The following is a 144,179-nucleotide window of genomic DNA, read 5'->3' as shown; positions in this document are numbered from 1 at the left end:
TCCAGGCAAGAATATTGGAGTGGGTTGCCATTTCCTCCTCCAGGGAAGTCACAGTGGGGAAAGCATTTTTTAAGTATAGGGTTTTTTGTTGTTAATCAATTATAGATGAAAATCAGATCAATATGATTGACTTAAAACCTTTCCCAGATTATTTATATCTACAGTGTTGCAGAAGTAGAGCATGCTCGCCTTGTAGGCTGGGTGCAAGGCCTAACTACATTGCCTTATCAGCCATTTACTTGACACTCCCTGCCCACCGGTTTCCTTTATAATAAAGATATTCAAGCCACAGAGGCCCCATTAAGAGGCAGATCCAAAGGCTTTTGCCCAGCTAGCCCTCAACTTACCAGACCACTTGAGAACAGTGAGGCCACTCACTTTTCCTGTCTCTTAAAACACTCTCCTCCTTAGGCCACGCGTCACTGCATGGCCCTGGTTCTCCTCCTCTAATTACACTCCATCCACTTCTTCAGCAGCTCCTCTTCCTCTTCCCACTTTCCTTCCATGGATATTCTCCTCATTTCAATCCTTCGGGCCTTTAATCTTTTCTTTTACTCAAAGAATTCATCCACTTAAATGATTTTAAGCAAACGCCTCCAGGCAAATGTGTTCCAAATACAGATTTTTAGTCTAAATATCTCTCATCTGAGTTTCAGTTCTCCATCTCTAGCTGCCTATTGGACATTTGCTCCTAGAGAGTTTATGTCAGAGCAAACACTGACTAAAATGAAAATACTAGGAGAAAACTCCCATATGATGTACACAAGAAAAGGCACTAAATTCTGATTTAAAAGAGGTGAGCTTGAGCAGATGGCAGAACCCATAGAGACAGTCCAATAAAATAAAGGCACATATGGCTGGGATTCAGGGCACAATGGCAGCCTGCTAACCAGGAAAGGACACTGCCCTAAGAGACCTAGGCTCTCATGACATCGCCAGTGCTAACCGACTGCGTGGCCCTGGATAAGTCACTGCATCTGTCTGAGTCTGAATTTCCTCGTTTATAAATTGAGGTAGCTAAATGGATTTGAAAGTTTATGACACTGACATTTATAAAGTTCAAATACAGATAACAAAAATTATAAGATCTCAACAGACAAAGAACACAAAAATTCACACAAAAAGGACAGAGTGCCAATAAGCCAACAGAAAACAATCCATTCTATACAGCAAATGAAAACAAGATGTTATTGGAAATGGTAGTAATATAAATTGGAACAGTAATTCTAAAAATCTAAGATTCAGACATGGATCGGGACAAGAGATGCATATCCAGGAGTTGTCTGAATTAAGGCCTCAGTTAAGCTGAAGAAGTGAACAGCTTCTCTGGCGAAGTGCTCTAAAGCACAGCCAAAGACTGTGGTCTCCGAGCTTTATGAAACAGTCCCCTCTGAGAGGACAGGGAACAAAGATGGAAGAAAGAGAGAAAGGCAAGAAACAGGAATACAGAAAGCTAGAAATACCATGGAGAAAACCTTGTTTGACTTTGTCATTTTCATTCATTTGATGAATATATCCTGAGCATATGCCACATTAATGCTTAAAACACACTGGTGAATAAAATATACAGCATGGTCCTGCTGGCACAGAGTTACTGTAAATAAAAAACAACAAAGTAAGTAATTAAATAAATAATTACAAACTCAGATAAGGACTTGAAGGAAATAAACATTGATAAAATAGATAAAGAATTAGCAACAAGTTCAGTGTCATTTATGTTAACAGAAAAGAGAGTAATCAATGGTCTCAAATTCATGGTTCTGGGAAGATGAGAACTGAGACAAGACTATTGGATTTGGATAGAATGAAATCTCTTGTGTCCCAAGAGAGAAGAATAGTGGTTGTGGGTGAAGCCAGCATGGAATGAAAGAGTGGAAGAGCCAGAAATGGGAGTTGCGATTATTAATCATACTGAAAGGAATCTGACTATATAAAGAAGAGAAACAAGGTATCTGGAATAGATGGCAGACAATTAAAGGAGAAGATTTAAGTGTATGTGAAGGCAGAAAGCAAGCGCCAGTAAAGAGGCTATGAGAGGCATCTTGGCATTCTCATTTCCACAGTCAATTCCTGCAAAGTCTGATCCATTCTCCCTGATTAAGTCCTCCCTACGAACCTGATTCTCTATTTCTAAAATTAGAAATTTTTTCAACCCCACATTCCTTTCTGATATTGCCACCTCTCTCTTTCAATACTAAACTTCTTGAAAGAGTTGTCTATTTTCACAGTTCATTTCCTTACCTCCTCTTCACTCAAGCCTCTGCCTTTAACTATGCCTTTGAAACTGTCCTTAGCAAAATCATTAATGGCCTTACTTTGCAAAATCCAACATGCAATTTTAGAATTAGTTTCTTTGGCCTTTTGACAATGATGGACAGTGCTGACGAATTCCCTCTCAGAAGCACTCTCTCTTTCCACAGCAACATTCTCTCCTGTTTCCTCAGTCACACCTTTCCCATCTCCCACAAGCCTCTTGCCTGTTGGTGTGCTTCAGGATGTGGGATTTGGCTCTTTGCTTTTCCTACATACTCTTCCTGGGCAATTGCCTTGCTTTCTCACTACATGCTGATGGTGACTCTCAAGTATATATTTATAGTCCCTCCTTAGCTCTAGCCTTATATATCCAACATTCTGTTGGATATTTCCTCTTGGATGTCCCACAATATGTCAAACACAGTGAGTCCAAAATTGAACTTACCATTTCCCCCACCTCCAAACAGGCTGTTTCCTATCCTAGTGAGTAGTGCTGCCATACACCTATTTGTCCATACCAGAAATCTGGGCCTCAGCCTTCACTCTTTTCATTCCCCAACATCCAATCAACTTCTAGGTTCGCTGGATTTTAATGCATTTATGTCTCTTGATTCCAACCACATTTCTCCACCCTCATGGTTACAACTCCTTCCAGGCCACCCTAATTTCTCATCGAGATGTTTTAGTAGCTTCCTAACTGGGCTTTCTGCCTCCAGGTTTGCTTTTCTCAAACACTCTTCCCCTATGGCAGAGACAGGTATTTCTAAACTGCAAATAAGAATTCAAAAATCCTTTGCTAACAACCACTTATGATCTTTAGGATCTGAGGCTTTATAGTGGACTAAAGCTACACTTTCACTGCAATACAATTTGATTCTGGATAAAAATCATCTCAAAAAAAATAAGCAGAAGCTAAAGGCATAGGGTTATCCTAAGGGCTGACTAATAGGAACACTACTGAAATACTTTGCTTTGGGTCAGTGGTGAAATGAGAGAGCTAATGCTGGGATTCTGATTCTGAGCTAGGATCCTTGAGTGGTGTGCTAAAGCATTTCAGGTCAGAAGTGGTCCTTGACTTCTGGCACAAAGGAAAAAAGAAGCTAATCCCCTCTATGGAGAAATGTTTCCAGTTTAGCCTCACAGAATTCCCACATATTGAAAGAAAATAATGAGCTCACAATTGAAAATCAACAAGCAAGGAATTCTCTGGCAGTTCAATGGTTAGGCCTCTGTGCTTTCGTTGCTGAGGGTCTACGCTCAATCCCTGGCTGGGAAACTAAGATCCTACAAGCCTCATAGCACAGCCAAAAAAAAGAAAAATCAACAGGCACAGTGAAAGGCAAACACCAGCAGAGTCAATAGAAACAATAAACAATAGAGTTAAACCCTAAGGATAACAAATATTAGAATAGTCAGATGACTACAGAAGAACTATACACTATATGTCTGCAGAAATAAAAGGCACAATCACAAGTGTATACAAATAACATTTAAAAGAGACAGATTTGGGGAAGAAAGAAAGCTTGCAAAAATAAAAAAATGGTTTCGGAAAGAAAGAACTTAATGAATGAGTGAGACAGCAAATTAGAGTCAAGTGAAAAGAGAATTAGTGACTTGGAAGATATACCTCTGAAGAAACTTCCGACAATTTTATGAGAGACAAGGAGACATATGAGCTAAAGAACATGGGAAACAAAAGCTCTAACCTATTTCTAATCGTAGAATCCCAGAATGAAGAAATAGACAATGAAAAGGAGGTTCTTTGAAGAGATAACCACTGTAAAACCTCTACAAATGAACATAAATCTGAAGGTCCAGGAAGAAGAATATACCTCGGTTAAATTTAAAGAAACACATGCTGTGATAGCCAGTCTACAAGACAGCCCCAGTGAGCCTCATCTCTTGGTATTCATAACGCATGTGTAGTTGTCTCGCAAGCTGCACCCAGGTTGGTCTGTGTGATCAACAGAATATAGCAGAAGCAATGGTATGTCACTTCCAAGATAAGATGATAAAAGATACTGTGGTTTCCATCTTGGTTACTCTCTCTTGGATCACTTACTCTGGAGAAAGTCAACCACCATGCCATGAGCAGCCCTATGAAGAGGCCCAGGTGATGAGAAACTGAGGCCTCCTATAAGCAATCCTGTAAGTGAGCCATTAGGAGCAGATCTTCAAGCCCTGCTCAAGCTTTCAGATGACTACAGCCCCAGCCAACAGCTTGACTGTAACCTCTTAAGAGACCATGAGTCAGAAGCACTCAGATAAACAGCTCTCAGATTCTTGACCCTCAGAAAACCTGTGTGAGACAAGAAATACTTAAGCTGCTAAACTTGGGGGTAATTTTTACACAGGGACAGGTAACTAATACACAAGCTAAGACTAAACACTTTTGCTTTTTTTCCCACTGTGCAACCCACTGCAGTGCCTGCAGCCTATAGACAGAGGCCAGGCAATGGTCTGGGGCCAGTTTGCTCTGTCATGGGATGCTATGAGAGGCCCAGGGGGTCAGCCTGCCATAAATCCAAACCCATGCCTAAGACCAAACAGTTTCAAATGACTTACAAAGAATCATTTCCATCTGATCCAGACTCTCTAACTGATTACGTTTCAAATATACCAGACTTCTTAGTCTCTGCAATGCACCATGTTCTCTGTACAGCTCACCTGACATAGCCCTGCCTGGCACATTCTTTAACATCTTCCCTACTCTCAACACATGTACTCCTTGATCTAACTTCTCCTCGTCATCAGAACACTCATAGAAATCTCATGGGACAGGGACAGGAAGGACTCTAAAGGTGGGAGAATGGAAACATTCTCAGGAAATGATACAAATGAATCTTCAGGCTAGCAACTAGCGTAATTACAAAGGAACCCTTATATTCCACACAACCTCAGGTTTAGGCAAAGCCTGGGATATGGTCAAGACTCAAATGCTGGATGGTTTCCAGGTCCTCCTAAGTCATGCCCCCTTGTTGTGGTTTCATTATGATCCTTGAATTGAAATTTCTGAACATCAGACACGCCCATTCTTGAAAGCATACTCGTAATTGTACTTAGCATACTTGCAACTGTACTCAAAGGACAAACAGAAATAATTTTTAAAACTGTCATCTGCTCTGTAGTGCAGGACAACTCCAGTCAATATTATGTTGACATTTAAGATGTGATTGTAAGTGTATTTGTGGTGTGCCTAAATATGAACATATATATACACATATGTACATGTACACATCATAAAATATTAACCACTAGTACCCTCTACTGGTGGAAATACCTTATCTGCTCATATGAATGGTCTTATTGCCCTCTAGTGACCACAACCAATAAAGAGAAAATCCAGCAGCAGATGGGAGAATCTCCTTGGCTATAATGATAGGGTTTTATGTTCTTTAAGCATCTAATTTTCTCAGATTCTGGTTTATATTACAGGGGTGCAACTCTCAAGACTCTTGGGGGAACCTCTGGGGGATTTCACACAGCTCTTGCCAGCTGTTAGCGCCAATCTGAAGCTACTCTCTCTCCTGCTTCTCATGAACAAGAGGTCAAGGGGAGGCAGAGAAGGCAATGGCTGCACGGGTGAGGGCAAGAACAGCAGCTGTGAATGACTACCCTGGACTCCCTGGGGACTTGGGAGCAGCTTGAGAAACACATGCTGGCCCTCCCTCGCATATTATTCACAGTTGTGTACTGTACTAACATGGTAATTCGATGCAGTTCCTGACTTACCTCTTAAGATAACTCCAATGCTGTAATAAGTGACGTAGCAGCAAGAGATGCTGTCATTTTGCTTTTACAAACCATGCTTTGGAAGTTACTTCTACTCAAGACAGAAAAGCCAAGATTTAAGTGACCTGTTGCCTCTTCTATGGAGTTTTTTCTGAATTCCCCAGTTGTAAGACTACTCTGTTCTCTGTGCCAGCATACACCTTGCACAGATCAGAATGGTACCACAGACATTATTCATGTTTTTATTTCTAATCTAAACTATTTTACTACTTACATTTGTCTACTTGCTGGTTTCTCCACCAAACCCTAAATTCCTTGAGGCCACAATCACGTCTTCTTCATTTTTGTACACCCAGCATCAAGCACATTCAAAACATGACCCACCGATCATGCAATAAGTACAGGAACGGAAATAAGCATTTAGAAGCTTTTATAGTAGTCTGACAAAGTCCTTCTACATCTGTTGAATCTAATTTTTTTTTAGAAATAGGGCTTGTACTCTTTATATTTTAATTTCATTTACCTGTTAATTTTTATTATACTATAAAAGTATTAGTCTACAGTCAACGGAGAATTTTTTAAAGAAAGGTCTCTCACCACAGATAGCTTGAGAAGTACTGATATACAGATAACTATGTTTGCGAGAGGGAGGAAAGAAGAAAGGAGGAGATAAAACAGAAGCACTTCTCATAAAATTCAGAAGGAACATACCTATCTTTGTTGACTTTAACACTTCTTGGGAAGGTATTTTCTTCTTTAATTCTCGTAAGGCTTCAACTAGATTCTCTTTGCTTTGATCAGGAAGCTCCAACATAGTTTTCCATCTTTTTATGTCTTCTATAACCACAACTCTCTGGGAAAAATAAAAGTCATTTGGAAAATGGAACATTTTCATTAGAAAGACATCTGCCTTCACCTGAGCTAATGGGGCTCCTACGGACATATGAATTATTGATTATGACCTGAACCAAAGCGCAGTATGTATGATAGCCCCAAATGATGGGTAATTGCTTAAAAGCAGCCCCTGCTTACTGCAAATCAGGAAGAGAGTTACATCTATTAGGAAAAGTGCAAGTTTTAATCTTACCACGTCAGACACCACTGGGCACTTAGCATTGAAAGGCAAAAAGGAGGACAAAGAAAAGAAAAACGATGCTGAGGTGAACCAACCCTATAGCTCACTTAAGTGTCTTAATCCATAGCGGAGGACAGACAGCAGAGAAGTCAGAAAGACATAGTTATTTCAACAATAAAAAGCACACTTCAACAGCTCCCTACTTCCTAGACTGTAAAACTCAAACCTTCTCTTGTATGAAGAATTTTTAAAACTTCAAACACAAAGTTACTCACCGCTTATAATGAAAAAGTTACATTTTGCCATTTCACATAAAACAATAAAACACTGTAAAGTTCAAGTCTCCTTACACCCTTCACCCCTTAATCCCTTCCTTCCATTTCTAGAAAAAACTACCATCTTAAAGTTGACACGAATCTTTCCATTAAGTGTAAAATATTAACAAGGAATCCAGGTGAAAGGGATGAGGAATGTCTTTGTACTATGTTGCATTTAAAATTATTTCCACTAATAATTTTTAAAAATAAACTGGGAGACAAAAAATAAAGTTGCTTTTATAATTACAAAAATTTTTTGTTTCTTGTTTTGTATCATTATACCTTGGGGTGGTGGGCCAGTTAGGGTCTGGGAAGGGGCACAGGGGCTTCTGGTACATGTCCTGTTTCTTGATCTGGATACTGATGACACAAATGTGTTCTGTGAAAATCTTTAAGATGTACACTCATGATTTGTCTACTTTTCTACATGCATGTGATAATTCAATAAAAAGAAACCCTCAAAAGTCTTCATTTACCCCCCTGGGCAGGGTCTAACATAGCTGCCTGTGCTGGGAGAAAGGGATGTCTGGGGACCTCTCTATTTCCCCACCTTTGCTTCTCCTCCTTCCCCAGCTGCTTGTTTGCTTTAGTCTCTGATCCTTCCAGGTTTGAAACTGGGAAAAGGAGGAACAGTAACAGACAGGAAAAGCCTTACTTCTGGTTGTGGTGCGATGCGATGCTCACCAGTTTTCAGTACTCTCTAGACTTGGCAGATAGTCAAAAGCTGTCTCATGAGCTGTTTCTGTGGTTCCATGGCGGCTCCCAGGGTTGAGCTCTGACCTGTAGTGTTCCCACAGCACTGGCAAGGTCTCTCCCAGCCAGCCACATACAGGTCCACCGTAAGTCTCTAGCTTCTGGCAACCAGCTTCATACATTCTCTGAAGGGGTCCCATTACCCTTCCAAGGGTTCTTGTGAACCAAGCCCCTTTAATTCAACTCCAGGTTAACCAGTATTTTCTCGGCTATGCCCCCATCTTTGCCCTGAAAAACTCTGAGCATAACAGCCTTCCAAATGCAACCACTTCCCTTTCAGTGGCATCAGTAAAAACCCTCTGGTTTTAGACTTTCCCTGGCACAGGTCTGGTCTCTGTCTACCAACTCCAGGAACTGAGGTCAAGTTCTCCAAAAGAAAATACCACAGCTGTCCCATTTTATCCAAAGGACTTTTCATGCCTTTCTTTCTTTGCCTTCAACTTTCCTTATTACCTAAGATAGGTGATAGGTTCAGGAGTCCAAAACTGGTCTTCACATACTGCCTTCACAAGTTCTGCAGGTGGTCTAGAACAACTTTGGGGAACACCACTTTATACCTAATGTTTTGTTCTCAAGGCTTCCCAGGTGACGCTAGTAGTAAAGAACCCACCTGCTAGTGCAGGAGATGTAAGAGACATGGGTTCGATCCCTGGGTCAGGAAGATCCCCTGGAGGAGGGCAAGGCAACCCACTCCAGTATTCTTGCCTGGAGAATCCCATGGACATAGGAGCTCGGCAGACTACAGTCCATGGGGTTGCAAAGAGTCAGACATGAATGAAGCAACTTGGCATGCACACATGCACACTTCGTTTTCAGTCCTTAGGAGCCCTAACCAAAATTGAGACAGAGTGCTTTTCTATGACCTGTTACAATATAAAATAACATTGGTGTTACATGGCATGAAAGACAAATAAATGAAGCTAGGTAAGGGATATTTTCGGAGAAGGCAATGGCAACCCACTCCAGTGCTCTAGCTTGGAAAATGCCATGGACAGAGAAGCCTGGTAGGAGTCCACGGGGTCGCAAAGACTGGACACAACTGAGCGACTTCACTTTCACTTTTCACTTTCATGCATTGGAGAAGGAAATGGCAACCCACTCCACTGTTCTTGCCTGGAGAATCCCATGGACAGTGGAGCCTGGTGGGCTGCCGTCTATGGGGTCGCACAGAGTCGGACACACCTGAAGTGACTTAGCAGCAGCAGCAGCAGCAAGGGATATTTTCAGTAGGAAGTAGACATAAATATCATATTACGCAACTTGCACTTCTCATTCAATATAGTTTGACTTACCCATACTGATGTGTATAAACCCAGTTGATCCATTTTGATAGTATTGAATATTATTCCATAATTTTTATATACAATGTCTCAGAATATTAAAATCTATTCCCCTAATGCATATTTAGCATTTTCTCCCCCTCATATTCTTCCTATTATAAACACTGCTTCAGTGAACTCCTGCCTATTATATATTCGTATGTCTTCTATCCTTTACTTTCAACTTTTCTGGGTCATGCTTTAATAACTTATGGCTGCTTTATTTTGCTCCTCCTTCCCCATCCAATCTGAAAATTTCTATTTTTTGATAGGCATGTTTAATCCGTTTGCATTTATCATCATTACCGACAGCTACCGGACACACTTTCTCTTTGCCTTTCTTCTCCCTTTCTTGCCTCTCATCTCACAGCCTGAGCTTTCTTTAGCCTTGCTCCTCCTCTCATGGCTTGGGAGTTACACACTCCATTTCTATCATTTCAGCGTTTGTCCCCACAATTTTTAAGATGCTCAAGGAAATCTATACCAAGTCTCTGCATTATGGAAAACTCCTGTTAGAAACATATATGGCCTCTCTGCCTGTCCTTCAAGTCTCTTAACTTTTCTGCCATATTTCTATTTCTGTGGGATGCATTCTAGTAATTTCCTTGGGTTGCTAAGAGTCCTGCACAACTGAGCGAATTCACTTTCACTTTTCACTTTCATGCACTGGAGAAGGAAATGGCAACCCACTCCAGTGTTCTTGCCTGGAGAATCCCAGGGACGGGGGACCCTGGTGGACTGCTGTCTATGGGGTCGCACAGAGTCGGACATGACTGAAGTGACTTAGCAGCAGCAACAGCAGCTTTCAATTTGGGCTTCCCTGGTAGCTTAGATGGTAAAGAATCTACCTGCAATGCAGGAGACCCAGGTTCAATCTCTGGGTTGAGAAGATCCCCTGGAAAAGAGAATGGCTACTCCAGTATTCTTGCCTGGAGAATTTCATGGACAGGGGAGTTTGACGGGCTACAGTCCATGGGGTCGCAAAGAGTCAGACATGACTGAGTGATTAATACTTTCACTTTTTTCAGCTTTCAATTCAGTATTTCTCTCCACAGCTATGACTTTACTTTTAAGCTGTCCAATGTACTTGTCAACAAATATGCTTTTTCACTGGACAAATTCTGTTTTTTTCCCCCCTCTAATTCTGCCCTTTTTTTTTCATACTATCCTATCCTTACCATTTCTATTCCTTTCTTTATCTCTGTGAATATTTTTAACACATTTAAGATCTCTTTCAGACTGTTACGTTTCCTGGAGTAGAAATTCTACTACTTAAATCTACCTGCTCATTCTCCCTCCTGGTAATTTATTTTACTGTAAGTTTTGACCATGAGTACATTTTTAATGTTTTCCATGGGAATCCTATGTACTCTAGGCTTAGAAGTGTCTTAACATGGAAATCTCACCTTTGCCTTTGCCAAGCTCCTTGGATTTCCCTGGTTCTGGACCAGTTTTTATGTTAATTTTTCAGCTTTGTAGATAGTATGAAGTTAAATACACACACACACAGTAATAAGCGTGAGGTTCTAGTTTATTATGGGGTCAACTTTTTTTGAACCCAAACCCTGACATGATACAATCTTCATGCTGATTCCTTAGACTGGTGGATGGAATTTTTCTAGTTCATTTTTCAAAAATATGGTAGCCCTATGTTGACTTCCACCTCCTTATCTGCTATCCTCATACTGGCCCTAAAATCCCAGCCCCCAAACTCTGTACCTGGTTTCCATAAAACTATACAGAAGCATACCTTGTTTTATTGCACTTCACTTTACTGCACTTTGCAGATATTGCTTTCTTTTTTTTTTTTAACAAATTGAAGTTTGTGGCAACCCTGCATTGAGCAAGCCTACAGATACTATTTTTTCCAACAGATGCTCACTTCGTGTCTGTCATATTTAGATAATTCCTGCAACGTTTCACACTTTTTCCATTATTATTATATTTATTATGACCTGTGATCAATGACCTTTGATGTTACTATTTTAATTGTTTTGGGGGGTGCCATAAACCATGCCCATATAAGACAGCAAACTTAGCTGATAAACATTTTGAGTGCTCCACCAACCAGTCATTTCCCCATTTCTGTCTGCTCCTCGGGCTTCCCTATTCCCTGAGACCCCGCAACATTGAAATTAGGTTAATTAACAGCCCTACAATGGCCTCTAAGTGTTCAAGTGAAAGGAAGAGTAGCTTGACCCTCACTTAAAGTCAAAAGCTAGAAATGATTAAGCTTAGTGAGGAAAATATGTTGAAAACCAAGACAGGCCAAAAGCTAGGTATTCTGCATCAAATAGTTAACCAAGTCATAAATTCGAGGGGAAAGTTCCTGATGGAAATTAAAAGTGCTGCTCCAGTGAACACACAAATGATAAGAAAGCAGAACAGACTTAATGCTGATGTGATAACATTTGAGTGGTTTGCGTAGATCAAACTAACTACAACAGTCCGATAAGCCAAAGCCTACTCTGGAGCAAGGCCCTACTGCTCTTCAAGTCTAGGAAGGCTGAGAGGTGAGGAAACTGCCGAAGAAAAGTCTGAAGCTAGCAGAGGTTGGTTGATGAGGTTTAGGGGAAGAAGCTGTTTACATAACACACAAGTGCAAAGTAAAGCAGCAAGTGCTAAGGTAGAAGCTGCAGCAAGCTATCCAGAGGATCTATCTAAGATAAGCAATGAACACTAAACAACAGATTCTCAATGTAGATAGAATAGTCTCATACTGGAAGAGATGACATCTAGAACTTGCATAGCTAGAGAGGAGACGTCAATGCCTAACTTCAAAGTTTCAAAGGACTGGTTGACTCTCAGGGACTAACGCAGCTGGCGACTTAAAGTAGAAGCCAATGCTCACTCGTCATTTTGAAAATCCTTGGGCCCTTAATTATGCAAATTACTCTTCCTGGGCTCTATAAATGTAACAAAGCCTAGATGACAGCATACTTGTTTACAACATGACTTACCGAATAGTTTAGGCCCACTGTCAAGACCTGTTACTCAGAAAAAAAGATTCCTTTCAAAATATCACTACTCATTCACTAATGAACCTGTTCACTCAAGAGCTCTGACAGAGACGTACAATGAAACTAATGTTGTTTTCCTGCCTGCTAACACAACATCCATTCTGTTGCAAGGAGTAATTTTGACTTTCAAGTCCTAGAAATATATTTCTAGGATACATACATAGAGAAATACATTAGAGATACATTTCATAAGGCTATAGCTACCATAGATAGTGATTTTTCTGGTGCAAAGTAAATTGAAAATCTTCTGGAAAGAATTCACCATTCCAGATGCAATTAAGAATAGTCATGATTCATGAGATTAAGTCAAAATATCAACATTAACTGGAGTCTGGAAAAAGTTGATTCCAAACTTTATGAATGACTTTGAGGGGTTCTAAACTTCAGTGAAAGAAGCAACTGCAGATGTGGTGGAACATGCAAGAGAACTAGAATTATGAGTGGAGCTGAGGATATGACTGAATTGCTGTAATCCCATGATTAAACTTTAATAGATAAGGAGTTACTTCTTATGGATAAGCAACGAAGCTTTCTTGAGATGGAATCTACTCCTGGTGAAGATGCTGTGAAGTCTGTTGAAATGACAAGGAAGGATGTAGAATATCACATAAACTTAGCTGATAAAGCAGCAGCAGAATCTGGTAGGATTGACTTCAATTTTGAAAGTTCTACTGTGAGTAAAATGCTATCAAACAGCATTTGCACACTATAGAGAATCATTCATGAAAGGAAGGGTCAATTGATATGGCAAACTTCACTGTTTTAAGAAACTGCCACAGCCACCCTAACCTTTAGCAACCACCATCCTCATCAGTTAGCAGCCATCAACATCTAGGCAAGACCCTCCAAAAGGCAAGACCCAGCAAAAAGATTCCAACTTACTGAAGGCTCAGATGATGGTTAGCATGTTTTAGCAATAAAATATTTTTAAATTAAGGTACGTACATGTTTTTAAATATAATGCCATTGTACACTTAACACATTATACAGTATAGTTCAAACATAACTTTTATATTAACTGGGAAACCAAAAAAATTCACTTTATTGCAGTGGTCTGGAACCAACCCTGAAATATCTCTAAGGTATGCCTTCAGCTCCCACTTATAGCTCTGCATTTGGATTTCCTCTCTCTTCCTGGCACCTGAGGGTTTCTCTTTTTTCTTTTCAAGCTCAGCTCTGTTCTGGAGACATTTTGCTGGTGGTTTTTTTTTTTTTTTTTTTTTTTGGTCGCACAATGTGGCATGCGTGATCTTAGTTCCTAATTAGGGATCAAACCCGGGCCCCTACAATAGAGTCTTAATTGCTGTACTGCCAGGGTAATTTCTGTATTGGAGATTTTTTACTGAGCATTTCTACATGGCTGGAATGAGGTTGGGGGTTCCACATCAGATTATTTCAACATACGGAACTAGAGACGTTTAAGCTCTTTAGCATGGCATAAAAGGCCTTACATGACCTGGCTCTTGACATCCTTTTCAGCCTCACCATTGGCTCAACATATATCAAACAATTTGAAACTGCCTAAACCAATCACAGTATTTGACATCCTCTGCCTGGGATGCTCTTTCTCTGCCTGAATCACACAATAAACATCTGTTTATTCTTAAAGACATTAAAGAATCAACTACTATACAGACTTTCTTGCCTCTCTCCAACCACATTTAACCAAACTCCCATGGAATCTGCAAAGACATCAATTACTGCATATGTGCTTTCTGCAAATAGTTATCTACAAGGCTGTCTTCTCCACTAGACTATGAACACATTGAGGGCCAGAACAATTTCTTATTTCTCTATCCCCAATGCACAGTAGATATAAGAAGAAGTGAAGTTGCTTAGTCATGTCCAACTCTTTGCGACCCCATGGACTGTAGCCCACCAGGCTCCTCCATCTGTGGAATTTTCTAGGCAAGAGTACTGGAGTGGGTTGCCATTTCCTTCTCCAGGGGATCAGCACATGTAACTGAACAGTTATTTCTACCCTCAAGGACTAACTATAGTAGTCTTCAGATCTGAGATATTAGACCAAAAATAGAAAAATATAGCAATTAGTTCCAGAGAAGAATTCCACATACTTACAAAGAATGTTTCTCTATTTCTGTCCAAATATGAGCCCCAAAATAGATACTGCAAGTTCTTATCTGAAATATTTAGAGGAAAAAAGGGAAGTGGACATGAAATATCAATGGGAAAGCTACTATGAGTAGTGGAATGGTTACTGCCAGAAAGAAAAGGTGCTTCCAAAATCCCATTTGGTCCTATAGTTGTGGATGGCTGAAATATAAGGTTTGATAAAACCAAGGAGGGAAAATGCTTCGCTCATAAGCAATAACATGGGCACCATTCCACTGGTGGGGGCAGGGACAATACTGGCTAGTCAATCCTACAAAGGGAGTGAAGACTTACAGAGCATTCTTAAACGCAGAACCTAAAATAATAGGCATATTTCAGACTCTTTCAATTTAAAAAATCTCCTATTGCAACCAACAGAAAAAATCACTTTCCCTTAGGGAGTAAGAAGAGATTAACCAAATTAACCTTTACTATTCAAATGCACACCACATGAGCTCTATTGAGTAGCACTTTCATTGAATGTGATAAGGCTAAGGCAAAATTACTTCTAATATGCTGATAACAGAAGTACAATGGTCCTAATATCCCAATATTTTTATACCTCCTTTGCTGGCATTCAGAAACCTCCAACTTTTTTTAGTTCTCCCTATAGGAGGCAGACTGTGGAACCAGATTGTCTAGTTCAAATCCCAGCTCTACCACTGAGAGCTTCATGACTCTAGACAAGCTACTTAATCTCTCTGTGCCTTAGATTTTTTTTAATCTGTAAAATATAAATGATAAAAGCATCCATTTCACAGTGCTATTATTAGAATTTAGAGTTATTATGTGTAAAGCACTTAGCACAATGCCTGGCCCATAGAAACAGGCTCAATAAATGTAAGCCGTAATCATTACTATTATCATCACATCACCACCATCATTCTCAGCTCTAGCTTTACTACACAGCCTCTTTTTTTTTCCATATAAGAAAAGAGAGAACTACTTACTAGTTTTTATTTTGTGCCAGGCACAATGCTTAGCCCTTTCAACATGCATTTATTTATTTAGCCCTCATAACAACCCTGCAGGTGAGACAGTATTTTTGATGTTACTGATAAGGAAATTGAGGCTTGAACATTCAGCAAATTCTTAGCATTAAAACATAATGATGGTGTGTGGGAAGAGTCACTTGGCAAAACGTGGATCTAGCTAACTCTCTAGAATTCAAATTTAACTTGTTTTTAATTTGTACTGTGCACACAGGAAAGTAAGCATACGTGCATGCATAAAGGAAAGGGAACAGTAGGTACAACTTACTGAATGGCTAGATATCACTAACTTCCCTCTACCTAGCCAAATCTTTCCATCTATTTAAGACTCTAACCCCTAAAACAGACACTGAGCTCTCTCCTAACTCTTGACCCTTATTGTCTAAACAACAATTTTGTAATGGAGCACATATGATTTTGTATCATTACTTTTTAATTTCTTACGATGTCCTAAGAAGTTCCATAAAGGCTCACATACTTTTACCTTAAAATTTTCTTATGTTCTTTAGAGTACCTAGCATAGAACTGAGTATAAAGCTGTTTCACAATAGCATTTGTGGAGTAGCTTACTATCCAGACCCAGCAAGAACATCCCCAAATAATGATGATTATTGTTTACTCAATGAATTTTTACATACAGTGTAGAGGCCCTGTGTTAGGGCTTAGAGCAGAACCAGAACACAGTAAGATACTTCAGTCCCAGTCCTAATAGTTCATAATAGACTGGGGAAACTACAGGTAATCAGGCAATTACAATACAGTAAGGTAAGTGCTAAAACAGATATTTGAACCAAGTGCTAAGAGAATATCAAAGAGGGAAAGATTAACTCCCCAGAAAGCATTTCCGCATTCACTTTTTTAACAAGTATTTACTAACCACTTAATATGTACTGAACGCTGTCTTAGGTCCAAGGGTAAGAGGTAAATAAAATGTCCAAGGCCCCTGTATTTATGAAGCTTATAATCTAAGATTCACTTGAGTGGGCTGACAAATGAGTAGGAATTCACTCTGTAAAAGATGCAGGAAAGGGGATCAGCATCAAGTCAAAGCCCTGGAGACATGAAAGAGAGGAACTAAGAAAAAGAAGAGCAAGAAATGAGGCGTGGCTGGAATGCATTCCTGTTAAAGGGGAGCTATAAGGGATAGGTGAGATGGCACCTCAGACAGAACAGAAGAGAAAGGGTTTCATATGCCAAGTCCAGGCTTTTAAAGTTTTAGCTCATTTGGTCGTTCAGAAAAATGCACCATGGCCTTCTATATGCCAAGTCCCATGACAGCTACTGGGGCCACAAAAACATTAAGACATAGTCTTTCCAGATGCGGAGTATACCAGGACACATGCATGGAAAGGAACACGTTTCCATCACAATACTGTAAAGTAATTATCCTCGAATTTAAAAAAGAAAAACACCTTTTAAAAAGCACGAGAAGTGCGCTAATGGGGCACGTTAAGAAAAGGGATAGCTTAGAGAAGGGAGTCATATTGGCTCTGTATTTGGGGGACAGAGGGTGGCTAGGAAAGACCTTCTAATAGAGGAGACTCTTTACTAGGTCACGGGGACAAAGGATTTCATAAAGTAGCTGATAACAACAAATACTTACATATTACTTAGTACTAGCCAGGTTCTGCTCCAACCACTTTACATATATTGACACATTCAAACTTTGCAACGAGCTTATTAAGTAGATGGGGCTTCCCTGATAGCTCAGTTGGTAAAGAATACACCTGCAATCCAGGAGACCCCGGTTTGATTCTTGGATCGGGAAACTCCGCTGGAGAAGGGATAGGCTACCCACTCAAGTATCCTTGGGCTTCTGTTGCGGTTCAGCTGGTAAAGAATCTTTCTGCAATGCGGGAGACCTGGGTTTGATTCCTGGGTTGGGAAGATTCCTTGGAGAAGGGACAGGCTATTGACTCTGGTATTCCGACCTGGAGAATTCCAAGGACTGTATAGCCCATGGGGTTGCAGAGTCGGACACAACTGAGCAAATTTCACTTCAGTTCAGTTGCACCCGACTCTTTGTGATCCCATGGACTGCAGCGTGCCAGGCTTCCCTGTCCATCACCAACTGCCAGAGCTTACTCAAACTCATGTCCATCGAGCCGGTGATACCATCCAGCCATCTCTTCTTCTGTCATCCCCCTCTCCTCCCGCCTTCAATCTTTCCTAGCATCAGGGTCTATTCAAATGAGCTCTTCCCATCAGGTGGCCAAAGTATTAGAGTTTCAGCTTCAGCATCAGTCCTTCCAATGAGTATTCAGGACTGATTTCCTTTAGGATAGACAGCTTGGATCTCCTTGCAGTCCAAGGGACTCTCAAGAGTCTTCTCCGACACCACAGTTCAAAGCATCAATTCTTTCAGTTCAGCTCTCTTTATAGTCCAACTCTCACATTCATACACGACCACAGGAAAAACCATAGCCTTGACTAGACAGACCTCTGTGGACAAAGTAATGTCTCTGCTTTTGAATATGCTATCTAAGTTGGTCATAACTTTTCTTCCAAGGAGTAAGCGTCTTTTAATCTCATGGCTGCAGTCACCATCTGCAGTGATTTTGGATCCCAAAAAAATAAAGTCTGACACCGTTTCCGCATCTATTTCCCATGAAATGATGGGACCAGATGCCATGATCTTTGTTTTCTAAATGTTGAGCTTTAAGCCAACTTTTTCACTCTCCTCTTTCACTTTCATCAAGAGGCTTTTTAGTTCCTCTTCACTTTCTGCCATAAGGGTGGTGTCATCTGCATATCTGAGGTTATTGAGATTTCTCCCGGCAACCTTGATTCCAGCTTGTGCTTCTTCCAGTCCAGCATTTCTCATGATGTACTCTGCATAGAAGTTAAATAAGCAGGGGGACAATATACAGCCTTGACATACTCCTTTTCCTATTTGGAACCAGTCTGTTGTTCCATGTCCAGTTCTAACTGTTGCTTCCTGACCTGCATACAGATTTCTCAAGAGGCAGGTCAGGTGGTCTGCTATTCCCATCTCTTTCAGAATTTTCTAGTTTATTGTGATCCACACAGTCAAAGGCTTTGGCATACTCAATAAAGCAGAAATAGATGTTTTTCTGGAACTCTCTTGCTTTTTCGATGATCCAGAAGATGTTGGCAATTTGATCTCTGGTTCCTCTGCCTTTTCTAAAACCAGCTTGAACATCTGGAAGTTCACAGTTCACATATTGCTGAAGATCTCTAGTCTTTCCCATTCTATTGTTTTCCTCTATTTCTTTGCATTGATCACTGAGGAAGGCTTTCTTGTCTCTCCTTGCTATTCCTTGGGACTCTGCATTCAAATGGGTATATCTTTCCTTTTCTCCTTTGTCTTTCGCTTCTCTTCTTTTCTCAGATAACCATTTTGCCTTTTTGCATTTCTTTTTCTTGGGGATGGTCTCGATCCCTGCCTCCTATACAATGTCACGAACCTCCGTCCATAGTTCTTCAGGCAATCTATCAGAATCTAATCCCTTGAATCTATTTGTCACTTCCACTGTATAATCCTAAAGGATTTGATTTAGGTCATACCCGAATGATCTAGTGGTTTTCCCTATTTTCTTCAATTGAAGTCTGAATTTGGCAATAAGGAGTTCATCATCTGAGCCACAGTCAGCTCCCGGTCTTGTTTTTGCTGATTGTATAGAGCTTCTCCATCTTTGGTTGCAAAGAATATAATCAGTCTGATTTTGGTATTGACCATCTGGTGATGTCCATGTGTAGAGTCTTCTCTTGTGTTGCTGGAAGAGGGTGTTTGCTATGACCAGTGCATTCTCTTGGCAAAAATCTGTTAGCCTTTGCCCTGCTTCGTTTTGTACTCCAAGGCCAAATTTGCCTGTTACTCCAGGTATCTCTTGAGTTCCTACTTGTGCATTCCATTCCCCTATGATGAAAAGGACATCTTTTTGGGGTGTTAGTTCTAGAAGGTGTTGTAGGTCTTCACAGAACCATTCAACTTCAGCTTCTTAGGCATTACTGGTCAGGGCACAGACTTGGATTACTATGATACTGAATGGTTTGCCTTGGAAACAAAGAGATCATTCTGTCATTTTTGAGTTTGCATCCGAGTACTGCATTTCAGACTGCTTTGTAAAAGGAGTACGTCAAGGCTGTATACTGTCACCCTGCTTGTTTAACTTCTATGCAGAGTACATCATGAGAAACGCTGGACTGGAAGAAGCACAAGCTGGAATCAAGATTGCTGGGAGAAATATCAATAACCTCAGATATGCAGATGACACCACCCTTATGGCAGAAAGTGAAGAGGAACTAAAAGCCTCTTGATGAAAGTGAAAGAGGAAAGCGAAAAAGTTGGCTTAAAGCTCAACATTCGGAAAACGAAGATCATGTCATCCGGTCCCATCACTTCATGGGAAATAGATGGGGAAACAGTGGAAAAAGTGTCAGACTTTATTTTGGGGGGCTCCAAAATCAGTGCAGATGGTGACTGCAGCCATGAAATTAAAAGACGCTTACTCCTTGGAAGAAAAGTTATGACCAACCTAGATAGTGTATTCAAAAGCAGAGACATTACTTTGCCGACTAAGGTCCATCTAGTCAAGGCTATGGTTTTTCCTGTGGTCACGTATGGATGTGAGAGTTGGACTGTGAAGAAGGCTGAGCGCTGAAGAATTGATGCTTTTGAACTGTGGTGCTGGAGAAGACTCTTGAGAGTCCCTTGGACTGCAAGGAGATCCAACCACTCCATTCTGAAGGAGATCAGCCCTGGGATTTCTTTGAAAGGAATGATGCTAAAGCTGAAACTCCAGTACTTTGGCCACCTCATGTGAAGAGTTGACTCATTGGAAAAGACTCTGATGCTGGGAAGGATTGGGGGCAGGAGGAGAAGGGGGCAGGAGGAGAAGGGGACGACAGAGGATGAGATGGCTGGATGGCATCACGGACTCGATGAACGTGAGTCTGAGTGAACTCCGGGAGATGGTGATGGACAGGGAGGCCTGGCGTGCTGCAATTCATGGGGTCGCAAAGAGTCGGACACGACTGAGCGACTGAACTGATGGCTACTCCATTTCTTCTAAGGGATTCTTGCCCACGGTAGTAGATATAATGGTCATCTGAGTTAAATTCACCCATCCCAGGCCATTTTAGTTTGCTGATTCCTAAAATGTTGATGTTCACTCTTGCCATCTCCTATCTGACCCACTTCCAATTTGCCTTGATTCATGGACCTAACATTCCAGGTTCCTATGCAATATTGCTCTTTACAGCATCAGACTTTACTTCCATCACCAGTCACATTCACAACTGGGTGTTGTTTTTGGTTTGGCTCCATCTCTCCATTCTTTCTGGAGTTATTTCTCCACTGACCTCCAGGAGCATATTGGGCACCTACAGTACTGGAGAGTTCATCTCTGTGTCCTATCTTTTTGCCTTTTCATACTGTTCATGGGGTTCTCAAGGCAGGAATACTGAAGTGGTTTGCCATTCCCTTCTCCAGTGGACCACATTTTGTCAGAACTCTCCACCATGAGCTGTCCATCTTGGGTGGCCCTACACGGCATGACTCATAGTTTCACTGAGTTAGACAAGGCTGTGGTCCATGTGATCAGATTGGTTAGTCTTCTGTGAAATTGATTTTCATTCTGTCTGCCCTCTGATGGAGAAGGATAAGAGGCTTATTTTAGGTTATAAAATAATGGCTAGAATTCCCTGTGCTATACAGTATATCCTAGTTGCTTATCTATTTATTTGGGCTTCTCTGGTGGCTCAGCTGGTAAAGAATCTGCCTGAAATGCGGGTAATCTGGGTTTGATCCCTGGGTTGGGAAGATGCCCTGGAGAAGGGAATGGCTACTCACTCCAGTATTCTGGCATGGAGAATTCCATATAGATTATTATAAAATAAAATAGTGACTTTCACTTCATACTTCATTTATTAAATAGATATTATTATTAATCCAATTTTACAGATAAGGAAAGACACAGAGATTAACTTGCCCAAGGTCACACAAGTAGTTTAAGCGGCAGAGCTGGAATTTAAACACAGGCAGTTTGGCTCCAGAGTCTGTGTTAATTACCACACCATACTGACTCTAAGACAAGAGAAAAAAGCCATTCAAGGAAAACAGAACAGCATATGCAAAGGTGTAGAGGTATGAAAGAACACATCTTTGAGAAATTGTGAGTGGCTGACACTGGACGGAAGGTAAATAAGAAGAGCAGCAGGGCAGGCAGGTACCAGGTCACAGAGAGCCTTTGGGGTCACGCAAAGAAATGTCTTTATCAAAAGGTAGTTTAAAAGCACTGAAGGAAGGGTTTCCTTTGGCAAGGAGGTGACCTGAGTAGATTTTTTTTTTTAAGCCTTATTTCTCTGACTTCAGTGTGGAGGTTGGAATGATAGGGGATGCCAAAGTCAGGGAGACAAAGTTAACAGACCACCGAACTGCTCTAAATTCAAAAAGATTTTGAAATTCAGAGAGAGAGATGTAAGGGCAGGAAGGATTTTTAGGAGACAAAATTGAAAATTGGATATAAAGAAGAAGAATTAAGGGTGGTTTCTAAATTTGTAGTCCCCGTTACTTGGTATATGGATAAAATAAATACGGGAGGTTTGGAAGAAAAGCCACTGCATTGAAGGAGAATGTTACTTCATATGCCTGTTGTTTATTCTGACTCCACAATCTTCACATGACATATTCTCATCATCACACACAGTGATTCTCAACTGGGGCCCACCTGGGGACACCAAGGGCAGAAGGGACAGGTGAAGGTATATTAGAATCTGGGTGTTTGTATGTTGAGTGTACATGTAGGTCAATTACTACTATCCCTTTTTTCCTTCCAGACAGTCTGATACCACAGTCCTGCCCACCACTGTCTCTGAGAACTACATACAGTAGTGACTATATACAATATACAGTCTACAATTATTTGTGGATACTCTGACCAAACAGTTGCAACACTTCAACGTGTTCTAGGAATTCACAAAACTTCAAAACTCAGGGAGATTTTAAAGATCATCTTGAGCTTAGTAGGTCTCAACTAAGAGCTATTTGTAAATACGTGAGGGCATTTTCAGTCATCACAGTGGGAGGTGCTACTGGCATTTAGTGTCTGAGGGCCTGAGATGCTCAACTTTGTAAAACTCACAGGACGGTTTCAAATGATGAAGAATTATATTGCCCGAAAGGACAACAGTGTTTGTTTGAAGAAACTCTGACATAGGCCAACAGAACCCAGGGTCTTTGTTTACACTTCCCTATATTGCTTTCTAATCTGGGTCTGGTAAACCTGTGGTATATCTAGAAGTCCAATGGAGTACTTAAGTCAAGTACTCAGAAGGCCCTCCACACCATCACAGTCTTTGTAAATTTTTCTCTAGCCCCTGATCCCCCTCTCTTCAGAGACCTAGGCCAGAGGTGCAAGTTTGGCAGTCATCAGCATGGCAAGCCTTAAGATGAATAAGATTACCCTGGCCAAATACATAAAATGTGACAAAGCTCTGCAGAGCACAAACATTAGCAGTCTAATGGAGAAAAGAGGAAGCAATAAAGGAAATCAGACAGAAAAAGTCTGTAATGTAGAAGGAGAGGTTCCAGATGACAAAGGGAACTAATTGCAAGCAGTTTTCTGCTTGTTTTTAGTGAAGTAACTTGTTGTTCACTCGCTAAACCGTGTCCAACTCTTTGCGACCCCATGAACTGCAGCACTCCAGGCTCGCCTGTCCTTCACTATTAAGTGAAGCAATAATTACCATTAATTACATTACATTCATTGATTCACTGTTAGTTGTTTATACTGTATTCATGATGCCTTGCCTCTTCCTTGCCAACATAAGTCAGACAGTTTGAGGCTGCAAAGAGTCCAGTTTAACAGTCTCTTTTTCAGTCTTAGATGTGGCTATGAAGGCCACGTGATACAGTTCCAGTCAATATGCTATGAGGGGTGGTATCATCATCCAATCTTACTGAGTTTGTACAGGGTACACAAATCATATTTGGTACTTGAACATTCCATTTAATAGACAAGAACATCTTGCAAAAGAAGAATAATTTCAGAGGATATATCCTACCAGTTAGTGAAACATACCACAAAGCTAAAGTAATTAGAAGGGTGTAACAAAGGTCCAGAAATTGATAGTGTATGGGGGAAACAAATTTGGAGCAGTCAGGAGCACGGTGGGGAGGAAGCACAAAAATAAGGAATTCATAGGTCTTCCACAGTAGAACTCCTCCAGACCTCCTTGCCATCCCAGTCCTTTGCACATTTTCTCCACTCCCAGATCCCCTCTCACCTTCAGAGATTCAATGGTGGCCTGCTTGTAAATCTTTCCTCCAGGATCTTTCTTCTGAGGACTATTCTGGATTCTGGGTGTTCGAATGACGAATTTATCCATTCCTAGGGGACTCCAACTACCTTCACGTGCTTTACCGTGTTCTGCTCAACAAAGAAGGCAGGTTCTAAAATGTCACCAGAACTTCAGTGATGTGTGCTCCCTAAAGTGACATAATTGGGTCCTACATACTCTGGAAGCATTCTTGAATTATTAGGACTCTTGGATGGAATTTAAAATAAGATTTCCTCTTAAAAATCTTCCTAAAAACTGAAAATTGTATACAATGACCGGTCTACTTCCTGAATTAAGAGGTACCTAGTGCACACTGTAAGGGGGCTCTTCCATCTTAGGTTGCGTTGTGGTAGGGTTAGCTTTCCCCCAGGTTCAGTGAAGCTCTCTTAACAAATACCCTACCATAGCCACAACCCCAAGTGTTCCTCTTGTAACCAATATTCAACAACCTCCTCCAGATGTCAGCAGGGTCCTCACAACAACCAGTCATCTCCAGGAAATGCTCCACGGTCAAAGGACCCTAAAGACTGTCCTGCTCTAATCCCATAGCAACGGGAACCACCACCTTCCTCTGCCTTCAGCACTCAGGAGCCCGGGAAGGGAAAGGCTAACGATGGCACGTGAGACCCACCAGGAAAAGCAGCCCTGCCAAGCAGCTGGGCCTCTCCGGCACGCACCCTCTGAGGGCCCCAAGCCTGGGCCTTATGGGGTCGGAACACCTTTCAGGGCTGGCAGTTTCTCGGTAAAAGCTCCGCCAGCCAGCTGAAGTCCAAGGCCAATCAGCGGAGGTTGGGGGGAGGGGGGACGGCTCGAACCAAACCACATTCCCCAGAATACACCGCGAATGGGCAGGCTCGGGAGCGCCTAGGGCAGCTGGTAGTTCCCCGAGACCAAGTTCCCCAACCACCGTGCGCCTCCCGCTTGAAGAGAACTACATGCCCCAGCATGCCTCGCAGAGGGAGGAGTCGTTTCGCTCTAGTACTCGCGATGTTTGGATCCACTTCCTCTCGCCAACCTAGAAGTTCGTAGACCTAGAGGTGGGGCGGGAGGCGGCAGTTTCGGACGGGTCAGGGCGGAGCTGAGAAGACTACAGAGGCGGAAGCAGCGGCCCGCGGGGCGGGGAAGGGGCTGGTCCCGGAAGGAGGAGGAAACCTTGAAAAGAAAACAGCAACAAGCTGTGCTGCTGTGACAGAGGCAAACAAAATGGCGGTGCCGAAGGGGACCCTATGGCTCAGGGCCCAACTGGGGATCCCGCCGCTGCTGCTGCTGGCCATGGCCCTGGCCGGAGGCTCGGGAACCGCTTCGGCTGAAGCGTTTGACTCGGTCTTGGGTGATACGGCGTCTTGTCACCGGGCCTGTCAGTTGACGTATCCCTTGCACACCTACCCCAAGGTAGGGCCCGTCCGAACCGGGCTACAACCCTTCCCTGGCCGCCCATCTTTCCGCTCTCCCGCACCTCTGTCGTTTCTGGGAGCCTGACTGTTGAACCCTCCCTTCAACCTTTGTCTCCCATCTCTGTGGCCCCTTTTTTCTTCCCTAATGCTACCCGCATCCCGCTCCTGCTGTAATTACCGGAAGTTTGTGCCGCACCTACCCTGTAATAGGTCGGGGACAGAAAAATAAGTAAGACACGACCTCTTTTTTCCTGAGGCTTTACGGGGAAGGGTGGGGAGGAGGATCCAGATGATTAATGCAGGTTCCTCACTTTCCATGGATGGCGGGGCGGAGGTGGGGGCAGTTGCAGATACGCCAGTCCACTGAAAGATTAGTTCTTAACCCCCTCTTCCCATAGCGCCTCTCTGGGCTGGAAGCCTGTAGTCTGTACCTGGAGTGAGACAAGTAGATAATTCCACCATAGTATGAAATGTATTAAGGAGTTGGGAGACACTCAAGAAGGGCTTTCCGCCTATGTTGAGTAACTGTGTGCTAGGTGCTGACACTGGGACTGGGATAGCTTAGAGAAAAAGCAGTTAGGTTTCTACATTCGGAGAACTTACCTTTCGGTGCAGCAGAAGACAGGGAGGGGACTAGTAGAGTGGGAAAGAAACGAGACCGGCCCTCGCCGCGGATCACATATTACGAAGAGTGTGACCCTTCCTCCCCTCCTTGTCCGCCCCTAGGTGCAGCCTTTCCTTTAATTCCATTCCACTTCTCAAGTTGTTTTTGCAGCTTGAAAACTGTTGACTGAGCATCCTAAATTGCGTGGTTTGTCCCCCACCCTTCCAAATATGTGATTTCGGTATAAGCCCCGCCCCGCACACCACTGGCTTTCTTTATAACAGCTTGTGCTGGTCTTTCTACCCTTGTTTTTACTTTGTCTTCCCTATAATATGTGCTTAACCAAGTGGCTAGGCCTCTTTGCTCTCTCAAACTACAAAGTGACTAGGAGGAGACGTTTAGGATGTTTCTTATTGGCAAGTGCTTTCAGGCTTTTGAAATGAAAAGTTCTAGATGCTGTTTCTGCCCATATGTCTGTTTACTGCTGGGTTTTACATTGCTTGAGGATTATCAATCTTCCAGAAAAAGTGTGGGAGAGGGGATTATCAAGTTATCAGAGACAAATATATTATTAGCAATCAAGAGAGAAAAATGGGGAATTCTGACTTCTAACCTTTTAAATCAATGTGTACTGCTCCTGAATACATTATTTTCTTCTCTTTTTATAAACCACTCGTAAGTAAGAGGATTGTATGAGGAAATTAATAGTGATTTGACCTGGAATTGGGCAGATATTTATTTTGTATCTTTTTAGTGTTTAGATGTACTGGCCTTCCCTCCCACCCACCCTCGCCCTTTTTTTTGAGATTTTCCTAGCATATTTGTAGTTACTTGAGTACATATGCTGGAGAATAAGCAATTTAAAAGGCTAGACATTTCTGGAACCTCTGAATACTTTTATAATATCCACTACTTTCTAACAATTGATGTGATATCTATAAATCTTTCTTTTTCAGTAAAGCTATTCTTCCTAGGAACTCTAAATCACCTGGTTTCCTGTCCTGGACTTAAAGTTTACAAACTGCCTGCTGTCTTATTAGCCAGTATGATGGGAGATTTACCTCCGTTATCCCTAATTCTCACCCTGCCAAGTTGGGCTTGTCAGCTGAGGAAATCAAGGCTCTGACATGTTCAGTGACTTGACCTAGGTCACATAGCCAAGAAGTAGTGGAGTAGCAGGAATTCAATCCTAAAACTGGCTACACTGTACTGCTTTCTATTAATAAAGTTGTAGATTAAAAATATTTAATTATTTCACTGATGTCCTTTGGTCCTCCATCAAATTATTGTGCTTTATGGTTTGGAAAAAAGCAGTGGGTGTTATTATTTAAATGTACAAGCTCCTAAAGCCTCTCTTGGTCTGGTATTTGTGACTGGCAAATAGAAATCTCATTTTAGTGACTCTTTTTCAAAATTATTTGTTGCAAGAAAGCATGGTACTTTACTTGTTTGTAGTAGGTACTTAAAAATTATCATATTTCACCCTTTAACTTTCCTCAGAAGTAGAATTGTGTAACTTGTCTGGGTCCAAATACAGGAGACATAAGTCCTGTTAATAATAAAGGTAATTAGAGGCAGCCTGGTCATTTTTAAGAGTGTGGGCTCTGGAACCTTACAAACCTGGTTTCATTCCCGGCCTTACAGTTACATATCTCTGTGTCCTTGATAATCACTTCTCATGACTTCATTTTGTCAACTGTTAAAAAAAAAAAATCCTTACACCTTGTGGAGTAAGTGTGAGGATTAAAGATAATATACATGGTACTCTTAGCACAGTACCGAACACATGGCAACAGATAGTGGTTTCCTTTGTCAAGTGTCATAAGGCCAGTTTGGTGTGTGCAGTGTATTAGTAGTGCTAAATAAGAGAGAATAGTTAGCTTGACGCAGGATAAGAAAATGCATGTAAAATCTATAGATAGTAGAGTTCCTTTAAGGAGGATTTGGTCTAAATTAGAGAAGGTATATTTTATATAAGTGTGCCATAACTTTGGATGCCTAGGGCATGAAACATTGTCTAAAACATGAAACACTTATTTAGAACAAGGATATGACTTAATAGCTACCAGTTGAGTGCCTGCTCTGTGCCAGGTATCCTGTGATATATTAAGTGTTAACACTGTATCTGGTACATTGTGGGTGCTCACAAAATATGTTATTAATGTCATATCTGTTTATTAGATAGTATAGCATAATATTAATGATGCTATGGATATAAAATATGTAAATAAAATAATAAAATATAAAATCCTCATCATATTTCAGGATTGACATGTAAGTATTGTCACTGTTCTACAACTAAGGAAATTCAGGCTGAGTGAGGTTAAGGCCCTTGCCTAAGGTTGTGCAGAATAAGTGATGAGGCTGAGCGACTAACCAGGGCTAATTCTGAACCTAGACTCTTTCACCATGCTACACTCTCTTCTGAAAATCGTACTGGAGGGCTTATTGGATTGGTTTAATAAAAGAAAACATATCTGAAAGCAAAATGGCTTGCAGTATAGCTCATACTAAAGAGCTCATACTTCTCCATGCCATAGTAGGAAGTATGTGATGCTCCAAAGACATGAGAGAATTCTACTGTCTTACAAAAGCTACTCAGGTATAAAATTTACTTTAATGGTTAAAATTCTTTCAGTTTCACTGTAACAATAAATGCAGCTAGAACTGGCATCCAGAAATGTACTACCCTCAAAGTTTTATAATAAAGATTGTTCAATATTAGACAATTAGGATGAAATGGTTGGATGGCATCACTGATTCAATGGACATGAACTTGGGCAAACTTCAGGATGTTGAGGGACAGGGAAGCCTGGTGTGCTATAGTCCATGGGGTCGTGAAGAGTCTGACATGACTTGGAGACTGAACAATAAGTACTAGACTGCAGCCATCTCCTCTTAACGGACTGTTGCTGCTGCACAAATTTTACTAATCCTGCTGGAAAGAAATGCATAACTCTGTATTCCATTGGTTGCTAACTGGTGTATGCACATGCTGTTTCCTTCCTTATTAGGTGCCTGCCAGTTTGTACACAGTGGATCACACAGTAAGTTGAGGGGGCTTCCCCACATATACTGGTTTGTTTCAAATACTATACATTTCACCAAAGGAAAGCCTGTTGAAGACATTGTCATTAGTCTTACCGAACAGTTCACATTTTCCAGCAATGAAGAATCTTTCTTATCTTGAGCTCTCACACAAATAAAATGATGCCTACAACTATTGTTTTCTGTTTTAAAAATGTATTATTATGATTAACACTACTACCACTTACTGAGCACCTTCAATGTTCCAGGCACTGCACTAGGAATAGGTGTCTTCCAGCATTATTGAGGGGTTTAGAGATAATTTATAGCTTTTATTTCCTTTTTGACGTTTGTCAGTAGATAGGTAAAGTCACGTGCATGCTGACGTGAAAGGTTTTCATCCACGTCTGGCTGATTCCAATGGCCTTTTCCATATGTCACATGTTGCCTTTGTTTGTGTTTTCAGTTCAGGTAAACTGAGCTTAAAAAAATCCTTTCGTTTAAGCATTTTTCTCAGTGTGTACGTCACTTTGTGGGGGCCTTTATAGCACTATCTGCTATGTAAAACCAGTCATGATATTTTTCCTGATAGACTTGATGAGTCGTATAAATATTTATGTGGCAGAAGTACACCATTGATCCTACAGTACTTGTTTTCTCATTTTTGCCTCTATTAAAAAGTTCTGATTATATCACTGTTATTTTTATTTTCAACTTTTCCCCCAAAAATATGACCATGGAATGTAGGAAAAGGGTGATGTTTTTATGCACTCAGTTTCTTGATATCACTTATTTATTTATTTGTTTTGTATATCACTGTTAAAATAAGAAATTAAAACTTCTTTATATGGCAGACTATATAGTCTTAAGTATTACCTGACTTCTATCATTTTTCTTTCTTTCAGTTATAAAACTTTTATTGGACAATTTATAATAAACCCTACTAACTTTGCTTTCTTTTTGACTTTTTTTTTCCCCCATAAGGGAAAAACACTATTTTTTTTGTTAATCCTCCCTGTTCTTGACCTCCCTAGGAAGAGGAGTTGTACGCATGTCAGAGAGGTTGCAGGCTGTTTTCAATTTGTCAGTTTGTGGATGATGGAATTGATTTAAATCGGACCAAATTGGAATGTGAATCTGGTAAGATGCTATGCTAATGACATCAGCAGTATATAACATTGGTGTTTTCTTTGAGTTGTGTTATGCTTTTTATGTATTTTCCTAGGAAAATGACAAGCATGCTATTTAAACTAGTCATCAAGCATATTTAAATTATTGTAAAGTAGAACTTCTAGTAGCTGCTGCTAGAAATTTCATGGGCTTTAAATTTCATCTATTTGTTGAGACAGTGTTTATTTTGTACTATAGATAGGAACACCTTTGTTTAACCAAGTATTTGGTTTAGACAAATGTAATAGTGATTACCCTTCTCATAATTCATCACTATCATTTCAGTGGATAGTATAATTTTCCTAAGGCTTTCAATCATAGGCTAGTTGACTTAGCTCCCAAGTTGGTTTTTTTTTACTGAATCAGGCTTTTGACTCAGTATTTAATACTGTATTCTTTGTGAGTCATGCCAATAAAAGAAGTAACTAGAGTCTTTGTCATCTCTTAAGCCACTATTCTTACCTTTTGCCCAAAGCGGTGTGTTTAATAAAAGAAACCTGTAATCAGGACAAAATTGATATTTAGCTTTTTAAAAACTGTAATGGAATTTTCTTCATTCATCACCTTACACTGTTTACTCAGTGCAGTGGGCGGTCGCTTTCTCCCTGTCACTATGCCGCTATTTCCAGCTACCCTGTGTGATGTCATAGCCTCTTTTTATGGCTCAGTCTCCTAGCTGGCCGTCTTTATACGTACATAATACTGTTCAGCTTATCATCTAGTACCTTTGAGAAGTATACTACAAATGCATGACTGGGTGGAAAGAAAAATAAAATTGTGGTGTAAAGTGTTGCATCACAGGAAAGAAAATTTTCTAGTGAACTAAATGAAAAGTGTGTATGTGGTAGAGACTCATTCCAAGTTTGGAATCCTGCTGCAGAACATTTTCAAAGTTCAGTTTTCTCAGAATTTAGGATGTTAGACTGATTGTTTTATTTTTCTTTGCCTTGTGAATACCCTTGTTGCTGAACTCAGTGATCTAGTTCTTAACAGTAATATCATATATTTGTATAAATACTAAAGTATATCATTTTGTTCAACCCCATAAAGTAGGTGTTATTAATTCTGTTTTAGACATGATAAAAATCAATAGTCAGAGAGGTTAAGTAGCTCTACCTAGGTCACATACACAGCCAACAGATGATAGAGCCAGAATTTCAGGATGCCAATTCAGTGTTTTTTCTTTTCTGCAAACCTTAGCTATGAGGTTCACCTCATATGAATGTCATCATAGCCAGAGCCTGAGTGTGTAGTTAATAGGTTTCTTCCTGAAACATTTGACTTGTGGGAGGAAGAAGATATGGGATTTTAGTAAAATAAAACATTTGCTGTTATTGCCAAATATGAAAATTCATATTAATGAAATACTTTTAAAGTATAATAAATTGCTTTATAAAATGCTAAATTCCTTACTTTCTAGTCTATCCCTTTTCTTTCTCTCCTTCTCTTTTTTCCTTGTAATTTACTGTTTTTCTCTTCCAGCATGTACAGAAGCATATTCCCAATCTGATGAACAATATGCTTGCCATCTTGGTTGCCAGAATCAGCTGCCATACGCAGAATTGAGACAAGAACAAGTATGAAACAATACCGCCCTTCAGAAATGCCTGCTTAGATTGCACTTTGTATTGAAATGTATATTGTTCACATGATCCTATTTCAGTATTATATTTTATAATTAGTTTCAGCAAACAAATTATTTTTGCAAATAGAAAAGTCAGTTACTTTTGTATAAGGCTTTAATGTTAAGAGGTATGTTCACACCCATAATCTCATTTTGTTTTTTTTTTCTTGGTCTGGTGACAGTATTATCCCCATTTTGCATATGAAAAAACTGAGGCTCAGAGAAGTGGAGAGTTCCTTTTACCTTATCTGCCATTACCTTAGATCAGCATCATTTCTCATCTGTATTACTAAATGAGCTTCCAGTCTGTTTTCCCACTTTAGCCCCTTCTAGTCTATTGTCTAGTCTGTGTCTGGATATTTATTTCTAAATGGAAATCTCATGTCATGATTCTATCTTATATTCTTCAGTAGCTTCCCATTATATACAGGTTTAAGTCCAAACCATTTATCACAGCCTGGCTTCTGATTACCTCTTCTATATCATCTCTTAGAATTTCTACCCCTCTTACTCTATCCAAGCGTTTGGGGGAAAGTTTTTGAATTAACTTTGACATAGGAAATACAACCGCATGGTACAGAATTCAAAAGGTGAAAAAAAAAAAATATACACACACACACACACACACACACACACACACAGTTGACCCTTGAAAAACATGGATTTTAACTGCGGGACCATTTACACTTGAATTTTTTTTTTCTTAATATTATACTGTACTACGTGATCTATAGTTGGTTGAATTCTCAGATGCAGAATCACAAACGTGGGAGACCAACTATAATCTGTGTATATTCACAGATTTCAGCACCCCTAATCCCTGCCATTGTTCAAAGATCAGTTCTTTAGTGAAAAGTTTCCTACCCCTGTATCTCTTAGCCACTCCATTTTCCTCCATTAATGTAGCCAGGGTTACCAGTGCAGAGGCATTTTATACAAGGATACATGTATTCTTTTCTAAAATATAATTAAAGACTGTCTACTCATTTCTTTCCAGAACATACATAATTTCATTATATGGATGTATCATTTATTTAAGTAGTCCCTTGCTTATGGACATGTAGGGTTGTTTCTGGGTTTGGTGGGCTGCCATCTATGGGGTCGCACAGAGTCGGACATGACTGAAGTGACTTAGCAGCAGCAGCAGCAAGGTTGTTTCTAATTTTTTAGATTTACATATAATGTTGCCTATTTTTTACATTTATATTTCTAGAATAAAATCATAGGAATACAATTGCTGAGTTAAGTATATGCATTTTTAATTTTGGGAAATAGAGCAAAATTGCCTTGTATGGAATTTCTATCACGTCTTAAAATTGACATATAATTCATACTATAAAAATCATTCTTCTGAAGTATTCAGTGTAGTAGTTTTTAGTCTATTCCAGACTGTGCAACCATCATTACTATCTACTTCCACAACGTTTTCATTATCGAAAAAAGAAATCTTATACCCGTTAGCAGTCACTGTCTTTTCCTCCTCCTCCCAGTCCTTGGCAATGTAGTACTTTTATTACAGTTTTAATTTGTGTTTCTCTTACGAGTAACTTTAAACATATTTTCTAATTTTTAAGACCCTTTTTTATTTCCCTTTAATTATGTACATACTAAGAAGTTCTTAATGTTTGTAATATGTTAATGGTGACATTATTTCTTGTTTCTTCTATTCTCTGCCTAGTGAATCCTTTTGACTCAGGGCAAGTATCATGTCCTCTGTGAAGCCTTCTTAGCCACCTCTCACCCCAGTTTGGGTTAGATGCCTCTCCCCACAGACATGTATCACACCGTGTTTCACCTCTGTCCTGCGTAGATTAAGCACAGACACATGTGGATGAATAAAAGATGAATAAAACACACATGGTTTCTGACTCTTAAAACGTATAATCTCAATGAATGCTTACTTAGTGAACTAATCAATGAATGATTTCACAGCTTTTAAGTGGAAAAATTAGATCACGAGTACAGATCTCTTCTGATTCTAAAAGCTCTTCTCCCTTAATAACCCCATAGTGTCTTTCTTTTGAAATACAGCCAGAACCAAAGCTATCTCTAGAGTTCAGTGAATGGTATCTCATACTTATTCTCTAGAGGGGCCCACTGCTGTTGAATTAGTCAATAGTCAGAATTAAAGGGGAGGCGATACCAATTAATGTAAAAATCTCATCAGTAGCTTACTGTATGTAGTCAGCCCATAAATATTTCCCTCCCTCTGCCCTGTTATCAGATATCTCACATTTTATGCATATATTCCTTGGATTGATTTTTTTTCCTTCCTTTTTTCCATTGGTGTGTGTTATGGGATGGTTCATTTTACATGAAAGTATTAAAGATTTGTCCCTTCCTCTTCTGCCTCTTGAGGCCTTGCTAATCCTTATTTAATCAAAAGAGAAGAGTTTAGATTTTCTACATTTTTGGACCTAACTCAAAAGCCTGTTAATTTGATAGAGGTGACAGGTAGCTTATATTGTATTAGGTGATACGTTAAAGGATCCTAGGAATTTAAGCTCATGGTTAATTGCATAGATAATGAAGAGTTTACTCTGATGCTAATGACGATAATAGAATCACTTGTTTTATACTCTGTCCAAATAAGGATTTGATTATATTGTTCTTTTGTATATGTGTATATAAAAAATAATATATTTCACCTTGATTTAATTTTCTTTTTTTAAGCTCATGTCCCTGATGCCAAAAATGCATCTACTCTTCCCTCTAACTCTGGTAAGATCATTCTGGAGTGATATGGTGGACTCTGCACAGAGCTTCATAACCTCTTCATGGACTTTTTATCTTCAAGCTGATGATGGAAAAATCGTTATATTCCAGGTAATAATGTGCTTCATAGAGTCATTTAAATACTAGCAGTAGTAATGGAGAAGGCAATGGCACCCCACTCCAGTACTCTTGCCTGGAAAATCCCATGGACGGAAGAGCCTGGTAGGCTGCAGTTGATGGGGTTGCTCAGAGTCGGACACGACTGAGCGACTTCACTTTGACTTTTCACTTTCATGCATTGGAGAAGGAAATGGCAACCCTCTCCAGTGTTCTTGCCTGGAGGGTCCCAGGGATGGGGGAGCCTGGTGGGCTGCTGTATCAGGGGTCGCACAGAGTCGGACATGACTGAAGTGATTTAGCAGCAGCAGCAGCAGCTGCCCATTGGAAATCTATTTAAAGCCTATTGATCTGTATCTAACAAGATCTCTGAGTCTTCTAAATTTTAGAGTGGTTTATTGATAAAATGAAGCCTATAGATATAAGAGCGGAGAAGGCAATGGCACCCCACTCTAGTGCTCTTGCCTGGAAAAAAGGAGCCTGGTAGGCTGCGGTCCATGGGGTCGTGAAAAGTTGGACACGACTAAGTGACTTCACTTTCACTTTTCACTTTCATGCATTGGAGAAGTAAATGGCAACCCACTCTAGTGTTCTTACCTGGAGAATCCCAGGGATGGGGGAGCCTGATGGGCTGCCATTTATGGGGTCGCACAGAGTCGTACACGGCTGAAGTGACTTAGCAGCAGCAGCAGATATAAGAGATAAGAAAAATTAATGTAGTTTGAATGTAAATAATGGTGTGTATTTATACCACATATGGATATTAGAGAAAAGCAACGGGACATAATTTTTAGTTGTTAATAGTGCTTTTCCTCTTAACTCTGATAAGAGTTTGTTGAAGAAGCATGTTGCCTTCTAGAGAGAGAACTTTTCTCCCAGTTCATTGTTTATCATGGGATATGATAATTATAGCTGCTGTTTAGTGAAGGCTCATGTGTACTAGACATTTATATGTATTGTCTCAGCTCGCCAAACACCTTCATGAAGTTGCATTGCTGCTGCTAAATCACTTCAGTCGTGTCCAACTCTGTGCAACCCCATAGACGGCAGCCCACCAGGTTCCCCTGTCCCTGGGATTCTCCAGGCAAGAACACTGGAGTGGGTTGCCATTTCCTTCTCCAATGCATGAAAGTGAAAAATGAAAGTGAGGTCGCTTAGTCATGTCTGACTCTTCTCGACCCCATGGACTACAGCCTACCAGGCTCTTCCGTCCATGGGATTTTCCAGGCGAGAGTACTGGAGTGGGATGCCATTGCCTTCTCTGTGAAGTTGCATTACAGCTGTTTTATTGATGAGGAAACTTTGAAGTTCACTTGTTCAAGGTCATACTGCCAGAAGAAACAGAATTAAGCATCAAACCTGGGTTACTTTAGCTCCAAGGCTCATATACCACCCTACCATGCTGTCTTCTTTTTAATTTGGTTGTTAAGTTCCTCGAATTTACCAGCCAACAAATTATGTTATGATGCTTTCTCAGGAAATAATTAAAGTAAACCTTTTAATTATTTTTGCCAAGTGAGTGGCTTACTGTAAGCCTAGTATGTGATTTTTAGCATCATCCTGAGTCTTGGGTACCCTGTAATTTGGTAATATGTGAAACACAGAAGGAATTTTCTCTTAAGTTCATGAATAAGTTCTATTTCCTAAAGCTACTTAAGTTGACTCTTAAAGACTAGAGTCCTTCATTCCTGATTAGATGTACGGTTAACTGTTTTTCTCTTTGTGTCAACTTAAGAATGATTATGATGGAGAAACCCCCTACTCCAGAGCATCAGAGCTATGTGAAGATGTAAAGTATGGAGTTGTTCGCTATGTTTTTAGTCGCTTAGTTGTATCCGACTCTTGGCGACGCCATGGACCGTAGCTGGCCATGTTCCTTTTCCCAGGGTATTTCCCAGGCAAGAATACTGGAGTGGGTTGCCGTTTCCTTCTCCAGAGGATGTTCCCAACCAACCCAGCGATCAAACCCACATCTCCTGCATTGGCAGGCGGATTCTTTACTGCTGAGGCACCAGGGAAGCCCTAAAGTATGGAGTATTGAGCTATAATTTATGAGTTATTCATAGGTAGAAAAGAACAGAATGTTTCAGATGAGAAAAAATAGAGATGTCTAACCAGAAATTTTGGCAATCTGCCAAATGATTCCTGATCAACCAGAATTAGAACTCATTTTTTTACAGGGTATGATATTTAATGCATTATGTTGTAATCTAGTTTTTTATTATATATTTTTTTATTTTGTCAGGAAATTAAACTGACTGTTCTTGACGACGATAGAAATCTGTTTCTTTGCAAGACACTGGATCTAGTGTTCAGCACTAGCAGTTAAAATATATTGTAGTTACTGTGTTTTATTTTTTATACCATACTTCTATTACTTTTTCTCAATTTGAATGTCTGTAGAGATGATATGTTACAGAACTTGCTACTGAGAAAGGCTTAAGAAGTACAAACGACTTAATTGCTTTCTTGTCATTTTAGTCTAAGCCAGAAATCCAGTATGCACCACAGTTGGAACAGGAGCCTACAAATTTGAAAGACTCATCACTAAGCAAAATGTCCTGTAAGTTTTATTTTCAGTAGCCTAGGATTAAACACATGAGCAGTCAGATCTAATGCTGGTAGAATTGGTTGTATGATTGTTGGAAGGTGACTTAAAACCGTGGTACCCTGGAGAAGGAAATGGCAACCCACTCCAGTATTCTTGCTTGGAAAATCTCGTGGACAGAGGAGCCGAGCAGGCCATAGTCCATGGGGTAGCAAAGAGTCAGACGTGACTTAGTGACTGAACAACATATCCTATATAGATATACCTAGGGCCTTTATTTAATATCCTCTTATTGTGCAAGTATTTAAAAAAACATATTTATTTATTTATTTGGTTGCCTTGGGTCTTAGTTGCAGTGTATGGGATCTCTTGTTCTGGCTTCTCTCTAGTTGTGGCTTGCGAGCTTAGTTGCCCTGCAGCATGTGGGATCTTAGTTCCCTCACCAGCATTGAACCCGTGTTCCTTGCATTGAAAGGCAGATTCTTAACCACTGGACCACCAGGGAAACCCTTGCACAAGCATTTTTATAAAAAGTGAATTGTTCTTGTGTGTGAGCTTAATTTAAAGAGTACTGTCAACAACAACGACAAAAAAAAACTGTGGTCCTCAAACTTTACTGTGCTTTATGATCTGGGGAGCTTATTAAAAGCATTTCTGAGCCCGCCTCCAGAGTTTCCAGTATACTCTATCTGGGATAAGACATAAGAATTTGCATTTCTAACAGATTGCTCAGTTCTGTTGGTGGTCTGGGGATCACACTTTGAGAATCACTATTCTAAAAACATTTAGTTTTCCTTTAAGGATGTTTTGAGTATGAACTAAGGAGATGTTCTGGTATCTTCCAATAAACTAACCAAATAGTGAAACTACCCTGAAAATATGTTTTTATTCTCTTTTTATTTCTATGCTAGAAGTGAATTTAAACTCATAGAAATACAAAACATCAAGCTGAAACTATGCTTACCTTTTTAAAGGTATTAGCTCATTCCTTATCTTAAATACTGATTTTATTAACTTTTTAATTATTTTGGTGGGTGAATGATAACAGCACACAGCACAAAGCCATCTTTAACTGTATCTTTTATTTTTTAAAGATTTATTTATTTATTTATTTTTTGGCTGTGCTGGATCTTCATTGCCTCTTGTGTGCTTTCTCTAGTTGCAAAGAACAGGGGCTGCTCTTGATTGCAGTGTGCCTGTTTCTCTTGCTGCAGAGCATGGGCTTCTGTAGTTGTGGTGTGTGGACACGATAGTTAGGCCCCCCAGGCTCTAGACTACTGACTCAGTAGTTGTGGTGCATGGGCTTAGTTGCCACGCCACCTATAGGATCTTTCTGAAGCAGGGATTGAACTCTTGTGCCCTGCCTTGGCAAGCGGATTCTTAACTATTGGACCACCAGGGAAGCCCCATCTTTAACTTGAGATTTGAACAAACCATTCTATTATTACATTCAGACATGGAAAGCATCAATGTCAATAAAAATTTTAAAATAAAATAGGAAATTCATAATGTTGCATAGTGTCCAGTTGGTTTTTAATGTGCCAGAGGAACTTGCATTCATTATACCAGATTACATTTACAGAAATAACTGGGTTCAGTGTGTATATCTAGAAGCAGTCATCTGAGACCCCCTTTTGGAATATAGGATATCATTAACTTGTACCTTATTATTTCAGCAGATCTGCAGATGAGAAGTTCACAAGCACATAGGAACTATCTTGAAGATGAAGAAAGTGATGGCTTTTTAAGATGCCTGTCTCTGTATGTATTCATCTTCACTTATGTGTACAGAAGATAAAATCTGGCTTGTATCATAGAGATATAGTCCTTTTTATTAATTTAAAGTTATTAACTGCTCAAAAGTAAAAAAAAAACTTTTTTTTCCATCTTTTCCCTACCAAAACTGTACTTTTGGATATTTTGCTTTGTTTAAAAGGTGATACTCACTCTACTTTAATAAAACCCAAGGTTTTTTTTTTCCTGCGGTACAGAAGCACTCTTGTTCTTGTTGGGAGTCTTTGATTTATGTTACAGTATGCACTTCTTCAGACATCTCAGTTAAGCTTTAATTAATTTAGTTGGAGGGCCAACTGTATATTTATTGAAAAAAATTCACATGAATTTTTTTTAATTAAAAAAACAAAATTTTAAAAAATATAAATAAATTCTCCCACATAGTTTAAACTTAAGTTGTTCAAGGATCAACTGTATTTACATAGCATTTACATTTTATTAGGTATTATAAGTAATCTAGAGATGATTTAAAGTGTATGGGAAAATGTGTGTAGGTTATGTGGAAATACTATGCCACTTATAAAAGGGAATTGATCACCCTCAGATTTTGGTATAGGAGAGGGAAGCGGTCCTGGAACCATTGCCCCGGGAGTGCCAAGGGATGACTCTGTATTTGAATGGTTTGAGGGTTGGATTTTCAGTTTTTATCTCCATGGCCAGACAGGAGGCTAGGGGAGGTGGATAAGGGCTACAGATTAAGGAGGAGTCATCTCCATGCTGAAGATTCTTAAGGATGGCAAGGGAAAGTGGACTGGAGAGGGTAATGGGTACCTTGTGCCCTCTTGGGAAGAAATATCAAGCCTTCTAGAGGGAGGAGGGTTTTATCAAAGTATGCAACCTTCTACTCCTCCAAGGAGTTCTGATATGAGCCTTCCCCCGACAACCACCTGCAGCCCCTCGACAAACACCTGCAGCCCCTCGCCAAACACAGGGCCAGTAGCACTGAGTGATGGTTGTCTACCCTGTGTCAGACACCAGGTCAAGCCCTTGAGTGGAGAGGCGAACAAGCAGACTGTTGTGTCTCAAGTGCAGCACTTCAGTAGTACAGACTGCATGCTTCCTGTAATTTCTTAGAGCAGAAATAGTTTCTTGACAGGTTTTAATCAGATATCAGATACTTTTTATTTTAAAGACTAGGTAAGAAAATAAGAATTGAACTTCAAATTTTCCCTTCCTTTAACTTCTAAACCTGCTTTTGATTTTGTACCAAGAAAGGGAAGTTTTCTCTCATTCAGTGTTTTGGATTTTGTTGCAGTTTGATGAGTTTTATGAAACCTAAGTTATTGCCTAATCTTAGGTTACCATTTATTCTTTTTTCCTTTTTGGTCACATCACTCAACTTATAGGATCTTAGTTCCCCGACCGGGGATCGAATCCAAGGCCCCAGCAGTAAGAACAATGAGTCCTAACTGTTAGACCATCGAGGAATTCCCTACAGTTTATCCTTAATACTACACTACCTAGCATCTTACTGGTGCCTTACTACCCTAATAAAATTTTCTCATTGTATGTTTTCTTTTAAATCTAACATTTTAAAAATAGCTTTTTATTTGAATCTTAATCTATAGTTTGGCAAACAATAGGTCAATTATGGAAAAAACTCCAGTTACTAATTCTTGTAACTAGCCTTCTACACTGAGAAATTTTAATCATAAGAAAAACATAACTATCTTTTTTTAGGATATGCTGTGATGAATACAGAATGCCTCATAAGAGATATACTCTTGTAAATTGAAATTCAAGTAAATTGTGGCAAGTTAAATATTTGAAATATAGTAGAGAAGTTAACTTCTGGAAGCCTGTTGTGAATCCTTTTATAAAACAAGTTATTGTTTCATAATTTACCTATTCTGTACCTTAATTCTTTGGGCTATTGTGTTTTCTTAAAGCAAATGTTATCTTAATACCTTGCAAATATATATGTATTTGTGTAGCAGTATACAGTTTATAAAACACTTTGATTTGCTTTATCTCATTTAGTAATTTTTTAAAATCCTTAACAGTAATTTGCTTTAATTTTATATATATAGCAGAAAGCCAATATGTCTGATTTTTTAAAATTATAAAAGTTATATGGCCATGTTATAGAAGCTTGAGAAATGGAGGAAAGGACATTATATCACCCTAATATAATAGCTATTATAATGTTTCCTTCTGTATGTTTTTTTAAAATAATTTTAAGGATAGTACACATAAAGTTTTGTATTATTAAACTAAGTATACAAAATTGATTGCCGTTAATTGTTAAGAACGTTCTGTTCTTAATGTTATGCAGTTTTACCAAAACTGTTGAAATTTTTTTTTTCCAGTAACTCTGGGTGGATTTTAACCATGACTCTTGTCCTCTCTGTGATGGTGTTGCTCTGGATTTGCTGTGCAACTGTTGCTACAGCTGTGGAGCAGTATGTTCCCTCTGAGGTAAATTTAATTCTAACCCTTAGGCCATTTGAAGACTGAGCCATATCATTCCCTTTTTTAAATGTTTTGTTTAACTAGAAAAGCAAAATCTTCCTGCTAATAGAATGAGAGAAAACTTGGTGATTTTAATCACACACATGGGGGTTGGCACACATGAGAATTACAGGTTTGCAACATAAGCATCACTTCCCAGTTTTCTGTCGTGCTAACTACTGTAGTGACCAGTGTACACTGGCTGACTTGAGTTCAGTGTCTCTCTTCTCCCTAGGTCTTTTTTACTTTTTAATTTTTGGCTGTGCCACATGGCTCGAGGGATCCTACTTCCCCAGCCAAGGATCAAACTTTTGCCCCCTGCAGCGGAAGCACAGAGTCCCAACTACTGGACTGCCGGGGAATCCCCTCCATAGGCCTTGGAGACTGAAAAAAACCCATTGACATGTTTCTAAGGTGATATGTAAGAAAGAAGGCTTGTGGAACTACTTCAAATTTTAAATTTAACATTGCCACAAATGTTAAGGAGTAATTGTTGTTTTAGAAGCATCAAGGCTGAAGCGTTTGATTTTGAGTAATGTGTTTTGCTATACTCTGAGAGAGATGGAACACTGTCTCGACTTTCTTGTTAATTAAAATTTAACTGGCCCAGGAATCATAAGGTAAAGGACTTTTGTTTCAGAAGAAGCCTCTAATTTGATGATTCAACTTAGCTTTAAAGGAATAAAAATTATTTATGTAGCTAAACATAAGATAATAAATTCTACTGACATCACATCCAACTGAAATAAACTTTAGTTCTTGTGTGCCTCCAAAATCCAGTAGAAAAAGAGTGAAAAGAAGGAAGGAGGGAAATTAAAATAGAATCTGATAATAAGTAGTTAGCATGTCCCTAGCATGATGCTTGAACAGTACTCTTATGTTCACAGACTATAAAGATATGCTATAAGATTTACACATGAATAATGATTCGGATAATATTTTTCATGTTTTTATTAAAACCATATGGGGTATAGGCAGGCAGAAACTGGGACAGGATAATGTTGATAACTAATATTTATATAGTTGTTCAAAATTTACATAGTGTTTTCATGAATTTTTACATGTCCAGCACACCTCTACAGCAGGTTTTATTATTCATTTTGTAGATGAGTAAATAGGCTTACGAAGTTTAGATAACTTTCCTGGGGTTGCACAGCTATGAAAGTTTTGAGCCTGGAATTAAGCTCCTGTCTTTTGACTCTGCAACTCCTATGTCTTTTCCTATATACCATCTTTCCTCCAGCTGATCAACTATTTAAGTGGCACAAATAATAAATATATGAAGTGTTAAGGAAAGCAGAGAGTATGTGTTGGATTGTCGGGATAGGTCATGAGGGCCTTGACCTGAACTTTGAAGAATGGTATGGATTAGCAGAGAGAGAAAAGTGGACGATTTTTAAACAAATGGATAAAGTTAGACAGGATTGCCTTGAGTTGTGGAAATATTAGAGAATGGGTAAATTTCTAAAAAACTCGTCTGTTTATGATACCATCTGAATATCCTCTTGCTTATTACCTACTTGTGTTCCTGTTTTAGTTCTGATGTCCTTATTTTAATCATTTTTCGTTATTGATAAAGCAGAAGTTAGACATCTTACATAGGATTGCCTTTGCCTGTTAACTTACTTTTGAACTGCCCCATGCACTCTAAATCTTCATGGCAGCAAAGCTACAAACCTATAGTAATAAATCTTTGTTTTACCCTCCATCACTAGGGAAATTGATAATGTGACTCATATCAGGAGCTCATCGTCTGTGTAACCTCTTTGACACTAGGAATTTGAGTACTACCAGCAATACATGGTTCATGTTTTTGAGCCAGGATGCTCAAACTCTTACTGAAACACTTCCTAGATGGACTTTTCATAGTTCTTCCTCTCTTAATCTCCTTACTTGACTTACAGAATTGACATCTTCTGGTGGTGTTTAGACATAGCAATGCCTCTCATTGGTGTTTGATTACATCTTACAGACCTGGGAATCCGTCCCTCCTTTTCAGATGACTTTTGAGCTTTCTCTTCCTTTTAGATGTTGTCTCTGCTGTGATAAATTTTGTCTTGATTGTATAGTTTTAATTCTATAAGTTCTCTCCCCTTATTTCCAAGTTGTTTGTAGAGCATCTCACTGTTTCTGCATATGCCCCCCACACCCCTGGATCATGAAGCCTAAAGCATTAGAACCACATGTGGAGTCCTATTAGCAGTTATTACAGTCCCTCCTGATATCTGCTTATGGGTGTCACTTTGCCCCTTTACTCTTGCCTGGAAAATCCCATGGATGGAGGAGCCTGGTAGGCTGCAGTTCACGGGGTCGCTAAGAGTCGGATACGACTGAGCGACTTCACTTTCACTTTCATGCATTGGAGAAGGAAATGGCAACCCACGCCAGTGTTGTTGCCTGGAGAATCCGAGGAATGGACCCCATCTATGGGGATGCACAGAGTCGGACACTACTGAAGTGACTTAGCAGCAGGAGAACTCTTCTTCCTGTCCTTAACAATCAAGAATATGGTAACACCGTCAAAGAATATATACTTTTCTAAGATATATTTTCAAGAAAAATGTATCAAAGACAGCTATTTGTATTCACTGCTTTTAGCTTTTACTTGTATTTGAAACCACACTAGCTAAGTAGTAATGTTTTTTCAACTCTATTTTTAATTATAAAAGGTCTATATGTTTGACATAGGATTTATAAAGTTATGTATCAAGCAGGAAAAAAAATCTAGAACTATTTTGTATTGCCATTTTAGTGGATTTCTTTTCACTGAACTGTATCAATACATATTAGAGTATTTAAAATATTGCAGTATAGATACTCCTTTTGTGATATTTTCTCCTTAATTTACTGTAAAAATAGCTGAAAATTTAAGTCACCTACTTTAAAACTTTACTTTCATAAAACCTTTTCATTCATTTTATCTTTGGAACATAAATTACTTCTGACCCCTCTCCATAGTAACATGAGAGTGCATTTTAACTTATATAAGCAAGGAGCAGTGCTATTTATATTTTGTTAATATAGTTTGCATATATGATCCTGTGTGTTTATAGGAAATCAGAAACCTGCTGAGAGAATATGTTTGTCTTCAGTATAGACCTGGTATCTTGAGCTCAAACATGAAATATTAAAAGCTTCCTTTTCAGTCACTACAAATAAAGCTTAAAGTGTTTATAATAAAGGCCAGAAATGTAGTCTTGGAAACTTATGAACAGCTTTGCTCTTCTTATTTAGGAAAGTTCTGAAATAACTTATCTTTAGCCTCTTTTGCACATAGTAAATATTCATCACATATCATTTAAGAGTAGTGCCAGAAAGAGTTGGCATTGGTTGATCTTAAAGCAGTATCATTTTGAGTAACTTGACTTATAAAGGTTTTGATCCTTATTTCTCCACTTCCCCGCCCCCCCCCCCTTTCTTTCACATGTATGATGTTGTTTATTTGGGAAACATCATGAAATAATAATGCTTTTCTCTTGTTGAACTATCTGTTTAAGATAGTAAAAAGTTCATAGTGATCCTTGTCAGGCAGGTCAAACCTGACTTAAAAAAACAGGGTTCAAGTATTGGATATTCCTTTCTAGAGATCAGGCAGCCTCAGAAAAGTCCCGAAACAACAAATAATCGTAGAAATGCTGCCTCTGTTATCTTATTATCTGTTTACTTCTTTTTTTATTTGTGAAACCCAGGATCATCTGATTTCACATGGTCAGTTTAAAAAAGTTTTAGAAGACTCCAAGTAATATTCATGTTAGTAAATCACATATACTTACTGGTAACACACAGTGTGCCAGGCCCTGTTCAAGAGATTAGATAGACAATGAAGAATAAGATCACAATGAACAAAGTTAAATGTTAAAGATTTCAAAGACTCGAGTAGAATGAAACATGTTTTAAACTATAATAAACATTATTTTCTTTGTCTTAAAAAAAAAAGACAAGAATCTTACTGTTTTGAATCTTTAAGTCTCAAGAGAGACAATCAAAAAATTTTATAAATACCAGAGCTACCATAGCCTTTTAATCTAAATTCTGTTAAGAAATTTAGTTTTGCTGTTTTTTGTTGTTCTTTCTCAAGCCTTTATCAAATGTAGTAAGTTTTTGTAAAATATATATAAAAATAGTATGTATAATATATATATTTTAGGAAACCTATGGATTTTTGCCTAGTTAAAAAATGTATGACATTTTGATTCCACTTGTCTGACTACAACTTCTATTCTAAATTTCTAACTTATATTCACTCAAAACTTTGATATAGCTCCATTTTTTCTGGCATCTAATATTATTGCTTAAAGACTAGCAAGCTTATTATCTTAGTGATTCTTTTTTTAAATTGAGGCTTGAAATTTCTAATCCAATTTGAGAATATAAAATACTTGTAACAAAGTAACAAATACTTTTGTTGTAAAACAAAACAAAGGAAAATAGGAAATTAACATGTGATATAGTATTATTAACTAAAGTGCAGATTTTGTTCAGATTTCACGAAATTTTATGCTAGAGTCCATTACTTGTTTTCTTACCTTATTCAAGATTCCATCTTGTATTTAGTTGCATTGAGTAGCTTTAGCTGCATGTAACAAACTGATAAATTCAGAATTTTCATTTTTATTCTGTTACAAATATTTTCTAATTTTCCTTGTTATGGCTTCTTAGATACATCCATCATTTAAAAGGTACATTTAATTTCCAAATACATGGTGTTTTAAAAATATCTTTAATATTAATTTCTCATTTTGATGTTTATTTCTCATTTAAATGCTTGCTTCTCTGCAGTTTTTTCAGTCTTTTAACTTTATTGAGGCTTTTGATGGCTAAGTCAAAGATCTCTCTTGGTAAATATCACTTTACACTTGAAAATATGTGAGTTATTTTCAGATATCTTTTGATACTAATTTCTAACATAATTCCACTGTGATAAGAGAACAGACTCTGTAAGATTTCAGTACCTTTAGACCATGAAATTTTTGACCTTTTTTTTATGACTCTGCATATGTTCCAGGGTCTCCTGGTTTATATCTATGAGAACTTAAATGGAATTTGTGTCCTACTGTGTGAAAATTGTATAAACCTTAATTATGTTGAATTAGCTCATAGTTGCTTTTCAGGTCTACTGTATCCTTCTACTTTTCTATTTGTTCTATTAATTTTTGAGAGTAATAATAATTGTAATATATAGTGGAACTATATGTAACTGTGTTTTTTCCAAGTCTTCATAAATGTATTATCTTACTTTCATAATTGAAGAAAGAAAAAAAATTGAGTCTAGAAAAAGATCTATGTATAATAACTTGCCTAAGATTGCCAAACTGGTTAGTGAAAAGCCAGGCTTAAAGCCCAAATACATATTTAGTAGTTAAATGTAAATTTTAGAAGTAATACATATGACATAAGGGGCTTCCCTGGTGGCTCAGACGGTAAAGAATCGTCCTGCAATGCAGGAGACCTGGGTTTGATTCCTGGATCGGGAAGATCCCCTGGAGAAGGGAATGGCTCTCTACTTCAGTATTCTTAACCTGGAGAATTCCATGGACAGAGGAGCCTCGTGGGCTACAGTCCAGGGGGTCACAAAGAGTCACACAACTGAGTGACTAACAGTGAGCGACTAATAAAACTGATTTCCTCTTCCTCAGTTCTCAGATAAACCAGTCAGTAGTTTTAAAACATTCTTCCATGCAGTTGCCTTTTTAAATTTTTCTGTTTTTTGCTTTTAATAATTTTAGACTTTTATCTGATGTCCTTCTACTATAGATGAGGAGTTAACTCCCTTACACTGCCTCTCACTTCCGTCTCTTCACTTGCTAGTTTTTATAATGTGTATTATTATTTTGCATTCTTTTAGTGAATGCTTTATAAATTTCTGTTGGCTCCTTATTATTGCTTTTCTCTTTCTTCCCATACTCTTAACTCTCAATTTTCATTAGATCCTTGAGAAATAAAATAAATTCATTCTTCTGTATATATACTTTCAGACTCTGCTGTTGGTTGATCTGAAAATTTAAAATCCACTAGACAGCATTTACAATATTATAATTATGTAGATATTCAAAATAGAACCAAGTACAGTGGTGGTTAGAGTCACATGAAAGCAAGTTATAAACCTGAGTTACTTAAAAGTGTTCCCAGGAGAATCTTCCAAATCTCTCTGCTTAATGGAGTGTTTTTGTTTTGTTTTGTTCTGGCTTTCTTCCCATAAAAGTCATCTCAGCTGCCACTGTTTCTCGTATGTTGCTTTCTTCCTTAGATTCCTTTTTACTTTTGCTGGAATACCTCAAGTAATTTTTTTCATAAAGGATACTTGGGCAGTAAACTTTCCAACTTAACACATTTGAAAATACCTTTATTGTACCTTTGTATTTGATTGATAATTTGGAGAAGGAAATGGCAACCCACTCCAGTATTCTTGCCTGGAAAATTGCATGGACGGAGGAGTTTGGTGGGCTATAGTCCATGGGGTCGCAAAGTCAGACACAACTGAGCAACCACTTTGACTTTCACTTGAGAATACAGAGTAGCCACAGAATCATTAAATGTCCTGGTTAGAGGTTATCCGCATGCTCCCATCCATTTCTCTGCACAGATTGTACTCTTTCTCCTTACTCTTTTAGATAGCTTCTTCCATACAGATGTTTGAAATCATTTAAAGTTTCTGTTACTGTTTCAAGGCTTTTAAAATGTTAAGTAGTATTTTTAAAGGCTTTTAAATGTTAAGTAGAATTGTGAAAGTTTTTCTTTTATTGTGCCTCAGAGCAAATTATCACCCAAATAAAACCCAAATTATTAATTTGGATCTTAAGGAGCCCTCACTGTATCAGATCCATGTCCAATCCATCAACCATTGAATTTGTCTTGAAAATTTTCTCTTAACTGGAGAAGTGTCAAGTACTGGGCCACCTCCTTGTTGAAGGATTATTGTTACCTTGAAACAGTAGATAGCAGACCACATCAGAAATGTGTTCAAGTAGGCAGCCATCATGACAATCACTTTTAGAACATTTTCATCACTCCCAAAAGGAAACTCACACTAGTATCACTCGCCGTTTCCTCCAAGCATCTTTACCAGCCATAGACAATCCATGTCTTTCTGGCCTCTTTCACTGAGCATTACGCTCCATATTGTTGCACGTATTGGTATTATAGATACTTAAACTTCGAAGGTGCTCTTTATTCAACACCTACTAAAAGCATCTTTCCAACATTAATGCTTCTATGTGGTTCTGTGTTTTTTTAATACATATTTATTTTTTGCTTATTTATTTATTTGGCTGCACTGGGTCTTAGTTGTGACATGTGGGATCTTCTGGTTGTGGCTTGTGAACTGTTGGTTACAGCATGTAGGATCTAGTTTCCTGACCAGGGATCGAACCTGGGCTCCCTGCTTTGGGAATGCAGAGTTGTAGCCACTAGACCATCATGGAAGTCCCTGTCTTTTTCATATAGTTAGTTGCCCTGTCAGTAATGTCAGCACTTCGGTTTTTAGCTCACAGAATCAGAGATTTATTGCCACATGCGTTAACAACAAAAACTACCCCATCTCTTAGTAAAAACTTTTCTTTTTCTACCTTTAGGAGATAGACCTGTATCTAAATAGAGGTACTTTCAAAAGATATTAGACATTTCCATTATATTTCAGGGAGTTTTGTGACATTTGCCCTGATACTGTTTATGCTTTCATTCTCTCATTTTAGTGTCTTTTTGAGTGTGTTAGTAACAATTTGAACTTTTATACATTTATGAAGACCTTCCTGTCAATGTTAAACTGTTTTGTGTATATTTTTTGTTCTACTCACAGACTTAAAATCGTACATACCATTTTCCATATATGTTAATTTAGAACATTTAGTAGCAGAGGAACTTACTCCAAATCATTTGACCACTTGGTTGGAGAGGTAAGGTCTTAAAGGAATTGATCACTCAAGGCATCAAGCATCCGTAATCCATGCTCCAGAATCAATACCAGGTGTGGTATGACCACACCTACTCCTTTTAAACCTGAGCAATTTTCCCTGATAGTTGTTAATTTTAAGTATTTTAAGTCAGGACATGTGGAAAATTTTTATTTGACCATCCACTGGGAATTGAATCACATATGTATAACACTTTGAGTAAAAGGATTCTTGAGGATGTTTATAGAAATTCTTTTTTTTTTTCTTCAACCAAATCTTAACATAATAAATTGCTATTTGAAGCCTTACTTGGAGAAGTTCCTAATTATCCAAATTGCTAATATTCATTGATGTTTTTTTTCTTTTGCAGAAGCTGAGTATCTATGGTGACTTGGAATTTATGAATGAGCAAAAGCTAAACAGATATCCAGCTTCTTCTCTTGTGGTTGTTAGATCTAAAGCTGAAGATCATGAAGAAGCAGGGCCTCTACCTGCAAAAGTGAATCTTGCTCATTCAGAAATTTAAGCTTTTTTTTTTTTTTTTTAAGAAAAGTGGAATAGACATCTAAATTTCCATTCCTCAGAAAGCTTTTTAAAATGGTTTCATTGGATATAGGGCTTAAAAATCACTATTAAATGCAAATAAAGTTACCCAAATCTGTGAAAACTGTATTTGCTGTAACTTTACCTTCAATTTTTTTCTAGTAATTTAAGAGATGGCTATTTGGGATTGTATTTTTATTTTACTAATATCTGTTGCTATTTTAATTATTATTTGCATTGTTTTTGTTTGTTTCCTTTCTTAGCCAAATTCTGTGAGCTGATCATTGTTCTTCCCCACTGCCTGCCATGTCAGTCACCTTAGTTAATAAGCTGAATACTCAGTAGGATATGATGCTGTTGCTCAGAAATGGCCAACAACTTGTAATTTGAAATTTAGTAGAAAATACCCTTTAATACACTACATTTTCAGTTGTATTGAACTGAAATCATTAAAATTTTCTTTGAATAATTATGTGCTGAAATTTGAGTTAATATGCAGCTGATTTTCCAGATTTTCCCTTTCGCCACTGCCCAACCCAGAAAATAAACAGGAAATGTTCTGTGTCTGTTTACTGCTATATGATCAGGAAGCAAATGAAAGCAAAAATGATCTTCTCACAAGTGTATTTTATGTTATTTTGCACAGACTATAGATTTTTCTGTTGGATGGATCTTTCCAAAGAACTATTTTTCTCTATTATAAAGCATGTCAAGTATAAGTTATTTTCCAAGAACTTCATTTTGACAGTAAGAATTTGACTCTAGTGATGCAGGACTAAGTTTAGATTTCACTTTGCAGAAAATGGTGGTTATTATCATTCCATTATTATTATTATCAATAATACAGATACAAAAATAAGAATGACATCAGGTAACATAATACACTTCAGTCTTAAAGTGATTCAGTGTCATACCATCAAATCTTAAATGACTTTGCAAACCAGTATTTTTTCACTCACGTGGGCATTACTGGCAACTGCAGTAGTGCCAGTTGACTGAAAAGTGAGTCACTAACTTACCTTCAGCCTAGTCGTTAGCTTTCTCTGAGTCAAAAGAAAATACAATTAACCAAGTAAGGCTTTGGTCACAAGATAATAGGTTTTGGTTTTTTAAATAGTACGTTGTCTAGATTTGGTAGATAAAGGGTTAGAAAGTATGCAAACACATTCAAATGGGGAAAAGAGAAATTACGAAGTGGTTGCCCAGCAGTCATTGTCTCTTTCTTATTTTGTGTGAGAATACAATTATATAAACAAGAAATGGTCTGGATTTACCTTGGGGGGGGGGGGATGCCCAGTTGTCTTATTTACCACTAAACAACACACACTTGTGTTCATTAATCAGACACAGGTTTAATTGTAGTGCACCAAGTGAGGGAAACGGGGATACGTTCATAAGCTGCAGATTTGTAGGAGGCAGCCTACAATTAGGAAAGGCCTCCCTTATAAAAACCAAACAATACAAAAGATAAGCTGAACAAGAGCAACTATATGACTATCCTATATTCTTCCACCTTCCCTTGGTTTTGTTTCTCTTTGCTTCCTGAATGAAGTACCTCGAGACACCCTCATTCCTCTTGAAAGTATTGATCCAAGTTTAGACAAACTTTCCCCTCTTGTTTATGAGACAGCTCCTTTTATGTAGAAATACCCAGTCATTCCTCTATTTGGTAGGCACTCAAATATTTATGTCCTTTTTATTTTAGCATGATTAACCAGACATTTTCAAAAACAATTTTACTTTAACAAAAATTACCACCCCCTCCCCCAAATGTATACAGTATTAAAATATTTGACTTGAAAATTCCAACAAAAGCAAGAAAACTGGCCCCTTTTCCTAAAGTAACAGGTTGGCCCTTTCAGCGGACCCAACTTTACCTGGTTTCCCTTAGGTATCACCTTCTTTCCTACCACACAACATCTTGAGAAGCTTGCCTTTGCTCATATGCAAATCATCAAAACTTGAGTTAGTTCAATCCTGCCAGAAGGACTTCCTAAGGTCCTCCTTGTTTCAGGTCCCTGGTTGGTTCAATCCTGCCAGAAGGACTTCCTCAGGTCCTCCTTGTTTCAGGTCCCTGGTCTAAGAAATACGTTGATTCAGATGATTACAAAGATGGTAGTAATCCTAATGAATGATCTAGGCCAAAGATTCCCAATCTTTACACAAAACTTCATGGATACCCTCTTGATATGGCATATTTCTTATAAATCAGAAATTACCAGATTATCTGGTCTATTGATCTTAGAAATCCTTATGTGTTATCTGCCAATCTGAGCTGCATATTAGCATGTTGAAACCTGTTACTTTGACTCAGCCAAAAGCAAACAACTTTATCCCTTATTATTAGTCTGCGTGGCTTTATTCTAGGTAAATGTGCCATTTCCACTGATTTTTTTTAATACATAAAATAATTCCCATTATAAGTTTTGTGGGCTCTTATGTATTTTAGGATCACATGAGGGGAATCATTAATACAGAAATTTGTAGACCTTTTTTTAATAAACCTAGTCAGCCCACCCACCAACCTTTGGAACAATCCATAAAATTCTCAGCTATGTCCCCATTGTCACCACACCATGGCAGTGATTCTGCCAAGATATCCTATTAGAGATCCACAGTTTAACCATTCAACAACCACTTGAGAGCCTGAGTGTCAGGCCCTATGCTGGATGATGGGACTGCAACAACAAAGACCCAGTACCCAGCTCTGGTTGCTCAGATTTTAAAGGAGACAAACTGTTATTATTGTGATATGACCAGATAAGCATGAAGTACTGTGGGAGGACCCCTAACTTCAGTCATACCCAAGCTTAAACCTAGAGGGAGAAGGAAAGCCAGACAAAATACAGGAGCAGTGTACCAGTGAGGATAGCATGCTCACACCTAGAGGCAACAGGTGGGGAAATGCAAATGGTTTAGCAGCCTGAGATAGCACATGCAAAAACAGCAATAGATGGGGCTGGACAGACCACAAAATGACCTCAGTAAACCCGGACCTGGTCCTGAGCAAGATGGCAGGCACAAACAGGGTTTAAGCACGAGAGCTGCAGTGCTTGGGACAACAGCGCTCCTGATAGACTAGAGGGGCATTAGAGAGGACAGCAATGTCTTAGCTCGGTAGTCACCTCCAGGATCTGTTAAGTTTTGTGTTTATCCAGCCACAGAGAAATGGGAAATCCCATTTGCTTCCAGGGTGGTTTTTTTTGGTTTGTTTTTTAATGCCTAATAATCCTATTTCATTTTGTTTCACATATATTAATATTTTTGAGCTCAAGTATAAGGCTCTCTGTTGCTCCACATTATTCTTTGGATGGTAAGCCTACTCACTGGGTCACAGGCACAATCTGAGTATTGCCAAGCAAACTGGAAGGCTGTCCCATGGACTCCTAAGCTTCTTACCAGACTTCACGTTGGGCTAAATTTTTAAACCACAATGCTTGGTCTACTTATTATTGTCCTCAAATTCTAGGTGTGCCAGCCCAGCTTCTACTAACCCAGGGTATTCCTGACCCCTTGCCTCCACATTACCAGTTGCAGAGCAGGTTATGTTTGCATTTGAGTATCACCAGTAGAAGCTACCTAGACTTCCCTGGTGGCTCAGAGGTTAAAGCGTCTGCCTCCAATGCGGGAGACCTGGGTTCGATCCCTGGGTTGGGAATCCCCTGGAGAAGGAAATGGCAATCCACTCCAGTATTCTTGCCTGGAGAATCCCATGGACGGAGAAGCCTAGTAGGTTACAGTCCACGGGGTCACAAAGAGTCGGACACGACTGAGCGGCTTTACCCTACCTTACCTTACCTTCTACTTCTAGACTAGAATCTAGGGGTGGTGGTATGTGAAGGAAAGTTACACGGCTCAAAATAGCCTGGAGTTAAAACTCCCCTCCGGGTCCTTCCCACCACCCTATGCAATACAAAAAACTCTCTCACCTGAAGAAAAAAAAAATGGATGTTAAGATTGATTAGCCTAGCTCCCAGCCAGTCCAGCCTCTGGCCGATCTCCAGAATTCCTTGCCCTAGCCATTTAAGAGATAACGACTCCAAACAACCTTGGAGAAGAACAGGCCCCCTTAAGACAGTAGATTTCCACATATATGGCTATATATGCTTACTATTTTCTTAGGTTAGTGCAGCAGCTCACTAATCTGACTCCTGCCCCTTCTCGCCTTATTAAATGTGATCTGTTCCTGTAAAGTGCTGGTGTCTTTCACTTTTTCCGAACCTTGCCTTCTCAAACTCCCTTACTCTACAGTATGTACAGTGACAGAGACAGCAGATTGAGATAGTGGGAGACGCAGCCTTCTGTGAGAAGCTAGATTGTACAGTTAGTGTAGATTTTGTGACTCTGCAATAATTAAATTCTGAAGTGCTGTTTGTATACCTTCTCTGAAATGTATAATTGTTGAAATCAGCTTTACTATTTCACTATTAAGTATTCTGTTCCTGTGATGTTAATGAATTATCTGTTTAGAGCAGGTGATCTTGACCTTTTTCATGCCATAGACCTTTTTGATAATCTGGTGAAGCCTATGGGCTGACTCTTCCTCAGAATAATGTTTTCACAGGCATAAAACCAAGCATAAAGGATTGCAAAGAAAACTAATCATATTAAAATACAATTGTTATTTTCAAAAATTTTCAATTATATATATATGTACTTCTTTATTAACACATAAAATAAGGCCTAGCGGAGAAGGCAATGGCACCCCACTCCAGTACTCTTGCCTGGAAAATCCCATGGATAAAGGAGCCTGGAAGGCTGCAGTCCATGGGGTCGCTGAGGGTCGGACACGACTGAGCGACTTCACTTTCACTTTTCACTTTCACGCGTTGGAGAAGGAAATGGCAACCCACTCCAGTGTTCTTGCCTGGAGAATCCCAGGGACGGGGGAGCCTGGTGGGCCGCCGTCTATGGGGTCGCACAGAGTCGTACACGACTGAAGTGACTTAGCAGTAGCAGCAGTAGCAGTGGTGGTCCTAAAACTATTGGAATTTCAAAGTTATTTCAAATTTTATTTTGAAATCTCGGCAACAACTGTAATATGTAAATATCTGATTTCTGTTGGTGATAAAGTCACAGGAACTGCTCACAGTACTATCAATCGTTGACTGTGTTCATAATTAAAGGACACGCTATATTTCAGTTAGAAGTTAGTGAAAATATTTAACTTTTTTCTCTTCCAAGTTACTGAACCTCTGCTTTAGGGGTTGTCTAATTTTACTTTGTTATTTTGAGAGTATAATATTTTTATTTGTTCACTTCTAAATGATTTGGGCTTATTTTACTATTATGTATTTTATATACTTGAACTGTTTTGCAACACTGTAGCAATAATTGAAGGCATGGGTGGAAAGAAATCAGCAACAGATTAGAAATGAAAGGTTTCAACAAAAACTCTTGAAAATGTTACCTCAAGAGATACCGTCATGCAGTCATTACTGGAGCCCCACATCTGAAAATTTCATAATGCTTAAGTATGTATGTGTCAAAATTTGGTTCATCTGCACTGAGAAATATTATAATGCTATCTTGTAAAAGTGTCTACTTAGATATTTCATGATGAAGTTTGTATATTGATTCCCTGTGACTTTTGCAAAGCCCTTTAGAGTACTCTCACCTTTAAATGTGTCTTTACAGCATCCTTCTGGGAAAGCAGGATGGGGTTTAACATCTCCATGTTAGAATTGAGGAAACAGAGTCTCTGCGAGGAAAGGCATCCAGCCAGGACTCTCAGAGTTATGGAAGGTACAGTGATAGATGCTGAAGCAGGGACTGAGCCTCACCTCTAGGCAGGTCTGGAAGTCGATGTGACAGGTGCCTGGGTCAATCTAGTTGTGGTACCCACTTACTATTGACCAACCCTGAGCTGTGCCCTCAACTACAAAGCAGTCCCTCCCTCAAGCAGATCTCTTTGTAATTATAAACAAACCAAGCCATTCAGAAACAATATTGTACTCTCCCAGGGTGCAGAACACCTTCACGTACGTGCATGACTTCGTTCTAACCACAAAATTCTGAGGTAAGTATTCTTATCTCCATTCTTCAGATAAGGAAACAGAGAGGCTGTGACTTGCCGCCTTAAATTAGGTAGGTATTAATTTGGCAGAATCAGAATAAACACCCAGGTTTGTCTGACAAGCTGAGACTTGCTGAGCTTATGGGCAGAGGATCTCCACTAGCCATAGCCAGGGTCAGATGGAACCCTAGACCGTAAGGAGTATCATTTCAGTTCAGTTCAGTTGTTCAGTCGTATCCGACTCTTTGCGACCCCATGAATCGCAGCACGCCAGGCCTCCCTGTCCGTCACCATCTCCCGGAGTTCACTCAGACTCACGTCCATCGAGTTGGTGATGCCATCCAGCCATCTCATCCTCTGTTGTCCCCTTCTTCTCCTGCCCCCAATCCCTCCCAGCATCAGAGTCTTTCCCAATGAGTCAACTCTTCGCATGAGGTGGCCAAAGTACTGGAGTTTCAGCTTTAGCATCATTCCTTTCAAAGAAATCCCAGGGCTGATCTCCTTCAGAATGGACTGGTTGGATCTCCTTGCAGTCCAAGGAACTCTCAAGAGTCTTCTCCAACATCACAGTTTAAAAGCATCAATTCTTCGGTGCTCAGCCTTCTTCACAGTCCAACTCTCACATCCATACATGACCACAGGAAAAACCATAGCCTTGACTAGACAGAACTTAGTCAGCAAAGTGATGTCTCTGCTTTTGAATAGGGAAAGGCAAATCTGAGCAGGTGGGGAGAGTTGGAGAAGGCTTCATGGAATAAGATTCTTGCCTGGTTCTGGACAAGAAAGATGGATTTAGAAAGGTGGATGGAGCCAGCAGAAATCACTCTAAGCAAGTGACAAGCTACATACTGGGAGAGATGTGTTTGATCCATGCCATAAAGAATTCAAAGTCAACATAAACCCTAAGTCAATAAGAAAAAGATAAGTCACCTATAGAAAAATGGACAACAGATAGGAAAAAGCCTTTCACGAGGGAAGAAATCCACACAAGCAATATATATTTAAGAGGGCAACATTACAGCATGGGCTGGGGCAGGGCTTTTCAAACTGAATATGCATTTGAGCCTCCTAAAGCTCTTGTTAAAATGCAGGTTCTGGCTTTGTGGGCCTGGATGGGATTCCGTCTCTCACACATGATGAGGTCCTGCTGGTCCGAGGACCACACTTTTGAGAAGTGAGGAGATAGGTAGAGGTAATGTGTGAACTTCTCAGCCACCCACATCTATAACGCAGCTATGCCTCCTTTCAACTGTGAACCTTGGGCAAGTAACAATGTTTCTGTGCCTCAATTTCCTCATCTGTGAAATGGAGATGATAATAGTCTCCATCATTTGTGGTCAGGAGGACTAAGTGGGTTAACATATGTAACACCTGTAGTGCAGCATGTGACAAGACAAGCGTTCAGTACATGTTAGCAGTTGGTGGTGGCAATAGGAGTTACTAGAGAAACGCAAACTAAACCACAGTAAGATAGCATTTCACACCCACCAGAGGCGGATGGAGGTCAGAAAGTCTGACACTTTCAAGACTGAGGACACAGACACTCTTGTCACTGCTAATGGGGGTGCAAACTGGTACAGCCTCCTGGAAGAGTGGTTGGGTAGTATCTGGTGAAGTTGGGGGCCCCTGCAGTGTGATTCCAGATATATGTGTGTGTGTATTTCTAGAGAGTGTGTTGGGTGTTGAGTGGGGAGGACAAAGAGATCCATCTACGGGGGCACCGCCTTTCTTCAGGATGAGGGGAAAAGAAGTTTCAAGAGACAGATGAGAAAGCTGAAACTCAGGTTAAGTGACCTATCGTTTTAGTGGAAAACACATATTCTTTCCACATAGATTATGTGTTTCATTGAACAAATATCAATGAAAGCACGATCCCTGCTTTTTAGCCACTAGAACCTTAATTCTGGGTATTTCCGCCTGGATCTTCATGCAGCTGGGGGGGACCTGAGATCCTCCATCTCATCATCGATGTGGAGAAAAATCACACACTGAAAAATTTCTGGGTTCAGCTTCCCTCTCAACCCTGCACCATGTGACTCAAGGGCAGTTTCTCGCTCTCTGAACCTCAGACTCTTCTCTCACATAGAGAATTCTGGCGTTGGAGCGTGGCTGTCAGCCTGCAGAGAGGGAAGAGGCCAGGCCGGAGCAGGGCCCTCCTGCCCTCTCCTCTTCTCAGGAGGCAGCCTGGGAGGAGCCTGCCCACAGGGAGGGTGCGGCCAGGAAAGGCCTCCTGTCATTCCTTTTCCTAGCTGCCCTTGGTGACAGGCCGGGAACCTGGCAAGTTTTCTGCACTGCCAGGGCCGGAGACTGGAGCTGGGAGCCGGAGACATGAACAAGATCTCCCCCCAGGTAAGAGCTGCCCCGAGAAGGCTCCTGACCTGGGGGGCAGGGCGCGGGGCAAACCCCGGGATAAGGGTGGGCAGTAAAGAAGGGAGACACAGGTCCCCCACCGCCCCGGAGGCTCTCTACCACGTTGTAGGGAGATGCAACAGGTGAACCAGGTACATGGTTCAGGCAGTGAGAGCTGGGAGGGGACAGGAGGCCAGGGGAGGGAATGATCAACATTAAGGGGGGGCGCCTGGGGAGCTTCTCCAAGGGGGTACCCCCTGAGCTGGTTTGAAGGATGAATGTTTGCCAAATAGGCAGTGGAGGAAAAGGCTTTCCAGGCAAAGGGCACAGTACAGGCAAAAGTGTGGGAACATAAAGCAGACATGAGTGTGGGGCAGCCGAGTGGGAGGGCCAGTGTTTCCACCCAAGGCTCTTGTGAGGCTTCTGAAAAACTTTTCAGTCTAGCTGCCTGAGGCTGGACCTCCCCTCACCTCAGCCCACCCCACATTCTCTTCTCTTGGGCAGGGGGATGCCAATGGCAATGCTGCTGCTGGAAGCAAAGCCCTCCCTGGAGGGGAAGGTAAAGGCCGGGGGACCTGGGGCCAGCCCCTCCCCCACATGGGACTTCCTTGATGCTGGGCGGTTGCTATGGAGACACAAAAGCAGCTCCCTAAGGCTCTGTCTCTCAGACCTCTGCCCCATTGTTGATGTCATCCATTCCCAGTGTCCCAGCCATCTGTACTGATGGCCATTTGCTAAATGCATAAGCTCATGTGCTGCCCACCCCCACAGACATACACTGCCCCCCAAAACCCATAGAGGAAAGAGCTCTAGAGGCCAGTCCCTGACTCAGGGTGACCCAGGTGGGTCTCTACCTCTGAGGGATAAGGTGGGAGGGATCTCACATTTACTGAGCACCTGCTCTCAGCCACAGGCTCACCAAGTGACCAGGACAGTGTGCTTTACTTCTGTGGAATAAGAAGAAAAAAATACTTTTATTGAGCACCTACTATGTGTCCAATCTTGACTCTCACTTGACCACTGAGGGGAGAGACCCAGAGAGGTAGCTACTATTAATAACTATCAAGGATCAAGGCCCTACTGTGTGCCCAGCACCATGGGGCCTCTTCTACACCCAATGGTCAGCTCCGAGGGGGTCTCTTGTTCGGTGCAATAGCAGATGAGGCAGCTGAGGTGACGTGAGGTCGGGTGGTTCAGCCAAACTGGGATCCCGCACGGATGGGAGGCGTGAGGCAGGGTTCAAATTCAAATTAGGGTCCCTCGGCTTGCAGAGCCCCAGTATCTTTTTGCTACACAGTGGCATTCATTTATTTCAACCCTGCTTTATGAAGGACCTGGCATGGAATAATGGCCTCCTTTTCCCATCTGTCCCCAGGGGGATCAGCACTTAAGGGCTTTCAGGCTTTGAAGTGCAACCTTCACCTGGCCATGGACCCTGAGACGCTCCTGTGACCCCTCCTGCCCCACCTGTGCTGCGCAAATATTTGAGAAGCAGCTGCTTGGCTGACCGACCAGGACGCTTCTCCTTGCCAGCCTTCTCGCTGTCTCCCTGGTTACCTGAGTTTACAAGGGAGCCACTGACCAAGGCTGCAAGGAATGTGGGCTTTAGATTTATGCTGCGTCTCCTAATATTTCTCCCTTCCCAAGGTACCCCCACCCTGGGCTTCAGCCACACTTTCTGTCCCCCACATGCCATCAGGACCTCTACCCTCCTGGGCCCTCTACTTGGACTGCGCTCTCCTTGCACCTTCCCCTCACCCACCCGTGGAAATCCCATCCTCCTTCAAACACCCAGGACGCCCCATTCACCACCTTGGTCACCTGGCTGTGCGAGCTGCTGGGGTACAGGTACTGGTCTGCCTGATGGACCAGCACAGAGCAGGCTGCTCTGAAAATGTGAGTGGACTGTATGGAAGAGACCTGAACTGACTCGAACTGGGTTCTTCCCAAGGCACCTATCGTGTGCCTGCTGCTGGGCTGACCTCTGGGGACACATGCCCCTGCCCTTCCCTCAGAAAATAGTCCCCGGGGGACAGAGAAGCGCTCACGCTCTTGTTTTTGTGTCCAGACCTTGTCTTCTAAGTGAGACTGCAAGCTTTTGGAGGGCAAGGGTCAGAGATGTGCTTGCTTTTATGTCCTCTACAGAGCAGGGCACCTGGTGTTAGTCACTCAGTCATGTTCAGCTCTTTGCAACCCCATGGACTGTAACCTGCCAGGATCCTCCAGGCAGGAGTACTGGAGTGGGTTGCCATTTCCTTCTCCAGGGGATCTTCCCGACCCAGGGATTGAACCTGGGTCTCCCATGTTGCAGGCCATCTGAGCCACCAGGGAACTTAGAAGGTCCCCAATAAGATTTTCTTTCATTATTTCAAAAGCCAGAAAAAATTCAGGAGCAAAGTCAGTTAAAGGTGTCACTATCATTTCCAGATTGGCACATAGTAGACGCTCAATAAAGACAAATAGTAGCTAGAACCTTTATAGCACTTACTATGTACCAAGCCCTGTTCTGATCCAGTACCTAGCTCAATCCTCTCAACAATTCTAATGTAGGCATTGGAGCCCCATTTCCCACATGAGGAAAACAGGCACAGAGAAGTAAAGGGGCTTCTCAGTGTGGCCCAGCTGAAAAGTGGTGGAGCTGGGATTCCAACCAGCATCCTGGCAGGTTCCAGAAGGAACAATCACTGACACCATGGAAAGAGTGCCAATTTTGGCAGCAAACAGATGTGGGCTGACATAAGAGCTCCACACAAGGGGACCTGGACTTTTCCTTCTCTGAGCTTCAGTTTCCTCATCTGTAAAATAAACGTTGTCTTGAGTAATGAATTAATGGCCATGAAGGGCCTGCTTTGGCTTCTGCCCTATGGCAGGAACTCAGTAAGCAGGTGTCCGTGTCTCCTTCCTCATCTCCTGGGACTCATGGAAGGACACGGGGCTTAGGGGGTGGAGCCGAGACCTGGGGCCCTCGTCCCGACTGCCACTCACCAGCTACTGGATGTGGGCCAGGCCCAGGCGTTTGGTGGAGTGGGTCCACAGGCAGAGCTGAGAGCCTCTCAGTGGGCTTGGGAGCGCCCTCCTCCAGGGAAGCCTGTCCTACCCCAGGACCCCAGTGAAGAGGGACCACTTGTAGGGCTCAGGGCAGGGGACTGGCTGCTCCATCACGGGTTTCCCACCCCACACAGCGAACTGCAGCCCTTGCTGCTGCTCACGCCGAGGGGCCTGCCTCTCAGCCTTCCTGATGCTCCTGCTGACCACTCTTGCAGCTCTGATCGCCCTGGTCGCCATCCTTGGACCCCCACCTCGCACACCAGGTCAGGGTGGGCAAGAGAGAGTGGGTCAGACTTGTTGGGAGGGTAGAGGGAACACAGAGTGACGGGGAAAACTGATCCTGCCTGGCTTCTCCACAAAGTGACTTCTGAACAGTCCCTTAGGGTGCATGTACAAACACACACTGACACTGACAAGCACACACCTCTGAGCTTCCATCTGCACATCTGTAGCTTGAGCTGTTGAAGTGGACCCAGCTATGATGCCACCTCCTCCAGGAAGCCTTCCCCTGCCTGCCTGGTTTAGGAGCCTTGTTTCAGCTCCCATTGCTCTCACACTTCCTCTCCCCCCAAGCCCAATCACCCAGAGTGGTGTTCTCCTTCTGTGTGTCTGTCTCGACCACAAAGGACAGGGACCTGTCCAGTACATCCCTGAGGCCAGGCAGGCTTCAGCAGTGAGCCCCAACACCAAACGTGACCTCGCGGAGCTAACAGTTTGCAGAGTGACATGGAGGTTAACCCAATAAGCACTTTAAGGCAGGCTTAGTGGGAGCTCTGAGAGTCTGGGATGGGGCTCTGGCCAGTCCAGGGGTCAGGATGGGCACCTTGAGAAATGAACGGCACTGAAGCATGAAGGGAAAGCGGGGTTGGTTGGTGGAGGGGGTGGCGGGAAAAGCATCCAGGCACAGGGAACAGCATGTGTGGGGTGGAAGGAAATATGAAGAGAAGGTTAGTGGGCTTGATGGACAGGGCAGCGGGTAGGGCCAGGGGCCCTGGGCCCAGCGCCTCGAAATCTGCACTGGGGAAGGAGGTCACCATCTAGAGAGCCATGGGAAGGAATTAGCTGGAGGTGGGATGTCACCAGACCTACCTTTCTGAGAGATGTCTCTGTTGCCTAGCAGGAGGTGCTAAAGGAACACAGTGAGAATAGGGGTAGAATCCATGGTACCCTCGTGCCCGTGCATGGACACTGCGGGTAGATGTGAACACAGGAAGAGCTGCCTCCATGCACGTACCTGAGTGTCTGTGTGTACATGTGTGCAAGCATCTGCGTGTATGCACATGTTTGTATGTGCAGGTACATATCTGTGTGTGTTTGCCCTTGTGTGTGCATGTCTGTGTTTGTGCAAGTGTGTCCAAGCGTGTATGTCTGTGGGCAGTTGTGTGTGTGTGACAATGTGCCTCTGAGAGCCAGCCCCCTCATACTAGCTGAGGCAGTTCCAGGAGATGAGCTGTGATTCACATGCGCACAGACCCACATAAACTCGCCCCTACCTCCAACCCACACACACGTGTGTCTGTGCGCACAACCCGCAGAACTGGACCTCCAGGCTCCTCTGTCAGTTTCTCTCCCCTAATTCTTTGGAGCAGCCCCAGGGCTGGGTGCTTGACGCAGTGGGACAGAGGGAAGACTCTCAAAGGGACAGACACTCAGACGGTCCCCATCATTCCTGGGCACTGCGGAGGCAGCCCTACCTCAGGAAAGAGAGAGGCAGCAGCCTGGTTATTAGCTGTGTGGCCTGGCCTCTCGAACCTCACCGAGTCTTACTCTTCTCATCTGTAAAATGGGGCTAGTGACGGCATGTCACAGGAGGGTTCAGGGAAACAATAGAATAAAAATGTGAAGGTGTTTGCAGGCTGTATAGCTGTCCCAGATATAAGGACTGTGGCATAACGGTCGCTAGCTGGCCCCAGGATGTTGCCTCTGACACCCTCACCTGCACCAGGAGCCCTGCTATGAAAACCCCATCACTGGCTTGAGGCCTGTCCTGAGGAGCTTCCCGTGAGATGGTTGTTCGATAGACATGGGAACCATGACTTTCTCTGCACTCTCTCCAGGCTTATTCACACAGAGACTTTTGTGTAATCTCCCCAGCAGTCCCACGGGGTGTGTGCTATGCTCCCCACTTTGGAGACAGGAACCTGAGGCACAGAGAGGTCAGGTCACCTGCCCATGGTCACACAGCTGGCAAGTGGTTGAACTGGGGCTTGCACGCCATCTTCAATGCCGAGCTCAGGGTCCTCCCTGTGGCCCCAGGCCCTCGCTGCAGCTCAGGTGGGGCTCAGTGGGGAGAACTTGGTGATGCCCTTGTGAACACCACCCTTGACCCTTCCGGGGCTGGCCCCGCCCACTCAGGGGCCCAGGCCTGTGTGACGCAGACAAACAGGACGGGCTTCCTGTGCAACGACCGGAGCAGCTGCATCCCGGCCAGCAGGGTCTGTGACGGCGTTCGCACCTGTGCCCGCAGCGAGGACGAGGAGGAGGCCTTGTGCCGTGAGTACCTACGCCAGGGCCCCTTGAGAGCTGCCCCAACTCCAGCTCTCCCTGCAGCCAGACTGAAGCTCGACCACCCTGAACGTACCAGGCACCCTTGTGTGCTTCTATGCCTTTGGTTGTATACTGCCAGGAACATTTTTTCCCACCCTGTCCCAGTCACATGCACACACATACGCCCACACAAGGGAATGCCTCCATTCTGGGTCTTGAGAAACTTTATGCAACCCTCATGGCAGAGTTCAAGTGTTACCTCCTCCAAGGAGCCTTCTCTGACTCCCAAACTAGATGCTGCTGCTGCTCAGTCGCTTCAGTCGTGTCCGATTCTGTGTGATCCCATAGATGGCAGCCCACCAGGCTCCACCATCCCTGGGATTCTCCAGGCAAGAACACTGGAGTGGGTTGCCATTTCCTTCTCCAATGCATGAAAGTGAAAAGTGAAAGTGAAGTCGCTCAGCTGTGTCCAACTCTTAGCGACCTCATGGACTACAGCCCACCAGGCTCCTCCATCCATGGGATTCTCCAGGCAAGAGTACTTGAGTGGGGCGCCATTGCCTTCTCCACAAACTAGATGAAGTTTCCTTTACTGGACTCTCATAGCCCCTGTGCTTATCTGTGTCCCAGCCCCAGTCACATTGATTGTCAATCTCGTTTGGCATGTTTGCCCCCACCATCAGACTGTGAACTCCTCTGAGGCAAACCTAGTCTGCTTGGTCTTGGGGCCCAGGGCCTGGCACAGGGCTCTGCACAGAGAAATATCTGGAACGATTTGTTGAATAAATGATGAAGTTAGTGAATCAACCAATGAATGAATGGGAAGGTCTAACCCCAGACCTTAGACCTGACAGTTCTCAAGAGAGAGGAGTTGCCACAGAGGAGGGAAAGAGATCGGTGAGTTAGAGTGGGTGGGGCAGGGTAGCTTATGAGGGAGGGTCATTGCTTCGTGAGCTCTCAAGACAAGAGGAGGCCTTAAATTCATCTAGCCCATGTTCCAGCTCATGCCCCAACCCCTCTGCCACCCAGCCTCTGCTTGCACACTCCCAGGATAGAAGCTCACTACAACTCGAGGCAGCCGCTGCTCTCACTCTGGTTTTCCAATGGGGACGTCTCCCTTGTACTGAGTTTAGGGCTACCTCCAAACAGCACCCTTGACTGGTTCCAGCTGTAACCTCTCACCAACCCCTGCCCTCCAAGAACCGTATGTCGATCTGTTTCCCATGACGGCGGCACTGCGTGGACTGGAGGTTGCTGTGTTGTCCCGCATGAGTTTCCTCTTCCCTGAACTACACTCTGAACTCCCAGTCACCCCGTGGTGATTGGTCTTTCCCACTCCACCAGCATCCACAGAACACAAACCAACTGCCCATGTCCCTCTCCCTGGACTAGCTCCAGAAGCATCCATGACACTTCCAGCTGGCTCTGCCCAGTCCAAAGAACAAAGACTTTTCCCCTCCTAAGTCTGGGTTATATCTCTAGTGATGTGGCCTGAGTTTGTGTTAATTTTTGGTAGCCCTGTCACACTGCTGTCTAATACAGAACCCGCTTTCAAGAACGGTGTCTGATTCCCTCTCACAAAACATGTGAACGCACATGCCCTGAGTTCCGGGATCCAAGTGCAAGACCTCACATCTAGTCTTCTTAAAAAGTGTTTATTCTGCTTATCTGTGGCTGTGCTGGGTCCCCACCGCCGATCTGGCTTCTCTAGTTGCAGAGGGCAGGAGCCACTCTGGTTGCGGTGCTCGGGCTTTTCACTGCAATGGTTTCCTTGCCATGGGGCGCGGGGTCTAAGTGCAGGGGCTTCAGGAGTTGCAGCACGTGGGCTCAGCAGCTGTGGCTCTCGGACTCTGCAGCACCGGCCCAGTAGTTGTGGCTCACAGGCATAGTTGCTCCATGGGATGTAAAATCTTCCCAGATCAGGGATTGAGTCCGTGTCTCCTGCATTGGCACGTAATTTCTTTACCGGTTAGCCACCAGGGAAACTCCACATTTATGCTTGTTGTGTTCCAGTTGGAGGAAGCTTCCTGGAGGTGAAGGAACTTGAACCTGGGCTTGCAGGTCGAATGGTTTTGGACAGGTGTCAAGAAGGACATTTCTGGAGGGAGGAGGAGAGTAAGACATGCTGTGGATGGGAAGGAGCAAGAGCTGAGTAGGCGTGAGGAAGGGAGGAGCAGCTCTGGGCATCCTGTTGGATAAACAGGGAAAGAACCCTCCTCTCCCCTTGACTGACCTCCCCAGGAAACATTCTTCTTGTGTTCTCCTTGTGCCCTTCCTGGATGCTCAGTGACCTTGGGTTTGTCAGCTGCCAGGCTGGTCAGGACAATCTACCTCCATGTAGCTGTGAGACACCTGCAGCCTGAATGTACCAGCCTGCCTGTACCTGAACTTTAGCCAGGTGTGGACTTGCTCCTGCTTCATCTCTCCCCCTGTAGGAGCTGTGCCCCAGAGCCTCCCTGGCTTTCTCGTGGCTCACTGTGGAGACCCTGCTTCCTGGATCTACTCAGACCAAGTGTGTGATGGGATCAACAACTGCGGGGACTGCTCAGATGAACTGAGCCCAGGTGGGAGTCTGGGCACAGGCTGGGCTGGGCAACTGGCCAGGCAGCAGCCAGAGGGCAGAAGTTAACCAGAGAATCTCTGAGGTCCCCCCTGCATCCCCTGTTTTCATTCTAGGAAGATGTTTTCCACTTCTGCTTGAACGCCTCAAGTGGCAGGGTGCTCATTACCACGACAAGTGGTTCCTTCCGGAGAGTTATTCTTCTGTGGTGGGGAGCTTAGTTTCAAGGTCTCAAATGAGGAAGCCAGGAAGCCCAGAGGGCAGTCACAAGAAGAGTACATACGTAGCCCAGCTGGGGTTTGAACCTGGGCTTCCCTCATCTCCTCTGCACCACCCAACAATCCTGTGAGGAAAGCAGAGCAGAAATCACTGGCCCTAATTTATATGTAGGTAAACTGAGGCCAGAGGGGAGAAGTGACTTAGTAAAATGAGTGATAAAGAGGGAGCTTGGGTATGAACTCAGGTCTCCCAACTCTAAGATTTGAGTTCTTTCACTGCCCCAGAGTTTGCTTCCAATCTGTTCCCTGGCATTCAACCCACAAATATGTTCTGAGCACTGTTGGGGGCTGGCCTGGTGCTAGGTCCTGCTGGGAAGCAGCCAGGGGTCAAACATATGTCCTATCCCCAGGACTTACATCATGCTAGTGACTAAAGGTAGTGCCAGGGGTCCTGGAGAGGTTTTTGTTGCGGGGGAGGGGAGAAGAAATCATCAAGGGAGCTTTCTCAGAAGAGACTGTGTTCAAGCAGGCCTTAAAAAATGGACAGGGTTTCACCAGGCAGAGGCTGAGTATGCAGCAGAGAACCCTGGAGGCCCAGGGTCCAGGGTAAAGGAGGGAGGCCTGCGAGGTGCCCTCAGGGAGTCGTAAGTGGGCTGGTGGGACCAAATTTAGGGTGAGAGGGGAGGATGGGAGATGATGGGCACCCATTAATATCTGAACACTGACTGTGGGCCTGGCACTTGGCCTATCTTTCTTAGTAACAACCTCAAGCAGATGAGGAAACTGAGGCTCAGACAGGGTGAGAGACTCGCTTGAGGTCACACGCAAAGTCACACAGAATTTTAGCCCTTCTGGATGGCACATATACGATATATATGCCACTTCCTTCTGCTTTGGTACCTAAGGTAGATATTACTAGGCTTGGATACAGCCTCAGTGCTTTTCTCAGCTCAGTAATCCTAGTGGGGCCCACTGATGGATCACATGAGATGTACATGAGACAGGGTATCTGTCACCCTGCCACGAGGATGCCACCCCAGGAGGCTCTGAGCTAAGTTGGGGAGTCTAGATTCTCTCTTCTGCAGGAAATAAGGAATACAGTCAACCTGAGTCAGATACGGTAGGGCTGTGGGGGCCTATGGCCAGTTGCAGGGCTAAGGAGTGCCCTGGTGGATGGGGCATTCCAGCTGTTCTTCTGTCTTCCCAGGGACTACCTGCCCGCCCTGCGGCCCTGGGTGGTGGCGCTGCCCCTCGACTGTCTTCAGATACTGCAGCTGTATCCCCAGGAGTCTCTGCCGGGATCGTGTGCAGCATTGCTCCGACTGGTCCGACGAGTACTCCTGTCCCGGCCCTGACTGAATCACCCAGGCCAGAGTGGGCTGCTGGCTGGAATGGTGCTGCTAACCCTTGACATGCGCCATGAGTCCAAGGGCAGAAAGGAGTCTTTGAGATCATGTAATCTGCGCACCACTGTCTCTGAATAGGAATTGGCTCTCCTGCTTTCAAGTTTTTCGTCCTCTGCTTGGATGCTTCCAGGGATGGGGGGCTCATTACCACGTTAGGCAGCTCCTAACAAAGATGAGGGAAACCTGCTTCCATGATTTGCGGCCCTCCTCTGGCGACACACAGAGGAAATCTGCTCCTTTGCTCCAAGACACGCTTATAGATCCTGACCTTGTCACTCCTTGGAGAAAAAATAAGTTTGGGGCTTGAACACCAAGCTGAGAAGTTTAGCCCTTCTGGATGGCACATATACGGTACATAATGCCACTTCCTGCTGCTTTGGTACCTAAGGCAGATATTGCTAGGTTTGGATACAGCCTCAGTGTTTTTCCCAGCTCAGTAATCTAGTGGGGCCCACTAATGGATCACATGAGATGTACATGAGACGGGGTACTTGTCGCCCTGCTACAAGAAAGCCACCCCAGGAGGCTCTGAACTGTAGGAAGAACAGCCTGAGGAGCCCCTCCTCAACCCCTTCCATCCCCTCTCCTCTGGACCACTTCCGCTCTCACCCCAAGACCACATGCCCAACCAAACAGCCCAGGTTCCTTCAAGTAGGGATTGTATTTCAATCCCGAAGCCTGAGTGAACCAGCTGTTTCTTGGCATACATTCCGGTTTTACAACACCCAGGCAGGCAAGGATGGATATATCCATTAAACAGATGAGGAAACTGTGGCCCCCAGGATCGTACAGCAAAGTCAGGCTCAGAAGTGGGACTCAAACATGGTCCATGGTGTCCCAACCCCAAAGTCGTTTCTGCTACCAATGTGACCCTATCTTGGCCGGGGTGGAGGCAGAGTCTCTGGGTTTAAAAATGTAGCTTGAGGGTCAGAAAGTGTCCCACCCTTATACTGAAAGATGGACTTGGAATCTGGCTAATAAGAGGGTTCCTGTTGATGGAGACAGACATATCCCTGTTGGAAATTAATATAATCAATTCTATGTAGTCTTCTGTGAGATTTGAATTAAAAATGGACATCTGAGAGACAGGTGAGCTCCAGTTCATTCATTGCTGCCTGAGTCAATTCATTTGCTCACTGAACAGTCTCTGTGTGCCTGTTCTGTGCCAAGCCCAGTGCCAGGCACCCAGAAGTCAACAGACCTGGACCCTAGCGCCCAAGGAGAAGAAGGTGTCACGGAGGAGGCCCCTCACACTGGAAGGACGGCTGGGGCAGCAGGAAGTGCTGGGCTGAGGGCACCAAGGAGGGGACTTGGAGAGCCAGGATATAACCATATTTCTGACTCAGATGAACTGAGGGCCAGCTCGCGGAACAGGACACCTCAGAGATCCTGCCCGAGCGAGGCTCAGCCCTGGGTTCTGGCACCTTTGGCTGAGTTTCTCTCCAAGGGCAGCACAAATGGGGCACAGCCAGCATGCTCGAGGCATCCTCGGTTCCGAAGACGGATCCAGAGGGACTGACTGACCCCTCAGGAGGAAGAAATGAAAATTCACTTGGACAGAGTGCCAGGCGGGCTATGAACCATGGGGCAACAAAGAGTCGGACACAACTGAGCGAGTAAGCACAACCCGGGGAATGAGAAGAGGTCCAGCAGCTCATGCCCAGCGTTCACATGCCAACATGTTCCCGGTGCCCGGAGCATTAGATGTTGAAAACAAGGTCACTGAGGGGAGGCCATGGGAACAGGAGCCTAGGCTGGCTCCCACTGAAACCACACAGCTTAGATTGGGCTCACACTCCGCCAAAACCCAGGCTGGGACTTGAGCCCACTGCCTTTTAATTGAGGTCACATGCCTGGTCTCAGGACTTAATGAAGCTCAGATTCTTCAGGTCTCTTCACAGAAACAATTCAGGGATAGGTAAGAAGTGGGTTTATTTAGAGAGACACATATTCTGCAGACAGAATGCGGTCCCTCTCAAAAGGTGAGAGTGGCCCCGGGAGAAACACACTCCACACGCAGAGCGTGGGCCATCTCAGAGCGGGGAGGGCCTGAAACACGGGGCGGCTAGTTTTTATGGGATGGGTGATTTCCTATGCTAACGAATGGGAGGATTCTTCCAACCATTTTGGGAAAGGGGAGCTTTCCAGGAATTGGCCCACCAGCCACTTTTTGACCTTTTATGGTTAACCTTGGAACTGTCATGGCACCTGTGGGTGTGTCATTTAGCACATGCTAATGTGAGTATACAGTGAGGTCCACTGGAAGTCAAATCTTCTGCCAAATTGGACCTAACAGTCCCAATCGGTCTGTGTTGTATCCTCAAGGGCTATGCCATTCTTTTAAAGGTTGCGCCCTGACGGTGTTTCAGTACCAGTCAGCCTTGGTGTTCCAATTGCAGGAGAGGCCCAGTTCCTGCCAGGGGCTGGTGGTCAAAGGCTGGCCCCTGTGGGAGAGAGATGGAGAGACCTCAGTGGTCATTCAGTCCTGAGCTCTTCAGTGGGCTGCAGCTTTCTCAGAAAAATGCTCAGAGGCACTCAGTTGCACATAATTCTATCCTCCGCTCCCAATCAAGCCCATCCATGGGCCTTTACAGGAAGAGGGGCCCCTTCCCAGGGCCTGAAAGTGGGCTCCTGCCTAACACTCAGAAATGAGTTGTCCCAGAAGGCCCGCAAACTGACAAAGCAAAAAACTTGATTGTGAATGGGCCCCAGGATGGACAGCAATAGGGAGCCCAGGAGGACTGCTCTGCCACGTGGCCGCAGTTGTACTGTGGTAATGGGGCTAACTTCTGGGCTGTCTCTGGGCAGTCATTGTGTTTGGCCCATATTTGGTCTGACTCAGGGTCCTTACTGATGGGACCTCCTGTTGTGAGACAACTCATGAGCAAGTTATCGTTGTGTCTGGCCAAGGTGGATGGTTTCAGTCAACCATTCCCTAACAGGCCCGTGGGGTTAAGATGTTTCAGTTTATAGGATGAAGAAACCAAAGCTGACACCAACTTGCCTGAGTCCATTCAGCATGGCAGTAGCAGGGGAAAACCAAACCCCAGCTTTCTGGGTGCACACGGTTGACACTTGCTGAGTGCTCACTACTAACCAGGCACCGTGCAAGAAGAACTTTACCTCTCATCCTCCAACAAGGCTCCAAGGGGGGTACAGTGTTTATGCGAGGTTTAGAGAGGCCAGGCAGCCTGTTGAAGAGTGCATGACTGGTGAGCACAGAGGCAGGGAAACAGAATCTTGTGGGGTCACCCAGAACAAAGGCCTTTCCGTGCCTCACCCCCTCATTTCTCACTTGGTCTCCTAGGTCTTTCCCAAGTTACAAAGAGCAGGCTCAACCAGTTACTATTAATAACTAGGGATGTGAAGAATATAGAAACAAAGAAACAGCAGTTAAGCAAGAAAAATAACGAGAAAACAAGAAAAGTTAAGAAAGGGATAAAACAGAGTCCTACTTCCTCCTCAAGGCATAAGCATAACAATCTGATGCCTATCTTTGAGTTGTTCTGTAGCAGCTAAGACCCCCACACTCAGATGGAGGCTGGTGGCTACAGACTTAGCACAAGCGCTAGGCCCCAGACTGTCCAGAACCAGAGGGTGGATGGTGAAGGTTCCTGGAACACTACACTGTTACTTCACAACCTACCAAGGAGAAGAAAGTCAGGAATCCTGGAGCCTTCCTCCCCAAATGTTGCCTTTAAAAATGCTCCCCTGTAAAAACAAAATGCTCCCCTGAAAGCCATTGGGGAGTTCGGGTCTTTTGAGCCTGAGCTGCCTGTTCTTGCTTGGCCATGCAATAAACCTTTCTTTGCTCTAAACTCTGACACTTCCATTCATCTGGCCTTACTGTGCCTCGGGCACGAGGACGTGGGTTTGACAACCCCAGGAGTCTGGACACTTAGCTATGGCAGTTGGCTGTTTCATGCTAAGTTTCAGGAGGTCTGGGAAGCTTCCAGTGGCAGTGACCCCTGAGCAGGGCCATGGAGGAGCCAGAGACAGGGCAGACCAGGTTGAAGAGCTGCAGGGTGCCAGTGCAAGGAGGGAGCCTAAGGGCATGAGAAGCAGCCCCGCGGCTGGAGTATTAAGAAGAGTCTTGGATTCTGAGCAGGAGGGGTGAACCTGACCCTGGACATGCAGGGTGCTGGCAGAGGTTTTCAGCAGAAAAAAAACACGTTTGCTTCCCTTTTCTGGAAGAGAGGCTGCAGAGGCTCTCCTCAGAAGGCTTTCCTCCATACATGGATGTCATGACCAGACTACTTTGCAGGCAGGACGGGGAGAGGAAGAGCCAAAAGGTGAATTCCCCTGGGAAACAGTAAAGCTTCCAGCAGAAGAAAGGGAGGGGCCTTTAATGATTATGTCGACAGAAGGAAAATATACAACTATAAGTTGCAAGTTGTTTTACTCAGGGACCTTACTGAAAACTATAGTCCAGGAGACAGCCTCTCAGATGGGTCTGAGGAACCACTCTGAAGAGATAAGGGAGGAGCCTGGTTATACAGCTTTTTTTTTTTTTTTTTTCCTTGCTGGGAAGACAAACAAACAAACGCATGTAGTTGAACACCAAAAGATTACTGCTAATCACAAAGAAAAGACATCTCAAATGAATGATTTTGGCACTTTTCTATGCATGGGAAGATACAAGACTCTGGGTTCACTGAAATCATTCTTTACATATGCATCGTAACTGTCTCGGGCCAGTATCCAAAGCACAGAGTATTTCCTGGTTTTCTCCATTCTGGATTCCCCTCACGGTGCACCATCGGTGGGAGGCTGCAGTGGCTAATGGTTTGATCTTTACAGAAGTGGTATGTATAGTGGGCACTATTCTTTGTTTACTGGAATGGCAGGCAGCAGTACCTGTCTACAAATATTAGCAATATTTGCTGAGCATTTAGTACATGCCAAGCACTATTGCAAACTTCTATGTCTTAGCTCTTGTACCTCATTTTATCTTATCCTCATAAAGGAACCTGGCTTGGTATTCATACTTCACAGGGGCTAAGACAGATGAAGTTGCTGGGCTAAGACCACACAGCTTTTAAAGGGTGGTGCCAGGATCAAACCTTGAAAGGCCCAAGCCCAGAGCCCACTACCCCTACTCTTTGATGGCTCACTGTTTCTTAGCCAGGACTCCCGAGAACAGAAGGCTGGAGCCTACGCTGGGGGAGGCAGCCTGTCAACAGGTGGTGGCTGGTGCTGCAGAAGAATGGTGTTTGTTCTTTTCTGGTTTATTGGTTCTTCTTTTCAGAAAGAAGCAGGTGCTGTAGCAACCTCCTAAACAGCATTCCATAAGTTAGTCCAGGAAAACGCAGAGCCCAGGGTGATCAGCTAGGCCCCTCCCTTGGTTCATATCAGCCGAGCAGGGGATTTAATGCCACAGCCTGCAGAGAGCTCAGGCAGCCAGCGTCAATATTTGCCATGTCCCAGCCTCCCTGGCCTCAGCTCCAAGATCAGTACGTTAAGTACAACAGGTTCTTCTCTGTGCAAATACACAGGGATAGATGAATGGAATTTAAAACGGCTCAGGCTTCGCCTCAGGGTCTGGACTGGAAATCTGGCCTGGTTTAACCTTCTGCTATCACTGTTTGCCTGGGGCTCTCCATTTATCCTTAAATTCACCAAACCTCATACATCAGAGCTGGTAAGAAGCTCAGAGTCCAGCCAGATTTCTGATAGGAAGATGCTGCTTCCTGGAGAAGTAGAGAGGGAGGGGACCAGCCCAAACTGGCACTCCCTGGTAGCCATCTCTGGGATTCTGAGGGCCACCCAGCAACTCCAGGCCAGGCAGAAGCGATTTCTCTTCTAAAAAGAGCGATTCCTCTTTTTTAAAAAAGTTATTTAAAAAACACACCTTTATAGTTCTATTTACATTTAGTGAAATACACAGATCTTAAGTGTATGGTTCAGTGAGGTTTTTTTTTTTTTAATTTGGCTTCATTGGGTCAGTTGTGGCATGGAGGATCTTCCACTGTGGCTCCTGGACTCTCTGTGGCTCGAGTCTCAGTAGTTGTGGCGTAGAGGTTTAGTTGCTTCATGGCTTGTGGGAACTTAGTTCCCTGACCAGGGAACAAACCTGTGTCCCCTGCATTGCAAGGTGGATTCTTAACAACTGGACCATCAGGGGGAGTCCCTCAGTGAGTTCTTTTTTTAAAAAAAAAAAAACAAACAGGTTTATTGAAGTATGATTGACAAACAGTAAGCCATACATATTTAAGATGTACACTTTCATAAGTTTTGGCACACATATATACCCATGAAACTATCACATAACTTCATGTCCATCGTGAACATGTCCATCATCCTCAAGAGTCCTTGTGCCCGTTAGTAATCCTTCACTCTCATCCCACCCTGATCCTCACTTCCATATTTAGACAAACAATGCAGAGTACATCATGAGAAACCCTGGACTGGAAGAAGCAAAACCTGGAATCAAGATTGCTGGGAGAAATATCAATAAGATATTCAGATGATACCACCCTTATGGCAGAAAGTGAAGAACTATAAAGCCTCTTGATGAAAGTGAAAGAGGAAAGTGAAAAAGTTGGCTTAAAGCTCAGCATTCAGAAAACTAAGATCATGGCATCCAGTCCCATCACTTCACGGCAAATAGATGGGGAAACAGTGGACACAGTGGCTGACTTTATTTTTGGGGGCTCCAAAATCACTGCAGATGGTGATTGCAGCCATGAAATTAAAAGACACTTACTTGGAAGGAAAGTTATGACCAACCTAGATAGCATATTAAAAAGCAGAGACATTACTTTGTTAACAAAGGTCCATCTAGTCAAGGCTGTGGTTTTTCCAGTGGTCATGTATGGATGTGAGAGTTGGACTGTGAAGAAAGCTGAGCACTGAAGAATTGATGCTTTTGAACTGTGGTGTTGGAGAAGACTCTTGAGAGTTCCTTGGACTGCAAAGAGATTCAACCAGTCCATCCTAAAGGAAATCAGTCCTGGGTGTTCATTGGAAAGACTGATATTGAAGCTGAAACTCCAATACTTTGGCCACCTGAGGCAAAGACCTGACTCATCTGAAAAGATCCTGATGCTGGGAAAGATTGAGGGCAGGAGGAGAAGGGGACGACAGAGGATGAGATGGTTGGATGGCATTACCAACTCAATGGACATGAGTTTGGGTAAACTCTGGGAGTTGGTGATGGACAGGGAAGCCTGGTGTGCTGCAGTTCATGGGGTCACAAAGAGTTGGACACAACTGAGAGACTGAACTGAACTGATTTTCCATCAGTATTGGTTAGTTTGCACTTTTCTAGAATGTTATGTAAGGGAAATCATACTGCATATACTTTTCTTTTGGTCTCTCTGGCTTCTTTCACTCAATAGTTCTTATGAGATTCATCCACGTTGTAGCCTGCCCATAGTCACTGGTTTTTATTGCTGAGTAGTACTCCACTGTATGGATATACCATCATTTGTGAATTCCAGGCTTAAGAGATATACTCTCCATTTATCCATTCATTTGCTAATAGGTTTTAGGCTAGTCTCAGTTTGGGCTATTACAAATGAAGCTGCTTTGAACATTTTTGTATAAATCTTCGTATGGACATATATTTCATTTACCTTGGAAAATAGAATGGCTGGATGTGGTAGGTGTATGTTTAACTATTTATGAAACAGTTTGTTTTCCAAAGAGGTTGTATCATATTCTTACCTACACTTGGTAAGATGGGTCTTTATTTAATTTTAGCTGTTCTGGTGGGTAGGTGGTAACATCTCATTGTTTTGCTGTTATTTGTTTGGTTTGTGGGGGTTTTGGCTGTGCTACTGGACCTGCAAGATCTTAGTCCCTGACCAGGGATAAACCCGTGCCTCCTGTAGCGCAAGTGTGGATTCTTAACCACTGGTCCACCAGGGAAGTCCTAACAGCATTTCAGGGTGATTTTACTTTGCATTTCTCTAATGTTGAGTATCTTTTCATGTGCTTATTTGCCATCCATATATCTCCATTGGTGAAAAGTTTGTTCAAACAGTTTCTCATTGCTTGCTTTTTCATTATTGGGTTTTTAATTTTTTTTAATTTATTTTGACTGTTCTGGGTATTCACTGCTGCACGGGCTTTCTCTCTACTTGCAATGAGTAGGGGCCACCTTTTGTTGAGGTGCTAGGGCTTCTCATTGCCGTGGCTTCTCCCGTTGTGGGGCACAGGCTCCAAGGCGTTCAGACTTCAGTAGCTCCGGCACATGGGCTCAGTAACTACAGTTTCTGGGCTCTAGAGCACAGGCTCAGCAGTTGTGGTGCATGGGCCTAGCCCCTCTGCAGCATGGGATCTTCCCAGACCGGGATCAAACCTGTGTCTCCTGCATTGGTGGACTCTTTACCACTGAGCCAACAGGGAAACCCCATTACTGGGTTTTGAAAGATCTTTATATACTTGGAGCAGACACCCTCTATTAGATTGTCATTTGCAAATACCTCTTCCAGTCTATGGCTTGTCTTTTCATTCCCTTAACAGTGTCTTTCAAAGAGCAAATTGTTTTATTTTGAGAAAGTCCAATTTGTCAAATTTTTCCTTTTCTGGATCATGCTTCCAGTTGTTGTGTTTAAGGAATAATTACCTAATGCAGGTCACAAAGATTTTATACTATATGTTCTTCTAGAGTGTTTATAATTTTAGGGTTTTTCCTTTCCAAGAAAAACTCCATTTTATAATGGAATGATAAAAAAGCTCCATTCTTTTGTTTAGATAAATTTCAGTAGTGTCTAAGCTGATTTCTCCACAGGGAGAAAAAGATACTCTTTCTTTGAAAAACCATTGACACCAAAAGATTCAAGTTCAATTTGGTTTCATCCTGAAGGTCTGAAGTAAAACAATTCTTGGCAAGGATTTATAAATTAGACATTCATTGGTTAAACTTCACCAATATCACTTTGGATTGAATAATAGTGAATTCTCTTAACCACTAGTGAGATTCTGGCAAATAAACTGATCAATTAGACTTGTTCAGTAAAGCCATTTTTAAAGCCTAGAAAAAGAATCCAGGAGTTTCCAATGACTCATCCTCCATGTTGAATTACGCTCAGTTTTGGAATCAAATATTCAGCATGTACTTACAGTAAGGGAATTCTGCTGTACTTCTAGTATCAGTATTTCCTATTTGGAATAGCTATCCAATACATCCCACATCTGGAAGAAGAATCTCCTGGGAACTCCATGAGTGCTTTCAGAGTTCTTTCACAGAGCTGAACGCCTGTCCTGACGTCTTCTCCAGTTCTGAGGCAACCTCAGTGTTTTAGTTTTATAATTAGGTTTATGGTTAACTTTGAGTTAAATTTTGTATATGGTGCAAATAATGGATCAAAATTATTTTTGTTTTGTATTCACACATGGAATCCGATTGTTCCAGCACCATTTGTTGGAAAGACAGTCCTTCCTCTATTAGATTGTCCTTGGTGGTGGTTTAGCCGCTAAGTTGTATCCGACTCATGTGACCCCGCGGACTGTAGCCCGCCAGGCTCCTCTGTTCATGGGATTTCCCAGGCGAAAATACTGGAGGGGATTGCCATTCCCTTCTCCAGGGGATCTTCTCAACCCAAGGATTGAACCCAGGTCTCCTGAACTGCAGGCAGTCTCCTGCATTGTAGGCAGTCTTCTGCATTGCAGGTGGATTCTTTACTGACTAAACCACCAGGAAAGCCCTTCATTTGTCCTTGCATCTCTGTTAAAATATGGTGATTCATATACTTGTGGTCTATTTGTTCCATTGACTTATTTGTCAATCTTGATACCCATACCACATTGTCTTGATTCTGGTTGCTTTACAGTAATGCTTGAAATCATATCGTCTGTGAATAGACAGTTTTCTTTCTTTTTTAATCTGGATGCCTTTTATTTCTTCTCATTTCAGGCCATTTTAACCTGCCATTAATGTCAATAATGCATTTTCATTTTATACAATGTTGTTTTCATTCTGAGGAGCTTGATTTGGGTCTTTCCTGTATCCTCCATGCCTCTACTTTCAACACATAGAACACAATTACTTTTAATGTCCTTCTCTGATGATTCTAATATCTGTCAGTTCTGGGTGAATTTAGTTAGATTTTTCTCCTCACTATACTGTGCTGAGTCAGTCGTGTCCAACTCTTTATGACCCCATTATATTTTCTTTCTTTTCATGCCTGGTAATTTTATTTTTCATATACTATAACAGCTATTGGAGAAGGCAATGGCACCCCACTCCAGTACTCGCCTGGAAAATCCCATGGACGGAGGATTCTGGTAGGCTGCAGTCCATGGGGTCGCTCAGGGTCAGACATGACTGAGCGACTTCACGTTCACTTTTCACTTTCATGCGCTGGAGAAGGAAATGGCAACCCACTCCAGTATTCTTGCCTGGAGAATCCCAGGGACAGGGGAGCCTGGTGGGCTGCTGACTGTGGGGTTGCTCAAAGTCAGACACAACTGAAGCGACTTAGCATAACAGCTATATGGTGGCATAATTTACATATCACTCAATTTACTGCTTTAAAATGTGCAATAATCTTTAGTATATTCATAGAGTTGTGTAACCATCGCTATAGTCATTTTTAAAACATTTTCATCACCCAAAAAAGAACCCTCGTACCCATTAGCTGTCTTTTCCACCCAGCCTCTCCTCCCTAAGCAACCACTACCCTGTCTCTATAGATTTGCCTATTTGGGGCATTCCGTATAAATGAAATCATACTAAATGTGGGTTTTTTTGGTGGCTAATTTCTTTCACTTACACACTTTTTTGAAGTTCATCCATTTCATAGTATGTATCAGTACTTTATTCCTTGTCATTACTAAGTAATATCCCACTATGTGACTATCTATCTATCTATCCATATACATATTTCATTTATCAGTTCCTCGGCTGAGGGACATTTGGGTTGTTTCTAGTCTTGAACTACTGTGAACATTTATGTATGATTTTGTATGAACATTCTAATTTCTCTAGGAGTGGGACTGCTGGCTCATACGTTTAACCTTTAAACATATTTATGCTGGGTCATAAATATGCTTAACCTTCTGAAGAAGTGCCAGACTGTTTTCTACAGTGGTTGTGCCATATTACATTCCCACCAGGAGTGTATGCACAAGGGTTCCAATTTCTCCACCTCCTCACCAATACTTGTTATTGTCTCTTTCTTCTTATAACCATCCTAGTGGGTGTGAGGTAGCATGTCATGTGGATTGTGATTTTGATTTGCATTTCCCTGGTAACTGATTATGTTGAGCATATTTTAATGTGTTTATTGGCCACCTGCACATCTTATTTGGAGAAATGTCTACTCAGCTACTTTGCCACTTTTTTAGTAATTTATTTTATTGTTGAGTTGTAAAAATTCTTTATATATTCTGGATACTAAAGACCTTATCAAATACATGCTTTGCAAATATTTTCTGCCATTCTGTAGGCTGTCTTTTCACTGCTGTCCACGGAAACATAGAAGCTTTTAGCTTGGATGTAGTCTAACTTTTCGTCTTTAATTTTCATTTTTGGTCAATTGTGCTTTTGGTGTCATATCTGAAGAGACTTTGCCTAACCCAAAGTCATGAAGATTTATGCCTATACTTTCTCTTGGACTGCAAGTAGATCCAACCAGTCCATCCTAAAGGAGATCAGTCCTGGGTGTTCATTGGAAGGACTGATGCTGAAGCTGAAACTCCAATACTTCGGCCACCTTATGCGAAGAGTTGACTTGTTGGAAAAGACCCTGATGTTGGGAGAGATTAGGGGCAGGAGGAAAAGGGGACGACAAAGGATGAGATGGCTGGATGGCATCACCGACTTGATGGACATGAGTTTGAGTGAACTCTGGGAGTTGGTGATGGATAGGGAGGCCTGGCGTGCTGTGATTCATGGAGCCGTGGAGTCGGATACGACTGAGAGACTGAACTGAACTAACTGAACTTTCTTCCAAGAGTTTTATAGTTGTAGCGCTACACTTAGGTCTATGAGCCATTTTTAGATAAATTTTGTGTTTGGTATGAGGAAAGGGTCTAATTTTATTCTTTGCTTGTGGCTATCAAGATATCTGGCACCATTTGTAGAAAATACTATCCTTTCCCCATTGAATTATTTTGGCACCCTTGTCAAAAATCAATTAACTGTAAATTGAGGGTTTATTTCTAGACTCTACCTTCTAAATTTTTATTGGATGCTAGACATTGTGAATTTTAGCTTGTTGAGTGCTACATTTTTCGATTTCTTGTATTCTTGATATGGCTCTGAAATGTTGTTAAGTAACTTATAACACTTGATTCTTTAAGGTCTTGCTTTTAAGACTTACTGAGCAGGACTACAGCCATGTTTGCATGAGTGCATGCTAAGTCGCTTCAGTCATATTCTACTCTTTGTGACTCTATGGACTTTAACCCACCAGGCTCCTCTGTCCATGGGATTCTCCAGGCAAGAATACTCAAAAGGGTTGCCATTTCCTCCACCAGGGGATCTTCCCAACTCAGGGAGTGAACCCAGGTCTCCTGCACTGCAGGCAGATTCTTTACCGTCAGAGCCACCAAGGAAGCCCAGAGCCATGTTTAGTCTTGGCTAATTACTATCTGGGACTAATTATTCTCCACTACGGAGGTGAGAATTTTCTGAATTCACTACCTTGGATAATGAGGTTTTTATACTCTTCCTAGTCCTGTGTGGCCATCAAGTGCTGCTTCCTCTAATCCTTCTGGGTGGTTCTTTCTCTGGCCTGAAGTAGTTTCCTTACATGCAAGTGCCAATCAGTACTCTCCGGAATTCTCGAGGCGCACTCTCTGCGTATCTCCAGAGTTCTCTGTGTCTGTAGCTTTCTCCTCTCTGCTGCTCTGTCCTGTGAACTCTAGCTGCCTTGTTTTTTCCTGAATTCTAAGCTCTAACTCAATTCATGGATTATGCTAGGATCTGCCTGGATTCCTTGTCCCTTTGCTGCAGTCTAGGAAATCTCTCTAGGCAGTAAGCTGAAGCAATCATAGGGGTCATGTTGTATCCTGTCTCTTGGGAGTCACTGTCCTTTATTGCCAGTGTTTCTAAACTGTTGCTTCATATATTCTGCCTGCTTTTTTGGTTGTTTCAGGCAGGAAAGAAAAGCTGGGCCCATTATTGCATTGTGACTGTCTTTTGAACCCTTTGAGTAAATCAGAGGGAGATACTTTCCCAGAGTTTTTCAACTCCACCAGGCCAGAGGTCTATACCTCCAGATTTATCCTACCTCATTCACTGATAAGACAAGGTCCAACCATCATTATTTCATTTCATAGTTTGGGAGACTTAGGCAATGGCTCAAACCTCCTATTCTTTTCAGATGGGAATGTGGGAATGAATGAGATTAAGGCCTACAAAATTCTCCCTTTTGGGCTGCACTCTGCTGTGGGGAAATACTGAACCGAGAATCAATGTGAGATTACGTCTTGACTTTCCCAAAAAGGACCCACCCCCCTCACATCTCTGAGACTAGTTTCCCATCTTCTGCTGCTGTTGCTGCTAAGTCGCTTCAGTCGTGTCTGACTCTGTGTGACCCCATAGACGGCAGCCCACCAGGCTCCCCTGTCCCTGGGATTCTCCCATCTTCTAAGCACACTGAAATTACAGAGCACTATACTTAGATCATTATTACCCTCATCCATCATCTTCATTCAGTGTCTCAAAAAGGAGTCCTAGGATCTGCCACATCAGTTTTGGGAGGGGTGGGAATGTGCTGATTAATTAAAATGCATGTTCCTGGGGCCAATTCACTTTCCAGAATCAGAATGGAGGGGTGGAGGTTAACTGCACTTTTTTCAAGATTTTTTTTAAATGTGGATCATTAAGTTTTTATTGAATTTGTTACAATATTGCTTCTGTCTTACATTCTGGGTTTTTGGCCACAAGGCACGTGGGATCTTAACTTCTCGGCCAGGGATGTAACCTGTACCCTCCGCATTGGAAGGTAAACTCTTAACCACTGGACTACCAGGGAGAGCCCCTGATTTTTTTTTTTTAAACAGGTTCCTTTAACCCACTCCAGTACTCTTGCCTGCAAAATTCCATGGACAGAGGAGCCTGGTAGGCTACAGCCCATGGGGTTGCTAAGAGTCAGACACGACTGAGCGACTTCACTTGAATGATCTCTGGGAACTTCAGGGAACCACTGATCCAAACTCTTAAGTCAGCAATTTTCCTCGCAAGATGTACAACACTTGCTGGATGTGTTACCTTGTTATCCCTTTTTGTTCCTAACCTCATGAGCATTATGTGGCTTGATTTAAAAAAAAAAAAAATATATATATATATATAAATCAAAAGTCTTTTTGATCATTTTACAGAATTCTTTGAGACGACCAGGGAAACCTAAGTGCTTGAGATTTCCAAGCCTGGAAAGGACTTTGAAAGTCATCTAATCCAACCCCCACCTGATGTTTGCATTGTTTATGTACCAGTCTTGCCAAAAAATCACCCAGCTTCTGTATACACATTTCAGAGGACCTTGCTACTCCTTCCCATAGCTGTGCTACTGAATAAAATCTCTTAATTAGTTCTGGATCCAGAAAAATTATGTTCCCTCTGCCCCAGGAAAGCCCTCCTTCTTAAAACAGTTTTGTATTTATTAATACAAGACTCCAGATGATCAAAGCTGTGTTTAACAATAAAAAGGCAGTGGGGAGAATCTCAAGACCAGAGAAAAGAGCTACAAGCTAACTGTGAAACTTGTCAAGATGTTAAATTGTCCCAAGCATTTCTATGACTGGAAAGCATTTTTTAAACACTCCCCATGCTTTCTTATTCTCATGTGTTTTCCCTCTGTCTGGAGGCTTCAGGGGGAGAATCTATTTCCCTGCCTTCGTCAGCATCTAGAGGCCAGCCGCCTTCCTTGGTTTGCGGTCCCTTCGCTGTAATAGTCCGACCCCTTGGCTCTGTCATCACATCTCTCTTTTGACTCTGATCTTCCTGCCTCCCTCCTAGAATGACCCTTGTGATGACAGGATAATCTCCCTATCTCAATATTTTTAATTTGAGCACATCTACAAAGTCCCTGTTACCATGTAAAGTAACATTTCCAGAGGTTATGATTTGGACATCTTTGAGGAGGTCATTGTTTAGCCTATCGCAATGAGTAATGAGTATATGAGGGTTTGTTCTATTCTTTTAAATGTTTGAATGAAAAAATGGAAAGAAAAAGAAAATACTCCTTTGACCATAAGACCCCAATTACTAAGAGTTTGGAATTTATACTCCTTTATGTAGCATAGATGGAAAAGACATGGCTTGGGAATTTCTCCTGTAGTTCTTATTACCACCTTATCTCCCATTCTCTTTAATCTACTCCAGTTGGGTTTTTAACATTCCCCTCTCCCCTCAACCCAATCAAAGCCATGGACAACCTCCAATTTGTCAAATAATTTGTCCTCATTCAAACTGAAGTACTCAATTCACTATTCCCATCACAGCACTTTCACTTCTAGGCTCATACTCTCCTGGTTTCACCTGTCTTCAACATCCATCCCGCCTCCTTTGCATGACCTTAAGTGTGGGAAGGCCCTAGGCTGTGTCTCTTTTCTATCTACACTTCCCCTAGGTGATTCTATACTCTCATGGGCTCCAAATGTCAACCCTATACTATAGAACCCCAACTTTATTTATACCTTCAGTCCTGATGACTTCTCTGAGCTCCAGACTCATATGTGAGCTCCAGACTCTGCCTGCCTACTTGAGCATCTCATTACATCTCTCAAACTTATCTAAAACAGAACTCTTGATTTCCCCACCCACCCCGTATCTATTCCTCTCCTGCATTTTCCCATCCATTCAGATGCTCAGATAAAGCCTTAGGAAGAAGTCATCTTTGATTTTACTCCCTCTGTTCCTTCACTCTCTGACATTAAATTCGTCAACACAACCCATCAGCTCTACCTCCAAAACAGCCTTCTATCTAAGCTTTCATCATCGTCACTGCTATTGCTATCATCTGGTCCAAGCTGCCAGCATCTCTCACTGGGCTCCTTTAATGGTTCTGATTACACCTCCCTACTCTACTCTTGCCTGCCCGCCCCCACCCATGACCCATGACCCACACACGGGATCCATCAAGCAGCAAGGATTCACTCTGCAAATTATAGATCAGATGACATGATTTACATCTGATCAGAGGCTTCCTGTTACACTGAAGTAAAAGCCAAATTCCTCGACCACAAGGCCCAGGTGATCTGCCACTTGTCTCATCTTTTACTACTTGTTCACTGTACACAAGCCTCCTGACCTCACTCTTTTTCTTCTTTCCGTCCCGAGAATGTGCCAAGCATTTGCCGTCTCAGGCTCCGCACTTGTTCTTTCCTTTCCTCAGAACCTATTTCCTAGATGTTTGTATGACTAACTCCTTCTTGTCGTACTTCTCAGCTCAAATGTCTCTTCCTCAGAGAGGACTTCTGCAATCCCTAAATTAATTTAAAGCTTAACTCTCCCCGTCTCCCTCTCCTAGTATCTCAAGACCAGCTCTACTTCATCACTACGTGAACTTGCCTGCTGACCTACGTCCTGTTAACTTACAGGTCTGTCTCACTTCCCTTAAGTGGAAGCTCCTTTAAACCAAATACTGACTTTTGTCTTGATCAGTGCTGAATCCCCTGCACTAGGCACAGATTAAAAGTTCAATGGATACTTCTTCAAATGAATAAATGAATAGCTCAGCATTTTTTGGAGTAAATGTATGAAAAGAAAATTTGGCCTAATATCAGATTATTACGTAATCCTAGTAAACTAAACAATTCTGATTCAGTAAATATGGGTGGGGTACAGGAATTTTTAACAAATCCTTAGGAGACTCTGGGGCAGGGAATCACTCGCCATAGTTTTGGGTAACACTGGCTTCCCTGGTGGCTCAGACAGTAAAGAATCCGCCTGCAATGCAGGAGACCAGGGTTCAATCCCTGGGTTGGGAAGATCCCCTGAAGAAGGGAATGGCTACCCATTTCAGTATTCTTGACTGGAGAATTTCACGGACAGAGGAGCCTGGCGGGCTACATACCATTGATTTATTCACTCTTGCAAACTTTATGTATGTAAGGTGGCTTAGTTTTAAAGAGTAAGCTAAGTATTAGCAGAAATGAATCACTTGCTCAAAGTTCGTAATGAGTCAGCAAGTGAATTCTAGAAACAAGAAAGTCTAATTTTAAAAATACAAATCTTACAAGTTAAAATACACAGAGATTACCTCATCTATTTTATGCTAGTCATAATTTCTTAACCTTCATCATTTGTTTCAGTCATTAAAACAAAGACTAGACTTCCATAACTCTATCTTAATAACTACAACGAACTGTTTGGATCAAACAAAATATGTATGTTTAAATGACTCACCAGCCAAGGGAAAATGAGAAACTTGAAAGGAAAAAAAAAGCTAAAGAAAGTGAGATCTTAGTTTCAAAAGTACACTGTTTATAAAAGAAAAGTAATCAGATGTTGCTTTGAAAGATTTGCCCTCCAAAATGATCAGCATACGTGGGATGTTTGATGAGTAATCAGGTGCCACTTTGTGCCACAACATTACACCACAGCAACAGGAGCCTGGTGATGGTGGGCGGTGATCAAATTAGATTCATGTTTGACTAACAATACACGCTAAGTCTGACAAGTAAGGCTAGTTGTTTTTTACTAGGAATCTGGCAAGGTGTGCTACCATTCACCCAAGTGATACATTAAAGCTCAACTCTACCTCCACAACAACAGAAAATCTGCACTGAATCTGCCTTTTCACTGGATAAATTTCAGATATCAGAGCTTTTGATACGACCCTAGGCAATAGGCAGCCACATTTACAAAGGAAGCACCTTGCCTTGCTCTGAATAGCAAATAGAACACGTCAGATCCAAGATCTAATTATATTAAAATCCTGGTTAAACTCCAGAGCATTTCCAGCTGTCAAATCTGTGACACCCAGTTCCTAATTCCTAAGGTACTCTCTCCCTTCCTTTTACTAGCCAGCAAGTCTTGCTTTAAGCTCACCTTTACAGATGGAACATGGTCTAGAGCAGCACTGTCGAACAGAAATACAATGCAAATCATGAAGGCAAGTCATGTACATTTTCTAGTAGCCACATTAGAAAACATCATTTTAACATATAATCAACACTGAAAAATGGAGATTATTTTTCATTCATACTTTTAGGCATTGATTCTGATATTCAGAATGCATTTTACAGCACACTTCAATTTGGCCTAGCTGCAATTCAAGTGGTCAAGGGTGACATGTGAGTAGAGACCACTGTATTGGACAGTGAAGGTCTAGAGCCTTGCTACTCCATGTGTAGCCCACAAATTAGAAGCCTTAGCATCATCTGGAAATCTGTTAGAAATGTTGACTGTCAAGTCTAACTCCAGATCTACTGAATCAGAATCTATAGTTTAAAAAGATCCCCAGGCAATCTGCATGTACAATAAAGCCTGAGAAATACTGGTTTAAGGAGTCATGGGTCTCAGGTTCTTCACCTGTCAAATGGAGGTGATAATCCTTACTTGCCAGGACTATTGTGAAGAGTCTTGGTTTACTTGATAGACTTTTAATAGTTGAGATTTTAATGAATGGTAACTCTTATTAAAGAAGGCAATGTAATAGAAAGGACCTTAGAGCTGGACAGGATGGAATATAAATTAGGGTTCTTTAAAGATCTGGACCTTCTACAACTCATTTGGCTTGAGGCTGAGTTTCTGTAACTATTTAAATTAGGGTTAATACCTACCTTCAACAACTTACTGTTGTTGTCAGGTTGGGGCATGGCTCATGGGAGGCATTCAGTAGTGGCTGCCATTCATATACATATTTATATGTATATCCTACTGGCTGGGCCAAACTAGAGTAGTAACAAATGACACTAAGCTGCCTTAGTTCACACGGCCTTCCATCCCAAAGCAAAGTGTTACTTCTTGTGGCTCCAGTGTATATTTCACAAGGAGACCCTAAGGACAGCAAAAACGTTTATTTGAAAAAATTACTATGTATTGAAAATATACATTAGAAATTATTACAGACTTCCATAGCATTCCCCTCCCCCACCACAAAAGTAGAAATAATCGCTTGCTATGCTAATGCCATAGGTAAATTCAAACAAAAAGGAAAACATTATCAGCCCCCTTCTTCATATGTTAGCACTAGAAGGGGAGAAGGTCAACTTGTATTTGCCAATCAATACGAATTTAGCAAGTCCCAGTCTTCAACAGCAAGACACACATATTTCTGCTTCGAAGACTGTGAAGAGCTGCTCTGTTCCTTCTCTGGCTCCTCGAAAGCTCTCTTCTTGCTCTTTGACTCCTGGCTTGATAGGGCTTCGTGTTTCGACAGTGGCCCATGGCAGTCTGCGGCCTTCTCTTTATAGAACTGGAGCTTCTCAGAAGAGTTCGTATGGGCCTCTGTCAGGGGATACTTCCCTGGGGCTTCTGTTCGAGCCCGCTTCCCATCTGTAAGTGATGACAGAGGGAAGGGTGATGAGCTTTCTATGCCAGTTGCTAACGCCTGCCCAAGCCCAGAAAAATGATCCAACAGAAGTGTCAAGAGGCCCAAACAAGGTGAGTCTGGATTCATTTTTCCCCCTTTCGTGCCTTATAAAGTAATTTACAGCATATGCACCAGCACAGGTTGAAGGCATGTACGCACAGAGGGTATCACAGATTCACAGTCAAATCTCAGATCTGCCACTTCTTGGATAAATGACCTTGGGCAAGCGACTTGTCTAAGACTCAGTTTTCTCAGATAGGGATATAAAACCCACTTCATAAGGGTGATGTGAAGATATAAGAAGCAATATATGGTGCTTAGGACAATGCTTGGCACAACAGTGAAAGCTCAAAAAATGTCAGCTATCACTACTCAGAATCTGGACTTGACTCTGTTCTTCTAAGACAGCCAAGTTTGTAGCACAACTCTAGCAAATGATACAACTATATTCTCTATCTTTTGGTATAGAATAAATTTTCCTTATTTTTCTACTTTTATTTTCCCTTCACTTCAATTTTATCCTTTAACTTCTTTCAGAAAAAATTATGGTAAAATACACATAACATAAATTTAGCATGTTAATCATCTTTGAGTATATAGTTCTGTGGCATCAAGTACATTCACATTGCTGTGTAAACATCACCACCATCCATCTGCAGAACTTTTTCAGCCTAGCAAAACTGAAACTTGGTACAGTAACTCCCAACCACCCCTCACCTTAGTCCCAACCACCATCATTCCACTTTCTGTCACTATGAACTTTGACTATTCTAGGAACTTCTTAAGACTCACACATCTATCCTTTTTTTTTCTGGCCACAGCACGAAGCATGTGGGATCTTAGTTCCCTGACCAGGGATCGAACTGTGCTGGCTGCACTGGAAGCGCAGATTTTGAACCACTGGACCACCAGGGAAGCCCCAACATTTGTCTTCTTTGACTGGTGTATTTTACTTAGCAGGATGTCTCTATAAGTTGCACCCATGTTATAGCAAGTGTTACAATTTCCTTCCTCCTTAAGGCTGAATGATATTCCATTGTATGTAAATACTACATTTTGTTTATCCATGCATCTGTGATGGACACTTGCGTTGCTTCTACTTTTGGCTACACTTTAACTCCTTTTTAATGTTCTGAGTTCTATTTTTGTATCACTGCAAATCTTTTCTGGAACACGACGGGATATATATAAACACCTATGTACATATATACATACACTTAATAAGTTATGTTCCTGGTGCTGGTGCTCAAAGGTAAGTGTGAACTTATACTATAAGCCATGTTGACAGAGTATAAATCTTGGTGATCTAATTAAGTCAATGTGATCATAGTTAATCTTCCCACTGAGTGAAGATGAACTAAGTGCCCAAATAATCTAAGGGCAAAACACTCCAAAGGAAAGGGAATTTCTCACAGAAGTGCTGAGCTGCTCTTCGAGACTCCAAGGTTTCTTGCGGCTTCATAGCTTCCAAAGTCACACGTTCCCATTGCAGAACAATCTAATAAAATGTATTTGGAAAGATGTGAATCCAAACAAAATCTTGAGTTTTTAATCTCAAGCTTTCCTTGTTCCCAACTTCTCCCCTTCCATAAACACAACCCCCCCGTGGTAATCTTACTTCAGACTAGGATGAGTCTCTGTTCCAATCTACAAATAAATTGCATGTACTTTACTAAAATTTGAAACCTTAGTCATAATACTTTTTACACATCCCTAGGCCCATTTTCACACCTTAGACTATACCAACTGTAATTCAAACTCTTGTGTGTAAAATAACCACATTTCCATACTCTCAGGATACTTTAGGATCAGTTTCCATTTTTTAAAACTGCTATAAATGTATTAATATTTTTATTATGTTACTACAAATTCTTTTGAAAATTTGGCTTAGTAAAAAATACACATAAATAAAGAAAAGTCAACAATTAATTAATATTTCACATATACCATAAGTAACAAGAACTTTAAATTCCACACTTCTCATTATGGTATGTAATGAAATAATCATAAAGACAGACAAACATTTGCAAGACACAGAAGCAGCACAACACATAGTTTAAGAAATCGGTTCCAGAGTTAGCTCTACCATTTACGAGCCAGGGGACCCTTGGCAAGTGACTTAATGGAGAAATTCTGAGACAGACATGGGGAAGTAAACGGACTCCTGTTAGATGGCCTCATTTTTCTGTGTCACCTGCTGAGAATGAGGCAGGAGAATGGAGTCAGCCTATAACAGTTTCAATAAGAGAGCAACAGAAGATAGATAAAGCACTGCTGCCACGTCCTCGGGGCCTAGCTGGGGCTGCATGGGGCAAGGCTGTGTGGAGCCTCAACTTACTTTCAGTCCAAGCTGCTAGCTATTTTACTTCACCCTTCACCTTGCAAGAGAGGTCCTGGTTTCTCCATTTTAGAGATGAATAAACAGAGACCCAAAGCTGCCTTAAGTTGTATACCTATTGGGTTGCCGAGCCAGGACCCCAAATTCAGGCCTCTGACTCTCGAGCCTATGGCTCTTTCCACCACGTCACCTGCTACCATAACCAAACCACTCCAAGCCCTTATATGACCATCCCATATCTGTCCCAAGTCCACTGGATGTATCCAGGACTCTTAGCGCTACAAACTTAGTCTGACAATGGACATATATAATGATTTCAGCATGCATTTTCTGGACAAACTTCAAAGTACTTCTGAAACACTGACTCACCAGCACTCCTTCTTGCTTACCTATAAGGAAGTGATGCTATCATGAGGTGGCTGGATAGTTCCACCACCATGCATTACAGAGTGCAGCCAAGGAAGGATCCAGAACAAAAAGCTCAGTGGGTCCTCCAGGCCTCCTCCAATCAACACTGGTTTAAAGTATCTGAAGGAAACGGGCACCAACCACAGGCAAACTGGCATCTACTGGTGCTTGAGTACTTGGTTACCTTCTGAGTGCCTACCTTAGTCTGAACCCTACCAACTTGAGGAAGACCATCAAGAAGGTAAGACAGCATCAAAGGGAAGTTCAGCGAAGAAGCTGAAAATGGGAGGGCTCAGTCTGCTCAAACTAGCATGGTCTGATCTGAAAATATGGCCTCAACATGTGCCACCAATGTTTCCACCAGTACACGAAGGGGATCGGCTTCAATAAGTTGGACTAAGTGACCTTCTCTGAATGGGTCATCCAAGACCTCTACCTTCCCAGAAACAATGCTAGCTCTCTATACACAAAATACAATTTTTAAACTTAAGGAAGAAAGAAAGAGAATGGGAGCGCTAAGGATTAAAAAAAAAAAAAAAAAAAGACATTTCCTTACTATGGAGAGTTAAGAAATTTGCCCCCTACATGGGAAAGAGTTAGACTTGAATTTTCATCAGCGTAACTTGTTCTCTTTTTTTGGTACACACACAGCTAAGAGAATCTCCCCTTCTGAAGTTGGATCATACTGTGTTTTTGCATAGCAAGCAAGAATTCATTTATTTTCTGAGTCACTTATAGAAGGCATTTTCTTCTAGGTCCAATAAGGATGAAGCAGTCTAGCGACCAGAGCATGAGATGTAAGGACTAGCATCTAACAACTTTTCTCAAGTAACTGGGTTAGTTACAAGTCATCAGTGTCTCGAGTTTGACTGAAGATGACAGTTCAGCCAAAGAATACCAAGAGGGTTAGCATCTATTCGAGTGTTGAATAAGACACTTGGAATTTATGACGCCATATTAACTGTAGGAGAGAAAAATCCGCCTTACCTGATCAGCCCAGCCCTCTGTCTTGCAGTTACTGTGATCAAATTCCTTCAAAGGGACTTTGGAGTGAACAAGGCCGATGTGGGTCTGAAGCTTGTGTTTGACAGCTTTGACGTCCTAGTAAGGGAAAAACAGAACACGGATGGTCAACACATTCAGCACAGTCAACACAATGGTCAGCACACACACGGTCAACACTTAACTTCTTCTCAGTAGGAAATAAACACTATCACAGATACCAGTCCTTTTCTGAATGTCAATTAGCAGAAGCAAGATAGCAAACTGTATGTCTGTGAAAGTAAGAGAAGGCAACAGAAATCCTACCTTGAGTCCCGTCCCAGAGATATCTAAGCAGTTGAGTTTTCTAAAAGAAAAGAGGTATCCAATTCCTGCATCTGTTATCTCAGGGTTACCTAGATGTCGAAAACATAGGTGGTATTCTGTTACAGTTATATGCCAACAATAAGCTCAAGAAAAAAGGCCAAACGATAAAATATTGAGAGAACAAACTTTTCAGAGTAAGTTAAATATGGGAATCTATCTTTCCTATGAAGAGCCACATGAGATGATCCTTAAGACCTTTTATAGCTCTAAACTTCCTAGGAGTTGGGGTTTAGCAGAGAAATTAATAAACCAGATAGCTACTCCAAAGGGTTTAATTTGGAACCACATAAAAACAGCATGTTTAAAACATGTATATTAAACACGTATATAAACAGGTATATTAGACTTTGTTCATAGCCATTTCACCTCCAAAGTAAAAGATTTTAATAAGATTTTCAAGGATCCTGAGAGAAGAAGACTGTCACTGTCTTAATTAACATTAAAAGAATTATCTATGTTTGGCTGTGCTGGGTCTTTGCTGTGGCACGGGTTTTTCCCCAGTTGTGGCAAGGTGAGGCTGCTCTGGTCACAAGTGTGCGGGCTGCTCAGTGCAGTGGCCTCTCTTCTCTGGAGCACAGGTTCCAGGGCATTCAGGCTTCAGCAGCTGTGGTACATGGGCTCAGGAGCTGTGGCCACCAGGCTCCGGAGCACAGGCTCAGCACCTGTGGCACACGGGCTCAGACGCTCGGCGGTATGTGGGATCTCACAAACCCGTATCTCCTGCACTGGCAGGTGGATTCTTTACCACTGAGCCACCAGCGAAGCCCTGCATTTTTTAAAACCAATCCTTTCTTACATGGAATCTTCTCATATCAGAGAGAACTGCATTTAGCACTGGGTCCTCAAGAGGATGAGCACAGTGCTGGCACACTGCAGACACTCAAAAAAATATCTGCTAAATGAATATCCTTCCCAGGGAGGAAGGGAGGGCGTCATTATTTTCATCTTACAGAAGCCAAAACCAAGGCTCAGAGAGTTTAAATAACTTGCCCAGGGGCACACAGCAGCAGAGCAATGTCCTCTGACCTCAAACGCCTGCTCTCGCTACTGTTTTGACACCGACCATCCTGCCACATATTCAATACATGCTCAGTTAAATCATAACTGATCTTATAACCTTTCTGCTACTGGAGTCAGTATCTGGTTCATCTTGAGTAAGCATCAAAATTGTGAATTTATCTAGATCTTCACCAAGCAATTACTGATAAAAATGACCTAGCTGATAGACACTATCAATCAGCAACTCAAAGGTAAGTAAAGATGAGCCACGTGTCCTCTATGCTGCGAATATACAGTGAATATGACCTCTCTGCAGAGAATAAGCGGCATGAGTGAATCCATAAGGGCTTTCACTGCCCTACAGAGTGGAACCACGGCAGGACAGGTGTCTGGCCAGGAGAAAACAGTCTCCGGCTTTAGTCCTGCTCTGCCACTGACTTGCTGGGGCACCAAGAATCACCCCTCAATTCTATCAGCTCTCAAACAAAGGGGAAGAACCAGATGATTTCTAAGTCCACTCTTCGAGTATTAATCATCTATAACTTCTAACAGAACTTACAAGATAAATCTAATAACGACAGATTTTCAAGGCCTCTCTTCATCACTCGAACCGGCGCTGTCATTTTCCGCACCCCGGCATCAGATAAACAATTATCCTTCAGGCGGAGTTGAGTTACACTAGGAAACAAAGTCCATGAGTAAATTACTTAAAGAGCATTTGAGAAAATCAAGTGATGAGAATGCTTTCATAAACTTTATTTAAAAATGTATCTTCTAACCCTTGCTATTTCACACTTAATGCATTTAACAGAATTAAAGATCCTTTGATGCTATTTCAGTTACTATGTGAGGGTTGAGACCAAAGCAGCATGTAGTACTAGCCTCAGATGGTAGAGGGCACTAAAGGTACATGGTGGAATGAGGTAAGCAGGGACTTCATTAAGATTAAATACACTTGTTTCACACAAAAACTGCATTCTTGACAAATGTTGTGTCAAATTCTAAATGTTGGGACAGTCTGCTAAAGAACTCCTATGAGAATCCTCCATATAAAGCACAATTCTTTTATTCTAATATTTTATAAATCTAATTTTCAGAATGGATTTATAAGGTATAGGCACAAGGCAATCCATTCAGCTAACCTGTAACTGGTGAGTTAATGTGCTCCACTGTCCCACATGCAAGAAATCCAAACTTTTTATCCACCTCACATAAAAACACCTTTCTACAGGGCAGTATGTCGGTGTCACTTCCTAGGCAGGCCTGAGGGAAAAGATTAGACTCAGGTTTGTAGTGCTTTTGTCCTTCTGGGTATTTATGAAACCATAAAGGAATCCATCTGGCCTTCTCTTTGCAAGCCAGACTGAGATCACTTGGACTATTTATGAAGGGTGTGAACTGGGTGATTTCTTTAAAGTATGGTTCTTGAAAATAACTTCTATGGCTGTCTTTTACTAGTTCACTTTTTAAATGATTTACAGCTCAATGACAATTAAAATAGAAAATGATAATGATTACAAAAATTATATAACTTCTCATCTCTTGCTAGAATAAATCAAGGCAAAATCATTTTTAAACCCAGGTAGTGTCAAGTACTATATGTCGAAATAAATTTTATTTAGATAAACTAACCTACTGACTTACTTTCCTGAGTTGTCCAATCAACGCTGCTTGTATCAAATAAATGGAGATTGAAAATGTTTTAGAAAAAAAAGTTAGCAAATAAACACAGGACTGGGAAGTAATTAACATCCTTCCCACTGGATCATCCTTTAAAACACAGAACAATTCATTTACAAACGGTGGTAGGTCAATACCTAGACAGGGCTTCATTGGTGAGATGTTCTAGAAGTTCATGCTCATCTCCAAGCTTGCAACAGGAAAGATCCAGACAGGTCAGCTCCCGGAAAGACTTAATCTCCTCGAGTTTTTCTGAAATCACCAGGTATCTGTGGGGCATGGACAGCAATCAACAGCTTTTCTTTTCCTTCTTTTAAAACATCACCATATGTGGCTTTGTAATACATCAACATTCCATCAGGACAAGATACTACGTAACAAGCAGACTTTACTGATTACTGTGTAGGTATAGGTTATAAAAACTTTAAATAAATACATAAAAACATAAAGCAAAGACAAGACACAAGAGAAAATATCTGCTTTGTTAGAAGTCAGAGTCAACACTTGGGGTCAGTGTTGGGACTTTTTCAGAGAATTTCCAAACTTTAGGATACTCACAATTTTAATCACTCACTCTTTTAAGGTTGCTTTTTACTTAACGCCAAATATCTAGTGCTTTGGAAACTGGAACAGACCAAGAATTCTGGATTCTAATCTGTACACGTTCAACAACATCCCACATCGAAGATTCGTCCCATCAGGTTTTACCTTTTCTACTTGTCTGAGTAGCTGCCCACTCCCCGGTGCCACAGTTAGCCTGCTAACTTTACTCCAAAGTTATGTGCAGCATGACTACGACAAGAACTCATTTCAAACTAGATGGTTATTAAGACAAACCTGTGAGCATGAACACTTTAATTACACTGGGCACCAGGCCAGACTGCTATCGTGCAGTCTCAGAAGGCCTCTGGAGAGGAAGAGAAGATTAAAAAGACACTGCTGTGGTCTCCGCCCTGCTTTCTAGTTGTCCATCTATTTCATATGAGGTCAGCAAGAAAAAATGAAAAAGGGATTAGAAGTGACAGGAAACAGGAGAGGAGCCTAAAAAAAAAAAAACAGGGAAAGGGAAACGCCTGTGGCAAGAGCATGCCTTTCTCATCCATTTTCCTCATAGATGTCTATAAGTTTTCATAGTGAGATGGTTCACTACAATCAGTGGGCTTAAATTTAAGTGTTCACATTTCTCTTCTGTCACCAGGATCATAATTATCAAAAAGAGCAGCTGAATAATCCAAGGACAAGAAGGGCCTCAGATCTATTTTCTGCCTACTTCCAAACAGAATAAGATACATTGAAGCTACTTTCGATCAGAATAAGATACATTGAAGCTGATCCCTGGTCTGACTGCTGAGTACAGATGGCCTGGGGCACTGATACCCCCTCTAAGCTGCCTGATGACAGAGCTCAGCTGGGTACACAAATGAGCCTTATTTACTCAGACATATTTTAATTACACTGTAAATAAAGCTTCTGTTTTCCATCTTCCAATCACAGAGTTGAAGTGGGTTAATGGGGATTTGGGGGATTAATGGCAATTAGAGAAAGGAAAACACACATCCTTTGATCAATTAACTAAAAGATTTTTAGTAATTGCAAGACATGGGTTATCTGGGAAGGACACAAAGATGTATAACATGATTCACAAACACTACAAAAATCAAGATTAAGAAAGGAAATGTGCAAAGCCACAAACACTACTAGATGCTTATCTAGGACATAAATGAAGCTCTAGGGTCTTGCTGAAAATTAATCTTCCAACTTTCCCTTTAAAAAGTTCAGAAGAATGTAATGGAGAAGCAATAGAAAGAACACAATTTAGTGTCAGACCTGAGTTTAAATTTTAGCAAGGCTAATTACTTGTATGATTGTAAGAAAATTACTTAACCTCTGCCAAGTCTCAATTTCTCTAGCTAAAAAATGGAGCTGATGATTATTTTCTTTAAGGAGTATTAAGAGAATTAGAAAAAAAAAAATGTTTCAAAAGTAAATACCATCTTACAGGCCCTCATTAAATGGTATGTGTGCTTGTACTCAGTCATGTACGACTCTATGAGGCCTGCCAGGCTTCTCTGTCCAGGGGATTTCCCAGGCAATTAACACTGGAATGGGCTGCCATTTCCACCTCTAGGGGGTCTTCCCTACCTGGGTTGAGTCCGTCTACTGCGTCTCCTGCATTGGCAGGCATATTCCTTATCACTGAGGCACCTGGGAGGCCCCATTAAATGGTAGCTATTATAATTACTTCAGTTACAACGGGTGACATTTTAAGGAAAACATACTTGCCTCCTGTGACCATCAGTGGGATTAAAAATCAGAGGGAAGAGAGCTTTTACAGGTTGAAACACATAAAGACAGTTTTCTCCTTTTGGCAGGCAGCTTTGTGACCCAACCCCAATCAGCAAGCGCCTGCACTTAACCAATTACCTTATTTTTCAATGCTGGTAAAACCTTTGTTGCTGCAGCTTCAGCTGGAAATTGCAAATGCAAACCCAAATCTCCTGCCCTCTTCCTATTTCCCTTCAAGGATTCAAAAGGAGAAGGGAAGTTTTCAATCACAACTGAAAATCCTACCCTTATATTTGGATAAGACAGCATTGTCTGATTCCTTATTCGGAATTGTTGCAAAAAAATGAGTCAAGAGATTGTTAAAAATGTTTCTTATATTTTTCTGATTATAAGGAAAACATTCCTTGGAAAAAAACTAAAATCTAGAAAATTATAAGGAAAACTAAAACCAATTTCAATTCCATTATCTAAATTACATTTCAGTGGGGTTCCCTCTTTTCCCCCCTATATATACAATGCATATAAAATTTTCTATTTTTTCACAAACAAAATTGGGATCATATATGGAATTTTAATTATTCTTTTTCATTTGTTATATAATGAACATTTTACCACATCATTTTAAATGATCTTTGGATATTATCTTAACAGTTACACGATTACTTAATTTCCTATTATTGGATATTCAGCTTCCAGGTTTTCATTGTTACAATACTACACTGAACACCCTTATGTAAAGTATTTCTTCTCATATTTGATTATCACATTAGAAATTAGAACAGACTCTTAATAAATGGAATTACTGAGTCAAACAAATGATACAGATATTTTTAAGGCTTTTGCTACATACTGCCAAGTTGCTTTCCAGAAATGCTACATAATGTGCTCATTAAATGTGAATGAAAGTGCTATTCTCATCCAATTTGACCAGTGGAACAGTATGCAGACATCACATGGGATAAAAAGCATTTTCCCCATTGTGAGGATTACCTAAGCTATAATGGTAAATGGAAGGAAAAAGCAGAATACAAGTTATAGAGTATATTCACAAATGTACAAAGATACATTACTTGAAAATGATTACCATGAATGATCTCCAGTATTCTTGCCTGGAAATTCCACGGAGAGAGGAGCCTGGCAACCTAGGGTCCCATGCAACTGCAAAGAGTCTGACATGACTTAGCAACTAAACCACCGCCACCATGAGTGATGGAACTATAAATTTTACTAAACAATTATATGTTTCTCAAATAGTACGTATTTGCCTTTATAAAATAATTTTAAAACAATGTTTATATCATAACTATTTTTCATCGTTCTAATGTTTCCACATGAACATAAATAACTTGGAATAAAAAATGAAGGAGTAAAATGTACTTTTTCCCTTCTTTTTATCATATGCCTCTTGGTTCAGTTCACTCAGTCGTGTCCGACTCTTTGCGACCCCATGAACCTAAGCACGCCAGGCCTCCCTGTCCATCACCAACTCCCGGAGTTCACCCAAACTCATGTCCATTGAGTTGGTGATGCCATCCAACCATCTCATCCCTGTTGTCCCCTTCTCCTGCTGCCCTCAATCTTTCCCGGCATCAGGTGGCCAAAGTACTGGAGTCTCAGCTTTAGCATCAGTCCTTCCAATGAACACTCAGGACTCATCTCCTTTAGGATGGACTGGTTGGATCTCCTTGCAGTCCAAGGGACTCTCAAGAGTCTTCTCCAACACCACAGTTCAAAAGCATCAATTCTTTGGTGCTCAGCTTTCTTTATAGCCCAACTCTCACATCCATACACTGGAAAAACCACAGCCTTGACTAGATGGACCTTTGTGGACAAAGTAATGTCTCTGCTTTTTAATATGCTTTCTAGGTTGGTCATAACTTTCCTTCCAAGGATCAAGTATCTTTTAATTTCATGGCTACAATCACCATTTGCAGTGATTTTGGAACCCCCCAAAATAGTCTGACACTGTTTTCCCATCTATTTGCCATGAAATGATGGGACCAGATACCATAATCTTAGTTTTCTGAATATTGACCTTTAAGCCAACTTTTTCACTCTCCTCTTTCACTTTCCTCAAGAGGCTCTTTAGTTCTTCACTTTCTGCCATAAGGCTGGTGTCATCTGCATATCTGAGGTGATTGAGATTTCTCCTGGCAATCTTGATCCCAACTTGCGCTTCTTCCAGCCCAGTGTTTCTCATGATGTACTCTGCATAGAAGTTAAATAAGCAGGGGGACAATATACAACCTTGGTGTACTCCTTTTCCTATTTGGAACCAGTCTGTTGGTCCATGTCCAATTCTAACTGTTGCTTCCTGACCTGTATATAGGTTTCTCAAGAGGCAGGTCAGGTGGTTTGGTATTCCCATCTCTTGAAGAATTTTTCAGTTTATTGTGATCCACACAGTCAAAGGCTTTGGCATAGTTAATAAAGCAGAAATAGATGTTTTTCTGGAACTCTCTTGCCTTTTTGATGATCCAGCGATGTTGGCAATTTGATTCTCTGGTTCCTCTGCCTTTTTTAAAACCAGCTTGAACATCTGGAAGTTCATGGTTCATGCATTGCTGAAGCCTGGCTTGGAGAATTTTGAGCATTACTTTACTAGTGTGTGAGATGAGTGCAATTATGTGGTAGTTGTAGCATTCTTTGGCATTGCCTTTCTTCCGGACTGGAATGAAAACTGACCTTTTCCAGTCCTGTGGCCTCTGCTGAGTTTTCCAAATTTGCTGGCATACTGAGTGCAGCACTTTCACAGCATCATCTTATAGGATTTGAAACAGCTCAACTGGAATGCCATCACCTCCATTAGCTTTGTTTGTAGTGATGCTTCCTAAGGCCCACTTGACTTCACATTCCAGGATGTCTGGCTCTAGGTGAGTGATCACTCCATCGTTGATTATCTGCGTCGTGAAGATCTTTTTTGTACAGTTCTTCTGTGTATTCTTGCCACCTCTTCTTAATATCTTCTGCTTCTGTTAGGTCCATACCATTTCTGTCCTTTATTGAGCCCATCGTTGCATGAAATGTTCCCTTGATATCTCTAATTCTCTTGAAGAGATCTCTAGTCTTTCCCATTCTATTGTTTCCTCTATCTCTTTGCATTGATCGCTTTTGGTTAGCCTTGTTTTAATGGTCATATTGATTGTGCATCTTAATAGTAAGCCACCTTTTACCTTTTGAATGACAAAAATTCATATAACGGTATACTATACGCTATTTTAAAAATCTACACATATTTTTGACAAATAATTGTGAAAATATGTGAAAGAGCAAAGTGCTTAAAGGTGTGAGCACTGTACTGCATTTGTATAATGAAGAGGAGAGCTATTAATGCATGGGTATACACAGAGTACTTCTGGAATTATGTAAAGAAAACTGATAACAGTAGTTGCCTCTGGGAAAGAGCAAAGGAGAGAGATGGGAGCAAGGCTTATGTTTCACTTTATACCCTTTTGTGTTTGTGTTTAAGTCCTTTTCTATGTAATTTTTTTCAAGTTTTTCTTTTTAATTGGTAGATGCCTTGAAAGTTATTTTACATGATAGTGGTATAAAAAATTTAAATAAGTCAATAAAAGTATATGAGCAAAGGCAATCATAAGAGAAAACATATGCTCTGTTAGAAAACGGACGGTGGTTCTCGCGTTAGGACCTTACTGAAAATTTCCAAACTTTAAGACACTTGAAATTTTAATCATCTCTTCTTTGAAAGCTGCTTTTTATCTAATGTTCAATATCTTGTGGTCTGAAAACTGGAACGGAGATGAGAACTCTGGGTACTAATCTTCACCTCCCTGAGAGTATACCAAGAGATATCCGGCAGATCACATCCTGTCTTTCCTATTTTCTCCTATTAGAAAATTTGGTAGATGAGTATTTTCTATCTAATGAAAGAGCTGTGGCAATCAACTAATTCTTATAAAGTGTTTTCAAAATAAATAAATTAAAAAACAAAAACACTAACAAAAACAAAAAACAAAATGAAGCTAAGTGCTGTCTGGGAGGGTGAGGGACGGAGAAAGACAATGATTTTTCTCAAAATGGCCTACCACTTCATGTTTGAAAATTCTAAACTCAAGTGCTGTTTTTAGAAGGGGGCTTTGGGGAAGCCCCCAAGCCCACTAAGTCCCAGAACCTGACAGAATTGACACACCCAATAAAATACTCACTATCATAATCAGAACACCCACCTGTTTCGCAAACACAAGGAGCAAAGCACCAGACTTCCATAGGCCTCAGTGAATTTCTGTAAAGCCCTGAGCCCCGCACCGGGCTCCGTGAATTTCTGTCTGGCTTCGGCAGCAGAGAACAGCTTTTCAGCAATCTGCTCAGGAAAGCCAATAAGGGAATCAATGTGGTCAACATTGTCAGAGATGAAGCCCAGGACAAGGCTGAAGAGGGATTTGGCAGAGTACCGAAGATTTCCCTCCCGGGTGTATGTGAAGATGAAATGATCAGTCTTCTCTTTCTGCGCAGTGTCATCTTCCCTGTTCATGCAAAGCTCCACAGAAAAGCCTTTGGGAAACAGTCTGAAAGGCCTTGGCTTCTGCAGGCTACTCCTAACGTCATCCAAGGCCAGATTGACCATGTGCAGTTGCCCATTTTCTCGCACGTAGATGGGCCCTGAGTCCAGATGGTTTTCTGAGTTGAGGTAGTAAGACATTGCCTTGGTTGTGACTGTAAAAGCAAGGTACAAGGGAAGAAAACCCAATTAAAATACCATCTGTAAAATGTAACTTTGCCATGCTATGCCCAGAGCTTTATAAACCTACCAGGCAGGCCCTCTGGCTGCTTTGGGGAATCAAAGCTTACCAGTTGCCTGTGAACCCTGGCACTGGAGGTTGCCTGTTTCCTTGACCTGGAATGCCCATTCCTACTCCTCCCCTTTTCTCGTCTGTCTGGTGAACTCCTATTCATCTTTCAAAAACCAGCTCAAATCTCATTTCTAAAATTCACTCTAGGGTTTCCCTGGTGGTTCAGTGGTTAAGAAACCGCCTGGCGAGGCAGAGGGCATGGTTTCAATCCCTGTTCTAGGAAGATTCCACATGCCTCAGGGCAACTAACCCATGCACTGCAACTACTGAGCCCACATATCCTACTCAGTCCATGCTTAGAGAAGCCACCACGGTGAGAAGCCTGAGCACCACAATGAGAGAGTAGCCCCGGCTCGCCACAACTGGAGAAAAGTCCACTGAGCAACGAAGACCCAGCACAGCCAACAATAAATAATAAATAAATAAAGTTCACTCTAAGAGAGTGATCATAGAAGTGGACGACAGTCACTGGCAAGGAAAGTCACAGTAGCACAGCTGACAGTAGCGAAACTGAAAAGGATCCCAGTGTCCAACAAGGGTGTTATTACATAAACGTTACATCCACACCATGCAATGTTATGCACCCATCAAAATGATAACATTTTTACTGACTTGCAAGTTACAAAGATTAATAGTAACATGTAGAATTTACTATTTGTATTTTAAAATGTTTTCACACAGAACAAAGGCTAAAAACTAATAACTCCCTTCCTTGCTACCCTGGCACCTTCCACACATTTCTTTATTACACTTGGCTCACATTTCTGCTACTGATTTATTTCTAGGCATGTCCTGCTGATTTGAGCTCCTTGAGAGCAGAGATCATGTTTAATTCATTCACCCTAACATAGTGCTTTAGCATGTAATGGTCCCTGAGTAGACAGTCATGGAACTAAAGTTTACTCTTTTACAAAACTTTACACAGAACACAAGGAACACATTTTTTTTTTTTTTTAATCCACAAACAAAGACCTCCATCACAAGAGCTAACTAAAAGCTATTAAGCTGAGATGCTAGATCCAAGGGCTAGAATAGTTAGCTCTCATTCCTTAATTTCTTCAGTTAACTGGCACTGCTGAGATAAGGCAAAATATAAAAAACAACAGGATATTTATGTAATCATGTGGATGACATTTTATGCCCAAGTACTAATTGGAATAAATATTTGCTTTCCTGAGGAACGGTGAGATTTCAAAATATTTGAGAAATTGCCACACTAAATAAAATGAAGTATGATTATCACTGTTACAATTTTTAGTTAAAATTTAATATAATACAGGTCAAATAGCTGCTATTATCTCTAAAAGACGGATTGACTTTTAGAGTGAACCAACCTAGCTTTGTCTGCATTAATGCAGGGCTAGAATGTAGCTCTGAATTCACCCACTTAAAAGTGTCAATCAATCAAGTCAGTGATCAAAAATGCTGACTCTGGGAAGATCAAACAGTGATCCTGTTTCAGGCATCAGTATGATCCATGTTTCTCCAGAGGATAATTATGCGTGTAAAAGCACACCAGAAAAGAGGACCCTGCCGTGCCACGCCCAAGGGCCTCCTTCCTTCCTGCTCATCTTATGCTTTACTCTCTGGCCAAGCCATACTACCCAGGTTAAGTTGGCTGTGTTCTCGTCCCACTGGCCTTTGCACATCCTGCTCCCTCTGGCTGGAACATCCTTCTTAGCTTCCCTGACCTAGCTGACTCCTAGTTCTCACTAACAGCTAGCTCAACCACATCCCTCTTCTGGGAAAACTTCCTAACCCCTGCACTAGTGCACATGTCTGTCTGGTTTTTCCAGAGCACCAATGTCTCTTTCTATATAGCACTTAGCACTGTGTACTGTCTGTTCACTTGTTAATATTTCCAAAGTTGTGAGCTCTTTGAGGGCAAGGCACTTGTTTGATTCGTCTCTCTTTTTTCAGGCCAATACAATGCCTAGCTTGAGTAAGCCCTCAGGAGATATTTGCTGAACCAAACGAGAGGAAGAGTGAGACCTCAGAAGAACAGACTTAGGGCTCTGAGCTGCAGGGCCTGCTGATACTGTTGCTAGGAGCCAGCTCCTCTTCCAGGCAACAGCTGCAGGCTCCTCCCCCAACTTGCCAGACCCTTTTGCAGGTGGTAGAAGCAAAGGGGATGATGGGAGTATACTGTTACTGGTACTACCAGGGATGGGGGGAAAAAGAATCTAAAAAACAGAAGAAAAAAAACATCCTGTCACGGTGCCAACTCCCATAACCCATATTCTTGCCAGTATTCAGTGCCTCTGCTAAGGTGATAATTTTACTTATTCTAAGCTTTTCTTCCAGGAGTAAGCACGTGGTTCCTTCAATCTCACAGAGTTTAATCCTAATGAGGAGACAAAGAAGATCCCCTCTGGGCTTCTCCTCTGGACGCGAACATTCATACTCTTTCTCTACCTGTAGACCTGGAAGTAGATACCAGGCACAGCCCCACATAAGAGTGACCTGATTTTAAAAGTGGAAAGACAAATTCTATGGAAGTTAACACAAGGATCAGCACACTATAAAACCCCTGGCAATGAAACAGGGTCTGCTCATATGTAGCACCCCTAGCTATCACTCCTAATAGTGCCGCCCATAGAGTCTAGGGTAAAACAAATGGATGAATGGAGGACCACTTCCGGCGAAAATCAGACAACTGATTCCATCCAGCAGAGGGCACAAGAAGTCGGGGACCAAAGTGAAGATGCGAACCCTGGATGCCAAAAATCCCAGCAGCTTCTGCTTCCACGGATTTTCTTTTTTTCTTTTTTGGATCTTAGTTCCCTGATCAGGGTTTGAACCTGTGCCCCTGCATTGGAAGTGCAGAGTCTTAACCACTGGACTGCCAGGGAAGTCTCACATGAATCATTTTCAAAACAGACATAGCTCTGGCTACATTTTACCTTTACTTTTTTACTTAAATTACTCATGAAATGCTAGTTCTCTTTCTAAATGATGAAAAAATCAAATAATTCCTGAAGAGTAAAACCTACATCATTTGTCCAGAGATGCCAAGGGCTCTCTGTTCTTCAACTATGGTACCTAAGAAACAGAACATGATCAGGAAATTCCAGGGACCTTTGATTTTTACTACTAAAGTTGTGCATCTTGCTCCCAACAAGGAGCAAGCTTCTAAGAGCTTGTGAGGTACCATAAAATGATCTAAGAATTATATTAATGTTTAAGCCTTTCAAAGTTAAGAACTGAAAAGGCAAGAAAATTCCAAAGTTTCTGTAACTTGGCTCTGCTTGTTCCTGGCTATTATACAGAATGGTCTATTATAAGGGAGCCCCTCAGGAGACAGAGTCTGTTCTATATCATGGCAAAAATCCTACACGAACTGGAAAATTCAAGTAATTAGTATGTGAAAGAATAACAATGTTCAGTGAAAGTCTGTATTAGCTATATTTCATATTAGAGCAACAGAATAACAAAGTAGCCTCTGATAGTTTTCCAGCCTGCCTCTGGAGAGGTGGTTTTGTAACCCATACAATCTCACAGAAAACTACTACAATAGTACATGTTCTAGTATTTGGTCACCACAAATGAGCCAAAGTTACCATGAACATGTCATTTCATCAAATGAATAAAATGTAGCCTTACTACATTAAAAATTCAGTTCTCTACTGCCTCTTCGAATAAGAGGCAAGATAAAATAAGTGATAACTAAACATGACTTTTTAGAACTTGAAGCCAGTTCACCAAGCAAGAACCATGACTATCCAGTAGAGGGGACTGGAAAGATGGAGTCAGGGAAGCAGACTACAGGAGACAATTAAAATTGTGAGCTGAGCCTACAGTTATGCAATTTGAAAAGAAAAAGAAGAAAACACCTAACTTTAGTAGGTAAAGTAAGACAGCAATCTCTCAGAAATAATAAGCCATAGCAAGACTATGATGATAATAATAGTGGATGTGATAGCTCCCACTGAGTTGCCAAGCACGGTTAGGTACTATATTAAATGCAATTCTCAACAATCCTATGAGGTAAGGTTCGCCATTTAATAAAGGGGCTCAGAGACTAAAAGTAACTTACTTAAGAAACAGAACTAGTAACTGGCAGGGCCAGAATTCAATCTCAAAGCTGTATTACGCCAAAGCTCAAGCTCTTTCCACTGCATGATGCTGTCTCTCAAGAATAAAAATATGACATCAGCTTTAAGGATAAAAAAAAATGTTAAAAATTAATCTCACCCACCTGTTTGAGCCCTCTGGTATTCACTGACTCAAGCTGGGGAGGGAGGTGGCTGAGAGAGGGCAGAGATAAAAAAAACTGGCCATCTGAGCAAAGAGTTGGTGGGAACTGAGCCAGGACAGTAGCTGCACTGAGGCTTCCCCTCTCTCCTCTCCCAGGGCAGAAATCACCCATGTCCACACACCAGGAAAGCATCTGCCACCCCATGGCCTGCATCCCAAGGCTGCAGACACCCTCAGTTTATTTGAAAAGGCAGCATTTTTAAGCAAACATAAAAACATGAACGGAAACTAGTTCCAAACCACCAATGACCAAGTAACAATCTTAGGTTTATTGTTCTGGATCACCACTATTATTCAATTCTCAATTCATTTCTTTTGTTTTATAACTTGCACTTGCCCATCTGCCTTCTCTCCCATACCTAGCTCCTTATTTGCCTCTTAGGAGAGGCCAATCTCTCCTACACCCTGATATCTGACAGTTTTTCTACCTGCCAACTGTAGAGCTTCTCACACAAAATCCAATCTCTGCACCAAAAATCCTAATCCTCTCCTTTCACCCACTCCCAACTCCCCTGCCCTCAACTCTCAAACCTCACGCCCTTCCAATCTTTCCATGATCCTTCTGAATGTGGCTCCCGGTGGCCCAGATCCAATCACACCTCCACCTGGCTCTCCCTCCTTCCACCGCACCATTCCACCCCCACCCTCCCTAACCCCCTGCACTCTTTCTCTGTCCTTTATCATGTAGCCTTCCCTTCCTCCCACTCTCTGAGATTCCCTCTCCTGGGACTCCAAACTCTCCATCTTTTCCCTCCTCTTCTGCCCTCAACCTTCAAAATCTCCTTCCTTCACGACTCAATGTCCAACTTCACAGTCCACAGCCCCAACTTTTCTCCCCTGCCCCCAAACCCCACCCTCTCTCTTATTCCAATCCTAGATCCTTTACTCCTAGCACTCCTCAAATCCCCTTCCCTCTCCCCCTCCCCAGTACTACAATTCTCCATTTCTAAATTCCCAGGTGTGACCCTCCCCAAGTGCACCCAAGCTAATCCTGCTCCCTCTTCCCACCCAGGCCCCGAAAGAACCTCAATTCTCACACGACCCATACCCTAGCCCAGCATCAACTCCACCCTTAAACCCATCTCTGACACCCCTAGATCCTCACCCTCACACTATTCACCCAACCACACCCCAGCCCCGACCCTCTCGGTCCTCCCCTCCCCTTTCCCACCCCTCCCTCAAACCCCACACCCGCCCCCACTCGCAGCCCCGGGATCCGTGAGCGGCCCAGCCCGCGGCCGCCACCTACCTGTGCCCCTCTCTGGGGCAGCCAGCGGCAGCTCCTCTGTGGCGGCTCCCTCCTCCTGCCGCGCGGCTGAGGCGGGGAAGCGGTTCCGCGCCCCCGGCACAAAGCTAGGGAGGGTGGGACGCTGAGTGGGAGGGAGTAAGGCGGGGGCTGGGGGCGACCTGGCGCCGTGAGACCGCGGGGCCGGCGGGGGCGGGGGGGGGGGCGGGAAGACTGGGCAGGGGAGGCGCGCCTGCGCGAGACCCGGCATGAGGGGCGGGGTCGGGCTTGGAGGCGGGGCCGGGCCCAAGGCCGGCGACCTGAGGACTGAAGGCTCCGAGCTGGAGATATGAGGCGTGCGCGTGCGTGCTTGCCCGAGGGCGGGTCCCGTGGGTCTCACAGGCCCCAGGGATCTAGCTTTGCTCGGGGAGGGAAGGTTAAGCGTGCTCCGACCCTTGCCTCGGGGAAGGCCTATGCCTCGGGGAAGGCCCTTGCCTAGTGAAGGCCCTTGGGCGGGGCTACGGAGCTCACCCCTCGCGGTGAAGAGACGGAGGCGGGGCCTGGGGCGGGGCCTGCAGGGGAGGTGGGGCGTAGGAGGCGGGAGTACAGCTGTACGCGACCAAATTTCGACGGCTAGGCGAGAGGGGGCGGAGCTGGGGCGGGGCTGAGGGCCGGCACGCAGCCCAGGGTGGGGCGGGGCGGGCGGAGCCTGTGGGCGGGGTGGGGCGAAGAGCAGGGAATAGGACTTGCTCGCCAGCGAACTCCTTGGAGGCCTGCGGAGAGCGGAGAGGGGGCAGAGGGGGCGGGGCTGAAGGCGGGGCTGTAGGGAGATCCCGACTCCCCGCGTTCTGCGAGCTTGGAGCTAACCGGAAACTGAGGCGAGCGGGGCGGTGCGGCCAGCCCTGGGGGAGGTGGGATCCTGGCTGGACGAGGTCGTAGGAGGGGGATGCTGGTGGGGGAGGGAGCGGCCGAGCGTGTCGGGTTATTGTGAGGAGACGCGCGGAGAGGAGGCGGAGGACGGCGGGCGGGTGCTGAGGGGACCCGGATGGTGGAAGCCTGACGCAGGTCTGTTTTCTGAGTCCTGGAGACAGTAGTGGCAGCCCACGAACTTTTTGGAAGGCAGAAATAATGTTTTGACCCCCCAAAAGGGGAAATCAATTCCGAATCGAAATTAATAAATGTATCAAGATGTAACCTATCAACTGAAACGTAACCTGTATACTTAAGGGTTATATTTACTGTATTAATAGGATATGGGCTCGTGTATTTTATGTAATTGGGGCCGAGCGTCCAAAAGTATGTGTTTGGGGCTCTTGGAGGTCTTGAAATGGCTTTGAACTGGAGGTGAAAGGGTGGCTAAGTGGCACTGGGTTTAGAGAACAGGCATCAGGGAAGTCCAGTGTCAGGGAATGTTAAAAATGCAAAGGATGGCATCCCAGAGTTCACCGCCTTTAATGAACTGAGGCCCTGAGTGAACACAAATGAATTAAGTAAGGCCTCCCAGGATGGGGAGTTAGACTACACCCTGAACCTGCATTTTGGAGTTGCTAAGCAGCATATCTGCTGAGCTGTATTTTGGGGTTCTTTGGGATTGGTTTGCCACTTTCTCGTTAACCACAACAAAAAGCTTTAAAGTGAACCCAAATTCTGCCACTTGTTATTTGAATAATTCCACCCAACAGAGGAAAAAGAAAGGATATTGGTGGCTCTGCTCCTGCTGCTGCTGCTGCTGCTGCTGCTGCTAAGTCGCGTCAGTTGTGACCGACTCTGTGCGACCCCATAGACGCAGCCAACAGACGGAATCCCATGAGTGGAGAAGCCTGGTAGGCTGCAGTCCTGGGATTCTCCAGGCAAGAGTACTGGAGTGGGTTGCCGTTTCCTTCTCCAATGCGTGAAAGTGAAGTCGCTCAGTCGTGTCCGACTCTCAGCGACCCCATGGACTGTAGCCTACCAGGCTCCTCCGTCCATGGGATTCTCCAGGCAAGAGTACTGGAGTGGGTTGCCATTGCCTTCTCCATTGGTGGCTATAGGAGGTACGAAAATAGTTTAGTATTAAAGTTTGCTTCCTTCAGACAACTTAGGTTGTAAGAATGTGAGGTTAGAACAAAACTGAACATTTGGAGATTACACTCCCTTCCTTATTCGTCTACTACGTACACATCAATGCTAGATATATTTCCCTAAAATAACGCTTTTGTAAAGCAGGTTCTCTCCTTGCTTTACAAGTCACTTACCAACCCCCATGTTTCCACCCCCAAATAGATTACCTCAGGGTTTTCCCACTTCTACACTATTCACATTTTCAGTCAGATAATTATTTGTTTTGGGGGAGTGTCCTATGCATTTTTGGGTATTTAGTAATATCATGATGGAGAAGGCAATCGCAACCCACTCCAGTACTCTTGCCTGGAAAATCCCATGAGTGGAGAAGCCTGGTAGGCTGCAGTCCATGGGGTCGCACAGAGTGTGACACGACTGAGCGACTTCACTTTGACTTTTCACTTCCATGCATTGGAGAAGGAAATGGCAACCCACTCCAGTGTTCTTGCCTGGAGAATCCCAGGGACAGGGGAGCCTAACGGACTGCCATCTATGGGGTCGCACAGAGTCGGACATGACTGAAGCGCATTAGCAGCAGCAGCAGCAGCAGTAGTATCATGAAATGCCCAAATGCTTCTAGATGACAGTAGCATCCCCCCCTCCCCCCACCATGGGCTTTCCCTGGTGGCTCACATGTAAAGAATCTGTTTGCAATGCAAGAGACCAGGGTTCAATTTCTGGGTAGGGAAGATCTCTGGGAAAAGGGAATAGCTACCGACTCCAGTATTCTTGCCTGGAGAATACCATGGACAGTGGAGCCTGGCAGAGTATAGTCCATGGAGTTGCAAATAGTTGGACACAACTGAGCGACTAACACACAGACCCCAGTGTGATGGCCAGATTGTCCCCAGAAATGGACAAATGGGGGGCTAAATCATCCCCAGTCCAATTGAGAACCACTGGACCACAGGCTAAATAAAGCCCACCATCTTGACCTGGCATTCAAGTTTCGTTATCTACATTTCCTAGAATTTGATTCAGTCTAAAAGAACTCCAGTGCAAGTTTCTTCCAAAGATAATCAATTAGTCTTCTTCTTGGACACTTTAAAGGGTGGAAAAGATTAAAAATCTGCTTTGTAGGAAAGTTCTTATATCTATTATGTTTTCCTTCTTAAAATTCATACTAGAATTGCATTCTAATCCTTTTTCTATTTATGAATATTTGTGGTATTAAAACTTGTAGTCACATTTGTCTCACTAAATTACCTCTTCTTGAAACGATATTCTTTCCGCTTTTTCCATATTAACATAGTTTATAGATCATCATGAACTTTTTGTTCTCTGAACAATATCAAGCCTGACAATGTCCTACTTAAATTGTACTATCTAGAACTGAACACAGTATTCTAGATGTGTATCACACTATTTGCACGTAACAAATTATTAGTTTCATGCTTGGCCATCTTTTTTGACTCAGCTTAAAGGCAAAAACCAAGTCTTAGTCACCATCTTTGTCTTAGGTTTACATAGTCAAAGATTAACTACATAGTATCTTTGCATTACTAGCACAGTGCCTGGCCCTTAGTTGGTTTCCAAAGATTTTGATAGAATATGGTTCCTTCATGACTCTATTAATACAATTTGAAGTAACATTCCTTTGCCTTTGGGGGCAGATACAGTATACTCTTGTCTTATAGTGAGTTTGCAATCAACTGATCCTCTACCTTTTATACGTATAGGTGAAAGGTTGGCAAACTTTTTCTCTAATGGGCCAGATAATAAATATTTTAGGTTTTATGAGTCTTATAGTTTGTCACAGCTATTCTGCTCTGTCACTATAGCACAAAAGTAGCCATAGACAGTCTGTATAAATGAATGTGTGTGGCCATTTCCAGTAAAACTATCCATGGGCAGTGAACTGTATGCATTTCATATTTCATATAATTTTCATGTGGCACAAAATATTTTGATTTTGAAAAATATTTTAAAATGTAAAAAGCATTCTTAGTTCATGGACCACACAAAAACAGATGTCAGGGTAGACTTGGCTCTCAGGCAGTAGTCTGCCAATCCATGATCAAGACCATTCCTGATGTGATTGACTTTTTAAAGTCTGAGTATAGGCCTTTACAGGGCTCTTCCCTGGTGGCTCAGATGGTAAAGCGTCTGCCTACAATGTGGGAGACCTGGGTTCGATCCCTGGGTTGGGAAGATCTCCTGGAGAAGGAAATGGCACCCCACTCCAGTACTCTTGCCTGGAAAATCCTATGGACAGAGGAGCCTGGTAGGCTGCCGTCCATGGGGGTCATGGAGTCGGACACGACTGAGTGACTTCACTCACATAGGCCTTTACAGTTCTTATTAAATATCTTATTCATGGCAGTCTATTTTTTTAGCTTGCTCAGATCTTTTTGTGTGCTAATTGTGTCATCTAGCATATTAGCTGACATCCCAACTTTGTGTCCTCTGCAACATTAATAAACATTTTTTTCATCCTTAATTAAGAAAAATGTTGAATGTGATAAGGATAGAGGTCTTCACAATTCATTCTGTTCCATTAATCATTATTTGAGTATAACCATTCTGAGAAATAAATATTTACCTAAAGTACTGCCTATCACCCATCCTTGTTTATTCAGCTAGTCCACAGGGTATCCTGAGATACCTGGTCTGAAGTTTGTTGAAATGTTCAGAAATATCTCTGATAGGTAGTAACTCTATCAAACAAACAAAAAGAAATATTTAAGTTTGATATAACTTTTGAATTAATGTTACTGTTGCTTTTAGTTTTGCTACTTTCTTGTTTAGATTTTCAAAGCCATGCTTTTAATAACAATAAAATATAGTAATTTCAGAATTTTGTTGAAAATAAACATCCAAGTACCTCAATCTTTATTTCTAGGAATTTACCAGATTTCTTGTCCTCAAACTAAGGGTTAACAATGTTCATGAAAACCAGTTCCCTTATACCCCAATGTTCATCGCAGCACTGTTTATAACAGCCAGGACATGGAAACAACCTAGATGTGCATCAGCAGATGAGTGGATAAGAAAGCTGTGATACATATACACAATGGAGTATTACTCAGCCATTAAAAAGAATACATTTGAATCAATTCTAATGAGGTGGATGAAACTGGAGCCTATTATACAGAGTGAAGTAAGCCAGGAAGAAAAACACCAATACAGTATACTAACACATATATATGGAATTTAGAAAGATGGTAATGATAACCCTGTATACAAGATAGCAAAAGAGACACAGATGTATAGAACGGACTTTTGGACTCAGAGGGAGAGGGAGAGGGTGGGATGATTTGGGAGAATGGCATTGAAACATGTATACTGTCATGTAAGAAACAAATCGCCAGTCTGTGTTCGATACAGGATACAGGATGCTTGGGGCTGGTGCAGGGGGATGATCCAGAGAGATAATATGGAGTGGGAGGTGGGAGGGGTGTTCAGGATTGGGAACTCATGTACACCCATGGCGGATTCATTGGCAAAACCAATATAGTATTGTAAAGCAAAATAAAGTAAAAATAAAAATTAAAAAAAAAAACAAAACACCAGTTCCTTGGTATCAATAGTATTAAAAGCTGTTATAAAATTGGCAAGAAAAAAGGAAAAATAAAAACATTAGCATATATGCCTTTTTTCTTCACCAATCTTATCACAGTTTTTTAACAATATCAGTACTAGATTTTATCAATAGAATTACAATAGAAAATGAACTTGATGCCAATAAAAAAAAACTAGGAAGAAATAGATAATTTTGTCAGAATATAAATTTCAAAATTGACTCAAGAAGGTATAGAAAGCCTGTTGAAATAATAAAAGAACTGTTGAAATAAAAAATCTACACACAAACATTACTAGACTTACAGGATCCAATAACCTAGCAAACAGAAAATAAGGGAAACTTTCTGACTTCTTCATGTTAGGGGTATAGTCTAAATTCCAAATCCAAACATGGACTAAATAACAACAAAAACAATTATAGGCAAGTTAAACTTAGAAATATATTTTCAAAATTTCTAAAAATACTAGCAAACTAAATCCAACTATGGGTGAAAATACTAATATTATACCTTGGCCATGTAGATAGATTTTATGCTACAAACTGGGGATTCTATAACATTAAAAAATCTTGATTTATCACATTAGCAACATATACAAACATCTATATGATCGCTTTAGTAAATGTTAGAAGAGCATTTGATAAAATTCAGTGTTCATCTGTGTTTAAAAGAAAAAAATGAACAAACTAAAGGAATTTCTATAACCCAGTGAACAGTGTCTGACAGAAATCTTCAGTGAGCATCACATTTAATGGTGAAATGTTAGAAATATTCCTTGTATGGTAAAGAATAAGAATTTTTAAAAACAGTTTTTAAGATCCCATTTATGTAATAATGGAAACCATAAGGTGTCTAAGAGTGAATCTTATAATAAAGGTGAAGATATGTTTGTAGGAAACTATATAGTTTAAGGACTTAAAAGAAGTCTTAATGAAAAGATATTCCAGATCCATGTATTTGAAAACTCGTTATCATAAACATGTCTCTTCTCTCCAAATTAGCCTATAATGGAATTGAATCCACAGTTGATTGAATTCAACCTATAATGGATATAATCCACATCTCAAAAAATATTTTAATATAATTTAATAAAACTTTGTAATAATGTGTAGAGGATAGAACCAAAAAAATTTGGTTTTAAATAAGGGAAAATTTAAATAGGGGAATTTACCTGATGAGATACTAAGATTTTATTCTATCTTATACTGTCCTTTTACTTTCTTATTTAGAGTGTGTCTCTTGAAAAGAGTACTTGGTTGTTTTTTTTCCCTTCAGTCTGATAATACAGTGTTTGATTTACTAATATTTAATGGAATAATCTGTGTATTTGTACTTAAATCTGTCTTCTGGTAATTTGTTTTCAATTTGTCCTATCTTCTTTTCTTTTCTGCCTTTCAGATTTATCATATATTTTATGGTATTCCAATTTTTCTTCTCTGTTGACCTCCTTCCTATAACTCTTTATGTTTTTTTAGTGGTTGTATTATCCTAATTCTAGGATTATAACATGTATCCTCACTATATTACTCTACTTTGAATTAATAGCCTATCAGTTCATGTTCAACATTAGAACTTTACCAAAGTACTTTACAAAAAGTACAGCCTCATTTGTCTTTCTCTTTTGTGTTATTATTGTGTCTATTACTTTCATCTGTGAAATTTCTACCAGTCCTTGATATTATTTTTACTTCAGTCAGTAGTCTTACTTTTTGGGCCCACCACACAGCAGTGCAGGATCTTAGTAACCTGACACACAGGGATCAAACCTGTGCCCCCTTGGGACTCCCCTGGCGGTCCAGTGGTTAAGACTGTGTGCTTTCAGTGCAGGACATGGCTTTGATTCCTGGTCAATGAGCTGAGATCCCACATTCTGTGTAGTACAGCCAAGAGATTTTTTTAAAAAAGGGAAAAGAATGTTTGAAAAAAACACTGCACCCCCTACAGTGGAGATGTGGAGTCTTAACCACTGGACCACCATGGAAGTCCCCTAGTCAGTAGTCCTTTAGAAATTTTAATAATATTCTTTATGTTAGAAATAAATATATTTACCATCTTTAGTGCTCTTCATTCCTTCCCACAGATCCAGAATTCAACTAGGAATTATCAAGTACTTCATTTAATATTTTTTGTACTATGAGTCTGTGTGTGTGCTAAGTCACTTCAGTTGTGTCCAACTCTTTGCATTGATAACAAATATTTTGTTTTTGTCTTTATTTTGCTGTCACGTTTAGAGGATATTTTTATTGAAAATAAAATTATTTATTTTTTCATTCAGCACATCAAAGATGTCATTCCATTGTCTTTTGGCTTCCACTGGTAATGATGAGAAGTCAATTTTGATTCTTCTTGTTGTTTTGCTGCATATAAGATGTTTCTTGCTTGACTGCTTTTAATTTTTTTCTCTTTCTTTAATTTTCAGCAGTCAACTAAGGTGTGCCTTGGTGGGATCTTCGTTGTATTTATCCAACTTATGGTTCACTGAACTTCCTGGGTCTGTGGGTTTATGTCTTTCATAGATTTTAGATATTTTTCAGCCATATCACCTTAAATTATTCGTCTATATTATCCTCTTTGTCTTCCTCTTCTGGGATTTTAATTACATGTGTTGATATTTCAGACTAGTTTGATATTGTTTCACAGGTGCATGATGCTCTGTTTTGTTTTCAGCTTCCCCCCGCTCTGTTTCATATTGGATTATTTCTATTGATCTGTCTCTTAAAGTTCACTGACCTTTTCTTGTGTTGTGTCTAATATGATGTTAAACCCATCAAGTGAATTCTTTATTTCAGATATGGTATTTTTTCAGTTCTGGAATTTTCATTGTGTTTCTTTTAATAGTTTACATTTCTCTGTTAATTCCCTTTCCTTTCACCCATTTTGTCCATCTTATCACTGAATTCACTAGTCAGTTTATAATTCCAGCACTTGGGTCATCTGTAGATCTGCTTCAAATGATGTTTTTTTTGCTAAGTTTTTGTTTTTTAGAAGAGGTTTTACTTTTTAATTTTTATTGAAGTATAGTTGATTTACAGAATTATTTTAATCTCAGGTAGATAGCATAGTGGTTCAGTATTTTTATAGATTATAAGTTATAACATAACTCCATTAAAAGTTATTAAAAAATAATGGCTATAATTCCCTGTGCTATTCAAGTGACTTTGTGTGTTTGACACTGTGCTTAAGAACAACAGATACTGAACGGGCGGGGGCGGGGTGGCGTGGCTGGCGTGGCTGGCAGGGCCGGCGGACTTTAAAAAAAAAAAAAAAAAGAACAACAGATACTGAAGTAGGTGGGTTTTTTCCCAGAAAGAACACAACATTTTCTTTGTCTAATAGCTAGGATAAGAGATCACTTCAGTCCAACTAAGGGTAAAGTTGTAGGTTTATTTTAATAGTTTCAGCTTTACCTCTGATTTCACATATTTGAGAGTGAGATCAGTTCCTTCCTTCATCAGAGCTTAATCTAAGTACCCAAGACCATAGAAACCTTTTTTTGCTTTTTAGCTCACGCCCAGTTTCTTGTGAAACTCCACTGAGGGGTTGATTTCCTTGATCTTATTTTGAGTTGAGCTGGGTGGGGACTGGGATACTCAGTTGCACTTCAACTCTGCTATACATAACAACGTGGGTAAATCTCAGACACATTATGATGAGTGAAAGAAGCCATATATAAGTGAGTACCAACTGTATGGTTCCATTTACATGATGTTAAGGCAAAATTTATTGTGTGAGAAATAACGACCATGCTATCTTTGGGAAGGAGAAAGGGGTAATGACTAGGAGAGAGCATCAGAAGGGCCTGTCTCAAGTGCTGGTGACACTCTGTTCCTGTGAAAATCTATTAGACCATATACTTAAACGATTTGTAATCTTTTCTGTATGTATGTAAAAACCATAATCACAGAAAACTAGTCAGTCTAACCACACTAGGACCACAGCCTTGTCTATCTCAATGAAACTAAGCCATGTCGTGTGGGGCCACCCAAGACGGGCGGGTCATGGTGGAGAGGTCTCACAGAATGTGGTCCACTGGAGTAGGGAATGGCAAACCACTTCAGTATTCTTGCCTTGAGAACCCCATGAACAGTATGAAAAGACAAAAAGATAGGATACTGAGAGAGGAATGCCCCAGGTCAGTAGGTGCCCAGTATGCTACTGGAGATCAGTGGAGAAATAACTCCAAAAAGAATGAAAGGATGAAGCCAAAGCAAAAACAATACCGAGTTGTGGATGTGACTGGCAATAGAAGAAAGGTCCAATGCTGTAAAGAGCAATATTGCATAGGAACCTGGAATGTCAGGTCCATGAATCAAGGCAAATTGGAAGTGGTCGAACAGGAGATGGCAAGAGTGAATGTCGACATTCTAGGAATCAGCGAACTAAAATGGACTGGAATGGGTGAATTTAACTCAGATGACCATTATATCTACTACTGCGGGCAGGAATCCCTCAGAAGAAATGGAGTAGCCATCATGGTCAACAAAAGAGTTCGAAATGCAGTACTTGGATGCAGTCTCAAAAACGACAGAATGATCTCTGTTCGTTTTCAAGGCAAACCATTCAATATCATGGTAATCCAAGTCTATGCCCCAACCAGTAACGCTGAAGAAACTGAACGGTTCTATGAAGACCTACAAGACCTTTTAGAACTAACACCCAAATAAGATATCCTTTCATTATAGGGGACTGGAAAGCAAAAGTAGGAAGTCAAGAAACACCTGAGGTAACAGGCAGATTTGGCCTTGGAATACAGAATGAAGCAGGGCAAAGACTAATAGAATTTTGCCAAGAAAATGCACTGATCATAGCAAACACCCTCTTCCAACAACACAAGAGAAGACTTTACACATGGACATCACCAGATGGTCAATAGCGAAATCAGATTGATTATATTCTTTGCAGCCAAAGATGGAGATGCTCTATACAGTCAACAAAAACAAGACCAGGAGCTGACTGTGGCTCAGATCATGAACTCCTTATTGCCAAATTCAGACATAAATTGAAGAAAATAGGGAAAACCACTAGACCATTCAGGTATGACCTAAATCAAATCCCTTATAATTATACAGTGGAAGTGAGAAATAGATTTAAGGGACTCGATCTGATAGATAGAGTGCCTGATGAACTATGGATGGAGGTTTGTGACATTGTACAGGAGACAGAGATCAAGACCATCCCCATGGAAAAGAAATGCAAAAAAAGCAAAATGGCTGTCTGAAGAGGTAAGAGAAGTGAAAAGCAAAGGAGAAAAGGAAAGATATAAGCATCTGAATGCAGAGTTCCAAAGAATAGCATGAAGAGATGAGAAAGCCTTCCTCAGTGATCAATGCAAAGAAATAGAGGAAAACAACAGAATGGGAAAGACTAGAGATCTCTTCAAGAGAATTAGAGATACCATTTCATGCAAAGATGGGCTCGATAAAGGACAGAAATGGTATGGACCTAACAGAAGCAGAATATTGAGAAGAGGTGGCAAGAATACACAGAAGAACTGTACAAAATAGATCTTCATGACCAAGATAATCAGCATGGTGTGATCACTCACCTAGAGCCAGACATCCTGGAATGTGAAGTCAAGTGGACCTTAGAAAGCATCACTATGAACAAAACTAGTGGAGGTGATGGCATTCCAGTTGAGCTATTTCAAATCCTGAAAGATGATGCTGTGAAAGTGCTGCACTCAATATGCCAGCAAATTTGGAAAACTCAGCAGAGGCCACAGGACTGGAAAAGGTCAGTTTTCATTCCAATCCCAAAGAAAGGCAATGCCAAAGAATGCTCAAACTACCGCACAGTTGCAGTCATCTCACACGCTAGTAAAGTAATGCTCAAAATTCTCCAAGCCAGGCTTCAGCAATACGTGAACCGTGAACTTCCAGATGTTCAAGCTGGTTTTAGAAAAGGCAGAGGAACCAGAGATCAAATTGCCAACATCCGCTGGATCATGGAGAAAGCAAGAGAGTTCCAGAAAAACGTCTATTTCTGCTTTATTGACTTTATTTATGCCAAAGCCTTTGACTGTGTGGATCACAATAAACTGTGGAAAATTCTGAAAGAGATGGGAATACCAGACCACTTGACCTGCCTCTTGAGAAACCTATATGCAGATCAAGAAGCAACAGTTAGAACTGGACATGGACCAACAGACTGGTTCCAAATAGGAAAAGGAGTACGTCAAGGCTGTATATTGTCCTCCTGCTTATTTAACTTATATGCAGAGTACATCATGAGAAACCCTGGACTGGAAGAAGCATGAGGTGGAATCAAGATTGCCGGGAGAAATATCAATAACCTCAGATATGCAGATGACACCAGCCTTATGGCAGAAAGTGAAGAGGAACTAAAAAGCGTGTTGATGAAAGTGAAAGAGGAGAGTGAAAAAGTTGGCTTAAAGCTCAACATTCAGAAAATGAAGATCATGGCATCTGGTCCCATCACTTCATGGGAAATAGATGGGGAAGCAGTGGAAAGAGTGTCAGGCTATTTTTGGGGGGCTCCAGAATCACTGCAGATGGTGACTGCAGCCATGAAATTAAAAGACGCTTACTCCTTGGAAGAATAGTTATAACCAACCTAGATAGCATATTGAAAAGCAGAAACATTACTTTGCCAACAAAGGTCCGTCTAGTCAAGGCTATGGTCATGTATGGATGTGAGAGATGGACTGTGAAGAAAGCTGAGCGCCGAAGAATTGATGCTTTTGAACTGTGGTGTTGGAGAAGACTCTTGAGAGTCCCTTGGACTGCAAGGAGATCAGCCCTGGGATTTCTTTGGAAGGAATGATGCTAAGGCTGAAACTCCATACTTTGGCCACCCTCATGCAAGGAGTTGACTCATTGGAAAAGACTCTGATGCTGGGAGGGATTGGGGGCAGGAGGAGAAGCGGACAACAGAGGATAAGATGGCTGGATGGCATCACTGACTCGATGGATGTGAGTCTGAGTGAACTCCGGAAGTTGGTGATGGACAGGAAGGCCTGGCGTGCTGCAATTCATGGGGTCTCAAAGAGTCAGACACGACTGAGCGACTGAACTGAACTGAACTGTATGTATGTTGTAGTTCAGAAACAAAGAAGGTGTGTATGATGGAGGAGCTCTTGCACACACACACACAAAAATGTTAAAAAGAAAAAGCAAGCTATAGTATAGAAGATATTTGTAATGCTATAGCAAAGTATTTGTACCATGATATTTTTTTTTCTACAAATCAAAAGGAAAAGGGCAGAAGGAAAAATAGGAATCCAATAGAAAATGAGCAAAGATAAGAAAAAGCAAATAAGAAGAGGCGTGAGTGGCCCGTGAAAATGAAAAGGTATTCAACCTCATTAGTAATCATGGAAATACAAGTTAAAACCGTATTGAGATACCATTTCACACCAACGAGATTGACCCAAACTGTCTAACAATAACAAGTTGGTGAGAATATGAGGGAGCAGAAACTTTCATATACTGCAAATGATACTGTATTAGATTTAGAGATCAAATCATCAGTTTTTGACTTGGAGATATACTAATTCTAAATTCAACAATTTTGCTTCTACAAAGAAAAATACGATTTATTATAAAGATTTTCTCCCAGATGTGCCTATGGATACATGCACAAAGATGTGCATTATAAATTTGTTTATAATCGCAAAGAATTGGAAACAGACCTAAATAACCATCATTAGAGAAATGGAGAAATATCTTATAGCAGTTAAAATGAATAAAGTAGATTACATCAACATAATAAAATCTTGAAGACATAATATTGAATGAACAAAGCAAGTAGCAAGTATACACCATGAAAGCATCTAAATTTTAAAATAGTCCATACTGATGTATGCTCAGTTGCTCAGCCATGTCTCACTCTTTTGACCCCAGTACTGTAGTCCACCAGGCTTCTCTGTCCATGGAATTTTCCAGGCAAGAATACTGGAGTGGGTTGCCATTTCCTCCTGTAGGGGATCTTCTTGACCATATATGGTAAAAGTATAAAAATAATAGTCAGGGACTTCCTTGGCGATCCAGTGGTTAAGATTCCACACTTCATGGGAAATTAAGATACTGCGTGCCACACAGCATGGCCAATAAATAAATAAAAATATAGTCAGGGAGAATATTCCCCCAATTTCAGAATAGCTATTACCACTGGGCAGAGAAAGGAATAAGGACAAAAAGAGTACATATGGCAAACGTTAACATTTATTAAATCTGGGAAGTTGGTATATAGTTATTTAATATATGTAATATTCACTGTATCCTCTTGTTTATTTGAAATAGTTTTGTTTTTTTTTTAAGTTAGACACTTGGGCCAACATGTGAAGTGTATTGGAAGCCTTTCTCTCTTTTCCAAACACTATTCATCTTTTTAATTCTTTACAGATACAGCTTTCATTGTCACTTTGCATCTATATATTGCTTTGTGTCCTATCACCAGCAGATCAAGTAGGAAGGTAAGTTTTGATGTAATCTCCTCTAGTCTTCCTTCTGTCTTACCCTCCAGGGTTCATGGAAGAGCTCAACAATATCTTTTCAATATGCTTTTTTATCAAACTTCAAATATTACTCTCCAACAGAAATGTCTTTAAGTTCATCAACCAAGTAACTGATTTAGAATTTAATAATAAGTGAAAAGTTGCCTTCTCTCTTATTTCACATTTCTGCTAAAAAAATGATGATAGGTATTTTTTAAGATTTAAATAATGTTGCTTACTACTTCAGTTGATACTTGTATGGATAAATAGGTACAAAGTCTATTTTTATACTCTGCATTTTTTAAATTTCAGAAATAAAATAATACAAATACTTTTTAAAAACTTACCAAGTCATGTTATTCTAGCTTATTAACTGTTTCCAGATATTTATTGAGGATTTTTAATTTTAGAAGCAGAAAAATTATGTCAGTGTCAGGGACTTGTTTTGTGAAGTAGAGTATTGGAAATACTCATATCTTACAGATTATCCCTGGGAGAAGTCAGAAGTTTGCTTACTAAATAAACATGCTAGAGTCCCTCCCACTGGTTGAATAACTTGGTTGTTAAGCTGTGTGCTAGGCAACAGACTTTCTCTTCCTTTTCTCAGATGAAGTTCAGAGAGTAAAGTTATTTTTGTTGTTATCGTTTTGTTACTGTTTTCCTTGCAGATTAAACACTTTAAGATGAGAAAAGTTGATCTTTGTTTGAGCTCTGAAGGGACTGAAGTTATTTTAGCTACATCAAGTGATGAAAAACACCCACCTGAAAATATGATTGATGGGTAAGAGTTACTCTTTTTTCTTCATTATAGTCTTAACATTAGGTCAGTGAACGTTATGAGTACTGAGATTACGTATTTTACAACAACTAGCACTGTTAAGCATAGTTTAATAAATGTTTGGTGAACTGAATTACTTGATTACCCACCTTAGTACAATCCTGGAGCTAATTCAGTTGCGTATATTTAAGTTTTTTATTATTTTCTTTATAATTCCTAAACTGAACTTTTTCTGATAATAGTTATTTAAAATGTGGTCTGTCAAGGCAAAATTTCAAACAACAACTACCTCATTTTTTGGAAGTATACATTTTAATATCTGGTTTTATTCCGAATTTTTATTGGTAAATAGGAATGTAAACATTACAACTTCCTATCTACTGCCTGTTTTCTTTCTAGTCTAAGCAATTTTTGCTGAACTGAATGCTTCACTTCTTGCTATCCACCTGCATTTTTCATTTCTTAGCTTCTTGATGTCCTTCCAGTTATCACTCTTTACTGTGCTAGAGCTTATTCTAGATAGAGACACATATCATTCTCAGACTTTTAAGTTCTAAGAAAAAAGTAAATGGTTAATGGAAGAACTCCTTTAAAAAAAAAAACACTGAGGTATATAGAACTTCCCTCATGGTCCAAGTTATTACTCCTCGCTTCCCTATAGGGGCCGAGAGTTTGATCCCTAGTTGGGGAACTAAGACCCCACATGTCACTTGGTGCAGCAAAAAACAAATTTTTTTTATTTTAATTGAGGTATAATTGATTTACAGTATCATGTAAGTTCAGGTGTACAGTGTAGTGATTCACAATTTTAAAGGTTATATTCATGTATAGTTATTATAAAATATTGGCTATAATTGCCGTGTTACACAATATATCCTTCAGTTCAGTTCAGTTCAGTTGCTCAGTCGTGTCCGACTCTTTGCGACCCCATGAACCCCAGCACACCAGGCTTCCCTGTCCATCACCAACTCCTGGAGTCCACCCAAGGCCATGTCTATCAAGTCGATGTTGCCATCCAACCATCTCATCCTCTGTTGCCCCCTTCTTCTTCTGCCCTCAATCTTTCTCAGCGTCAGGGTCTTTTCCAGTGAGTCAACTCTTCACATCAGGTGGCCAAAATATTGGAGTTTCAGCCTCAACATCAGTCCCTCCAAAGAACACCCAGGACTGATCTCCTTTGGAATGGACTGGTTGGATCTCCTTGCAGTCCAAGGGTCTCTCAAGAGTCTTCTCCAACACCACAGTTGGCTCTCAGCTTTCTTTGGAGCTTATTTATTTTATTCATAGTAGTTTGTACCTCTTAGTCCCTACCCTATCTTACCCCTCCCCATTTCCCTCTCCCCACCAATTTGTTCTCTTTATCTGTACATCTCTTTCTTTTTTGTTGTACTCACTAGTTTATTTTTTAGATTCCACATGTAAGAGGTTCACAATATTTGTGTTTCTCTGACTTATTTCAGTAAGCAAAGAACCTCCAAGTCCATCCAGAAAGAACTCCTTTTTTTAATAGTTCTGGCTACTTTATTACCCTCTTGAGTTTTCTTTCTTGGTATTTATACAGTGATCTGAGTTTAACTCGTAGAATCATATAATTTTAGAGCTGGAAGAAATTACGCATTCATCTTATCTAAACCTTTCATTTAGACTTGTGGTAAGAGAGGTACTAGTTCTAACTATTGAAAGCAGAGCCAGTTGTAACATAGATCTTGTGGCTGTTTGTGTTCTATTGTGAAGTCCATGTATCTGGATAAAATTCTAGTAAATGGGCCGGTTTTTTAAGCCCAGTTGTTATCTCCTCTCTGACATCTGTCCCTTCCTTCAGGCAGGCTGCTTTACCTTTTTGTTTGGCTCCAGTAGCATTTGATATTTGCCTCTATTACCTTATTTATTCTTATGTTGTATAATTATTTATTTTTAATGTACCACTCCTCTCACAACTGGAAGTTTCTAGAAATCATGATACTATGACTTCTTCATCTTTGACTCCACAGTGTCTTAAAATATTTGTTGAGTAGCTTGTGAATCCGGAGAAGGCAATGGCACCCCACTCCAGTACTCTTGTCTGGAAAATCCCATGGATGGAGGAGCCTGGTGGGCTGTAGTCCATGGGGTCGCTAAGAGTTGGACATGACTGAGTGACTTCACTTTCCCTTTTCACTTTCATGCATTGGAGAAGGAAATGGCAACCCACTCCAGTGTTCTTGCCTGGAGAATCCTAGGGACGGGGTAGCCTGGTGGGCTGCCATCTATGGGGTTGCAGAGTCGGACACAACTGAAGTGACTTAGCAGCAGCAGCAGCTTGTGAATTAGATCATCAAAGATTAGTCATACATACAGTCACATATACTTACATATATGCATCTGTTAATGTACATTTGCATAGAGCTTTATAGTTTCATGGATGTTATGCTATTTGACCCTCACAGTAAGCTTGGGAAATAAGAGGCCCCCAAAAAATCTTTTTTTCAACCTCATTATAAAGACAACAAAAAGATGACTAGAGGTAAAATGATTTTCTCAAAATCGTACAGATAAGCAAATGGCAGAATCAAAACTAACACTCATGTCTTCTAATTCCCAGTTTCTCAGACTTAAGGTTTGAATAAAAAACTTAATATACTTGCCTTTTAATCCTTAATCTGCCTTAGAAAAAAGATATAAATGTGGAAACTGCTATGAGGGTCACAGACCTATAGAAATTTACCTTAAGTTGTTTGCCAGAAATGACGATCTTCCTAAAAATACTTCTTGTCTTTGACTGGAGATAAATCACATTTCCAAGTTAATATTAATTTACCTTACACTTTTTTGTGACCTACCTTTCTTGGGAGTATGTCTGTAGATCATTTAGACTGGCTGTTACACATAATGGATGATATATACTATAGCTTTATCAGCCCATGCTAATGAATAAGTATGTAATACTTTTTAGATTAGACAGAACTCCTTAGTATAGCAGAGTTTTCCCGAGAGAACTCACTGGTCATAGCAAACATGCTTTTCCAACAACACAAGAGTTGATTCTACATATGGAGATCATCAGATGGTCAATACTGAAATCAGATAGATTATATTCTTTGCAGCTGAAGATGGAGAAGCTCTATACAGTCAGCAAAAACAAGACTGGGTGCTGACTGTGGTTCAGATCATGAACTCCTTATTGCCAAATTCAGACTTAAATTGAAGAAAGTAGGGAAAACCACTAGACCATTCAGGTATAACCTAAATCAAATCCCTTGCAATTATACAGTGGAAGAACTGTAGACAGAGGTTTATGACATTGTACAGGAGGCAGTGATCAAGACCATCCCCAAGAAAAAGAAATGCAAAAAGGCAAAATGGTTGTCTGAGGAGAACTTACAAATAACTGAGAAAAGAAGAGAAGCTAAAGGAAAGATATACCCATCTGAATGCAGAGTGCCAAAGAATAGCAAAGAGATAAAAAATCCTTCCTCAGTGATCAATGCAAAGAAATAGAGGAAAACAACAGAATGGGAAAGACTAGAGAATCTTCAAGAAAATTAGAGATACCAAAGGAACATTTCATGCAAAGATGGGTACAGTGAAGGACAGAAATGGTATGGACCTAACAGAAGCAGAAGATATTAAGAAGAGGTGGCAAGAATACACAGAACTATACAAAAAATATTTTCACAACCCAGATAACCATGATGTCGTGATCACTTACCTAGAGCCAGACATCCTGGAGTCTGAAGTCAAGTGGGCCTTAGGAAGCATCACTATAACAAAGCTAGTGGAGGTGATGGAATTCCAATTGAGCTATTTCAAATCCTAAAAGATGATGCTGTTAAAGTGCTGCACTTAGTATGCCAGCAAATTTGAAAAACTCAGCAGTGGCACAGGGATGGAACAGGTCAGTTTTCACTCCAATCCCAAAGAAAGGCAATGCCAAAGAATGTTCAAACTACCGCACAATTGCACTTATCTGACACACTAGCAAAGTAGTGCTCAAAATTCCCCAAGCCAGGCTTCAACAGTAGGTGAACTGAGAACTTCCAGATGTTCAAACTGCATTTTGAAAAGGCAAAGGAACCAGAGATCAAATTGCTAACATCTGCTGGATCATTAAAAAAGCAAGAGAGTTCCAGAAAAACATCTATTTCTGCTTTATTGACTACACCAAGGCCTTTGACTGAGTAGATCACAACAAACTGTGGAAAATTCTTCAAGAGATGAGAATACCAGACCACCTTACCGCCCTCCTGAAAAGTCTGTATGCAGATCAAGAAGCAACAATTAGAACTGGACATGGAACAACAGACTGGTTGCAAATTAGGAAAGGAGCACATCAAGGCTATATATTGTCACCCTGCTTATTTAACTTATATGCAGAGTACATCATATGAAATGCCAGGCTGCAAGATGCAGAAGACAGAAACAAGATTGCCAGGAGAGGTATCAATAACCGTAGATATGCAGATGACACCATCCTTATGACAGAAAGTAAAGAAGAACTAAAGAGCCTCATGATGAAAGTGAAAGAAGTGAGTGAAAAAGTTGGCTTAAAACTCAACATTCAAAAAACTAAGATCATGGCATCCAGTCCCATTACTTCATGGCAGATAGATGGGGAAATAATGGTAACAGTGACAGACTTTATTTTCCTGGGCCCCAGAATCACTGCAGATGGTGACTGCAGCCATGAAATTAAAAGACACTTGCTCCTTGGAAGAAAAACTATGACAAACCTAGACAGTATATTCAAAAGCAGAGACATTACTTTCCAGACAAAGGTCTGTCTAGTCAAAGCTATGGTTTTTCCAGTAATTATGTATGGATGTGAGAGTTGGACCATAAAGAAAGCTGGGCGCGGAATTGATGCTTTTGAACTGTGGCGTTGGAGAAGACTCTTGAGAGTCCCTTGGGCTGCAAGGAGATCCAACCAGTCCATCGTAAAGGAAATCAACCCTGAATATTCATTGGAAGGACTGATTTTGAGGCTGAAACTCCAGTACTTTGGCCACCTGATGTGAAAAGCTGACTCATTTGAAAAGACCCTGATGCTGAGAAAGACTGAGCACAGGAGGAGAAGGGGACGACAGAGGGTGAGTTGGTTGGATGGCATCACCAACCCGATGGGGAGATGAGTTTGAGCAAGCTGTAGGACTTGGTGATGGACATGGAAGCCTGGCGTGCTGCAGTCCATGGGTCACAAAGAGTCGGACATGACTGAGCAACTCAACTAAACTAATAGAAACCTATATGGAATAAAGTAGTTACTGACCTGATATCTGAACAGAGCATATCAGAGACTTAATTCATATCCATTTCTAACAAATACAGATAGACTCTATATGGTAGATACTAAAATTTATTATCTGCTCATAAGTTGATTTATCCAAATGGAAGTAACCATAGAGTTATTTGGAGAAAACAATACTGTAAATTTGCCCCTAATGGAAAATGTCCCCAATTCTTAATTTCCCAGAAATAGTTTTTAAAAGTGATTATATTTCTACTTCCTCTTGACTCTTTTTTTGGCCCTTCGTATTTAACATGTCAATGAAAAGGAAAAAAATTCTACACAAGAAACAAATGAGTTAAGAAAAAATAGGAGAGAGAATTGGTTCCTTTGGCATAATGTAGAAGAATGGTAGATTTGCAGTTAAAATTCCTGAGTAAGTAAGTGAACTGTGTGTGTTACTTTGGACTAAGAATATATGTTGTTCTTTAAGCCTCAGTTTCCTGGTGTGAAAAATGGGGCTAATAACACTCCCTGACTCAGAATTGTGAAAAAAATTCCATGACTTTTTTCTTACTATCACATAGAGATAATAGATGTTGAATAGTCAATAGCCATAAGGCCTTATTTTAAAGGATACTACTATTTTAAAGACATCATTATACTTACTTATGGTGATTCAGTTATATGTCATTTTAAAATCCAAGTGCATCTCTGCATATCTTTGGTATTATTATATTGATCATGTTCATTAAAAGCACCGAAGAGAAAGCATAGGGCAAGTAAAAATGATTTACTTAAATGAATAAAATTTCAAACCATTTAAATGTAAATAAAAATAAATTGTAAAATATTAAACATAGTATAAAAAAATAAAGAACTGTGAGTTAGGAGACCCCGATTCTATTCTTCTCATTTTTGTAATAGCTTTATTGACATATTATTCTCATACCATAAAATTCACCCATTTAGGATATACAATTCAGTGGCTTCCACCATATTCAGAATTATGCAGCCGTCTACACAATCCATTTTAGAACATTTCAGCATCCCAAAAGAAAACCTCATACCCCTTCACAACCACCCCCTGTCCCCACCAGCTCTAGGCAACCACTAGTCTACTTTTGTCTCTGTAGACTTGCTTATACAGACATTTCATGTCAGTGGAATAATACATATATGTTCTTTGGATTCACAGTCAAGGTGTTAGAGATTTTTAACACCTTTCAGAAGTGAAAGAGCAGCTAAACAAAAAAATTAGTAAAAATTAACATAACATTATTGGTTACCTTGACTTATGCATTTATATAATCAGCAATGATACTTGTATATTGAACATTCACTGAAATGAACCGAGCCATTAAATAAATCTCAATAAATTTCAAAAGACTGAAATCTTAAAGAATATATTCTCCCACAAAATGGTAGTTATATGAGGTGATGTATGTGTTAACTAACTTTATTGGGTAATCATTTTGCAGTATATGTGTTATATTAAATCATAGTGTTTGTTCGGGCTCCCCTTGTGGTTCAGCTGGTAAAGAATCCGCCTGCAATGCAGGAAACTTGGGTTCAATCCCAGGTCTGGGAAGATCCCCTGGAGAAGGGATAGGCTACCCATTCCAGTATTCTGGCCTGGAGAATTCCATGGACTGTGCAGTCCATGGGGTTGCAAAGAGTCGGACACACTGAGCGATTTTCACACACAGTGTTTGTACACCTTAAAGTTACATAATGTTACATGTCAATTATATCTCAGTTAAGCTGGGAAGGAAAAGAATATGTTCTCTGACCATTATGTAATTAAATTAGAAATAAATAACAGAAAGGCATCTGGATACACCCACAACTTAGAAATTAAACATGGCACTTCAAAATAACCAGTGGGTCAAAGAAGAAATCACAAGGGATACTAGAAAATATTTATAACTGAATGGTAATGAAAAATGTATATATAGCCACATTTGTGGGATATAGTTAAATCAATGCATTAAAGGAAGGTAATAGCATAAATACTTAAAATGGAGAATATTTTAAAAACCAATAACTTCTACCTTAGGAAGCTAGGTAACAAAGAGAAAATTATACCAAAAGAAAGTAGAAGACAAAAATAACAAAGATAAGAGCAGAAATCAATGAAATAGAAAATAGACAACTAGAAAAAATTATCAAAGCCAGAAGTTCATTATGTGAAAAAATTAATAAAAGGTATAAACCTCTAGCAAGACTTACTAAAATATAAAGAAAAAATGCACATTACCAGTATCAGAATTGAAACAATCATTAGAGATTCTAAAAGAATAGTAAGTCAATATCAAGAACAAATTTAGGCTAATAAACTTGACAACTTAGATGAAATGGACAGATTCTTTGAAAAACTCCAGCTATAAAAATGACATAAGATGAAATTTAGAAATCTGAATAGCTTATATCAATTCTATAAATTAAAATATATAAAATATTTAGAGAGAAAAAAGTACCAATATTCCATAAATTCTTTCAAAAACAGAGGAGGGAAACATTTTCAAAATTGTTTTATGAGAACAATTGTAACCCTGATCCCAAAACCTTACAAAGACATTACAAGAAAGTACAATTAAAAAACAATATCCTTTATAAACATAGATATAAAACCATTATAAATTGAATTCAGCAAATGGAGTTTATCATAAGAATGCAAGATTGCCCTGTTCACCATATTATCACAGGAGTACAGATTGAGTGTAATTTACCGTATTGCCAGAGCGAGAGAGAAAAAAATCATATGGTCATTCCAGAAAATCATTAGAATTCAGCACCAAACATTATAACAATTCTCAAAAAATTAAAAAGAGGAGGGAACTTTCTCAGTCTGATAAAGGCATCTACTAAAAATTTTCAACTTAATGGTGAAATAGTAAGTGCTTTCCTAATAAAACAAATGAGTGTATAAGACAAAACAGAAATAGACTCACAGAAAGCAAACTAAGTGGATTTAAGTGGAGAGAAGGAAGCAGGGCGGGGCATGATAGGGGTATGAGATTAAGAGATACAAACTACTACATATAAAATAGATGAGCAACGAGAATATTTTGTATAGCACAGGGAAATATAACCATTATTTTGTAATAACCTAACATGGAGTATAATCTACAAAAATATTGAATCACCATGCTATATACCTGAAACTAATATAATACTATAAATCAACTGTATTCAATATCAAAAAAAGGTTCCTCCTGACTAAGGTCCGTCTAGTCAAGGCTGTGGTTATTCCTGTGGTCATGTATGCATGTGAGAGTTGGACTGTGAAGAAGGCTGAGCGCCGAAAAATTGATGCGTTTGAACTGTGGTGTTGGAGAAGACTCTTGAGAGTCCCTTGGACTGCAAGGAGATCCAACCAGTCCATTCTGAAGGAGATCAACCCTGGGATTTCTTTGGAGGGAATGATGCTAAAGCTGAAACTCCAGTACTTTGGCCACCTCATGCGAAGAGTTGGCTCATTGGAAAAGACTCTGATGCTGGGAGGGATTGGGGGCAGGAGGAGAAGGGGCCAACAGACGATGAGATGGCTGGATGGCATCACTGACTCGATGGATGTGAGTCTGAGTGAACTCCGGGAGTTGGTGATGGACAGGGAGGCCTGTCGTGTTGTGATTCATGGGGTCGCAAAGAGTTGGACACGACTGAGCGACTGAACTGAACTGAAGACTGGAAACAAATCAAGGATGTTCTCACCATTTCTATTCAATATTGTGCTGGAATTCTTGGCCAATGCAATAAGGCAAGAAAAGACATAGAAATCATAAAGACTGAAAAGAAAGCAAAGTTGTTTTTGTTCAGTACAGTATGATATTACTTATATGTGGAATCTAAAAACTTAGTGGACTAGTGAATATAACAAAAAGAGAAGCAGACTCACAGATACAGAGAACAAACTAGTGTTTACCAGTAGGGAGAGGAGAGAGGGGCAAACTATTGAATATAAAATAAGCTCAAGGATATATTATACAACATGGGTAATATAGCCAATATTTTGTAATAACTGTAAATGGAAAGTAATCTTTAAAATTAAATTAAAATGTTAAAAAAATTAGTAGGTATATTATAATGAGGATAATGATCAAAATGCACCCTTATAGTATTTCCCCAAAGAGTGTTCTATTCTTGATGGCAACAAGGAAAATACGTTTTGGAATGAGCCCTCTTTATATGTATCTTGTAACAAAGTAGCCTTTTTAACTATTCATAATATTTATTTGAGTTTCAGTTTCTCCAGGGGTGTGTGTGTGTGTGTGTGTGTGTGTGTGTGTGTGTGTGTGTGTGTTTATAAAACAGGAGCTGTTGACTACTTGAAAAAAAAAATTGTCTTTGTTCACATATTGTATGACTCTACATAACCCTAAGGAATCTACAAATATCTGCTAGAGCTAAAAGTGGATTTAGCAAAGTCAATACACAAAAAGCAATTGTATTACCATATACTAGCAGGAAACATTTAGACAGTGAATTTTTTAAAAATTCCATTTATATTAGCAGTTAAATAGACATGAAATAGTCAGGAATAAATTTAATAAGACACTCAAGACCTTTACACTCAAAACTATAAAACATTGCTGAGAGAAATTCAAGTACTAAATAAATTAAAAGATATACTACATTCATGATTGGAAAACTCAATATTGTTTCAATGGCAGTTTCTCCCTAAAATGACTGTTGTTCTTGTAGTAATGTATATGGAAATACAAACTAATCTTGAAAAAATAATCTTGTCACATCTTGTAAAAGAAGAAAGTTGCAGCCCTGAAATTATCTGATTTCAAGATAAATACACAGTAATCGAAACAGCATGGCATTTTAGTAAAGATAGATCTATACAGATCAGAGCAACAGACAAGAGGGCCCAGAATAGATCCATGCATGTAAAGTCAATTAATTTTCAACAAAAGGCTAAGGATACAGAAATAGATCAGTGGAATAAAATGGAGGGGCAGAAATACATACACCTATGACTAGTCCTTTAATTTTAGAATAAGACACTAAGGTAATTTAATAGGAAAAAGAGTCTTTTAACATGTGGTGCTGGAACAACTGAATAAACGTGGATAAAAATAAACCTCAACCCCTACCTCATACTAAACACAAAAATTAATTCTATATGGATCATAGAACTATATTCAAAGCTAAAATATTTACGCTTATAAAAGAAAACGTAAGAAAGTACTTTTGTGACAGTGAGGTAGGCAAAGATTTCTTAATGAAGACACAAAAATTATAAGCATAAAAGGGTAATGAAACTGTACTTCACCAAAAGTAAGACTACTACTCATTGAAAAATGCAAATAAGAAAATGAAAAGGCAAACTGAAGCCTAGGAGAAATGCTCACAATACATATGTCTGACAAAGGACTCCTACAAATACGTAGTAAAAGTGGAAAGAACATTTAAGTGTATTTATTTTTAATTGAAGGATAATTGCTTTACAATATTGTGTTGATTTCTGCTGTATATCAACATGAATCAGCCATAGGTGTACAATATTTCCCCTCCTCGCTGAATCTTTCTCCCACCTCCCACCCCATCCCAACCCTCTAGGTTGTCACCAGTTTGAGCTCCTTGAGTCATACAGTAAATTTCCACCGGCTATCTATTTTACATATCATAGTGTTTGTCTTTCCATGCTGCTGCTGCTTGTTCAGTTGCTCAGTCACATCCGACTCTGCACCCGCATGGACTACAGCACGCCAGACTTCCCTGTCTTTCACCATTACCTGGAGTTTGCTCATACTGATGTCCATTGAGTAGGTGATGCCATCCAACCATCTCATTATCTGTCATCCCCTTCTCCTCCTGCCCTCTGTCTTTCCCAGCATCAGGGTCTTTTCCAGTGAGTCAATTCTTGGCATCAGGTGACCAAAGTATTGAAGCTTCAGCTTCAGCATCAATCCTCCAATGAATATTCAGGATTGATTTCCTTTAGGATTGACTGGATTGATCTCCTTGCTGTCCAGGAGACTCTCAAAAAAGTCTTCTCCAGCACCACAGTTCAAAGGCATCAATTCTTTGGTGCTCAGCCTTTTCTGTTGTCTAGCTCTGTACTCTGTCCATGTTTCCCACCCTCTAAAGTGGAAAGAACTTTTTTAAAAAATGAGAAAATACTTAGTAGACACTTCACAAAAGAAACTGTACGAATGACCAGAAAGCAGATGAAAACGGGCTTAGCATCATTTGTCATCAGGAAAATGCAAATTAATACCATAGTCAGACACCATTTATTCCAGTAGAATAGCTAAGAAGCCTGACAACAGAATGTTGGCAAGAATGTGGAACAACTAGAATTCCCTTACATTTTTGTTAGGAATGTAAAATGGCACAACCACTTTGGAAGTCTGACGTTTTCTTATAAAATTAAATATCAATTCAGTTCAGTCACTCAGTCGTGTCCGACTCTTTGCAACCCGATGAATCGCAGCATGCCAGGCCTCCCTGTCCATCGCCAACTCCTGGAGTTTACACAAACTCATGTCCATCGAGTCGGTGTTGCCATCCAGCCCTCATCCTCTGTCGGCCCCTTCTCCTCCTGCCCTCAATCCCTCCCAGCATCAGGGTCTTTTCCAATGAGTCAACTCTTTGCATGAGGTGGCCAAAGTATTGGAGTTTCAGCTTTAGCATCAGTCCTTCCAATGAACACCAGGACTGATCTCCTTCAGAATGGACTGGTTGGATCTCCTTGCAGTCCAAGGAACTCTCAAGAGTCTTCTCCAACACCACAGTTCAAAAGCATCAATTCTTCGGTGCTCAGCCTTCACAGTCCAACTCTCACATCCATACATGACCACTGGAAAAACCATAGCCTTGACTAGACGGACCTTAGTCGGCAAAGTAATGTCTCTGCTTTTGAATATCTATCTAGGTTGGTCATAACTTTCCTTCCAAGGAGTAAGCATCTTTTAATTTCATTGCAGCAGTCACCATCTGCAGTGATTTTGGAGCCCAAAATAATAAAGTCTGACACTGTTTCCCCATCTATTTCCCATGAAGTGATGGGACAGGATGCCATGATCTTAGTTTTTTGAATGTTGAGCTTTAAGCCAACTTTTTCACTCTCCTCTTTCACTTTCATCAAGAGGCTTTTAGTTCCTCTTCACTTTCTGCCATAAGGGTGGTGTCATCTGCATACCTGAGGTTATTGATATTTCTCCTGGCAATCTTGATTCCAGCTTGTGCTTCTTCCAGCCCAGCGTTTCTCATGATGTACTCTGCATAGAAGTTAAATAAGCAGGGTAACCATATACAGCCTTGACGTACTCCTTTTCATATTTGGAACCAGTCTGTTGTTCCATGTCCAGTATGACTCAGCAATTCCACTCCTAGTAATTATCCAAGAGAAATGAAAACATTTCCACAAAAACACCTGTACAAGAATGTTTATAGAAGTTTTATTCATAATGGTAAAAAACAAAACAATTCATTTATTCAACAGAAATATCAAGCAAGCGACTTTCCTGGTGGTCCAGTGGTTAAGAATCCACCTTACAATGCAGGGGACACTGGTTCAATCCCTGGTCCAGGAAGAACCCATATGCCATGGGGCAACTAAGCCCATGCACCACAACAACTGAGCCTGCATTCTGGAGCCTGCAAGCCACAACTGCTGAGCCCACATGCAGCAACTACTGAGGCCCCCACACCCTAGAGCCCATGATCTGCAACAAGAAAAGCCACTGCAGTGAGAAACCCATACAGTGCAGCTAGAGAAAGCCCCTGCACAGCAACAGCGACTCAGTGCAGCCGAAAATAAGTAAATAAATATATTTTTAAAAATCAAACAAAAATGCATAAACAAATTATAGCATAGTCTGTGGTGATAAGACTCAGAGCAGTGGTTGCCTAAGGGAGGTAGGGATTGTCTGGAGAGAAAGAGAAAGGATACATCTAGCGTAATGGAAGTGTTCTTTATCTTGATTAGGCTATTAGTTACCTTGATGTATTGGTTACATGAGCATATACATTTATCAAAACTCATTAAATTGTACATTTAAGAGAAATTTCACTGTAGGTAAATTTTAGCTCCAAAAAGAAATAAAAAACCTTATATAATTAAAGAAATGATTATATAGTCAATACTATAAGTGTGTGTGTGTGTGTATAATTTTTTATATTACTAACACTTGAGTGCATGTTTTAATATTTTTTCAACAAGCGTCTCTTGTGTGTCTACTGTTGGTCAGCCATTGTGATAGTCGCTGGGGATGTAAAGGTGAGAGAAAGTAACTGGACTTAGAGAAGGCATAGCTAGGGTAATAAAAATGCATGAAAAAAGCGCTCATAGAAACTGGATGCTGCCTGTGAGGTGAGTGCAAAGGAGGGAGAAAGTGATTGTGATTTGGTGGGCTTGGAGAGATGTGACCAAAAAGGGAGCAAACTTTTGCAAGGGAAGAAAGGCTTCCACAGAGGCATGAGTCTGCATGACGTGTTTGCAGAATTGTAGTCGGTCCAACGTGACTACAGTAATGAGAGATGATATCATGATGGGGGACAGTATACTTAATGATGGGACCAGATTATATAGGATCATTAAATGCCATACTAAGGAGTTTAGATTTATAGGCAATAAGGGATCACTGTAAGATTTTAGACAAGAGTGACATCAATTCCATGTTTTAAAGAATACATCTGGTGGTTGTAAAGAATTGTTAAAGCTGGGGAGAGATTAGAGGCAGAATAAACAGGAAGGGATTGTAAGAATCCAATGGTGGTTTATTTTTTTTAGTATTCACTAGGATTTGTGATTAAGCATTTCTAAACATTTAGCTGTTCTTTTCTCTTTTTCTTTAAAATTGACAATAGAAATCCAGAAACTTTTTGGACCACCACAGGAATGTTTCCCCAAGAGTTCATTATATGTTTTCACAAACATGTGAGGATTGAAAAGCTTGTAATCCAGAGTTACTTTGGTAAGCATGATATTTTCATTTCATTTCATTAATTTTCATCTTTCAGTTTTTCCATAGGCAGAATGCACATATGTAAACTTTTGGCAAAGCACTGATTTTTTTTTTTTTTTTTTACAGCATGGAATCAAGTTTTATTGCTGGGGTTGATGGGTGGAGAGTATGGGTTAACTGTCTCGAGCACAGTTAGCTTCTCTGAAACTGCGAATCTGAAACCCTTCCAAAGCACATAATAATTTCCATGCAATTTACTACGTGAAAGCCTTTGGCAAAAGACCCTGTGATGAATTTAAGAAGCCAACTTGCCAGAACGCTAGGTTTCTTCACATCTTTACTCCAGATTTTTTTGGCTTGGGGTTCTCTGTCAAATTCTTTCTGAAAATCTGACAAACCTGATTATTTGCATTTGGTAACTTTGATCCTTTTATTAATGTGGCCATTTTCTGAGGGATTTAGGAAGAATATCTTCCACTACAACATCATCCTAATCCTGTCTTATGTTTTTTTAAGGACAGAGTATATCAAGCAAAATCATGGTAGGAAACAGGATACATCCCAGGTGGCTCAAATGAAGAAACATTATTGATGGGACCACTTACAGAATTATGGCCTGGGTTAAGGGAACAAGCTAGGGATGGTGAGACACCCAGAAACTGGCTATAGCAGTAAGCCATTACCTCCCTGGGCCAAAGGAAGGAAATAGTATTTGCTGGAGCCCAAGGAGAACTGGAGCGTGTACAAAAGGGCCTGCCCAATAGGAGCTGTAACCAGGGAGGAGCATAACCACTGCCAAAGACAGGACACTGAAGCAGAAAGGGAAGAGAGAAAACACAACCTGATCTCACTTCCCTGCTGCCCTTGTTTCCTCCCAGTCCCTCCCGTAGGCAGTGGGAAAGTAAATCCAGGAGGTTCAGTCCCCAGGGGTCCTCCCTCAGGGTGCAGAGCAGAGAAGAATGGATTTGGAGTCAAGGGAACTGCTTTAGGGGTAAAGGAGAAAAGAAAACCAAAGCGGAAGGAAGATGACTGCGTTCTCTCCTCTCGTTAATTGTGAAGGCTCTGGAGTTGGACCTAAACTTTGAATTCTAGATCTGGTACTTACTACCTCTGTATCATTGAACATTTTGCTTGACTTCTGTAAGTTGTCTGATTTCTTTAAGCCTGTTTTCTCACCAGTAAAGCAGGTTAATAATACCTTTCTTCTAAGGTTGAAGTCAAGAATGAATGAATATGTCTGACTTATAGTAGTTTCTGCATAAAGTTTTTTGATCAAGACCACTAATATTATTATTTACCAGTGTACCAAAACAAACAAACAAACAAAAACAAACCAGATGGTACCAAACTCAAAAAGGCTCTGTTAGCTTTGTGTTATATGCTTGCAAATACTTGTAACAGTTACCCAGACTGTACTTTACCATAAGGGTTTATGGAAAAATGGTGAGTGGTTTTCCTGATCGCAGTACTTTGTGCATTCCCACTAATGCCTGCCAGTCTTAGACAGAGGGAAAAAGAAATCAAGGGACAGCAACATAGAATTAAGTAGATAATTAACACTTTATTTTTGTTTATTTATGATGTCAGTGAGGACCTTGAGGATTGAAAAGAGTACTTCTAAAGAGCCAGTTGATTTTGAGCAATGGATTGAAAGAGGTATGTGCTTGGTTTACCAGCATTATTTTGATCATGAGGGGGTAGAGAATTGTGTTTTACTCTATATTGCCAATTGTACTTCATTTTGGTGAAAAAAGATGGCCTGAATGATTCTTATGACATTTAGATAAACCTAGAAAAACACAAATTTGAATACTAAGATGCTTCTTCACTTCCTGGTTATGTAATTGTTAACATGTTACTTAATTTTTGAGTTTCAGAATCTTTATCTGAAAAATAGAGATGATATCACCATTTAAAGTTTTTGTGACACAGTGCCTGGCATATGGTAGACAAGCAATGAATATTAGCTTTTAATCTTTCCTTCCTTCCTGATTAATGGTATTATTTAAATATTATTGACAGAATTGGTAGCCTCTCATAAAAGACAGCATGTTGCCTTCATGTGTCTGTCTATTCCTTCCCAAAATACCATGAAAATAATAATAAAGGAGAAAAATGAGACATAAACCTACAGCGGCAAAAAATAAAAACAAACAGGGAACCAGGAATTCCAAACAGATGTGAGAGGTCAATATATATTATGGAAGAAAGGAAGCAGTTGGAGGAGTAGTAACTTCTGTAGCAGAATTGAGTAGATTATAACCTAAGTACCTGACAAGGAAGTTTATCCAGTAGAATCCCAGAAACTTGAAGGCAGAGGTATCATGGAAAGTTTGAATAAGGCATGGACAAGAAAAGTGATTGGTGGAACATCTATTTACAAAGTGTAACAGACTCTAGGTACCTTCCTCCCACAAACTACCCCCAAGAGTGACTAGGAACTTTGAATGTTGAGGCTCAGGACTCAGGGAGACCAGTCATAGTAAAGAGAATGAGTGAGACATGGAGTGGAAAATAGGGGATTGAAGTGGAAACCTATATAATGAATAGTGGGAACTGTAGCCTCCTTCCTATGGTCTGCCCAGCAACCAGAAATACAGCCCCAGCCAGGAGATTGGGGGATTCATCTTTGGAGAAACTGAATGGTCCCAAAAGATCTGTGGATACAGAGACAGGTTAGTTCATTCCTGGTCACCCTATGGAAATCATGGTAGTCAGTGAGTCTGGCCCATGTACTATTTTCCAGTGATCTATTCATAAGTAACAAAAGGTAGTCCCAAATCACCAGACATATGGTAAAGGCCTAAATATAATCAGGCCTTTAGCTCTAACTCCATCTGTAGGAAAAGAGGGTAGAAAACAAATGAAATCACAAGGAGGCAATATGAGAAAATGGGGGACATTTTATGATACAACTGACTTGGTCTCTTCAATAAGTCAATGGTGTGGGGGGAAAATGTGTGTGTGGGAGACAAAGAATTTCAAGATTAAAAGAGGATTAATTTTGATTTGAATAAACCAACCATAAAAAGACATTTAGGAGGACAATGGGGACCTTTGATGGGGTAGGAAACAGCAACCCACTCCAGTATTCTTACTTGGAAAATTCCATGGACAGAGGAGCCTGGCAGGCTACAGTCCGTTGGGTTATGAAGTATCAGCAACAACTGAGTGACTGAGCAGGCACGTATAGGGACCTTTGAATATATACTAGATATATGATATTAAAGCATTTTTAAATTGTCATATGATAGTGGCATTGTAGTTACACAAGAAATATTCCTCTTTAGAAATGGATAATCAAATATTTAAAGGTGAAATATTATGATGTCTCAGACTTTCTTTACAATACCTTAGCCAAAAAAATTAGGTAAATCAAGTATGGTGAAATGCTGATAATTGTAAATTCAAGACAATGGGTATGTAAGAATGATATCCTGTCTTTTTTATGTATGTTTGAGATTTTTTAATTTTTCATAATTAAAAAGAAAACTAAGCAAATGAAAGAAGAAGTTACTAATTTCTAGTGGAGGAGGAGTTGTATAAGAAAATGTGTCATAATTTATTACTTATTTCAGTAGTAAATAACATATAGACAATGGTATAGCCATCAAGTATTGATTTCAAAATTGAGAGGATGGCAGGAAAATTTGTAGGAAGAGGAGGAAGAGAATACTGGTCCAAGAGACATAAATTTTCACCTACTATAATATAAAGTCAGTAAAAAATGGATAAATCAAGAAAAGGATCATGAAATATATTATAATTCCAGAAAAAATAACTGAAATAGTTGAAAACATTTACCTCTGGGGAGCAGGATTGGAGGAAAAGGGGTCAAGCAGGGGATTACTATTTTGTATGACCTCAGAGAAAGGTTAGGAAACAGAAAGAAAGTCATCCATAATCTTACTTCCCAGAGACTTCCCTTTTTGTACTGTCTGCCTTTTAAAATTAGGTCCACTGTTTTGATGTTGGAGCTTCCCTGGTAGCTCAGCTGGTTAAGAATCTACCTGCAGTGCAGGAGTCCCTGGTTCAATTTCTGGGTCAGGAAGATCCTCTGGAGAAGGGATGGGCTACCCACTCCAGTATTCTTGGGCTTCCCTGGTGGCTCAGCTGGTAAAGAAGCCACCAGCAATGCAGGAGACCTGGGTTCAATCCCTGGGTTGGGAAGATCCCCTGGAGAAGAGAAAGGCTACCCACTCCAGTATTCTGGCCTGGAGAATTCCATGGACTGTATGGTCCATGGGGTTGCAAAGAGTTGGACACAACTGAGTAACTTTCACTTTTCACATTTTGATATAAGTAAAATTAATTTCTAAATAATGTCAATATTATTTTTTTAAGTTGTGAATTTCTTTTTTAGAACTTTTTATTTTTTATTGGGGTATAGCTGGTTAACAATGTTGTGTTAAGTTTCAGGTGAACAGGGAAGGGACTCAGCTATACATACATGTGCATCCCTTCTCCCCCAAACTGCCCTCCCATCCAGGCTGCCACATAACAATAATGTGACTATTATTATATCAATGAAATATTACATCTTTCCAAAAGAATGTTTGATATGATTAACTCATGACCAAATAAGGTAATCTGTCCTAAAATCACACTAGTACTAGTAAAGGTTTTCTGAAGCTGGGTACCAGAAAAGATCAATTCACAGGTGGCATAACTCAGCATCATAGTGAAACTTCATTGTGAGAAACTGAGCCCTAATTGGTACCCATGAGAATGGTGAGACAGCCTTTCAGGCCTGCAGTTAGTTAGTAACTTGATCGTTAAAAAGGACTTTCATATTTTATTAATTCTTCACTTGATATTCCTTTGCTATAATTTATATTTACTTTTATTTATACTCACTGAGATATTTTATAGCTCATATATAGTTTATATATATGAGTTTCATATATACAGTTTCATATATAGTTTTATATCTTTTTATCAAATATCTCTATTTTTATATTGGATTTTACATACCAAAACACTGGTATATCTGGTCTAACTACAATTTTATCAGATATCACATTTTGCTGAAAATAAACTTCAGTATATCCTGATGCAGTTTGAGCCCTACCTCAATTCTGTTAAATTTGTGTTTTAGATCTAGTACATACAGAGGGGCAGCTTCAAAATGAAGAAATTTTGGTAAGTAAATATACTTTGAAGATATATACATTATCTTTAGCCAGAACAATGTATTTAAATTTTAAACCTATCTCCATAGTCATAAAATTACTAAATACCCTCATAATATTGTAGGTTCTGTGTCTAACCAACCAATAGAGGCAGTTATTCTCAGAAATGTTATGATCTAAATATCGCTTTCCTAAGTTAGGCTCTTTTCTGTCATAGACAGGATGACAGCCAAGATAAAACAGAATTCACTTGTTATTGTTTTATTTTGTTTGTTCATTTATTTTGAAGTATTTATTTACTTTCCTTTCATTTGATTCTGTAGTTCTTATGGAATAGGAATCAAAACAGGTTGAGATGCCAAAATTGGAGTTAATTTAAGCATGAAGGGACAGGGAGATTCAGATAAGGGAACTGGAGCATAGGATCAGCAACAAATAAGCCAAAGAGAGATGAAGTGAAAAGGGAACCAGCATTTTCTGACAGCATTCCGCTGGGCTTTGCTTGTCAAGTGACATGAATGGCCACTGACGGGGAAGCTGCTGCCTCATCACGGGTTCCTCTGTCCCCAGCTTGTCAGGCCCTGGTTTTAGACAAACACAAACAGTGAAACAACTGAGAATGTTTTTAAGGTAGTAGTGCTTATTAAGATTTCTCTAAATAAGGGTTAAAGAGGTACCTTGTCCATTAAGTTTCATTCTTCACCATTTACTGGCAGCTGCAATGAGATCAGTGTTTCAAAAGATTCTGTAGTGTTTGAATCCTATTAACTATCTTCTCTACCACCCAGTTGTTGTGCCCAGTGACTGGGGAGGCCGTGCGTGCGTGTTAAGTCGCTTGTTATGTCCAGCTCTGTGCAGCCCTATGGACTGTAGACTCTGCCAGGCTCCGCGGTCCGTGGGGATTCTCTAGGCAAGAATACTAGAGTGGGCTGCCACGCCCTCCTCCAAGGGATCTTCCTGACCCAGGGATCGAACCCATGTCTCTTAGGTCTGCTTGCATGGCACTTGGGTTCTTTACCACTAGCACCAGCTGGGAAACCCAAGGAGTCCAGTAGGGAACAGAAAAATGATTAATTAGATGGAATTTTATCTTCCTATTTTTCTCCATATTGTTTCATTGATTATGGTTAGTAAGCCTCTGCTAAGGATTTTGTTTCAGGAGTCATTGTGTGTCAGGGAGGGTGGCAGCATCATAGAGCTTTTGGAGAAAAGGGGGAATGGAGCCTTCCCCGGGGGCTCAGTGGTTAAGAATTCACCTGCAATGCAGGAAAGGCAGATTCGATCCCTGGGTCGGGAAGATCTTGGAGGAGGAAATGGCAACCCACTGCAGTATTCTTGCCTGGGAAATCCCATAGACAGAGGAGCCTGGCAGGCTACAGTCCATGGGGGTCAAAAAAAGAGTTGGACATGATTTAGCGACTAAACAACAGTGAAGGGAGAATGGAAGGCAGTGTATCACCCATAGTTTTAGCACCCTGTCACAGTGGCCTTTGCCATACGTATTTTCTTCTAATTGTCAACCAAATGTATTGCATAGTTACATGAAAAACTTTGTATTTTTAAAAAATTTAATGTTATATCAAATGCTTCATAATTATGATTTAAAAATTAAATGTATTCAGATAGAGGTTAGCTGATTTCCTGTTTTCCTCCCTCTGTCATTATAACTACTACTACTGGGGACATCTTATGCCTGTTCCTGCTATCATGGTGTTCACTTTTTCAGTTATTTTCTTTAAAATTAAATTTCAAGAAATGGAAATACTGGGTCCATGGGTATAGACACATTTATAGTAGTAGTAGTAGTTTAGTCTCTAGGTTGAGTCTGACTCTCACGACCCCATGAACTGTAGCCTGCCAGGCTCCTCTGTCCATGGCATTCTCCAGGCAAGAATGGTGGAGCGGATTGTCATTTCCTTCTCCAGGGGACCTTCCCAACCCAGGAATTGAACCCAGGTCTCCTGCACTGCAGGCAGATCCTTTACCAACTGAGCCAAGAGGGAAGCCCATAGACACATTTATAGCTTCTTACATATATTGCCAAATTGCTTTTCAGAGAAAATATATAAATGTAAAAGTATAATAATGTTTTAAGGTAATGTATTCTGAGGCATCATCCAACAAATGAAATCTTTCATCATGAAAAATTCTTAAAAAATTAATCAGAATTGTACAGTGCAGTTTTTAGCTCCACCTGCGTTCTTCCTCAAACGAAGGCTGATGTTTGGCTGTTACGTATCAGAACAGCCATATTGTTATATGTGGCTGGCTTCTCCTCTGAACATTACATCTTATAAATCATTATATGCTTATAATCATTCTTGTATCAAACCCTTTCATCTGCTAACTGCTTGTTTAGCAGTTAACTAGAATTGCTAAATCATCTGTATTTATTTTTTCCCTTACAGGCATGTGATGGCCACGTCACTTACTTGAGATTCATTATTGTATCAGCCTTTGATCATTTTGCATCTGTGCATAGCGTTTCTGCAGAGGGAATGGCAGTCTCAAATCTTTCTTAGTAATTATAATATACCCATGCACTATTTTTTAACAGTATATTTATTTAAACATGAAGTTGTCATTATTAAAGGAATTTGTATCAATCTGTTTCAGTTTTATTTTTCCCTTCAGCATTTTGTAGGAATTTGGTTCATCAGACAGCAGTGATGACCAAATGTAAGTCATAAGAAAGCTTTTGCAAAAAAACACAAAACAAAACAGCTTTTGTTTCAGTATACAGCTTAACCAAGTACATAACTATACATGAAAACAACTGCACATAACATGGTACCCTTCAGATACCAGTGCATTAATTTTTAAATTGATTGATTGATGCAAAGGGCTGCTGCTGCTGCTAAGTCGCTTCAGTCGTGTCCGACTCTGTGCAACCCCATAGATGGCAGCCCACCAGGCTCTGCTGTCCCTGGGATTCTCCAGGCAAGAACACTGGAGTGGGTTGCCATTTCCTTCTCCAATGCATGAAAGTGAAAAGTGAAAGTGAAGTCATTGAGTCGTGTCCAACTCTCAGCAACCCCATGGACTGCAGCCCATCAAATGAAAAATATGAACACTAAACAACATACAAGTTCAAAAAAGAGAAAATATTTATGGGAACATTTCCTTGAGGTCATGGAATTTGAGTTGGGCCCTGTAGGACAAATCATTTTATTTTTTTCTTTTAATTTTATTTTCTCTTGATTTGAAGACTTCAGAGTAGAGTTAGGAAACATACCCCGAGGCAACCATTATTGATATTATTTGATTTGTTTTTTTTTACATTTTGAGGAGGTAAGAAACAAGATAGGACATTTTGTGGAGATATAAGACATCTCAATATATCTTTTTATACAACTTGAAATTAAAAATGTAAATAATATAGCCAAAAGTTAAAATGACAAAGCAATTCTAAAATGTT

At 40.9% G+C, this 144,179-nt stretch overlaps 5 protein-coding genes and 2 non-coding genes across 23 annotated transcripts in view; 3 read left to right on the top strand and 4 right to left on the bottom strand.

Annotated features, from left to right (window-relative positions):
• TCEANC2 (transcription elongation factor A N-terminal and central domain containing 2) overlaps positions 1-24,668 on the bottom strand; it is a 44,919-nt gene extending 20,251 nt beyond the window's left edge. The window contains exons 1-3 of one of the 2 annotated variants that reach the window (XM_004002004.6): positions 24,509-24,668; positions 23,824-23,966; positions 6,697-6,838 (exon numbers count right to left, since the gene is read on the bottom strand). In XM_004002004.6, coding sequence (XP_004002053.1) covers positions 6,697-6,838; positions 23,824-23,925 — 244 coding nt within the window. In that variant the 5' untranslated portion in view covers positions 23,926-23,966; positions 24,509-24,668. The remainder of the gene's footprint in view (positions 1-6,696; positions 6,839-23,823; positions 23,967-24,508) is intronic. The other variant, XM_012149815.5, reaches the window with a different exon arrangement.
• LOC114111306 (small nucleolar RNA SNORA42/SNORA80 family) lies at positions 4,659-4,789 on the bottom strand. The gene has a single exon (XR_003587386.2). It is a non-coding gene; the product is annotated as a small nucleolar RNA SNORA42/SNORA80 family (small nucleolar RNA).
• Positions 24,669-25,067: 399 nt separating the features above from the next.
• TMEM59 (transmembrane protein 59) lies at positions 25,068-50,222 on the top strand. Of its 4 annotated transcripts, none has more exons than XM_012149537.4 (9): positions 25,068-25,269; positions 28,890-28,922; positions 29,937-30,042; positions 31,555-31,649; positions 34,370-34,522; positions 37,010-37,091; positions 38,756-38,837; positions 41,180-41,288; positions 49,581-50,222. In XM_012149537.4, exons 1-9 carry the CDS (start codon positions 25,081-25,083, stop codon positions 49,734-49,736), a joined length of 1,005 nt encoding a protein of 334 aa, XP_012004927.1. In that variant the 5' UTR covers positions 25,068-25,080; the 3' UTR covers positions 49,737-50,222. The 4 variants fall into 4 exon arrangements, with proteins under 4 accessions (XP_012004927.1, XP_012004857.1, XP_012005095.1 ...); XM_012149467.4 differs by having other exon boundaries at positions 38,753-38,837; XM_012149705.4 differs by lacking the exon at positions 28,890-28,922.
• Positions 50,223-58,004: 7,782 nt separating this feature from the next.
• Positions 58,005-68,941, top strand: LDLRAD1 (low density lipoprotein receptor class A domain containing 1). Of its 4 annotated transcripts, none has more exons than XM_004003543.4 (6): positions 58,005-58,118; positions 58,623-58,677; positions 61,301-61,429; positions 63,522-63,659; positions 66,089-66,217; positions 67,639-68,941. In XM_004003543.4, the coding sequence occupies exons 1-6, from the start codon at positions 58,098-58,100 to the stop codon at positions 67,788-67,790; spliced, it is 624 nt and encodes a 207-aa protein (XP_004003592.3). In that variant the 5' UTR covers positions 58,005-58,097; the 3' UTR covers positions 67,791-68,941. The 4 variants fall into 4 exon arrangements, with proteins under 4 accessions (XP_004003592.3, XP_027826301.2, XP_012004761.3 ...); XM_027970500.2 differs by having other exon boundaries at positions 63,261-63,659; XM_012149371.3 differs by lacking the exon at positions 61,301-61,429.
• A 17,802-nt stretch (positions 68,942-86,743) lies between these two features.
• Positions 86,744-106,851, bottom strand: LRRC42 (leucine rich repeat containing 42). The gene is made up of 8 exons (XM_015091994.3): positions 106,670-106,851; positions 100,540-101,026; positions 94,204-94,335; positions 92,946-93,064; positions 91,328-91,416; positions 91,007-91,120; positions 88,687-88,771; positions 86,744-87,236 (listed from the first exon to the last, which is right to left on the bottom strand). The coding sequence occupies exons 2-8, from the start codon at positions 101,010-101,012 to the stop codon at positions 86,965-86,967; spliced, it is 1,284 nt and encodes a 427-aa protein (XP_014947480.1). The 5' UTR covers positions 101,013-101,026; positions 106,670-106,851; the 3' UTR covers positions 86,744-86,964.
• Positions 103,944-104,015, bottom strand: TRNAG-UCC (transfer RNA glycine (anticodon UCC)). Its single transcript has one exon. It is a non-coding gene; the product is annotated as a tRNA-Gly (tRNA).
• Positions 106,852-106,935: 84 nt separating the features above from the next.
• On the top strand, positions 106,936-143,367 carry IFT25 (intraflagellar transport 25). Of its 10 annotated transcripts, XM_060409599.1 has the most exons (9): positions 106,936-107,007; positions 114,542-114,582; positions 114,686-114,757; positions 120,630-120,700; positions 121,390-121,502; positions 135,532-135,638; positions 137,217-137,285; positions 140,728-140,771; positions 143,170-143,367. In XM_060409599.1, exons 5-9 carry the CDS (start codon positions 121,405-121,407, stop codon positions 143,281-143,283), a joined length of 432 nt encoding a protein of 143 aa, XP_060265582.1. In that variant the 5' UTR covers positions 106,936-107,007; positions 114,542-114,582; positions 114,686-114,757; positions 120,630-120,700; positions 121,390-121,404; the 3' UTR covers positions 143,284-143,367. The 10 variants fall into 10 exon arrangements, with proteins under 10 accessions (XP_060265582.1, XP_042104255.1, XP_042104245.1 ...); XM_042248321.1 differs by lacking the exon at positions 114,542-114,582; XM_042248311.1 differs by lacking the exons at positions 114,542-114,582; positions 114,686-114,757 and having other exon boundaries at positions 106,936-107,001.
• Positions 143,368-144,179: the final 812 nt, after the last annotated feature.

Source organism: Ovis aries, chromosome 1, assembly GCF_016772045.2.
Source record: "Ovis aries strain OAR_USU_Benz2616 breed Rambouillet chromosome 1, ARS-UI_Ramb_v3.0, whole genome shotgun sequence".
NCBI lineage: Eukaryota > Metazoa > Chordata > Mammalia > Artiodactyla > Bovidae > Ovis > Ovis aries.
The sequence above is the reverse complement of the archived record's forward strand: the minus strand, read 5'-3'. Positions and strand labels throughout refer to the sequence as shown.

Bases quoted from the DNA above. Each gene is read 5' to 3' on its own strand.
- LDLRAD1 (XM_027970500.2), top strand. From the start codon at position 58,098: ATGAACAAGATCTCCCCCCAG. The intron at 61,430-63,260 runs GTCAGGGTGGGC...TAATCTCCCCAG, and splicing joins ACCCCCACCTCGCACACCAG to CAGTCCCACGGGGTGTGTGC. The intron at 66,218-67,638 runs GTGGGAGTCTGG...CTGTCTTCCCAG, and splicing joins CTCAGATGAACTGAGCCCAG to GGACTACCTGCCCGCCCTGC.
- LRRC42 (XM_015091994.3), bottom strand. From the start codon at position 101,012: ATGTCTTACTACCTCAACTCAGAAAACCATCTGGACTCAGGGCCCATC. The intron at 88,772-91,006 runs GTAAGGCGGATT...ACATTTTATTAG, and splicing joins CAGAGGGCTGGGCTGATCAG to ATTGTTCTGCAATGGGAACG. The intron at 87,237-88,686 runs GTGAGAAATTCC...CATCACTTACAG, and splicing joins AAGAGCAGCTCAGCACTTCT to ATGGGAAGCGGGCTCGAACA.
- IFT25 (XM_027970464.2), top strand. The intron at 137,286-140,727 runs GTATGTGCTTGG...TTTGTGTTTTAG, and splicing joins TGAGCAATGGATTGAAAGAG to ATCTAGTACATACAGAGGGG. The intron at 140,772-143,169 runs GTAAGTAAATAT...TTTCCCTTACAG, and splicing joins TTCAAAATGAAGAAATTTTG to GCATGTGATGGCCACGTCAC.
- TMEM59 (XM_012149467.4), top strand. From the start codon at position 25,081: ATGGCGGTGCCGAAGGGGACCCTATGGCTCAGGGCCCAACTGGGGATC. The intron at 28,923-29,936 runs GTAAGTTGAGGG...TGACCTCCCTAG, and splicing joins TGTACACAGTGGATCACACA to GAAGAGGAGTTGTACGCATG. The intron at 34,523-37,009 runs GTAATAATGTGC...TTGTCATTTTAG, and splicing joins GAAAAATCGTTATATTCCAG to TCTAAGCCAGAAATCCAGTA.